This window comes from Prionailurus bengalensis, chromosome D1 (genome assembly GCF_016509475.1).
Source record: "Prionailurus bengalensis isolate Pbe53 chromosome D1, Fcat_Pben_1.1_paternal_pri, whole genome shotgun sequence".
Lineage (NCBI taxonomy): Eukaryota > Metazoa > Chordata > Mammalia > Carnivora > Felidae > Prionailurus > Prionailurus bengalensis.
The window spans coordinates 61,827,148-61,971,326 of record NC_057346.1 but is presented as its reverse complement, the minus strand read 5'-3'; the positions used below and the strand labels follow the sequence as shown (position 1 = coordinate 61,971,326).

Below are 144,179 nucleotides of genomic sequence, written 5' to 3'. Positions count from 1 at the left end.
TCTCCCCTCTGGTAACCATCAGTTTGTTCTCTATTATTAAGAGTCTGTTTGATGGTTGGTCTCCTTTTTTCCCCTTTGTTTGTTTCTTAAATTCCACATATGAATGAAATCATATGGTATTTGCCTTTCTCTGACTGGCTTATTTCACTTAGCGTTATACTGTCTATACTGTCTATCCATGTTTTTGTAAAGGGCAAGATACCATTATTTTTATGGCTGAATAACATACCATTCTCTGTGTGTGTGTGTGTGTGTGTGTGTATCTCATATCTTCTTTATCCATTCATTTATTGATGAACACTTAGGCCTCTTTCATAAGTTGGCTATTGCAAATAATGTTGCAATAAATATAAGGGTGCATATAGCCCTTCAATTTGGTGTTTTTGTATTCTCTGGATAAATACCCAGTAGTGGAATTCCTGGATCATAGGGCAGTTCTTTTTTAATGCTTATTTATTTATTTTGAGAGAGAGAGAGAGAGAGAGAGAGAGAGCATATGCATGCGTGCGTGAGCTGGGTAGGGACACAGAGAGAGGGAGAGGGAGAATGCCAAGCAGGCTCTATGCTCAGTGTAGAGTTGGACATGAGGTTCTATCTCACGACTGTGATATCATGGCCTGAGCCAAAATCAAGTCAGATGCTTAACTGACTGAGCCATGCAGGTGCCCCATAATTTTTGACAACCTCCATACCGTCTTCCACTGTGGCTGCACCAGTTTGCATTTCCTCCAACAGTGCACAAGGGTTCCTTTTTCTGTACATCTTAGCAATAGTAACCAGACAAGAAAAAGGCATATAAGCCATCCAGATTGGTAAAGAAGAAGTAAAACTTACACTATTTGCAGATGACACAATACTATATATAGAAAACCCTAAAGACCCCACCAAAAAACTACTAGAAGTGATAAATGAATTCAGTAAGGCCATAGGATACAAAATCAATGTACAGAAATCTACTGCATTTCTATACACAAATAATAAATCAGCATAAAGAAAAATTAAGAAAGCAATCCCACTTACAATTGCACCAAAAATAATAAAATACCTGGGAATACTTAACCATAGAGGTGAAAGACCTGTACTCTGAAAACTATAAAACACTGACTAAAGAAATTGAAAATGCCACAAAGACATGGAAAGACATTCCATGCTGATGGATTGGAAGAAGAATATTGTTAAAATATCTATACTACCAAAAGCAATCTATGTATTTAATGTGATCCCTATTGAAATACCAACAGAATTTTTCATGGAACTAGTAACAAATAATCCTAACATTTGTATGAAACCACAAAAGACCCCAAATGGCCAAAGAAACCTTGAAAAAGAAAAACAATAGTAGAGCCATCACAATTCCAAACTTCAAGTTATATTAAAAGGCTGTAGTGATCAAGACAGTATGGTACTGGCATAAAATTTTTAAAATTCATATTCAAAAGCTTTATTTGAATGTGGGAGTATTTGAGGTCTATTTTTTAATTGATTCTAAACATAGTTCCAGAAATTACAAAGAAGAGCAGAGACAGAAGTAGAAAAAAATTATTTCTAAGCACCATGAAGAAAGGGAAATGTCTTTTTTTTGTCACCACTTTATCTCTAAGGCTTAGATTTGTGTTTGATCCATTGCATGTGCTCAGTAATTGTTATTTGACTGACTACTAGGAAGGTCTGAGGAGACACAGTTCTTGCTTACTTGACGGTATGATTTATGGGCTTAATAGCTTACACTCTGGAGTTTAACCTAACTGGGTTCCACTGCTAGCTCTTGGATGCATAGGTTTGAGCAAGATGCTCACTGTAACTAAGCAGCAGTTTTTCACGTGAAAAAAATTACATTAATAATATCTCATAGGGTTGTTGTGGGAAATGATTAAAATAATAAAGTATACATTTGCATCTCAAAAGTCTTAGTTCCTTTTCCTAAAAATATAGGTGTGAAATTTCTACATTATTTCAAATGTCTGCAAAGAAATAATCAACCAGACAAAAAAATTAATGTACATGAAGGGGATGCTTGCCTTTTTAAAAGATTCTGCATCCTGGGTGCAGATCTTCAGAATTTTACATAATGAACAGGATTCACAATCTTTGTCACTCTTAACTGGGAGCTTTGGTGAGGTTGATCAAATACCAGTCAGAGCCAGTACTGGAAGCCTCCTTTAAGCTAGTTAATGTAGCCTCCTGCTGTCAAGATCAAGTACGAACAACTCAAGAGAATGCAATCCATTTCATATCCTCATTCCCTAGAACAGAGATCTCAATAGATTTCCCAGGACACCTTCCATCTCCTGATTACCTTTCCCTTGTGGGGAGAGTCATGCTTTCATTAGCAATCCTTCCTGCATTCCTGCTCCAGCTAGGCAAGGTAATGGAAAACCTCATGTAACACAACATTTAAAAAATAACATCAATCCTTTGTACTGTTCTGTCACACATAGTCCACCCCCACGGATACTCCAGTTTATTGCTAGATTATGCAGAACTTCTGTTAGATAACGTATTTTTTTTTTTTTTAAATTTTTTTTTTTGAACGTTTATTTATTTATTTTTTTGGGACAGAGAGAGACAGAGCATGAACGGGGGAGGGGCAGAGAGAGAGGGAGACACAGAATCAGAAACAGGCTCCAGGCTCTGAGCCATCAGCCCAGAGCCTGACGCGGGGCTCGAACTCACGGACCGCGAGATCGTGACCTGGCTGAAGTCGGACGCTCAACCGACTGCGCCACCCAGGCGCCCCTAGATAACGTATTTTAAGGTAACACCATTTGCATAACATGCAAGCTGGGACCACCCGGGATTATAGAAAAAAGTCCCCTCCTACTTTGTCCTTTGTCTAAACTCTGGCTCTTTTCTCTGAGAACATTCGGACAATGCCACGATGGATCTCCTTGGTCTTAATGCTGTAGACAATGGGGTTGACAACAGGTGGGAAGAAGAGATAAGCATTGGCTATCATAGCATGCAGCAAAGGGGACACGTGGTGTCCAAAGCGGTGCACCATAGATAAGCCAATCATAGGCACATAGTAAGCGAGCACAGCACAGATATGTGAGCCACATGTGTTGAGTGCCTTCCTCCGCCCCTCCCCAGTGGTGATACTCATTACAGTGTGGAGTATGAGCCCATAGGAGATGACAATAAGCAGTGAATCCAGCCCAAAAGTGGAGGTAACAATGAAAAGCCCATAGATATTGTTGATAGAAATGTCCCCGCAAGGTAGATGGATAAGGTTGGGGTGGAGGCAATAGGAATGGGAGAGGACGTTGTGGCCACAGAAGGGCAGGAGCCTTAAAAGCATGGGCAATGGGGCCATGAGCATAATGCTTTTCAGCCCCATGACAGCTCCTGTGCCAAAGATACGGGGCAGGGTTAGAATGGCTGTATAGCGCAGTGGGCTATAGATGGCCACAAATCGGTCCACAGACATGGCCAGCAACACAGCTGACTCCATAATGGAGAATGAATGGATGAAAAACATCTGAAAAAGGCATACATCAAAACTAATCTCAGTGATGCCAAAAAGGAAGATGCCTAGCACCGTAGGCAGAGTAGATGCAGAGACACCAACCTCAGCCAGTGCCAACATGGCAAGAAGGAGGTACATGGGCTGGTGTAGGGCAGTGTCTGTTCTGATGACATGAAGGATGGTGCCATTCCCAAGGAAGATGATAATGTACATCAGGCAGAAGGGGATGGATATCCAGAGGTGCTCTGCCTCCAGCCCTGGGATGCCAATCAGAATGAACGTTGTAGGTAAGAACTCCAAAGAGCTATTAGAGTTCTTCATGTTGAGATCTCATCCTGTGGGATCAGTGCTACCTTAAAAATTAGAAAAAAACTAGTGAGGTCACGTTATAATGGAGAAAGACCCCTGGACACTGAGGGAAGGGAAGAAGAAAACAAAGCTCACAGATTTAGGTTGCCAATGATCTCCTTCCTGAAAATTGACAGATGGCCACCATCAGAAAATTCCCAGTATTAAAGGGGTTACAGTCTCCATCAGAGAAAAACTCGAGGCTGATAGAAAATTATCCCTCTAAATTGTACTTCCTTTTGGGTCTGCTAAAGGAGAAACGACTCTCTTGTCTTGGTGTGGAGATGCCTGACCCTGGCTGCTAGGGAGACAAGCACGTGTGTGGAGGCAATCTCAGGGTAAGGGGTGGACTAATGTCAGGAAGTGGTGAACAAAGATATTTTTGATAAATATGGATATAAGGCAAAAAGCACAGTAAATAAAAACACCCAGAAATGCCTGTTGAATGAATATAGATACATGAGTGATCGAGGTTCAAAGCAAGGCTAAGAAGTGGCAGTGACCACAGCCTGGAGCAAATGATTCAAAAATTAACTAAAAAAGAATAGAATCTGGATCCACACTGGGTTTAGATGTTCTGTGCTTTAAAATGACTAGGAAGCAACTTAAAGGATGATGTGTAAAGGTCAGAATGAGGCAAGAACAAAGGCTGATGGATTTGTATACAGACTTTAAAGCTCATGAAAATAGTCTGTCATGATGATATACAGATGGAAATAATTCTGTCATGATGATAGAAATAATCTCTTGACTCACAGTTCTAGAAGATGACCTACCTGATCCTTTGGACCTTCTTTCTGGCTCAGACACCCATGATTCCACTGCAACAACAACCCAGGGAACCTAAAGAGACTTTCAAGGAAGGTTCCTCTGGGCAGGGAAGGAAGGCAGCAGAGGGAAGGAGAAAACCACTTCCCTAAACTGGGTACATTTTAAGGTCAACATCATCTGGGATGGCACAGGAATCACAGTAGAATCCTGGACTGACAGTGCAGGAAGGACCTCTGGAAGTATTTTAAATTAATTTACCCCCCACTCACCCCTATGCATAATGCACACACACACACACACACACACACACACACACACATTTGCTCACATACTTGCATTTGCACATATTTCCACACTTGCTGAAATCTTGTTTGCATCTTTCCTGATGAGAATTCTCTACTCAGCCATTGCTGAACTTAGAGGGACCTCACTCTTACATGCTGGTTATTCTTTAGTCCTTCTCTGCAGGCTGAGGTGATACCCAGTCAAGAAGCGACATGACTAAAAATTAAGATATAAATGAGTGACTTATTAAACTAATATCATTAGCTTACAAAGGTGGTTAGCTATTACAAACACACCAGTTATACAGTATTCTTTGGGACAAGCACACACAGACATAGCCAACTTCATATAGATCCCATTAGACAACTGGATTTAGAACAAGTTTTTAAAATAAGAAATGGCAGGGGCTCCTGGGTGGCTTAGTCTGTTAAGCATCTGACTTTGGCTGAGGTCATGAGCTCACAGTTCGTGGGTTCGAGCTCCGCATCTGGCTCTGTACTGACAGCTTAGAGGCTGGAGCCTGCTTCAGATTCTGTGTCTCCCTCTCTCTCTGCACCTCCCCCCCCCCCCCCGCATTCCTTCTCTCTCTCTTTCTCCCTCAAAAATTAACTAAAAAACATTAAAACATTTTTAAATAAGAAATGGCAAAGCAGCTCTTCTGAATCAAAAAGCAGAATAAATGGAAGAATTATGGCATTCAGCCTTTATAGGCTTGAGTCTCCACACATAATGCAACCAAGTCTTCCATTTAAAGAGCCCTTTCTGGATGCACTCTATCGTCTCTATCTTGGTTCCAGGTTTTATCTTCATTCCCAATTGTACCAATTCCATTGTTATTAACAAAGAAAAAGCCTTCCCAGTTGTTGTCAGAAACTACTATTTAGCTTACCCCTTCCACTTCTCAGCAGACTGCAGAGAGGATACGCACGTGTAAGCAACCAGCTCTCCTTCATGCTGAGCGCCACATAGGACCCCGGAGACACAGAGTCCTGGTCCTACTCTGAAAATCTCTGCACCTTTCAACCACGGGTCAAAGAACTCATCCTCCCCCACATATATGCAGGCTCAGTCATCACATACCCAAAGCCCCCTCTCTAATCTATGAAAAAAGAAAAAGAAAGTGCTACGAAAAAAGAAAAAGAAAGAAAGGTTGGGGGGGGAGGAGTTCAGGATACAGTGGGAGGGACCTAGAGGGAAAAATCTAACTTATTATAAAAATCAGGGAAAAGCTTTTCTTAGGAAGTGATGTTTCAGCTGAGACCTGAGGAATTAGAATTTTCCTGCGCTAACTGGAAGGGTTGAGGGGATGTGATGTGGGAAACCGTGACTGTGGTGGCAGGTGCACAGGACTGTACTTTAACTAGGACTAAGAGAAAACACAGAGAGAAGGAAACCGTGGATGTGCCTAGGATGTTAAAATCATTGCTTGTTTTCATAAATTGTACTTTCATGAAAATATGAAAGGGAAAAATGAAACAAGAAAAGCCCATAGCCTATCTGCACATAGGATCCCTGTACACCTGCCGTGGTCTGATGCGGGTGTCTCAGCAAGAATTAGCTTAGAAGAAACTGCAGAATTCTAAGCTGAAACTTCAGGTAGGGACATACAGAGACAAGTCATTGACCTCAAGACATGATCACACTTGGCAGAACTCCCCACGGCTAAGGGACTTGGAGGACACTTCTGTTCCCCACTAGCTGTGGGGAACAGATGTTCTCCCTTCTCCTCCCAAAGCCCAACATGTCTTTCTTACCTACTCAAAGGACCACAGTTGGTCTGCCTCAGGGTTGAGCAGCTGTTTATCATGCCTGTGGCCTCACTGTGCCCTTGGTCCCATGGCTCCCTATTTCTAGTTGATGCCACCCTGGTTACCTGATATAAGAAGGCACAAATCTCGAGGGACACCTGCAAGCAGGTTCTTTACTCTCCTGTTATCTTCAGTCTTCTCTTTCCATTCTGTCTGTGTGTCTGTCTTTATCCCTTTTGCTTCTTTGCATACTTTTTGTCCTCGACCTCCAAAGTCTCCCCAGCCAAGCAAGGCTTGGATCTCTTTCAAAATGATCTTAAAAAGGCAATGATACCTCTCAGTTTCAGATTCATGTGACAAGAATATTTCAGGTTTGAGGAGGAAAGGGTTTTTTTTTTACTCCAAATCCATTGTAATAGGACACAATAAGTCAGCAGAGAGAGGAGAATATGGTACAGTAAATACTACATCCTTGGGAGTGGACAGAAATGGAGGTGAATTCTATGCACAGGGCAACTTTACCTACTGAAGCTTCATGAAGCTCTTTTCTTTATTTTTAAAAATAGAAATGTTAATACTCACCTCAGAGTGGCTCTGAGTATTGAATGTGAGCCTTTAGCAACCAATGACTGTCGGCATGCCCATGCTTTCTGCCTCCTCTCTCAGGAATCTTCAGAAGGGATCATTGAAATTCAGATCATCCTCAAATATCTATTAATAGTTATCTTTCCTGATGGAGAGGGACTTGGTTCCCTGAGGAGCAAGTGCCCAGGTAATTTTGTCACCCTTTCTCAGTGTCCAGGGACCCTTAAGGGAAACAAGCAGTGTCATAGAGTCAGTACCTATTTTAAATTAACATAATAATAATAATAAACATCTACTGCATGAATAAAATAATTGATGTATGTAATTTGTGTACAGAAATGTCTGGCTTATAAAAAGTGCACCCTTGGGGCGCCTGGGTGGCGCAGTGGGTTAAGCGTCCGACTTCAGCCAGGTCACGATCTCGCGGTCGGTGAGTTCGAGCCCCGCGTCGGGCTCTGGGCTGATGGCTCAGAGCCTGGAGCCTGTTTCCGATTCTGTGTCTCCCTCTCTCTCTGCCCCTCCCCCGTTCATGCTCTGTCTCTCTCTGTCCCAAAAATAAATAAACGTTGAAAAAAAAATTTTTTTTTAAAGTACACCCTTATAAAAGGGTTAGCTATTTTTATAACAACTGTAATAATTATTTTTATAACACTTTATAGGACAATTGTATCCTGGAGAAATAATATATCAATCTACTATGATCATCAGCTATCACTTTTATAAACATGCAGATAACAAGTAAGGAGCAGGGCACAGAGTTGATGGTAGCCATAAAACATCAGCAGTGTTTAATAAAAGGAGATGACGGAATCCAGGGGGTTAAGCTCTTGTGAGAAAAGGTTTCAGGTTGGGTTGGGGGCAGGGGAACAGGAGATTGATCAGAAAAGGGGGGTGAATAAGGCTTACCAGCCTGCGAGGACTGGAGAGAGCTGGCAGAGAGTGGGCATTTCCAGACCCAGTTGTAAAGAGGATTTAAAATTGCTGAAATAATGAGTTTTGGTTATTTATTTGTAGATGACTGGTTCATTGGCTAATTTTCTGACCAACAAGAAAAAAAAAAAGATTTGGCTTGAAAATCCACCATGACCCATTTTTATAGGACTTTTAAAAGTTGTTTGTAAAATATACTTTTTGTGTTGCTGGTTTAACAAGAGAGAAGAGTTTTGTGTAACTAGTGTGGAAATGCACTGATATGTGGGTAGATTAGATGCAGATATATATGAAGTCGGCAGTGAACTGAGAGACTTGGAGAAGATGGAGGGACTGAGTGAGACATGGCCTTACTAAAGTCAAATAAATCTAGTGTCGAACAAGAAACTGAGGGAGTTTGAGAGATCAGAAAACAGGCTAGTAGAGATTCAGGAGACGGCCGTGGGGTGACCAGACAAAGCAGAACTGAATTAAACACATTGGAACTGAAGAAGAGAAGTTGAGATAGAAGTTCACTGCATGACACCTGTGGACACTGAGTTGAACTTCGGATGTTGGTGTATTTTCCCCCAGATGTTAATGCCCGTTTCAAACATTTAGCAAAAATGTATGTATAAAGGAGATTGTCATTTTCCATTATACATTGAGATTAGAGTGGCTTCTGGGTGGCTCAGTCGGTTAAGCGTCTGACTCGGTTTCAGCTCAGGTCATGATCTCAGTTCGTGAACTCAGCCCCTGAGTAGGGCTCTGTGCTGACAGTGTGGAGCCTGCTTGGGATTCTCTCTCTCTCTCTCTCTCTCTCTCTCTCTCTCTGCCCTTGCCTGGCTCTCTTTCTCAAAATGAATAAGTAAACAAAAAAAATTGATATTGAGTTCTAGGAGAACTTTGGTCAAACTTCCCTTTAGAAATCCAGCACCCTTAACACTCATTATACCTTTAAGGATCCCCTCTCTCTCAGCAATATATGAAAATTAGAGTTTGTATTTATTTACTATTTTTCTCAAGTAAATTGTACTAAGGACACCTCACACCTTTCTCAGAAAGACACATTTCATATTCTTGCCACTAATGGAATGGGAAATATTTGCAACGTTTCCATGAGAAACATTTGTCCACAAATTTTTTTTTCAGTTTTTGCAGCAATTTCTATATAAAACTCTTGCTGAGGTGAGTATATTTTGGGTGAGGCATTGTGATGGAATTGTTTTTTTTTAATTAAAAATATTTTTAATGTTTATTTATTTTTGAGAGAGAGAAAGAGAGACAGAGTGCTGGGAAGGGAGGGAGGGCAGAGAGAGAGGGAGACACAGAATTTGAAGCAACTTCAGGATCTGAGCTGTCAGCACAAAGCCAGACACGGGGCTCGAACCCACGAACCTTGAGATCATGACCTGAGCTGAAGTTGGACTGAGCCACCCAGGCATCCCGAAATGGAATTATGTTTTAAAAAATGGAGACTGTAATTTTCTGCTATCAAAAAAACAGGAATTATATAACTTATATTTCAAATAAGGCTAAGCATATTGGAGTATCAGACATCGTATACTTTTGGAACTCCACATTTCCTATAAAGTTTTCCCGTAATAAATTGAAACTAGCAAAATCCTAATACTCCACATAGGTAAACACACACTACATACATTTAATTTACTCTATTACAAATGAATTTGTGCTGTGTGTGTAGAATTCAATTTTATACATGTTTTATGCATTTTAAGATGATCATTCATGTATTCTCTTTCTGGGTTAGCCAAAATTATCTATCTACCTACCTATCTATCTATCTATCTATCTGTCATCTATCTATAATCCATCTATCTACGTATCTATCATCTATTATCAAATATAAGCTGCTTTTAGGGAAAATGCTTTTCATTTTTCTTGTTTTTGTTTTAATCTTTCTATAGTTTTATTTCTGACGAAAATGAAAATGCCATCAATGGAACAACAGCGAGAGACCTCATTTATCTTAAAAAGGGAAATCAGGCCTTCCATAAGGTTGGACCAATAGGCTTGATGTGTGATAGATCAAAGCAAGCAGGCAACAAACCTAAACAGAAACAAATAAAAAAAAAAAAAAACAGCCCGCAATGTTAATGTCTAGCTGTGTGATATTTGTTTCAGGTTTAGTAGACTCTTTCTGCACATGAAGAACTGAAGTTTTCTTACTATATACTAGAACTCTGTATTAGTATACATTTCCCTCAGGTTCTTAAAACACCTGAAACTTATTTTGACAAGTTGCTGACATTTTCCATGAGTGTTTCTTCTGACCTAAAATATGCCTTAAATGCCCACAAATTTAAGTTTGTTCTCAGAAGCAGAGGAACTTGCCTTTCCAACCTAGGTCAATAAAACAATAAAGTTATCATATAGATGTGAGCACCGTCCACCACCTCTGCATCAGCAGAATTATACAAGGGATGAGAACAGCTCATTCCCATCTTCTTTAAAGCAGGTGTTTGGGGCACCTGCGTGGTTCAGTTGGCTAAGCATCTAAGTCTTGGTTTTGGCTCAGGTCATGATCTCACTCTGCCTGGGGTCAGGTCTGTGTCAGGCAGAGCCTGCTTGGGGATTCTCTCTCTCCTTCTCTCTCTGCCCGCCCCCCCCACCCAATGGTGCACATTCTCACGTGCTCTCTATCTCTCTCTCAAAATAAATAAATTTTAAAAATAAATTTAAAAAAAAGCAGATGTTCAGATGTGGGCCAAACTCTCCTGTTTGTTGCTAAAATGTGATGGGTGTAGGTCTGCTTGTACCTACTAGGGAAAAACACAACGTTTATAAGTAGAGGGTTAGAGATAAAACAATTTCACAATTCTGTTTACTGGAAAATTAAGCAGACAATAAAGAAACAGGACAAAAGCAACCATTTAAATGTTTTCTAGGGCTCCTGGTAAACACAAATTTCCATTTACTAAAAATTTAAATTATACATTAAGCATAGCTTAAGTGGCAGTCCCCCTCAATTCTCAGCAGACACATAATGCATCCTGATAATTACCTCTTTGTAACAGAGTAAATGCACCTGGTTTCAGTCTGAATAGTTTTATGGATATGTCTTGGAGTGAGAAAAAGAATATGCAATGCTTTTTTGGAACGCTGGCTTCTTGGATGATGAACAGAAAAGCTCAATTCCACATCTTCACCCATGACCACTTCTAAAACCAGTCCTGATTCAAAGACAAAAACAAATCCTAGACTCTTTCTAGTAGTTAAATTTGAGCAAGCAAGTTTTAATAGTGAGTCTGATCAGTGTTACAAGAAGGCATTTCTCTTGTTTTGTGTACCCTTACAAAACACAAAATGTTCTTTCTTTAATAACCTAAATATCTTTGCACGACAGTTTATCTTTTACTTTCCAGGAAGAGAAAATGTGAATAGCATGTAGAAAAAGCTTCCGTCACAGTTAGCAACTAATTTTCCCCAATCCTTAATATCTAATATGAGTGCTAATTTTTAAGTTTATTTTGAGGGAGAGAGAGCATGAGCAGAGGAGGGGCAGAGAGAGGGGGAGAGAGAGAATCCCAAGCAGGCTCCACACCATCAGTGCAGAGCACACTTGGTGCTCAAATCCTCGAACCGTGAGATCATGACCTGAGCTGAAACCAAAAGTCAGACACCAAATTGACTGAGCCACTCAGGTGCCCCGAGTATTAATTTTTAAATAAAAGTTGAATACAAATATGTAAAAGGTCTGAAGCAATTTCAGGAATATGGAAAGCTTAAAGTAATATAGTAGGTTGGGAAAATATCTTGATCTCAGTGAGTGGCAAAATGTTCAGGATCATGAACTTGAATTTAAACAGGGCACGTTCAGTGCAAATGAGGTGAAGAGGTTTACAGTGTACAACAAACAGAAGAGTCTCTAGATCTGGAGTGCTCTCTTCCAGTACCTCGACAAATGGCTCAGGTGAGATCTCTGCACATTCACTGGGGTAAGAATATTTTGCAAGGCAGGTATGACTGGATACTTGAGACGAATAAGAGGCATACAATTATCACTGAGTTATGAGCCACTAATCAGAACATCTTCAGTGTAGAAGGTGATACAGGAAGATTGTAGGTTGTGGAAAGGAAAGGGATACACAATTTTTACTCCTAGTCTTCTGTGAATCTCCCTATTCTGGGCAGGGAGGAACACATTAACACCATGAAATCCAAACCTGGATTCCAGGGTGTCAGACCGAGAAAAAAGCCACAGTGTGAGCGGTCATCAGATTCCGTCCCCCAGGGGGCGACACTATTGCAGGGAGAGATGGAAGAAAGAGAATGATGACTAGGCAGAATGGATATATTTACAAAGGGGAAAAAAAGTACAATTATGAGCAGCATAGAGATATTCTCATGAGAAAAAGAACCTATATGCATGGAAGCTTGTAAAAATAGTTTTTATAAAACCTATAAGAAAAAAGGAACCCATATTCAAACCTGAATTAGTCTTCATTACATTTTGAGGCAGATTACTAAGGTGTTCAAGGATGAGGAATTTTAGGGGCGCCTGGGTGGCTCAGTCCATTAAACATCCAACTTCAGCTCAGGTCATGATCTCACGGCTCATGGGTTTGAACCCCGTGTCAGGCTCTGTGCTGACAGCTTGGAGCCTGGAACCTGCTTCAGGTTCTGTGTCTCCCTCTCTCTCTCTGACCCTCCCCTGCTCACGTTCTGTCTCTCACTCTCTATCAAAAATAAATAAACATAAAAAAATGTAAGGATGAGGAATTTTAAACCATAGATACATATATACTTGAATTCAAATCTCTTTTCATGACCCATCATCCCTTGTATGTTGTGAACAACCTACTTTAGAGAGTTGTGTCGATTTGTGAAATATATTGCAAGATATAACTTTGATAACACCCTCACACATCCCCTTTCTATTTTCAAATTTCCTTTCAGATGTACTCTTATCTCATATATCATATCTGAAATGTCACCATAGATTTTCTTTTTATTTATTTATTTTTTAAAAATTTTAGTTAGTTAACATATAGTATATCAATGGTTTCAGGAGTAGAATTCAGTGATTCATCACTTACATATAACACCCAGTGTTCATCCAAACAAGTGCCCTCCTTAATGCCCGTCACCCATTTAGCCCATCCCCACCTACCCACATCCCTCCATCAACCCTCAGTTTAGTCTCTACTGTAAAGAGACTTTTATGGTTTGTTTTCCTCTCTCTTTTGTTTCCCTTTCCTATATGTTCATCTATTTTGTTTCTTCAATTCCATATATGAGTGAAATCTCATGGTATTTGTCTTTCTCTGACTGGCTTAGCATAATACACTGTAGCTCCATCCACGTCATTGCAAATGGCAAGATTTCATATTTTTCGATCACTGAGTAATATTCCATAGATTCTCTATACATGATAAAGATTAAAACATGTGCATTTTCCCCAAAGTCTCCCAGATGTTACTAGGAATGTTTAACTTAAGTACACATACTGGGACTAAGAGTAAATTTTGCATTAAGACCAGAAAAGTTTTACTGAGAAGTTAAAGGGCTTAATATTTGCAGGAGCATATTCTTCTGACTTCAGAAAGAGATTCTGAAAAAGTAAGAGAGGGAGAAAAATTGTAGTCGATACAGAAACAGAGGAGAGAGAAAGACTAATGCGTATACAGTGTCATCAAATGAGGTTTTTGCACATAGAAAAAAAGGGGTGATATTAATATAAAGGTCAAGGAAATGTATGTAGACCTGTATTCATTCATTCATTCATTCATTCAATAATTAATTTGTTCATTTAACAAACATTTATTGAGGAGCTAGTATGTTCCAGGCACGAGAGGGACCACAGTGTGTAGTGTATGGTGTGAATGAAAAGACACTGTCCTGCCTTACCGAACTTAAAATGTACCAGACATCCAAAAAATTACAATAGTACAAAGATAACTACTTGGTTACAGTTGTGATGTGTTGTATGAGACAAACAACAAGAAGGAAATGTGCAGTTAGAATTCATGATGGGATTCTCATATGGGGGACAAGTCGTCTTGTGAGGGGGAGAGAGACATGCCCACGTACAATAGATTCTTCCAGTGAGGTTTTATCAGAGGGAATTAGTGTTACTCCCCAAAGTCAATTAAGTCAGTATTCCTCAAGAACTGTACAGACTCCTGATTTACGAAACTGTTGCTTCTGGGATTATTCTCAATTGTAGGATTTTGTTCTTAGTACCTAGTTTGTGTCTAATTGCCCCAAGGTTTGAACAGGTTACACTTAAATATATATATATATATATATATATATATATACACACACACACACACACTTAAATATACACTTAAATATATGTATATATACATAGTTATGTACATTTTTATAATGAAGTGTTGAACGTATTATTCTTTTTTTTAATGTGTGTTTACTTTTGAGAGAGAGAGAGACAGAGAGAGAGCAGGGGAAGAGCAGAGAGAGAGGGAGTCACAGAATCTGAAATGGGGCCCAGGCTTTCAGCTGTCAGCACAGAGCCTGAAGAGTGGCTCAAAACCATGAACCGTGAAATCATGACCTGAGTCTAAGTCAGACACTTAACCAATTGAGCCACCCAGGTGTCCCATGAATGTATTATTCTTAATTTTTAAAAACAATATAGATAAAGGAAGAATTCTTTTTGTTCTTCTCTTCACCATCACAGACCCCTCCAAAATAAGCTATTACTGTTATCAATTTAGCATATATTTAAACACTAAGTGATATTTTTATATGATTAAATTGTTTTATAAAAAGCATTATCAAATGTGTGTGTGTGTGTGTGTGTGTGTTAGTATCTCTTGCTTAAGCCTTGTGAGTACCTATCAACCTGGATCTTGTTTTAAATTTTATTTTTACGTTTTATTTTATTTTTTTTGAGAGACAGAGAGAGACAGAGCATAAGCAGAGGAGAGGGAGACACAAACTCTGACCTGTCAGCACAGAGCCTGATGTATGGCTCGAACCCATGAATATGAGATCATGACCTGAGCCAAAGTCAGATGCTGAACCAAATGAGCCACCCAGGTGTCCCCTGGGTCATTTTTCTAAACCATAGAATACTCCACTCCTAACTCATTTAACTATTTCCCCATTGACAGCCAGTTCATTTTTCTTTTATTATTTTATCTCAAACATTGCTGAAATGAAAATTCTCATTCACATCCTGTGTTCATAAAAAAGCATCAGAGTATAAAACTAGGGCCGTGCTAAGAATTTGAATTTCTGGGTTAAGAGTAGGTACATTTAAAAAAAATGTTTTTTAATGTTTATTTTTGAGAGAGATAGAGCATGAGTGGGGGTAGGGGCAGGGAGATAGAGGGAGACACAGAAACTGAAACAGGCGCCAGGCTCTGAGCTGTCAGCACAGAGCCCAAGGCAGGGCTCAAACCTGTGAACCGTGAGATTATGACCTGAGCCAAAGTCGGTTGCTTAACTGACTGAGCCACCCAGGCACCCCAAGAGTAGGTACATTTTATGTTGACACAACCAAAAGAGCCGACAAAATACTATACAATACTGATTTACATTATGATATCTTGTATATGAAATGTGGGTTCTCAAATTCATCAACATGCAGCCTTATCAAGCTTTCTAACTTTGATAAGGTGAGGAGCACTCTGTGCTTCACTGGACCACCTTTGGTGATGAAAATGACTGGCTGGCAGGTAACCATCTCATCGGCCCCACCTCCTGTATTATTTCCTTTGAAGAATGAGTTGGATTAGTGCCTGGTGAATCTGCTTTGTCTTAACACTGTAGATGATGGGGTTGAGCACAGGAGGAACCAGAAGATAGACGTTGGCCAAAGTAGATGGACAGCAGGTGCAGCGTGCTTCCTGAAGTGGTGCACCAGAGTCACACTGATCATGGGCACGTAGTACACAAGCACCGCACACGTATGTGAAACACATGTGTTGAGGGCCTTCCGCCTCCCCAGAGGTAATGCCCAGCACGGTGTAGAGGATCAACACATAAGAGAGGATGATGAGCAGTTAGTCCAGCCCAAAAGTGGAAATAATGCAGAGGCCCAGGATGCTGTTGGGACGTGTATCCCCACAGGGCAGCTGGATTAGATCTAAGTGAAGGCAGTAGGAGAGGGAGAGGACGTTGTGGCCACAGAAGGGCACACGCTTCAGGAGGAAGGGCAGTGGGGACATGAGCATCACACTCTTCAATCCAAGTGCAGCACCAGTGCCAGCAGTAAGGGGCCCTGTCAGAATGGCGGTGTACCTCAGTGGGTTGTAGATGGCCAGAAAGCGGTCCACTGACATGGCCAGCAGAACTCCTGACTCCATGATGGAAAATGAATGTATGGAGAACATCTGCAACAGGCAGGCTTCAAAGCAGATCTCATTGGCACCAAAAAGGAAGATGCCCAACAGAGTAGGCAGTGTAGAAGCAGAGACACCAAGCTCTGCAAAGGCCAGCATAGCTAGGAAAAGGTACATCGGCTGGTGCAGAATGGTGTTTTTCCTGATCACTGCCAGGATTGGGCTATTGCCCATAAGGGCCACCAGGTATATGGAACAGAATGGGAAGAAAAACCAAGGGTGCAAGGCCTCCAGACCAGGGAGGCCAGTCAGCAGGAAATATTTGGGGATGAATTGACTGCTGTTGAACATTTTCCTATGTCTGGAGTCCAGGGACTTTGACCAAGGCAGGTGCCAGAGATACAACCTGGGGAGAGACACATAAGGTTATTGGAGGTTGGGAACCTGAGATTTCCTCTGCCTTGTAGGATCCGCCAACTCATGTCTCTCATGACCAGTACCTTTTGGTCTTCAATGATAAACAAAAATGTGGAGTCATGCTTGCAAATAGGTATAGTTCCAGAATAAGGGAACCTGTAGAGTATTTTAACATCATATTTAAAACTGATCCATAGTGGGTTCACTGAGTATATTTGATGGGAACTGAATGTTTTCCATGTCTCCATCAAGAGAGGGTATTGTGTAGTTTTAAAAAGACATTATTGGGGCACCTGGGTGGCACAGTCGATTAAGCGTCGGACTTCAGCCAGGTCACAATCTCGCGGTCCGTGAGTTCGAGCCCCGCGTCAGGCTCTGGGCTGATGGCTCAGAGCCTGGAGCCTGTTTCCTATTCTGTGTCTCTCTCTCTGCCCCTCCCCCGTTCATGCTCTGTCTCTCTCTGTCCCAAAAATAAATAAATGTTGAAAAAAAAAAGACATTATCATAAGGACACTAACACAATGAAAGCTGTAATCTACAAGACATTGTATAAATTCCCTATTAGAAGATGTTGGGTTTTAAGGAGCCAATGGGGATGGGGGTTAATAAAATTACTTCAATGTTGGCATAAAATTGATCAAGAGATACAGCTACTAAATGCCCATCTCTGCTACTCCAAGTAACATTGAAGACTGCTCTTCCCTGGAGACACAGACTTATCTAGTTTTACCAGATAAAACATCTCTAAATTGGGCTCAGTTCTCTATGTTCCTTCTTCAACCTCCCGGATGATCCCTTTGGCTTTTATAAACAGTAGGAGAAAGCACAGAAAAAGTCAGTGTTTTTAAGGTTAATGAAAAGAACCCACTGGAATTTCTATTAATGGAAAGAAGCATTCTGCCCATTGGAGAATTCCCCTCCCATTGTCAATCCACACATGACAGCATGGTTAATCAATACTTACTATGTCCATGGAAACGACGGGCAGTAGTCCTGGAGCATGGTCCCTTCAGATCATATTTCTGAAACTGCACATATAAAAACAAAAATATTTATACATGATGGCCTTCCTCAATAGTGCTGATACCTTCTGAAACCCTGTCTGGGAAGGCAACATGCATCTCTTTACACTATCCAAAAGATGTATCTGTTGAGAGAGGCAGAGACCTCTACATACCAAGAAGAGGTATCTATGAGAAGACTTCTGACCTCAGGATGAAATATCAGTTTAAAATCTATGTGTTAGAAAGAAAAATGAGAGAGGAAGAAAATAATATCTCTCTCATCAAGTATAGAAACCCAGAAATATTCCCCACTGGAAGCAAATGCAAAAACATGACATGGGGAGAAATATATAGGCAATGAGGAAGTTAGAGATACTGAGTGATGGAATATGGTTGAGTCTGTAAGCCATGTTTTTAAATTCCTGATTTCTACCTTCAAGTGAGCTCTATGTTTAAATATGTAAAATGGAAATAGTCATACACTAGATAAAAACATTAAGGGGACTAAACATAATAATGTATATAAAAGAGTCTTATAAAGTACCCAGTAATCATCAGCTATAAGAAAGTAATATTGGCCATTGTGGAGGACATTGGCTCTTCATTGAAGACCCATGGCTTCTCTCTGAGGGCTAGACTTAAGTGATGACATAAGGTGTTCCTTGATCAGGAACCTTTTATGCTGCTGCTACTCTGAGCCTGACCGCTTTTCTAATTAGTATATTGTCCCTTTCATCTTGACCTTCCATTCCTCAATTCCACATATTAACAGTCTAAGTCATTTACTTCCTTTTATAGTGCATAAGATTCTAATATGTTTTTAGCAGTCCCTTGGATTACTTAGAGTTCAGTATTCACTTAAAATTGTGCGCCTTATTTATTGCTCCCAGTTTGTTCCTGTTATGTATTTTGGAATTTCGGAGCAGTGTGCATAAAAGATAGGGTTGCAGACTATGGAACCAGATTGCCTTGGTGGGAATCCTGACTCAGTCATGATCCGAGGGGCTCTCCATTCCCTATCTGTAAAGCAGAGAATCACTATAATATGTAGCCACAGGCTTGTTTGAAGCTTAAACAAATGAACCTGTATGGAGCAGTTAGCATACAATACACTTACAGTAATTGTTACTTTGCAGGTGAAATGATAATAATCGTGTCAATGAAAGTCAGGCTTTTAATTTTTATATAATCATTTTTCACTCAGACCTTTCTCTCTCCATCTTTATGGATAATATTCTTTTTCTTTTCTTTTTATTTGCAATTAAGCAATTTCTTAATTGCCTAAGATTTTCTAGATTGAAGAAATCAACTTTGTATCTTTATGCCAGCCTTTTTACATTGAGTCATTATAGGTGTCTGGAATGCCTCGGAGACATCATTTACTCCTTCTTCCTTATCCATCAGGGACACTGCATGTCACCCATATTTTAAAAGCCTGCTGCTTTCCACAAGTACCTGTGAGAATTAAAAACAAACAAACAGGGGCGCTTGGGTGGCTCAGTGAGTTAAGCACCTGGCTTTGGCTCAGGTCATGATCTCGAGGCTCATGAGTTCAAGCTCCATGTAGGCCTCTGTGCTGACAGCTCAGACCCTGGAGCCTGCTTTGGATTCTGTGTCTCCCCCCCTCCCCCGGCTCTGCCCCTCCCCTGCTCATGCTCTGTGTCTCTCTATCTCTCAGAAATAAATAAATGTTAAAAAAATTCAAACAAACAAACAAACAAACAAACAATGTTTGCCTGAGAAGTGAGCCCCTGTGTAGAACTGCCAGTACAGAGTATCACCCACCACCTCAAAGGAAGCCCATGAAGCCTGAGAGAGAATATGCATGTGTGTGGTACTGGCTGTGGGAAGGGAGAGTGGTCTGAGGTCCAGCCTACACTTTGGGTTTGTCGTCTTCATTGTCTGTTGGCCAGTGTATTAATTTTGGGGACACCAAGAAAAAAAAGGGAAAGAACCTGATTCTAAAATGCATGGGATCCCCCTGGCACTTCAAAATGGTCTGGTGGAGAGGGAGCCAGTGGCATCTGAACATCATCCATCGGTGTGAATTAGTAAGAGGAACAGTGATTTTTGCTGCCCAGCTACTGTTGAAGATGAAAGGAAAAGTCTTCGTATCCCGTGTGTTCATCCTCTTTGAATGGCATGCTTCTTAGTGCTGATAAAACTCCAGTGAGACCTAGCTTCTTGACTTGACTGGTCTGTAAATCCTGACACACCCTAACATGTCTTTTCCCTCCTGGTCATTCCTGTGCTTTTGTTGTTGTTGTTGTTCTGTTTTGTTTTTGTTACTGTTTACTTTCCATGCTTGTTTTTCCTTTCTTAAGCACTTCAGCATTTAGTACAACTAAAAATCACATTTTAGAACAAATACAACCTGCACCACTGTTGTATAACATCTGGCTCAGATGTCAGTCCTGGGATGTCTTCCTCATGTCAGGCATGTGGTTAATCACTTTCTGCACAGCACCTCTCCCTACTCTAGCACTCAGTCCCATATATTGCTGTTTAGTTGTTTGTTAGTCTTCCAAGGAACACTTAGGGCCTGTATTGTGAGCATGTTCCCAGGGCTTTATAAAAGGGAAGGGATAAAGGGAGGGAGGGAACAGGAAAGAAGGTGCATGTTGATGTATCGTTATATATTCCAGGCTCGGAGCTTAGGGCAGGAAGTGGTGGAAGAACTTTGTCTTCTTCTGTCGAATGAGAGTCTCTCTGAAGACAAAAATAATGTAATATCCTTTTACTTCATTGTAGATGAAGAGCTGTTATTATAGGAGGTCTGAGGTCCATGCTGATGAGTGAGGTGTGTGGGTTGAGTGGGAAATATGAGGACAGGCTAAAGCAGGTCTTATCCTGAGAATACTCAAAGTGACCCACTCTTACACATTTTACAGCTTGAGAGAGTGAGAAGTTGGCATTTCAAGTGACTTGCCAAGTCTTGCTGGCAAAACTGCAGTTAAAGAGGAGAGCGAGGAAGCCTGGACAAAAGCCACACAAGGAAGCCGGTGATGAATGGGTTGGGCATGGGGATGAGTCAGCCAGAAGAGGGTGAAGGACTGTGAAAACCACAGGTCATCAAGGAGCTAGGGTTGAGAGGGACCAGGCCCCACAGGTTATGTGGCTGCCTGCATGGGATGGAGGGGACAAGGACCATTGGTGTGGAAAGTGAAAGAGAAGAGGGTAAATGGCCCTAAGCAACACAGATTTAAAAAGAGAATTAAATATCTAGTTTAAAAAGATTGGATTTGGAGACAAAATGGCGGTTTCCCTGTCCCAGATTTCCTGAATTAACAGAGAGGAGTTGAGTAAAACAGACTCAAGTGTTTCTCTGCCATAGTGAGGGTTTCTGGATAAAAGTCTGCATCCTGCTTGGAGGGCAGGGGTCTATCATGGCAGGAGGAAAGGGGAACAGAAAGTCTGTACTGGAAAGGAGATGCATCTCAGAAAGAAAACCCCGGGTTCAGATCACCTGAACAGATTTCCCGTTCTCCTGATCCCACAGGCTGGACTTCAGGCCAACCCCGCTCCTCTCCTATAAAAACTCACCTGCCCTTCAAGGTGGCAGGTCTCAGGCCAGATCTCTACCTCACTACCTGGAAACAGGGGCTGACTGGCCTTCTTCTTTATCATGAGTTCAGAATTAGCCTTCTCCTTCCCCAGTTTTGCCAGTCAGTCCCCTGGGGGACACAGGTAAACCAGCTTCAGAATGTGCTGCCTCCGGGCCTACAGAAGTAATTAAGCCAAGAGCAGAGGATCCCAGGGGATGCTGTCTGGGGAACCTTAAGTCAAACTCTGAGAAAATATAGAACAAGATGGTGCATGCATGTGTGGATGTGTAAACATACACGTCCATGTGAGCATTCTTTTATGTGCATTTGCGAGTGTGTAAATTTATGTAAGTGTGCATATGAACACATGCCTGTGTGTGCATGTGAACACATGCCTGTGTGTGCATATGTGTGTAGATGTATGCGTAACCATGCTGCTTGTTTGAGAATTTTGTTTGCAAGTTTACATGAATCTATGAGCATGTGTCCACAAATATAATTGAATGTATATTCACGTAGGTGGTGATATGACATAGGTATGTCTTTAAGTCATTAACCCAAGGAAAGAACCTCCAGATCTGAGAAAAAAGGTGCAATTAATTGAGTGTAGATTCATGTCTGTATATGTGCATGAGTGTATTGCATTTCTCTCTAATCTTATGTATTTGTATGACAGTATATGTTTGCTTAAAGAGTCATCTAAAATACTCTTATAATTGTCTTATATCCTAATCCTTATTAGTCAGTGACATTCCTGTGTCCTGTAGGGACAGGAGAAATTGCCTTATGCTGAAACTGGCAAAGTATGACCTAAGCAGCCCTTGGAATTTGCACCTTGTACTAAGATCTGGCAGTTCTTTTGTTAGGTTAGTGGTTCAAGGACATACTTCTGTCAGTTCGTTGTACTACCTACAGGTCTGACACACTCTCGACCCCAATTTTTCTCATGCTGGTTATAAATTAGGCTTTCATGCCTCTCCTCAACTTAGTTCTGTCCCAGACTATGATATGGACCAAAAAAGCAACATTGGAAAGTTCCTCTTAGATCTAAAAATAAAGTTATCCCCAGTGAATGTGTATAGCAGAAATATTATATTTTGATGAATTGTGGCCAACTCTGAGGTTAATCCAAAAAATGTGAAGTGATGATTCAACTTCCCGAATCATCAGAGTAACTTATCACCAATGACATTATTGTACAATTAAAGTTCTACCAAATAAGTAGAGGAGAAAACATGAAAATCACTCTAAACATGCAAACATTTGAGTAAAAAATATAATCATTGTTTTTAATGTAAGAAAGTAGTGGATATATATTTGTATGTGTATACATAAGTAGTAATAAGCATCAACTTTATTTGATTTTAACATTAGAGTTAATTCATGATGTACAATCAAACTAAGATAGGTAAACAGAACTTGTTTTGTGGTATGAAGGCTCTAAAAAGAAGGTTTCACTCATTCCTCATTTGGAGTTGCTCTAGTCCATTCCCAACATCTCACTGTGTCTTCCCCAGTGAAACCACCTTGAGGATGGCCCTGCGGATCTGCTGGGTCTTGATGCTATAGAACAGGGTTCATCAGGGGTGGGAAGAGAACAGAGACAGTGCCCATGAAGATGTGCACCAAGGGTGAGGTGTGGTGCCCAAACCTGTGCACAACAGACAGGCCTAGCACAGGCACATAGAAGCAGAGCACGGCCAGGATGTGTGAGACACAGGTGTTGAGGGCCTTGAGCCTCTCCCCGGCAGAGGCGATGGCCAGCACAGTGTGGACGATGATAGTGTAGGAGAGCAGGATGAAGAGGACATCAGAGCCCATGGCCAGCATGATGATGCACAGCCCATAGAGTCTGTTGAAACATGTGTCAGAGCAGGCCAGGAGGATCATGTCCTGGTGAAGGCAGTAGGCATGGGACAGTGCCCTGGGGCGACAGTAGTCAAACTTCAGTAGGTGCAGTGAGGGTGCCACAGTGATGGCAGCACTCCGCACGCCCAGCACAGCCCCGGCCAGTGGCACACGAGAACCTGTGAGCACTGACGCATAGCGCGGTGGGAATCGGATGACCACTGGGCAGTCCAGAGCCATGGCGAAGAGCACCACTGACTCCATGAAGGACAAGGAGTGTAGAAAGTGTTGCTGTAGAACACAGGGCACCAGTCCCACCATCTGGGCATCAAACCACAGCACACCCAGCACTGAGGGCAGCGTGGACATGCACAGGCCCAAGGCTGTCACAGCCAGGATGGCCAAGAAGTAGTACATGGGCTGGTGGAGAGAAGGCTCAGTTCGTACCAGATGCAAGATGGTAGCATTACCTACGAGGGCCACCAGGTATCCTACAAAAATGGGTAGTGAGATCCAGTGGTGAGCCCATTCCAGGCCTGGGAAGCCAGTCAGCGGGAACATAGAGAAGCTCACGTTGGCATTTGGTAGGGTGGATATCCTCATTCTCAATAAGTCTACTCGCTCTAGGAAAAGGCGGTAGTACTTTGAAGGTTACTAGATCGTTACCATGAGCACCTCTGCTATCACTGGACACCAGTCCCCTGCTGGTGTGGGCTCAGTGACCTCTGGCTTCTGCATGCCATGGACTCAATGACCTCTCAATTCACCAATGCCCACACAAACAGCTTGTCCTTTTCCTGCTTCCTCCCTTCTTTCTCTTTTTCCCATTCATCCCTCTACTTACCTCAGTGACGGTAAGCCTCGACAAGGGTTTTCTCTGCTTTTGTTCTTCACCACTAGTGAAAGATAAGGGTTTTTGTTTTTTTTAACTTAGAAAAATTTAGAGCTCCACCTTAATAGAATGCTGAGATACTCCGAAATTCTGTTACTCCTAAGTTGTCTTCTGTGTCTGACCTTACCCCTTTGAGATTTTCCTGTAGAAGAAATTATATCTAATTTTTCTAAGCAGATTGAGAATGCCTTAGAGAGTTTCCTCTTCCAGTCTGCTCTCCATTTTATCTCCTTATTGCCATTATGAGATCCTCTGCACATATCCCTTTGATCGAGAGAAAAGTTATCCTACTTCCCTCCACACCCAACCTCTCTCAAAGAACCCAGGACTAGCTCTCTAGTACCTTATGCTTCAAGCATCTAATGTCCCTGGGAAGTCATGCTCATTCATCCTATATGGTCTACCTCTTTAAAGCTGCTTCCTTTACTATAATTCCTGGAATTTCTTTATTTTCAAATCTAAATTCAGAGTCCACTGACATTCCTCTTTCTTTCTTCCTTCCTTCCTTCCTTCCTTCCTTCCTTCCTTCCTTCCTCCCTTCCTTTGTTTTAATGTTTATTTTTCAGAGAGACAGTGTGCAGGTGTGTGTGAGTGGGTGAGGAGTAGAGAGAGAGGGGGACAGAAGATTCAAAGCAGGCTCAACGCTGACAGTAGAGAGACCGATGCAGGGCTTGATCCCACAAACCATTAGATCATGACCTCAGCTGAAGTCGGATGCTTAACCGACTGAGCCACCCAGGCACCCCTCTTTCTTTCTTTCACCTTTTCTTTCTTTCACCCTTTCTTTCTTTCTTTCTTTCACTCTTACTTTCTTTCACTCTTTCTTTCTTTCTTTCTTTCTTTCTTTCTTTCTTTCTTTCTTTCTTTCTCCTTCTCTGTGTTTTTAAAGGTACCTCTCCTCAGAAATCAAGCTGGAGAACTGACACAACTTTAATAAATCAGGGCAACTTATTAGAGTGTATTTCCCAAGTAGGTATTGCAAAAAATGCATGTCAGTAAGTGTACCTTGAAACAGAAGCAATAATGACAAAGCTTGTTCTTTGCTTAAATTAGTTTATTAAAAACCAAAAATAGGGATACCTGGAGAGGTGCTCACAAGACAAGCCCTGCTATCCCGGATCTCCGTGCCTGATACAATATTTGCTTCTGCATCCTTATCAGTAAAGTAATGATAATGATATTTCCTAATTAAAGAATGGATGTGTTTTTATTTGCACATGATTTATATAAAATTTAGCACCAAGTCTGGAATATAATAAACAATAAATGTATTTGTTGTTGTCAAAGCACTGATTTTCTTTTATTCTTCCCCTACAGTTTTTACTCTTTATCTCCTCCTGTTATGAAAAAATTAACTCCATCTCCTCTTTAATATGACAGTGCTTTAGACCTTGGCATAAGTGCCATGTGCCTTTGGAAGATTGGGGAACTACTGACAGTCAAACAGAATGAGGGAGTAATTGGGGCAAAGTGATAAAAGGGGATACTGAGGAATAGATCACAACACATACTGAGGGACAGATAGGATGAAGCTGAGGAACGGGGGAAAGTATAATGAGGGTCAACTAGAGGAAGGAAGAGAGACAGTGAAATTGTGGCCTTAATAAGAATATGCTGAGGGAGACCCATGGTTCAGGAAGCAGAGGAGGCTGGAAGAGGAGGAAATGGATGAAGAAGGACAGGGTGTGGTGAACACTGGTGAGGAAGATGTTGAAGGACAGGAAAGAGTCAGCTGGGTGTCAGGGAGAAAGGAGCTTGTGTGACTTCGAGGAAGAACCTGAGAAACACAAGATGAGGGCATGTGAGGCAGACCTGGGAGGACAGATGAGCTGGAGTATGGTGAAGCTGAAGTCAGAGAGAGGTTTCTGGAAGGCTGAAAGGAGGGAGACTGCCAGACAGACACAGACCGAGAACTGGGGAGAGGTCAGGGCCTGAGGGACAGTGAAGGGGAAAACCAAGGGCTAAACTGATAGGAAGCTTAGAGACTGAGGGAGGATTGGAGGGGGGAGGAAGAGAGGGAGAACAGAGAGGGGTAGGGGCAGAGTTGAACAGAAGAGGGGAATTGAGGAGAAGGAAAAAAATCTCCTGTGAGACAACTTGAGAGAGAGGCTAGGCAACAGAGAGGCTGGAGATGGGGGATGTGGTCAGACACTGAGGCACTGACATGGAAAAATGTGAGGAATGGAGGGATGGGAAGGCACCCGGGAATCTCCCACAGCTCTCTGTTCAGTCTTACCCTCTCAAGCCCACTGGGCAGTGAAGAATCTATGGACACCTGTGGCCCTCCAGACATAGTTCATTAGGCAGTACAGTGTGGTGATGAAGGAAGTAGCTCTGGAGTCAGATCTACATCCCAATCATAACTCGCCCATTTATTAACTCTGTAGTTGTGCCAATTATTTGCTAAATCTCTGTTTCCTCACCTGAAAGAGTAGGCCAGTTACTCTCCCTGCTTTGTAGATTATAGAGCCATTTACAAGAAACTAAATGTGGTGCAGTTAGAACCATACACTCAACGGCTGTAGATTATTATCTGCCATTTCCAGCACTGCCTTCTTATTGGAAGATCTCCACAAGTATCTACCGTATGAGAGCTATAGCTCTTCCCTTCATTTCTGCAGCAAGCTCTAAGGGAAGGTCAATCAGCGATCCAATAGTAGCAAGGAGTGAGAAGCTCAGGGTTGGGACTTTGAGCTCTTTAAGCAGTTTTTGAACAGCCAGCCACATGACTTGGGTGAAGTGACTGAATCCTTCTCCATGTTTGTCTTTTTCTGTGATGGAAAATTTTCACATGTTCCCTGCCTTCTTTCCAGGGAAACTATGTTGTGAGCCACATACATTGGGATAGAGTAGAGATTATGATCCATCCCTGCCATAATCCTGTATCACTCTAGTCCAAAGCCCAGCCCAGTGCTGGGGGAGGTCACCAAGAGGCCATGACTATAGGTTGACCTACAAGATGGACCCAGGTAATCCAAGGTTTCTGACCCTTCACCTCAAGCCTTGGAATGTGCATTCCACCTGCCTTCCCCACTCTCAGAAGCTGCTCCAAGGACACAGCCTTAAAAGAGTAAGGTGTTTTGAGCCCATCTGGATGGTGTACATGACCGAACCCAGTTAAGATTCTGGTGATGGGTGCAGAGAGCTACTTTTCTTGTGGTTCCCAACATATGCCTTGTATATAAATTCCCTTGCTTATTAAACCTGCCATCTACCAATCTGGAGAGGCCTGCCTCCTTCATTCTCTCCCTGCCCTCCATGTGCCAGGGCCAGTTCCACATTTTACCCAAGAAGCTGCTGTGTTTGCACACCAACCCCCAGTAACAAATTCTTGTCTGTCTTTCTAACCCAAAAGATCAAGGGGGAAATATCATGTAACAGTAGCTCTAACCACAGACTGGCCATAATCCTGGAAGCTGCCCTATCCCATAACTCTCCTTGTAGACTTGCTAGATAAGAGATACTAGAAAGGTCACTGGGTTGGCTGCCTCTATCCACCTTCAACACCTTACTGGTCCCTTGTTGTCTGTGGCTTCTTTCCCCAACCCTGTAGTTCTTCTCATTTCCTGTCCCAGCCTCTTCTGATTAAATCAGGATGCTCTGCTGCAATGGCACTTATATGCCTCTCTGTCCTCCTTTGGGTCTTAGGCCCTCAGAGGAAACTATTTAGATGGCTGTAGACCTGCAGACACTGAAGAGGGATCAGTATCTTCCCAGAACTTAGTCGTTGGGCACACCATTTTTCTTTCATGGAAACTTAGCAACTCGCAAGTACCACCGTGAGATATTTCGGCAGATCAGATGATTCTTCATTCTCTTCTCCCACTAGCTGCTATTGTTACAAGAAAATTTACTGGTTGACCCTTCTGTGGTTTTTTTCCCAGTCTAGCTTCCCTTTGAGACTCTCTTTCCTGCTAGGTAGTTATTCCTGCTCATTCATTCAGCAAATATATAGACACTGAAATCTTTGGGACATATACTTAGATGCAACAATCAATAATACATAATCTCTGTCTGCTTTTGAGAAAATGATTGTGTTTTGTAGGAGGCGGACTTGAAAAGGACTAACTCTTCATGACAGAGTAACAAACCAAAAAGATTCACAGGAAATATAAGTATTTAACAGATATTCTTTACTCTTTCACTGGATCCAGCATTCCAGATAGGGAAGGAAACATACAAAGGCTCAGAATTGTCACAAAACAAGATATTATAAAATTATGTGAATTTCAATGACCTGAAAAATGTGTATTTTACAAATAGAATGCTAGCTCTAAAGTCTTAAGAAGGCATTAGGATAGTAAATGACATGATTGTAAAGAAATTTTTTGCACATGGGAGCGTAGAATTGGTGCTGGTAAATGGGTTGTGCAATTTATTGTCATTAGCATGAATATAACTTTGATGAGTCTTGTTTTGTTGGTTGGTTCTCATTTTTTATCTAAGAGGAAGGCATGGTAGCTGAAAACATAGACACTACACAGGTATAGAAATTCTATGTATAAACTTAGTACTAAAGAAGTTCATATCTATAGCATAGAAGTTAAGGAAGAACTAAGTAATTTTTTTTTTACTTGAACTTCCTTCAGCAAAACAGGCCCTTGTCCCAAATAGACTGACCCAATCTGGAGAGAAGGTCTGGCATAACCATCTAGGAAAATTATACAGAGTTGTAATTGGGTCTTGGTCTAGGATGCAGGAGATATTTAACTAAGGAATGTTCCTTTCCTCTGGGAACCTCAAGCTCCTCATTTTAAAATGTCAAACACAAGAACATCTACTTCATAGCTTTGGTGTGAGAATTAAATAAAACACTGAGCATAAAAATTGTTAGCTTCCGGGGCACCTGGGTTTCTCAGTCGGTTAAGCATCTGACTTTGGCTCAGGTCATGATCTCACAGTTCATGGGTTCGAGCCCTGTGTCAGGCTCTGTGCTGAGGGAATCCTGAGGGATTCTGTGTCTCCCTCTCTGTCTGCCCCTCCCCTGCTCACACTCTGTCTCTTTGTCAAAAATAAATAAAATACATTGTTAGCTTTTATCATCATTGCCATCATCAACATAATCACACATACATGCTCTTGTACTCTTTGTAAGACATTCTTTTCAGTTATAAAACTCAAATGTGGTGTTTTTTTTTTGGAAACTTTGGGTAATAAAAAGATGGAGAAATGCATAGAAAAAAGACATATATCATAGCTTTTTTCCTATGGATATAAATAGTTGTTGCACAGCAATTGCTTTTTACAGAAATATTTTAAATTTCGTAAATTTAATATTATGTTGAAAATAGTCCTCTCGGTATTTATGTACACTTTTTAATAGCCAACTAATATTTTATCAAATGAATATACTATAATTTATATAACATCCTCTTCCTAGATACTTGGGATGCTGTGAGGTTTTTTTTTTATCAAAATGAACAATGACACAATTAACATGTAATATTCATTTATTTATTAATACAACAGATATTTATTGAGCACCAGTGTAGGTGCTAAAGATAGCTCTGTGACCACACAGAAAAAATAGGTCCTTGTCCTCAGGGAATGCAAATTTTCATTTACAATTATTTCAGTAGGATAGATTTCTAGAAGGGGTGCTTCTGAGACACAGAGTATGAATGCGTTTAAGTCTTTCAAGGCATCTTGCTTTCTGTAAAAGACAAATCAATTTATGCTCTCACACCAGTGTATGAAAATCCCTTCTTTCCCATGTGCTTGTCAGCACAGAACTTGATTATGAACTCTTAATATTTGCTTATTAACAATATTAAAATATGTTAATTTGAGTTTTAAGTTCCTATAAGATAGAAGTTTTCAACAATGTCATTATCTATATTTATTTCCTAATTGCAAAAAAAAAGATACTTAGTGGCCTGTTTGTTCATAAGTGGCAAAAATGGGACTCAAAGTCTACTCCAAATCCAAATCCTATGTTCTTTATACCTCATTCTGCTAACAGGATCCACAGAAAACAAGTTTCCATTCCATATGGGGAAGCCCATTCTGAGTGTCAGAGCCAACATTCAGTAGTGTGGCCTCCCATGGAGACTTCAGTTAAAACTCAGAATGGAACCTATGTTTAAGGAGCACTTGACTTTAGGACTGGAAAGACTCTAGTGCTCCATAGAGTCTCCCACGCCCAAACCACTGGGATTCCAATGGCCCTCTACTCACACACACACACATGCACACGTACAACACTACACAAACACAAGAGCTTTTACATCCAGTTTTAGAGTTTGGTTCTTTTTAAAATTTCATTTTGTACTTTTGTTTGTATTTAAATAGGACATATTTTAATTATAAAATATAAAGAATGATATAATAGCGCCTGGGTGGCTCAGTTGGTTAAGCATCTGACTCTTGATTTTTGGCTCAGGTCATATCTCAGGGTTGTGGGTTCTCACCTCACATCAGGCTCTGTGCTGAGTGTGGAGACTGCTTGGAATTTCTCTCTCTCCCTCTCTCTCTGTGCCTTCCCCGCTTGTGCTGTCTCTCGCTCTCTCTCCCTCAAAATAAATAAGTAAATAATTTTTTTAAAAAAGAATGATATAATAACCACCTGAGTAAATATACATCTATATGCATACCTGTTTTTTTTTAATGTTTATTTATTTTTGAGAGAGAGAGACACAGTGTGAGTGGGGGAGGAGCAGAGAGAGAAGGATACACAGAATCTGAAGCAGGCTCCAGGTTCTGAGCTGTCAGCTCAGAGCCCATCGTGGGGCTGGAACTCATGGACCATGATACCATGACCTGAGCCGAAGTTGGAAGTTTAACCCATTGAGCCACCGAGGCTCCCCTATGTGTACCTGGTTTTAACAAATCTTAACATTTTGCTTCTTTGCCTCACGTTCTTTTTCTAGATCGAATTAAAACCTTCCATGTAACACAGCTTACTTGATTTACTTCTTTATTTTCCTGGAGCTGTTTTCTAGCATTTCCTATTTATCAATCTCAGCATAGTTTTTAATGCTTTTCCTGTGTACAGATATATACAGGATATACATTTGGTATTATCAAGTTTTTTTTCCCAATTTTGCTAACTTTATTGATAAAATATGGTGGTTTTTGTTATTTATTTTATTTTTCAAATTTCTTATGAAGATGAACATGTTTTCAGATGTTTATTGGCATATTTGTTTTTTTTAATGTTTATTTATTTTTGAGAGAGAGAAAGCACAAGTGAGGAAGGGGCAGAGAGAGAGGGATTCAGGACCGGAAGCAGGCTCAAGGCTCTGCAATGACAGCAGAAAGCCTGATGTGGGGCTTGAACTCCAGAAGCATGAGATCATGATCTGAGCTGACATCAGACGCTAAATAGACTGAACTACCCAGGCGCCCCTGTCATATTCATTTTTTGTGTATATGCATTGCCGATTCATATCTTTGCTTAATTTCTTGTTGGATTCTCTGTCTTTTAAAATTTTTGCTAATTTATAGAGATTCTTTATATATTCTGAACCTTAAGCATCAGTTGCTCATATAGATATACATTGCGGATGAATCTCCTAGTTTGGTTTGTGTTGTCTCTTTGTTTCTGGTATATTCTGTTTTACTGTATTTTCATTGTTTGTCTATCTATATATGTGTATCTACTTATCTATTCTCTTGTATTTTCTTTTAAAAAGCTTCAAATTGGGGCGTCTGGGTGGCGCAGTCGGTTAAGCGTCCGACTTCAGCCAGGTCACGATCTCGCGGTCCGGGAGTTCGAGCCCCGCCTCGGGCTCTGGGCTGATGGCTCAGAGCCTGGAGCCTGTTTCCGATTCTGTGTCTCCCTCTCTCTCTGCCCCTCCCCCGTTCATGCTCTGTCTCTCTCTGTCCCAAAAATAAATAAACGTTGAAAAAAAAATTAAAAAAAAAGCTTCAAATTTTCCTTTTAATATTTATATTTTTAATTGGATACATTTTTTATGTGTACTATAAGGTAAAGATCAAATTGTATTTTCCACATGGATAACAAATTTGGCTAGCACTGCTTATTAAATAACCCAAATTTACCTATTTTTATTTTTTAACATTTTTTCAAGTGCTTGTTTATTTATTTTGGGAGGAGGGGCAGAGAGAGAGGGAGCGAATTTCAAGTAGGTTCTGTACTGTTAGCTCAGAGCCTGACATGGGGCTCGATCTCACTAACCGTGAGATCATGACCTGAGCCAAAATCAAGAGTCAGACGGTTAACTGACTAAGTTACCCAGGTTCCCCCCCAACTGTTTTTAATGTTAACTTTTTCAAGTGCCATCATATCTGAGGTCTTTGTCTGGTCTGCTGCTATCACCATATCTCCCATTTTGGCCAAGCAAACAGAAAAAAAAAAAAATTAATCAGAAACCAGTCTGACAGATATCAACCATGTGTGTACCATCCAAAGGAATGGTATAAACTAAAGAAAAAAAAAGTGAAGAGGTGGGGGACACTAATATAAGGGCAGGAAAAATTACCTTGTGCAGAGGCAAGAATATGGGAAACTCTAGACTCTTAAGTCCATGGAAAGAAAGAGAAAATTGAGTTTATAATTTTTTTAATATTTATTTTATTTTTTTAATGTTTTTATTTATTTTTGAGAAAGAGAGAGAGACAGAGTGTGAGCTGGGGAGGGGCAGAGAGAGATGGGAGAGAGGGAGACGCAGAATCCATAACAAGTTCAGCACAGAATCCACCCGTAGGGCTTGATCTCGTGAACCACAAGATCATGACCTGGCCTGAAGTTGGAAGCTCAACCGACTGAGCCACCCAGGCAACCCTTTAATGTTTCTTTTTGAGAGGGAGAGAGAGAGAGAGAGAGAGAGAGAGAAAGCGAAAGCGCTCCCGCAAATGGGGGAGGGGCAGAGAGAGGGAGACACAGAAACTGAAGCAGGCTCCAGGCTCTGAGCTGTCAGCGCAGAGCCCAACACAGGCTCGAACCCACGACCATGAGATCATGACCTGAACCAAAGTCGGACACTTAACCAACTGAGCCACCCAGGCACCCCGAGAGAATTTAGTTTATTAAACAGACTCAGCAAGGTTTCTTTCTGTTCAGGCCGTTCAGGAAGGAGGGGTGGTGGACTATATACAAGGTTTTCCATGCCTCAGGACTGTGAAGAGTAACTCTCAGTAAGCACTTCCAGGTCATGGTAACCTGTGGCATAGGAGGCTGGAGGCCCAGAGGGCCTGAATTTGAGTGAAGCAGAGCTAGGATACTGATGAGGAACACCCTTTGATAAATGCCATCATAAGGGAATCCTCTTGGTCTTCCCGGGTGTGAAGAGAAACAGTTTCCCTAGAAAAGAAGTTCTCTTTCTCAGTTTCGAAACTCTGCTTATGCATTTATGTATCCAAAAATTAATGGCATTTATTCATTGAGCATCTGTTCTCTGCCATTCATTGTATTTATGGAGATGTACTGGTTAACAAGATGCATAATTCCTCCAGGGAGCTTAATTTAGAAATCCATTCTGGAAAAAGACAAAAAAAAAAAAAAAAAAGAAAAAGAGAGAGATGGGGGAGGGGGAGGAGAAGGAGGAGGAACTAAGCTGGAGCATGAAGGAGCACATTATTATGTGACAGATGTTATGCTGGGAAATGCAGGGTTCTGAGGGAGCAGACACACGGAGCATCTACTTTGATGTTGGAGAGAGGCCCTCAGGGAAATATCCATGAGGAAGCAACCCCAATGCTGAGACTCCAACATGAATCTCATTTAGTCAACGGTATGGGCAATCTTCTCTGCCAGTTTTAGGTTCACAATCTCCTGAGCGATGGGATCATGACTTACAAATGTTTGCGGTATTTTCCTTCATTGAAATTTTGCCGCATGTCATGTCATTGTGCAAGATCTCACAACCAAAGTGCCTAGGAACAAACACTGACTTCTGATTCCTGACAGTAAGTCCACAGGAAAGGTAAAATCAGAGATGTGAGGAGTCAGGAGTGGGGTCAAGGGCTTTTACTAGATGAACAGGATGAGGAGGGAGCACATCCACAGAAAGATTTGGAGGTGTTTTACCTAAATCAACCATTAGGGAAGAGTGACAGGTTCTGATTCTTCCAATGTGACTAAAGAGTCCAAAGGACATGGCTTAACCAGTATAGAAAGTGAAGAGAAGGACTTTGACCAGGTAGAGAAGAGGGAAGCAGTCCCAAGGAACCATTAATGAAAGGTACTTTTCTTGAGGTTAATTTATCTCTTCTTTTCCAGGTTCTGTTCTGGATGCTTCTTAATGTACTTTTCCTTTTTAATTTTTGTTCTGTTTAATTTTTGTTTTAATATTTGTACATTGCTGATGACCCTCAACAGAATCTTCTTCTGGGCCATTTTTGGTGCTACCAAAACAGCAAGGTCTCATACGTAGGAGGAATTATAATTTAAGCAAGAGAACATCAGCACTCGTAACCCATAACTCAGGAAAGAAATCTATACGTATTTTAATTAGGGCAGTGGAAAAAAACTTGGGGAACATGTGGGGTGATGGTAGGTTCTCAATGCTGTAAATCTTTGGCCTGATTTGGGAACTTCTCCTGGGTACCCTCTGGAATCTTTAGCTCCAAGACTTAGTACTGACGTTCTTAAGACCGAGGAGTTTGCTGATGATGTGGCGGATCTCCTTGGTCTTAATACTGTATATGATTGGATTAAGCATAGGAGGCACAAAGAGATAGACATTGGCCATGAGAAGATGGACAGCAAGTGGGACGTGCTTCCCAAAGCGGTGCACGAGGGACAGCCCCACCATAGGCACAAAGAATATCAGTACAGCACAGAGGTGGGAGGTACATGTTTGGAAGGCTCGGAGCTGCTCCTCTTGGGAGGCCAGTCTTGCCACGGTGTGCAGGATGACCCCATAAGACAGTGCAATGAGTACCAGGTCCAGCATCATAGTGAACACCACCACTGCCAGCCCATACAGGTTGTTGAAGGTGGTATCTGTGCAGGCCAAGTGTATCACTTCCTGGTGTAGGCAGAAAGAATGGGAAAGGACTCGAGGCCCACAGTAGGGAAAAGTCTTCAGGAGGAGGACAAGGGGAACTAGGGCCACAGGTCCCCGGAAGATGACAGCCAGACCTGCCCTGATCACTCGCTGGCTAGTGATAATGACTGAGTACCTAAGGGGGTGGCAGATAGCCAAAAAGCGGTCAAAGGACATAATAAGGAGCACTGAGGACTCCATGAAGGAAAATGAGTGGATACAGAACATCTGGATCTGACAAGCCACAAAGTAGATACCATGAGATTTGAACCAAAAGATTCCCATAGTGGTGGGCAAGGTAGACACTGACAGTCCCAGGTCAGTGAAGGCCAGAAAAGAGAGTAGATAGTACATGGGTCTTTGCAGACGAGGGTTGGTCTTAATAACTATCAGAATGAAACAATTGCCCGAGATGGCCACAAGGTACATAAGGAAAAAGGGGATGAAAATCCAGTGTTCGATGGTGTCCAATCCAGGAAAGCCAGTGAGGTAGAACATGGGACTAAACTGAGTAATGTTGGATAAGAGCATGAATTGAGGACTGAAGAGAGCTGTCATTCCTCAGGGATGGAGCTGAAAATAAATGGATATTTCTGGTTATTAGTTCTTCCGGTCTCACTAACAATCACACAGAAGGAGAATCATGACCATCATCTTCTTTGCTATCATCTAGTTCACTATTATCAATTCTACCATTCTACTACCTTTAGTCTTTGATAGCACCACCTTCACCAGATTTTCTTCAGTATTTCTGCAATTTTTATTCCTTCTCAGTCTCCTTTGCTGGCTTCTCTTCATTGCTCATGCTTGAAATATAACCATTCCTATTCTGAGCAATTTTCTGGCCATACTCTATTGTTTCTCCTGGAAATATCATCACTCACATGATTTTATTTACTATCCATACATTGATAAATATCAAATATATAACCTGATATTTTTTATTTTTTATTTCTAGGCTCCTATCTAGCACCATGTTGAGTGAGCATCTACATCTAGTTGTTTCAAAAGCATGTCAAAAATTCAACTTCCCCCAGTAGGGTTTTCATTTGTTATGTTTTCATTAACTCAGTATAGGAAATGTAGACTCCAGAAATAAGTTGAGGAAGAGACATATATTTGAGAGAGATATTAGTAAATAGGCTGGACAAAACCTAAGAAGTGAGTGTAGAGAGAAGTTTCTAGTATTGAGCCCTGGGAAAATCTGGCATTTAGAAGTAGAGAAGAGAGGCTTCACTAAAATATTCTGAGGGAAAATAAAATCCCAGTTGCATCAGGCAAAAAACAGGAGATGATGGTTTTGGGTGTAAGTTTCATGAGGGATTAATCAATTAAATATAATATCACTAAGGGGTCAAGGTAATAAGGACTGAGAAGTGACCAGAGGATTTAGGGACGAGGAAGTCATGGTTGATTGTGAGAGAGCATTTCCATGGAGTGGTTGGGAATCAAATCTGATTCTAGTGTTCAGATGAAGGAGGCAGTGTAGGATTCCAGGCAGAGATGAGACTCACTGGTTGTTCATAAATTCAAAGTGGAACTGGTCAGCATTTTTGTGTGTTTTTGACCACTGTGTTTATCTGCTCAAATGCAGAAGAGAAGTATGTGGAGAGTTGAAGTTAGGGTAGGCTTGTATGATGACAGTTCAGGGTCTATCAAAGGAGTAATTATGATGATGTGCTGTGGACACTGCACTGCGTAAAATGAAAAGTGAAGACATGAAGGAGTGAGAGATGGTGAAAAAGGACCAGCGATCTAGAGTGTGGGATGGGGTTGAGCTGCCAATTTAAGGTAAAGGACGCAATCGTTGTTAAGAGGAGGTCAGGGCGCTGAAAGTGTGGCTGCTGATTGGATTAGGGGAGGGAATATTGGAACCATAAGAATTTAGTCTGGATCAGTAGTGGAAAGAGCAAAGTGAGTCAGTGCTAAAATTTTAGCCAATAAAATGGGACTGGAAAGGGCTGTGGATGCAACCAGGAGGGGTTAGTGATGATGGTGCATGCTGCCAACCAGTGGAAAGAGTGCAGAGGAGGTGGTGAGAAGGAAACATGTTCTAGAAGACCAATGCCAGCCTTTCATCACTTTGACAAGGGGTGAAAGGATTATCTACATGTATCCTCTCCATTGCTTCACCCCTAAGTTCACTACTCAACCAACCGTCCAATGGCTTTTTTTTTTTTAATTTAGCTAAAGCAAAGCTTTTAAAACTCACCAACAACCTCTAGGGGTGGAATTCAATGGCAACTTAGTCACACCTGACCTCTAGAGCTATTTCTTCTTTTAAAGGCTCTCTCTTGGAATTCTTGATGACAGGATCTGCTGGTTCTCTTCTAATTTTTATGACAGCTCCTGTTCAGTCCCTCCCATCCATTGCACAAATGTTCATTTGTTCATGTTACTCAGGCTCCTGACGTTAAATACTTTCTCATTCGTTATGTAAGCTATTATTATTTTACTTATAGACTGATACCCCTAACTATTTATCTCTAGTCCGGACAGCTCTGCTAGGCATCAGGCTCAAACTTCTGCCTTCCTGCTAGTCTCAAAATGGATGCCAGTTAAATCCAATACATCTAATCTTGAGCCCATCCTCTACCCTCTCCACACGTGATTCTCCTCCCATTTATACATTTTTGACAATATTGTATACTTTCCTTGGCCCTTTGCTTCTTCCCATATCTATTTTTCTAACTAAGTAATTTTTACCTCCTAAATATCCCAGCAGTCTGTTGCTTTGTCTCCACGCCTGTGCTCACTGACATAGTTCTTAGTTCTCACCTCACCTGCTCACCTGACCTCTCTGTCGCTTAACTTGCACGCCTAACACAGACTCCCCTTGATCCATTCCCCGCTGCGGTCCTGGGGCTTGTTCAGAGAATGCTAACTCTCTGAGCTTCTGCATTGTTCCCAGTTCTTCCCAGCCCCCTTTCACCAGAATGCGGTTCACACTTGTGAAGAGCTATGGCGAGGGCTGTGGTTTGCTGAGTCTGTGCCCCAGCCAGACTCTGGGGGAGACTTAGCATCATCACATACTTTTCTCATAACCATGAAATGTTCTGTCCCCACTACACAGAGCAAGGAACTAGAGCAAAGGTAAATGACTTCTCCAAGGCTTCCAGGTGAGCTAATGTCTGAGTGAGCATCTGAGCCCCTGTCTGCCGAATTCCAAGATGTGTGGTCTGAATATGTTAGAATATTCTGTAGCCGGGTCCTTCTGGCTTCGGCATCTTTGTAAACCGACCTTTTTTCTCTTGCAGTTGACAAATCCATGCAACTCTTTCTACAATTCTCTACAATTCCCTATATGTATTTTTCTAGTTGCAAATTTAAAAAAAATTTTTAATGTTTATTTATTTTTGAGAGAGAGAGACAGAGCGTGTGGAGGGGAGGAGCAGAGAGAGAGAGAGAGAGGGAGACAGAGAATCCAAAGCAGGCACCAGACTCCGAGCTGTCAGCACAGAGCCTGACACGGGGCTTAAACCTACCAACGGTGAGATCAGGACCTAAGCCAGAGTCAAAGCTCAACTGACTGAGCCACCCAGGCACCCCTCTTGTTGATATTATTCACATTGCCGTATATCTTGCTTTCCTGAAAAAAAAATCTTGTTTTTATGACCAGTGAACATTGGCTGATTCTTCAAAACAGCACAAATATCATTTTCTCTGACAAATCTCTCTTGACTTTCTTGTGTAGAGTTAGGCAAATCTTTCTCGGTACTGACATAATACCTTTGCTACAGCACTGAAAGTGTAAATCACAGGGGCACCTGGGTGCCCTATTTTTTTTAGGTTTATTTATTTATTTTGAGGGGGGAGGTAGGGGCAGAGAGAGGGGGAGAGAAAATCCCAAGCAGGCTCCTCACATCAGTGCACAGCCTGATGCAGAGCATGATCTCATGAACTGCTCTTGAACCAGGAGGTCATGACCTGAGCCGAAATCCAGAGTTGGATGCTCAACTAACTGAGACATCCAGGTGCCCCGAGTGACAGAGTCTTACTAATTTCATCTCAGGTCATGATCTCATGATCATGGTTCGTGAGATTGAGCCCCTGCCTGGACTCTGTGCTGGCAGAGTGGAGGCTGCTTGGAATTCTCTTTGCCTCTCTCTGTGCTCTTCTCTCTCTCTCTTAAAAATATATAAATAAACATTTAAAAAAGTGTAAATCACACACATACTTCCTTTATATATATATACATACATATATATACACACACTTATTTATACTTATCCTTATATATCCTTTATATATACATATATATTAAAGATAAGTATATACATGCTTATAAATACACTTATTTATACTATATGTAATGTCTACTTATATGTTATATATAAGTATATACAATTACAAATATGTATACTATAAATAAAAGGGGCACCTGAGTGGCTCAGTCAGTTAAGCATTCAACTTCAGCTCATGGTTTCATGGGTTTGAGCCCCACATCGGGCTCTGTGCTGACAGCTCCGAGCCTGGAGCCTGCTTTGGATTCTGTCTCCTCTCTTAGTCCCTTCCCCATCCCCGCTCATGCTCTCTCAAAAATAACTAAATGTTAAAGAAATTTTTTAAGTGTAAATTCCACACATACATCCTATATATATATATATATATATATATATATATACATACATACACACACACATGTGTTTATATACAAAAACAGAAACAAGTGTATAGATATACTTATTTATACTTATATATAGTATCTACTTATATGTTACACAAAACTAACAATTACAATTACAAATATGTATACTATAACAAAAATAAGTATATTTACCTATACATACTTCATATAATATGATATATTTTCTTCATAGATATATTCTTTATATATAAGTATACTTACAGATATTTATACTTACATCTACATACACGTATTTCTTATATACCCTATATATGAAATATGTTATTTGTATCTTATATATACTCCTTATATGTGTGTTGTTTGTGTGTGTGTTTAGAATTTATGACTCACTTTTTATACTGATGAGAGTGGAACTCTAAGAAAGACCCCAGGAGTGCAGAACAGTGCCTAACACATAGTAGGCACTGCTATATGCTTTTGCGTGAAAAAACTAAATGAATAAGCGAATGAATCGAGTGCTCACCGCTTGTCCTGATTAGCTGTGCCTGGAGTTTGGTGTTGAGTGCTATTTTCACTGACTTTAGAATGATAAGGACAGGAAGGAGGCTCTGGGAGAAAGGAGGTCTATAGACAATGATAGGGCTGGGGTTATTTCTCCTGGAAAGGAAGTTCTGAGGAGTTTCTCTGAAAATGAAAGATAATTGTCCATGTTAAGAAAGAAACAGGTGTTTCTCCTTTAAAAAAAATCTCCCCAAATTGCCACCTTCCTAAAGTGGCCTCCATTTCCATCTTGGCCTGAAAAGACCCAGGCCAGAGAGCCAACCCCATCCCCATCCCCAGCCTACTCAAAAGAACTGGCAGGACTTCTGTCCTGAGGAAACAGATAAGCCCCTCTTGGCTTCTGTCCCAGCTCCCTGAACCAGAAAGAGAGGTGGCCACTTGCTTCCCCTGAGACTCACCCCACCCTCTTCCAGAGTGAGGAGAAACCGGAGCCCAAACTTTGATCCTCCCTTGGAGTGGGCCAAATCTTCCCATCTGAGGTGAGCACTCAGAGGCCCGAGGCTGCCTCCCCACCCTGGCTTTGGCCTCCAGCCTGCATCCCTTCGCTGGGGAAGAAAAATCCTGCTTTGTCCTGCGTGAAAGGGGTAAACATCAGAGCCACTCTGGAGATTGAGGCCACCCCCACCCCAAAAGAGAACCATGTGTCTGATAAAGGTTTTGGAGTAACTAAGGTTTTGAAAGACAAAAACAGAAACAACAACAAACAAAAGAACCCATGAAGTCCATCTGTCAGCATACAGCCGTGGCTACTGACAATGTAACTATAGTATTCACAGCAGAGGCCGAAAGAAGAAATTCCTGAAAAGAGATTTTTCACTATGAACAGGTAGATCTCCACCTTACCTTTGTGTTTGAAATATTCTTTTGTTTCAACCTAATATTTGCTATTTAAAAAAACTGAGTTAGTGGTAGAGGCTACTGTTTCTTATGAGTAGGAGAATACCCAGATGGACTTGGACCTTATTTTTGAAGATACCTCACTTTTGAGCATTCCCACAAGGGTCAAATTCAATGTGTCAATGTGCCTTTTGTGACCAGGGTGGATGAGGACTTTGGAGGGGAGTGGGCATATTCTGGATACTGGGGAAGCCATAAGGGTAACTGTGTTAATAGAAAAGACTAGGGGCAAGATCCTTCTTGCCATGTTCACTGGTCCGGCACACAAAATGTACTTCAATTGGTACACATGTACAAAATGTACAAAATCTGAACTGAAGAAGCTAATGGCTGCTTGGTTGATGAGAAGACAGGGAGGAGTCTGTGGAGACCAGAGGGTTTATGATATCCATGATTTCCAGAAATAATCCAAGAAGGGCCTGGCTTGTGCACATCTGGGGAGCCAGGCAGTCCTTTCTCGTGGCCTCAGTAACATAATATTTATTGTAGATGGGCTTTCCTTTTCTCTAGAGAGGGCAGTCTCTGTTCCTTTCTCTGGCCCTGGTACTTTGCAAAGGCTTTTGCTAGTGTCAGGAGTGGAAGAGTTTCTGGGAGATCATGGAGTCCAAGACTTCATTTTACAAATGCAAAACACTAAGGCCCAGCGTGCTGAACATACTTGTCTAAGGTCATTCAAGGATTAGGTGCCGGAGCTGGAATTAGAACTTAGGCCACATTTTCCCAGGGTCTCTGCTTTCCTGGACAACTCTACATCCCCCACTCCTTGCATTCTTTCTTTCTTCTCATATGACCCTCACCCCCACTGAAACCCTGGCTCAGGGCAGCAGTGGAGACTAACCTGCAGATGCTCGTTTTAAAAAAGTGAAGCTCAGGTGATCTGTACCAGGAGAGGAAGCGGGTAGGCAGAATGGCACAGCATCAGTGTGACGCATCAGGCTGTCCTGCCAGGGAAGGATTTATCCTCCTTCTTTCTCTGTGCATGTGAAGCACCATGGCACCAGCTGGGAGAAGCTGAGGACAAACAAAGAGTCCCCAGGGCTGGGAGCCCTGTGGGCAAGAGCCAACGTGACTCCTCTCCCCTCTACATCCCTCTCTCCTTCCATGAGTTCACCTGAGGCTGAAGAGCCCTCACTTTATCGGACTTAATCTCCAGGCTTTTGGATCTCCGCTGGCAGAAAAATGGTACAGCTTCATCCCCTTTTCCTGCTTTATGAAGAAACTGATCCCAGCCACCTGCTACCTCATTTGATCCCTCCCTGTGCTCATCAGAATGGTCCCACAGTTTGCCAGAAAGGCCGGATATGGTGTATGAAGACCACCCACGCAGCTGCCACATTGGCTCACATTGCTCACCTTCCTGGAAGTACCAGAGCCCCCAGCACTCCCATGTCCTCCCATTCTCGAAGTCATTTTCAGGCGCACTTGCCTATTTCCTTTGATGAGATCATTCCTTCACTCTTTGTCTCTGCCAGATACTGCACCTTTGAGCCTAGATGCTGGCCAGAGGAAAACCTTCCATACACACTCCCATCCCAAATGGATGCTCCAGACGGTTTCTCAGGCTTTCCTGAGGCTCTCCACTCAAATCTGAATATGCAGACCCTACTTCAACAAGCCCTGATGCAAGGAGTCTTTTCCCCAACGTTCCCTCTCTTCTTGCCTTCTTCCCTCTTCTGGTAACAAATACCATCGTCTCAGGAAAGTCAGTTTGTGTTTCTTCCTCAGTCCAAGCTACAAAACCTGAATTGATTTATGTGGTCAGGTTGTATGCACACTTCTCTTCCCGTGGAACACACACAAACACACACACACACACACACACACACACACACACACACACTTGGAGATTGGCATGAACAAAGTATTATAATAATGTAATCATAAGCAGGAGATGGTTGATCAGGTTTGCATGAGTGTGAACCCCCCAAATGGGACATATAGACCCAAAGTGAGGACAGAGACCCCTGAAGTTTATGACATGCCAGTGTGATCAGAATACACCTAGATAGAAGATGGCCTCACCTCAGACGAGGTAAATAGCCAGTAATTATGGACAGACTGTAGGCAGGCAGAGTTAGGGTGACAGGACAGGATGCAGAGAGCAGGTCATCTTTTGAAATTGTAGTTGATGAAGAGAGTTCTGGCTCAGGCAACAGAGGGAGAGAGTTGAAAATCCTCAATTAGGTTTGTAGGAAAGAAAATTCTTACCAGAAAAATTTGAGAGTATTCTGCCTTTATTGAGAACATAATTTTGGTCATGGCCTAGAGGGAGCCAAGTTAGGGAACAATTGCTTCTGTTATTACCATCAGCAGCAACTATTGCTATTATTTGGGGGCCTCTATGACATATGAAATAATACAACAATCATATGGACAACCAAAGACATGGACATAGCAATTATGGGAGTTTGGGTGCATAGCAACTAGCCCAACTGGGAGGCACAGGGAAGGCACTCCAACTGAGTTATGAAGACTAAGTAAGAATTAATCATGAGACAGTACTTTATAGCAAGGGAATGGCAGGAAGGAGGGGTATACACTAAGGCATAGAGGTGAGGAAATTTTTCTGAGAACCATAAAATTCTCCAAAACTCAAATATAAAATTTGAGAGAAGTAATACCTTGGAATGAGACAGTAGATGTAGGCAGAGATAAGAGTCTGGAAGAATGTATGCATATTGATGATTGAGTTTAACAAAGCAAGGAATGACCTTGTATTTTTTTTATGGAAGATATTGTTAGCAATATGTATAAAGTATTTAAAATCTGCACTGGCAAGAGACATTATTTGGTGCACGGTGCTAGGTGAGAATAACTCCTAGCTTTTCACGTGGCTAAATGATACTATGGAATGGATGGATAACCTTCCACTTATCTGGGGGCTTGCAATACTATTTGCCTTATATTTCTTGCTAGCATCTATATAATAGCTTTCTACTCTGCTTCTCTGAATTATACAATAAATGAAGGACTAGCGCCCAAGGAATTGTCATTTTAAGAAATACAAAATGTTCTTAGGTCTTTTTGCTTTATTTTGTTATATCACAGAAAAATCCTTTAGAATGAAGATTGAAATGACATTAACCATTCTTATCAATTTTCATTTGCTATGCATCTATTAAATGTCTTCTCTGAAAAACCCTGAGCAAGGCCTTGCAGATACATAAGTTGACATGACATAGTTTTCTCTTTATGAAGATCATATTTGGTAAAGAAAACAGATTGTGTTAAACACAGTTTACTGAACAGTTTGACTATCCCAGGCTGGGAAGGCAGAATTTGTTTCTGAAGACTGGTGGCACCGAACAACAAAGGAATAGTTCTTGGGCACATCTCTGTCCCTTTGGGTAATGATGGTGTAGAGAGGCAAAATTTGCTGCCCCAAAATGTGTCTCTTTGGTGTGTGGATTATTTTAGGCTGATTATTTTTAAGAAACAAAATTCTAAGGTTTCTTTTTGCTTCCCATGACTGCCTAAAAGAATTTAGAAAGGACACCTGTTCCAGGAAGAGAACTATTACCATAGACAACTACAGTATAATATGAACTAGGTGTGGTAGACAGGGAGGAACCTAGCAAAATCTGCTTGTTAAAATTATTCTGTCTCATTGTTTCTCTGAGGCCCAGGAAACATTTGCTTTCCAAATTTTTACTCTTTTCATCTTCTTGTGAATTATCTCTCTCTCCTTTAAAGTCCCAGATCCCTGTCCCCTTCTCCTTAGTTCTTGATGGTATAAGCCTCAATTGCTTGACTGACTCTCTATGGGCCTTTTATGCTTATGGAGCCCCCATATATATGTAGTTAAATTTGAATTTCTTCTGTTTCATGATTTATTAATGATTAATCTGTCTCATGTCAGTTTAATTCTTAGACTAGCTAGAAGAATCTTGAAGGGTAGAGTAAAATTTTTCGCCTCCCAACAATGAAATCTTATGAATATAAAATGAAGTGAATGTAGGTAGGTGATTCTTAGAGATGTGGTATATCAATATGTTGGTGTGAGTCTAATCTTGAATGTATTAGAATCCATTACTAAAGTATTGGGGCACCTGGGTGGGTCCGTAGGTTAAGAGGCTGACTCTTGGTTTTGGCTCAGGTCATGTTCTCACAGTTTGTGAGTTTGAGCCCCATGTTTGGCTCCACACTGACAACAGAGAGTCTGCTTGAGATTCCTTCTCTCTTACTCTCTCTCTGCACCTCCCCTGATCACTCTGTCTGTCTCTCTCTCAAAATAAATAAATAAACTTAAAAAAAAAGAATCCCTTACTAGAGTATCTAAATCCATTACTAAAAGTATCAATGTAAGGGTGTATCTATTTTTATGTGTGCTAGTGTGGCTTTCAGTGCATATAATATTATTTTCACATGTGCCTGTGTGTGTGTGTATGTGTGTGCATGTGTGAAAGATACAGACAGAGACAGCTGTGTGTATGTGAGAATATGACGGTCTTAGCTCATTCCCTATCCACAAGGAGAACAAGTGAGCCTACTCCGTACCAGAGATTGAGAAAGCCTGTGGGAGAGACAAGGATATATTTGATCCTAGCATGCTTTTCAGGATCCCCATACAAGTTATATTTAGGGGAGGTTCTACCCAGTATCAATACCTAGCTGAGTCAGGCTTGGCAGGGTATGAGATTACTGTAGAACAAACAGCCAGGTCAATATGCATCTTGTGGTTTTCCAATACAACCACCAGGGGGAGCCTTCAACCCCAAACGGGCTTAAATTCAAACCTCCTTTCCCAACAGGTTAAGAAAATACATCTTCCAACTTCATTTTCCCACATCCTGTTGATCTCCCACAGAGTTCTGAGAAATGCCAGCTGGTGCATTCCTCCTCTGTCTCGTGCATACAGACAACAGGCATACCCAAACCCTATAACCCACATAAAATCGTGAAATTAATGGAGAGATATTTTTCTCTACTTTCTCAGATATTAAAGATAACCTCATAGGATGCAGATGTGTCTGAGTGCCTTTAGTCCCAGTTAAATTAACCAAGCTTTGAATCCCCAGTCAGACCAGACACAGAACTAAAGGAAATCCTTTCTCAAGGTTTTTGGTTTCTCCAGACTCAGACTCACTTGGGTTGGGGGAGGGGTCTCTGTTGCAGAAAATGGCTGTAGCCTGAAGGGGAGCAGAATTTGTGGCTCCAAAATATTCCTGTTTGGCATAAGGCTTATTTTAGGCTGATCATTTTTAAGAAACAGCAAGGCTCAAAGGGACCTCTGAAAACCAACCAAGTAGAAGTTACCCTCTTGTAAGAGACATTTACATTTGTAAGGAAATCTCCATTTGTAAGGATGTCTCCCTCTATTACCAGGATGAGGAAAAGGACTAAACCTCTGGAAACTGGTCGGTGGGGAAGGCAAAGACCTAAATCTGCTTAACAAACTTACCCTTGATCACTGTGCTTTTCCACTAGCCTCCCATAACTGGCTTCCCAACTCCCAACATCTTTTGTCTTTAGCTGGACCTGGGATTTTAAATGGTGGCTTGGGGCATTTTGGGGAGTTACTCAGTTTTCCTGGGTACTTGCCATGTATACAGGAGGCATGCATGTTATTAAACTTGTTTGTTTTTCTGTAGTTAATCTGCCTTTTATCATGGGGGAAGGAGGTGGTCCCAGCCATGAACCTAGAAGGGTAGAAAGAAAATTATTTTTCTGACCCCACAAAGCACACCTTTTTCTGATCCAAGGTCCAGGCCTGGTGAGCAAGGCCCTCCTTAGATAAACATTTTTGGTACGTGATTGTTAAGGGCTTTCCAGGCTGGAAAGACCTATGCATGCTGGGATTGTCAAAGGGATCCTGCAGTCTGGTCTGAGCCCATGAGAAAGCTTCTTGTTGGAATCTATATTTCCCATTGCCTTGCCTCCCTGGATGTCTGCATCTATGCAAGCATAGAAAGTCTAGAATGTTTTCATAGAGGAAGGCTCCACATCTTCCTGTAGCAATCTTTTTAGTAAGTTCTTCTTTCCTCATATCCTGTCTCTCACCAGTCATTCCAAAGAAGAACCAATTTTCGTCTTCGCTGTGACAGATTTTTGGTGAGACCCCTTTTGAAAAGTCAAAAAATCAATCCTTCTACCCTCACCCCTAGCTTGGGTTAAGGTCTACCTGGTATTTTTGTTTGTTTGTTGTTTGTTTGTTTTGTCTGTCTCTGCTCATAGCCCATCTAGCTCAGGTAACTCAAACACTTGTCTCACCAAAACAAGCCTGACATTTCCCAAACTTTTCTCTAGGCCACTCTAATGAGAAAGCATAAGGCAAGCTCAGGGGTTAAGTACAAGCTAACACTCCCTTCTCCCTGCCAGGTGGACTGTGTGTTATACTCCTGGGACACTCCTGGCTATCCAAGAACAACGGTAAGGGGTTTAAGGGCTTGCCATGGTGATGTGGGAAACAAAGGCAAATGAAAATTCCCTTACTGCCTACAGCCCATTGACAAGTCCTTGAAATAGGCAGAGTGACCTCCCTCTAGTAGCTCAGCTGCCTCCATGATGACACTTTGCTAAGGGCAAAAAGGAATCTTGGCCCTGGTTTACTGACTTAGGGCCTTAACCTTGGCGATGCCACTTTGGGCCTCTGGTTTTCTTTTTAGCGTGCTAAAGGCAGTGAAGCTGGAAAAGATTAAATCACTTGCTTTTTGTCACATGGCTGGCATTAAATGAAGTGATGTGACTGAATTTCAAAGTCCTAAGAACTTTCATTTCTTCATGCCAACTTCCAAGAGGATGAGTTCATCCTCATTGGAAAACAGTCCAGTGGCTAGGACTGTTTGGAAAAAACAATATCAATTTCAGTCTCTCCCAGAAATGTAGTCTTGACAGGTCAGTCAGGAATTTTCTAATGGGCACCAAGAAGTCTGTCACATAGCACTCCCAACTCCCCAAAGGAAGCTGAGGTCAGCTGCGTGAGGAGACTACTCTACTCTTCTTCCTAAAGGAAAATGGCCTTGCCTGGAATAATTCTTTCTTTTCTTTTGCTTATGACTTTCTTGCCCCACTCTCCTTTCTATAAAAACCTTCCATTTTATTCACATCCTAGGAGCTCCCCTCTACTTGCTGGAAGGGGTGCTGCTGGATTCATGAATTATTTAATAAAGCTAATTAAATCTTCAAAATCACTCAGGTTTATAATTTTGTTTTTTAGCAAGTAAAATGTTTATAGTATACATCATTTTGGCAGCTGTTGTGACAATAATGTGTAACAACAAAGTAATAATTTCTTTTTCTTTTTAAATGTTTATTTTTTGAGGGAGAGAGAGAGAGCAGGGGAAGGGCAGAGAGAGAGGGGACAGAGGATCTGAAGCAGGCTCTGCACTGACAGCAGAGAGCCCAATATGGGGCTCAGACTCATGAACCATGAGATCATGATCTGAGCCTAAGTCAGATGCTTAACTAACTGAGCCACCCAGGGGCCCATGATAATTTCTGAAAAAAATAAAGTAGCTCTTCGTATCCTGAATTAACGCGAACTGCTCTACATAAACTTTCTTATGGAGACTGAGAAAGAGTCAAACTCTTGCTGTCTGTGTACTTCCTCATTCACAGCAATGAGGAAGGCTAAGGGCTAAATTTTCTTATCTATGTCATGCAGGTTTTATGCTATGTAGTCAGTGGGATGGTTACTAGTAGGCAAATGAGGAAGGAGGTGGACTATCTACTGGTGACAAAGGACTGGGCTGTTGCTCTGCTTCTTTGTAAGCACACATTATCACAGTATTGTCTAATAGGCTTTGCATTACCCCTCCTCCCACTTTTGAGGCTCAACTTCTTGGCTGATTTCAAAGTAACAGCATACTGCTTATTGGGGCCCTGCATTTATCCAGGACCCCTCTGCTCCGATTTCTTCAGCTGGCCTCTGCAAGCAGCTTCATAAGGACTCTGATCCCAAGAAACTTTACTCATCGCTTAGTAACAACCATCACCACTGACCTGCGACCTTGAGTACTCACTTCAGGGAAGGTGCCTGATATGCTCCAAGAAGAATACTAGTTGTCAAAGTTGGAGAATAAAAGTATCTCTTTAGTCAACCTAGGGAAGTTGAACAGAGCACATTCATACACCCAGAAACATGCAGGCTTCCATAGAGACATTCACAGAGACCCACAATTATGCATTTATCCTCCAAATATTTATTAAGAACCTACTATGTGCCAGGCACAAGGCTTTAGGACAGAGCAGTGGATAAATGGTAGGGTCTCTACTCTCATGAGCCTCAAAGTCTACAGAAGTATTTTTGTTACATCATCCCTGTTTAGACACATTGAGTATAAAGCAAAGCTGTGGAAACAAGAGAGTGGCCTTCTTTGAACTACTCCTCAGACTCACAGTTCTTATGAGAGCTTCCTAGCAGTAGATGGTCAGACCAAGCCTTCTCTGGTTTCTGGTCTATCCACATCTCTCTACTTATAATTCCAGTACATAAAGAATATCCTCTCCTTCCAACAACCATAATAGGAGAGGAGACACAAGACCTTTCAAAGCCTATTTATTCTGTAGATACCAAAGGACAACAGAGAAAAGAGATGCCACAAGTGGCCTCCAATAGAATCTTGGAATGGTCACCATCTGTTCTTTTCAGTTTTGACGGGCTATATCCAGTTGTGCTCTCTGCCTCTAGCTTCAACCCAGAAGAGAGTCATTTTGAATGGTATTTGAAGAATATTCTTGGGTTTTCTCCTAGCCTAGAAGTGTTCTCTCAAAAAGTTTGACTGAAATTTACCCTTCATCTTCCATTAAGCTAACGCTGTTTGTCTTTTTCCCAATGTACCTCCACTTTGGATAAGACAAGATGAGGAATTTAGATGTGGATGAGATTAGAAATTTCAGGAAATATTTGGAAAGTATGAAAAAATAAATGAGAATCCAACTAGAGAAAAATAAAATACTAAAATCAAAATATTATTGGATGGGATCCAGAGTAGATTGGACAGCATAGGAGAAAGGGTAACTGAACTCAAAGATGCATCAATGTTAATCATCCAAACAGAAGCACTGAATGAAACAAAAATATTTTTTTTTAATTAAAAAACTCTCAGAGATGGTAGATCAAGATGTCGACCACATGTGCAATTGGTGTATTAGAAGGGAAGAAGAGAGGAAAAAAGGATCAAAAATTTTTGAAGAATTATTGCCTGAAGTTTTTAAATATTATAACATAAAGGATACCCATGAATTCAGATGCTCAGCAAATATGGAGCAAGGCCAATTAAAGAAAACATACAGGTGAATGAATATTAAAAAACACACATTGCATACAAATAAACTATGAAAAGAATGTTGTACGACTTTTCTTTAGAAACAACAGGGGTCAAAGGAAAAAATGTGCGATTTCATTTGTGATGTGGTGGAAATAAAATCTCTTCATGTAGATTTTTAGTGAAAATTTACCTCAAAACCTAAGGTAAAATAAACATTTTTAGGCTAAATAACAATTGAGATTAAGACTGTTTTCTCTCTATTGAATTCCTTAAAACACAATTGATATTAAACCAAAATAATAACAAAATATTCTGTAATTATCATATAAGTAGAGGTAAAGCATATCTGAACAGTGGTACAAAGATTAAATTAGGCTATACATGAAATTACATTATCATAGATAAAAAAGAAACATACCAACACTGGGTCAACACATTTCTGATTCTAAAACAGTGCAAAGATTTTGCTGAGGAAAGAAAATTACTACCTTATATTTTCCATCCATGAACAGTTTTTGTTTGTTTGTTTGTTTTTGTTTGTTTGTTTTTAAGGTCTTAACAAAATAATAGTAAGTGAATCCAGTAACAATAAAAAAAAGAAGAAGACCTTAGCACATTCATTTGGAAGGTAGGGGGAAAAAAATTCTTAGCATTTTTTTTGTAGAATTCCATAGATTTTTCACATTTTTTTATAGAAATGCAAAAGATCTGGATTAGCTAAACACCTTACAAATAAAGAACAGTTTTGTACAGCTCATATACTACCTAATTTCAATACTTACTGTAAATCTTCAGTAAAATAGTGCCAAATAAGCATAATGAGAGACAAACACATCCACAAAACAGATGAGAGAGTTCACAAAGAGATCTTCACATAACTCAATTATTGATATTTGACAAAGTCACCAACTATTTTTGTAAGAAAAAATATTTTCAATAAATGGTGCTGGTCCATCTGTATATTTATACAAAAATAAAATTAGCTTTGACCTTATCTCATACCTTACACAAAAGTTCATTTAACACAGCAAAGACCTAGGTGTACATAATAAAAATATATCCAAACTGTAAAACATTGAGGAGAAAATATAGGAAAAAAATCTTTATGATCTATTTTAAGAAAAAAAATGAATTAATAAATTAAACTTCATTGAAGTTAACAAAGTCTGCCCTTCACAAGACTCTGTTAAGGAAATAAAGTCAATCCAGAGATTGAAAAAAAAAATTATGTACATTTGAAAAAGGCTTGGATCCAGATTGAATACAGAATTCTTATACCTCAATAATGAGAAGACAGTCCAATGAAAGCAGGCAAACTTTTTTTTTTTAATTTTTTTTTTCAACGTTTATTTATTTTGGGACAGAGAGAGACAGAGCATGAACGGGGGAGGGGCAGAGAGAGAGGGAGACACAGAATTGGAAACAGGCTCCAGGCTCTGAGCCATCAGCCCAGAGCCTGACGCGGGGCTCGAACTCCCGGACCGCGAGATCCTGACCTGGCTGAAGTCGGACGCTTAACCGACTGCGCCACCCAGGCGCCCCATGGCAAACTTTTAATGTAAGTATTTTCACAGAAGATATGCTAATGTCTAAGAAGCATATGAAAAGATGATCAAACTATTAGTCATTAAGGAAATGCCAATTTAAACCACCATAAAATGACTTCTAGACACCAGGATGACTACAGTTAAGACAACAGATAGTACCATATGTTGTTATGGATGTGGAACACTTGGAACTCCCAGATGTTGCTTGTGGAAGAGTAAAATTCTTCAACAGTTTGGGAAACACTTGAGAGTTGGGGTGTGGAAGGACAGTGTGTTTCACTAAATAGCTCAAGATCTCTAGCTGGTGGATGAGAGTCCGAATTTGAATAAAGAGGTTTAGTGTCAGAGCTCACCTCTTTTCTAAAATGCAAGTGAATGGCATACTAGTCAAAATGTGTAATTTCAGTCTTTCGTAGTATCTGTTGGGAGAGAGCTTATTTTGAAATAATACTATGGATTTGAAATATCATTAGAAATATATATCTCAGTCTACGGCCATACCACCCTGAACGCGCCCGATCTCGTCTGATCTCGGAAGCTAAGCAGGGTCGGGCCTGGTTAGTACTTGGATGGGAGAAATATATATCTCAGCTTTCTTTGCTCCCTTTGCTTAAAAGTACTGATAACACATTTCCTTTGGCTTCCTTCTTACGCCTTAGTGTTTTGTCTACTCTTTCTGGGAAAAGTGTGTCATTTTGGTTTATGCTACCAAGATACAACAATGTTCCTGGCATTAAAGAGTTAAGTAAGATAGGTTTTCCAACATTTCTGAGAACAAACATGAGGATCCTCGAACAACGTTTAAGTTGCTAACAAGAACACATTCCTAATAATCTAATTTTCTTATCAAGATCTTGGTGCCATGCCTGCAGATTAGGAAAAAAGACAGATTGAAGAAAATAGTTAAAATAACTGCGTCCTTGAAAGTAGGGAGACTAATAATAATGCTAATGATAATAATATTAGTAATAATAATAGTAATAATATAACAATGACTATTATAGCAGTCTGCTATTAGTACAATTAGTATTTATAGTTAACAATTATTTAGGCCTTGATAAGTACCAAGAAGTGTCTTCAGCACTTTCCCAAACAGGATTATTATCCTTGACATACTGAAAGTAAAATAAGGCAAAGAAAGTTTAAGTCACCAGACCAGAGTCACACAATTCGTGAGTATTAAAATTAGGGTTTGAATCCAAATTAGCCTAACTTACAACCACTTAGGTAGGAAAATGCAATATTTGTGCTTCTTTTAAAAAAAGGAAGGATTACTGAGCATAATGGGGAAAAGGATATAAAAATTTTGAAAATATTTTGTAAAGAAAAATACTAGTATTGTTCTGGTAGAGAATAAATTAAATTACCTCATCCTTAATTCCATCTTTTATCATTGCACTTTCCTGGCTCTAAGTTTATTTATCTTTATGATCAATGGTAAACAACAACAACAACAAAAAACAAAGCAAAACAAATAAAAACAAAAAAAAACCCCACCACAGTGTGCAATGGAGAAGAGTGCTGGAAAGTTCCTGCTCCAGTGTTTCATTTGGTAAATACTTCACAAAAAGAATATCCTCCCAATAATTTCTGTCAAAAGAATCTCAGAAATTCTCCGTCAGGTATCTCTAGAGAAACTACACAGAGCTTTTTGTTTATTTGATTGGTTCGGTTTGGTCTTGAGTTTGCTCAGGTTGTTCTTGGAAAATCATCTTGGAATGTGTATGCACCTCGTGTCCCTTAACTAAGTGTGGTCCACAGCATACTATGTCACACAAATCTTTCTTTCTTCTGTACCTTGGACTCTTGTGAGCCCCAAGGGCTACTTCTTTCCCTGAGGACCTATAGAAGTCTATACAAAGCTGAGCTTCTGCTCAGCAGGGAAAGCAGTTCTATGGAAAAACCAAGGCATCTGGCTAACAGACACAGGTGATGTACATGGCCATGAATTACCAGAAAGATAGGATAGAAAGTGAGGCTGAGCAGGAAGACTTATGGATATAAAGATACATGTCACTACCAAGCTGGAGGAAGGAAGGGTGAGGCTCCCGGAGCTTGAGGGACATGAGCTAAAACTAGATTATGGTATTGTGCCAGGGCACAGATTGCTGATGGGAACTTTCTATGGGTAATGTTACTTCTGGAGAAAGGGCACCAAAAAAAGAGTCTCTTAATGATGGCTTTCCGAGTGATAGTGGGGTCCAGAGCCAACAGCCAAGAAAGAATTCTTGAGATGTCTTTGGTGCACAGAGGGTGATTTTATTAAAGCGTGGGATAGGACCTGTGGGCAGAAAAAAGCTGTACTGGGGTTGTGAAGGGTGCCTGGTTATATACTATGGAGCTGGGGGAGATAAATTCAAGGGGAAGTTTCCAAAGCGATTTTCCTTTGCTAAAGAAGACTCACAGATTACTGGAGGCCTAGCTTTTGTTAAGCTAAGGTTGTTGTTTTTTTTTTCCTCTGGCAAATCATTATCATTAAGACAGTAGGGAGTTCCTGGAGATTAGGCTATTGATAAGATTGCCTTTTTCTTGTAATTTACTAAGATGTTTGTAAACTGATGGAGACTCTATCAGTTGAACCATTTGTTTTCTTTCCTTTCCTTTGTTCTTGGGCAGCCAGGAGTGCCTGAGGAATGTCACACACATCCCACCTGGGTGTGTGTGGGACCTGTTGTTAGCTTCTACTTTGCCTTCAGCTTGCCTTATGCTTCCTCATCATGAATGTTGAAAAAGCTGCCAGAGCTCTGAAGCCATTATGGAGGCAGGGTAGCGATAGGTCAATAGAAAGAGATTCTGGTTTCCATAGCCCAGGATTTCCTCCATTCCTATTCTCTTCTGCTTCCTCAATCTGTCAGTCTTCCCAGTGGATAAGATAACACCTATGATCACCCTCAGTCACAAGAGGATTCCCAAGTAATGGTTTCCATTTTTTGGTGGTGGACAAAAAGAGCAAGATATTTTGAGTTTATCAAGAGCAAAGTTAGAGAAAGCACAAGGAAGGTTCACCATACAGCAATGTTAAAAACAAACAAAACAAAACAACAACAAAAAGATGAAATAGCTTATCCAAACCACTGTAAGAGAAGAAAAATAATTTTCCTTTACCTTTCTAGGTTTTTGGCTGAAGACTCCTTATAATAAAAGATTAATTGGAGACAAATGATTAAAATTTTAATAACATATATACCTCCAGTCTACCTGGGACATACCCAATAAAAGTGAGTAACTCCTTGAAATGGTCCAAACCATCACCTTGAATGCCTTCTTAGAATAAAGATGAAGAAAAACGTTGGGGGCTGGATGGGTAGGAGGGAGGGCTTCTAGTGGGAAGTTCCCAGGAAAAGCACAGTAAACAAGGGAATGGTTGTCATGCATAACAGTATGTCTTTGCAGCAGGAAGGTGTAACGGTGTGTTATAGCCATTGGAAAGAATAGTTGTGGAGAAGAGATTGGTAAGAATTTCCAAAGATTTACTCCTTCTCCTCTTCCAGATCTCCCCTATAAATGCAAATGTCCCTTACTGGTCAGCGTAAGGATCAGAAAGGTAACATCTACTCAGCTTTTGTTCTAGGTCTGCTGTTTCTTAGAAATAATCAACTCAAGATAATCATTAAGCCAAACAGGCATATTTTGGGGTGGCAGATTCTGCTCCCTTTCACATCCATCAATATGAACTTAAACAGCTTCCCAGAAATCTACTGGCTGATCCAATGGATCCAACTGCTTTATGCACCAAGAGGGTATTTTGCCTTATTCCAATGCTATTAGGCTGTTCCTGTGGAGATGTTCCTACTATTATTGTTGTATTCTTTCCAAGAAAGTGCTTCCTAGGCCTAGTCTTCTAATATAGGTTCTTTTGACAGATATCTGAGCACCCAAGTTTGACCCATTTCGCTCATGGAAGGTCCTTTCCAACAGAGTCCTTGCACCATATGGCCTCTAAAAGTTCTGTCTCAGGAATCCTAGGCTCTGAAGACAGGCATTATCTTTCCCCACTCTGTTACCTCAGTTCAAGTCTCTCTTTATTGTTCACTTGGTTCAAAAGAGTCAATAAGCATATTGGAATCGTTTTTTTTACATTTACTGGTCTCGGCTCTCTCTTTTTTTCTCCTAGCCCCATGCCATCCAAAGGTGTCCTACAGTAATCTCTTCTCCACAGTTATTCTTTCCAATGGCCATAATGTACCCTTATACCTTCTGCTGCAAAGGCATAACTGCCTTCTGGATGTATAAAGAAGTCTTTGGGTTAAAACTAATGAGAACTTCATGCTGTCAACTCAGTGGTTGACGAGAGATGGCAAGGTAAGAGCTAAAACAAGCAAAACTGATAAAACATTTGTAAACTCATTGCCCAGATAGCTCTCTTTCCCCAGGTCTTACTTGATGATCTATCACAGAGTGACTTCGGATAGTCATAGACTATTTATTTCAATCCTTATGTTGTCCACTTTTCACAGATTTGGGAAAGAGCTCTGGTCTTGAGGCTGCCTCTTCCAGTCATGTTTCGGGTTACTAACTCCACTCAAGTCCCCTTCTTCTTCATCCTCATGGGCATCCCTGGCTTTGAGGTTTCCCATGGCTGGATTTCCATCCCCTTCTGTTGTCTCTACACGGTCTCCATTGTGGGCAATATCACCATCCTGGCTGTCATCAGGATAGAACCCTCCCTACAAGAGCCCATGTACTTGTTCCTCTCTATTTTGGCTCTAACAGACCTGGGGCTTACCCTCACCACTTTGCCTACAGTCATGGGACTCCTCTGGTTTAATGCCTCAGAGATCAGCTTTGAGGCTTGTTTTGCCCAGTTCTTCTTCCTCCATGGATTCTCTTTTATGGAATCTTCCGTGTTGTTGGCCATGTCCTTTGACCGCTATGTGGCCATCTGCCGCCCCCTCCATTATGTCTCCATCCTTACCAACCGGGTCATCAGAAGAATAGGGATAGCCATCATTTTCCGCTGTGTTCTGACTGTTCTTCCTGCATTATTCCTACTGAAACGGCTTCCATTTTGTGGCTCCCACCATCTCTCCCACTCCTACTGCCTTCATCAAGACATGATTCGCCTGGTGTGTGCTGATACCACTATCAATAATTGGTATGGATTTGTTATAGCTCTGGTCTTTACTACATTGGACCCCCTGCTCATTGTGGTCTCCTATGCACTCATTCTGAGAAGTGTCTTGAGAATCAGCTCCCAGGGTGAAAGTTTCCAGGCTCTCAATAACTGTCTGTCCCACATTCTGGCTGTTCTGGTCCTCTATGTGCCCTTGGTGGGACTTTCCATGACTCACCGCTTTGCCAAGCATGCCCCTCCAATTGTACATGTCATCCTGGCCAACATCTATCTACTAGCACCTCCTGTGATGAACCCTATTATCTATAGTATTAAAACAAAGCAGATCCGTCAAAGAATTTTTCACCTCATTTCTCATAGACAATTGCACTAGAGCGTTGAGAAGTAGGTTTTGGGTATTATTGCTTATAAAAAAGAACTTGGGTGAGGCACCTGGGTAGCTCAGTCAGTTGAGCGTCTGACTCTTGATTTTGGCTCCGATCATGATGCCAAGGTCATGGGATCGAGCGCTGATATGGGGCTCTGCACTGAGCATGGAGCCTGCTTGAGATTCTCTCTCTCCCCTCTGCCCTTCTCCCCTGCTCTCTTGCTCTCTCTAAAATAATTATTTTTAAAAATTAAAAAGAAAAAGAACTTGGGAAACTTGGAAAGTTTTTGGTTTGGGTGTCCAGTCATGTATGAATCACGAAGCAGGAATTGAGGTACATATATTATTATGCTCCCTGAATTTGTAACTTAAACTAAGCTGAAACATCTACCCATTATGTAGCTGCCCCATTTACATGAGATTTTTGCCTGCCAAATTCCTCAAAGCTGTAATTCTTACCTTCTTCTCTTTGCTTGAGTTTACTCATGAAATATTTAAATTCTTAATTCTATTTAACCAATAGTATTTTTATCTATCAGTTAACATGAGTTCATGTTTTCCCTGATTGTAACCATAGAGTCCTCTGTCAGACATGTTTTTCACTGCTTCTGGCTTTATCATCTTCTGCTCTCTCTGGATAAAAAGATTCTTTACAACTAAATCTCATCTCCCTGGATCACATTGTTTGGGAAGTGATAATATGATCAATGCTCCTGAAAGACTCTCTTAGGCTTTGGTGGAATGAGTCATTTACAATTTCTTCTAGCCTGATTGTTTTCATAAAAGGTTTATATCATTGGTTTTGGTCCCTGATGAAAATAATGTAGCTAAGAACAAATTCTTGCCGTGGAACATGTTGAAAAAAGTGAGCAGGATATAACTGGAAAGCCAAGAGCTTTCCCAACATCTGTAGTTTTTATTGTGTTTATTACACACCTGAAATTTACAATAATTGTAATGCTTAGTCCACTATTCTGGACATGCAGATTATGCACCAATGCGATTCCAGACCTCCCTCTGGAGAGCCATGGGAGCTGTGAGTGAGCTGGGGGCTCCCTTGGGAGCAAAGGGCCCAAGTGAAGCTTGGGTTACTTGTGAGGTGTAATTGAAAGAGGGGCAGTTTCTCCTTGGTGAAGTAAAACTTTGGGAAATGTGTGACTTCTTTCTAACTGCTGAGTAAGGACTGGGAAATGCCTTGTCTTTGTCAAGATGGCAGAATGCTTACATATGTTTAAATGCATATAGTGTGTCAGTGTCTCTATTCTGATGTACCAGGATGTCAGAAGAATTTTTTTTTTCATTGTAACTTCAAAAACCTCTGTCGAGGGGCCTCTGGGTGGCTCAATCAGTTAAGTGTCTGACTTCCACTCAGGTCATGATCTCATGGTTCCTAAGTTTGAGCCCCGTGTCAGGCTCCGTGCTGACAGGTCAGAGCCTGGACCCCACTTCTGATTTTGTGTCTCCCTCTCGCTCTGCCCCTTCCTCACTCATGCTCTGTCTCTCTGTCTCTCAAAAATGAATAAATGTTTAAAAAAAAATCAGGGCACCTGTATGGTTCAGTTGGTTAAGTGTCCAACTTCAGCTTGGGTCATGATCTTAGGGTTCATGAGTTCAAGCCCCGCATTGGGCTCCATGCTGACAGCTCAGAGCCTGGAGCCTGCTTTGGATTCTGTGTCTCCCTCTCTCCTTGCCCCTCCCTGCTTTCACTCTGTCTCTTTCTCTCTCTCTCTCTCTCTCTCAAAAATAAATAAACATTAAAAAAATTAAAAAAAATAAAACACTGTGTGTTGAAAATGGTTTTATTCTACCTAACAGTGAAATAACTAAGACTCAGGGTTACGTGACTTTGCAAGGTGCATGTGACAGAGCTTCTCTTCCATCTGAACTGTAAGGAGCCTTGAGGGATAGCCCTTTGCCCCATTCCTAGAGGCTGTATGATGGGTCTTTCACTATAGGGGCAGGAGGCAGTATTTGCAAAGCTTGGGAGGGGAATGGTTGGAGAGCAGAAGGCTTGTGCCTGAGAGATAAGACTCCAAGTCCAGGGAGGGGCTGAGCAATTGATTCCTGTTGTCTCATGGCTCAGATAGTACCCCCGCCTCAGACCTCTCAACCCTGCATGCATGGGGACTCCTGCCTGGGGACAGGGAAGGATGAGTCACTGATGAAGAATGATTTCCCTGAACTAGGGTCCCAGGGGAACACCCTGGTTTCCTTTGAAACCTCCCCTTGGGTTCCCTTTCTGACCCTTACCCCTGTCTCCCTGGCCTTCTCTCCTTTGTCTTCTACCTGTCTTTCACTCATTTTCTTTCCTATCTGTTCCACCGGCCTTCTCTTCCTACTGGAGGCTTGTCTCTCCTCATCTTGTCCACTTGGGCTCACCTCTAAGTTACTCGATCCTAAGCATAGAGCTGGACGAGCAACGTGTGTCACTCAGGGGCCCTTGCGTCACCAGCTAGCCCTCACAAATAACTGATTGCCTGGCTCCTCCGTGGCTGGTTGACTGACCCTAAGTCCCTCTCTAACTGGCACTTACTGGTGCTTCACTGTGTGTGATTCCCAGTGCTATTGATGAGCCTGGGCCCCCCTCTCCAGCTTACAGTCGTGCCTCTCTGGCCACAGTCAGGCTTTCATATCCCCTGAAAGGCAGACAGAGACCCTCTAAGAATGGCTAGGGACATAATCTTCATCCTGCCTTCAAGCCAGTAGGTATGACATTATATGACGTTAGATGAATGACATCTATGACACTGTTGAGAATGTTGTTTGAAGTGGAGGTGATATCTGCACCAAACCCTGATACTCAAAGGTTCTATCTAAAGATTTTTAAAAACATTACTGCATAATGTATCAGGTTGTGTTAAATTCACATGAGTGCATTTTATTGCAATGTTCAGCCCCACCAGTGCCTTAATGTACCCAGAATAGTGTGAAGACAGTAGTCCGTCACACCTAGAGCCCTGTCAGGTGACAGGGTGACGTGTGTATCTCAGTATGTTTTAATGTGTGAATATTCTTTATGGGAGAACTTCTTTGGGGTAGTAAAACCATATCCATGGCTGTGTATAAAGGAGAAGAAATTTGCTGACTGGTACTGCAGAATACTGGGTTATTCTATCTCTATCTAAATGCATCTCTTCACGGTATTTTCTACCACATGCGTGATCTTATTCTTCCTTATTCCCCAAGGCGGGGGGTGGGTGGGTGGGTAAGATAATGCTGACAACTTATTGCTGGGATGGAACCAGCCTGGCATAGTTTTGTCTTTGGCATTACCCTACGCTCTTATTTCATGGTTTCCATAGCTGGTAAACACCAATGATACTCTAATAACACTGCTCTCAAGGTGCAGAACCTGTTACTCAGTGACCACCAGTCCTTCAGTTAGCTAGATACTTCCATGGACTTCTGATACATAGTAAAAACTTTATTCTCAATTGTGGCTCAGTTCCTGGCACTAATGATCTAAATGTCTATATAACTCCTTCCCAGATAAAAGAAATGTTCTGGGGCACCTGCGTGGCCCAGTTGGTTAAGTGTCTGACTCTTGATTTTGGCTCAGGTCATGATCTCATGGTTTGTGAGTTCAAGCCCCACATTGGGCTCTGCGCTGATAATGTAGACCTGCTTGGGATTTTCCTTGTCTCCCTCTCTCCCTCTCTTGCTTTCCCTCCTCTGCTCACTCTTTCTCTCCTTCAAAGAATAAAAAGAAAAAAAATATTCCTTGTCAGATGCAATCAACTATGGCTGGAATTCAAGGTTATTAAAAATACATTATTTTTGTAATTGGTTTTGAGTAGGCTGCTATGACAAGGAGGTGAAGAACCAGCCATAGCTTGAGAAACCCCCTTATAGAATCCTCTTCTGTATTTTTTTTCTCTTTTTTCTCTCCTTGGGTATCCTGCAGCTCTTAGGAAAACATGGACACCCCAATGATTGAAAATTGTTCACTAAACATCAGCATTTCATGTATCTACATTCAAAAGAAAATTCATCAATGGAAAGTTAGGGAAGTTGAGAAAGGTGTCTTATGAGGTTGGCCTCAGTGTACTCAGACTATGTGCCCAGGAAGGAACGGGCAGACCTTGTACACAGGAGACTTTGATTATTCACTTTCGGGAGTCTCCTGTCACATAGTGGTGTGCAAACAGCTTAGTGGGATGCCCCAAATACAGAGACTTCTATCTCTACCTCTACATGTAAACTGTCTATATATAATGATGCAGGATTAAAAAAAAAATAGAGAGACACAGGAACATCATCCACTCCTCGTTTATTATTCAGTTTAATAAAGAACATTTTATTAAGCTCCTACTCTACTCAAAGCATTGTGCTTAAAGCTAGGTTACAGTGGTTTTCATAGTCCAATAAGGGAGGAGGAAGAAGGAGGAAATTTCATGTGTGGCAGGTGCTCCTAAATATGAAGGTATGCTCATCCATGTGCCTGATACACACACATGGCACATTACATAGCTTGTAAATTGCACCAGAGCATTTGCCAGAGTCCCATATTTGCACATTTGGCTTGCCTCCATATTACCCAAAAATCTAGAGATTCTGGGAAGTTCTTCTTTGGCGATCAAGGGCAAGGGAATGTGCAGAAGACAGAAGTTCATTTATATTTGGCCCTGATTTCATCAGTCTTTAGGGAAATAATCTTACTCTATATAGGTTGCCTGTATAAGGCTTGTTGAACTCTGGCAAATGTATTCCTTCCTCTTCTTATATTGAATCTATAACCACCCTTCCTGCCACCATTAAGAATGAGACCTTATCTGAATCCCTCCTTACCTGATATGTGCGTGAAACATCCCTACAGCGTGCCATGAAACCCTTTTCAATAGCCCAGGCCTTCTCCTGCTCCTAACACATGTGTTTCCTCTTTGTCTTTCTTCCTACATAATTGCACACATATAACCTACCCTTTGTTACCTTGGTTTTGCACACGTGAGGAATACATAGCAAGTACCAATCAAGTCCAGTTCTACTCTGAATTAATTTCCTCTTGAGGCTCTGATTATATATAATTTCTGACTAGCACCTTTTCCCTTCGTCGGGATCATCATAATAAAACTTCTTCCCCTAGATCAGGAATTGATTTACTTGCTGATGTGAATTCACTTCACTACGTAAAAATAGAGCATTCCTATTTTACTTGTGCAGTTGCCTTCTTGGCGTACTGTGTTCAATAGCAACCATTTGGAAATTAGCTCAGAAAGACTCTGCTTCACTGATGACAAGTTCTAGAAAAGGCAGGTGGTGCACACATGGGACACAACAGATAAAAGTTAATGGTTGCAAGGTTGCAAGGATGTCCAGCCCATATGAAAAAACAACCAAGAACGGAATCTGTGTTCAATTTGTTGGACCATGCCACTCAGAGTCCATGAACCCAGAGTCACATCAGAGCTGCTGCAAGTTGAATGAGAGGTAAGTACAAAATGAATATCAATTGAGCTATGCTAAGCACCTTGCTCTTTGTTTAGTGTTTTACATGACTTATTTCCTTTTATCCTCATGGGAAAAAAAAGGGGGAGTGGCAGAAAAAAAAACAGGTGTATCTGAAATACTTTTTTCTGGCATTTGTACATTTATTTTAATGTCTTCCTTAGAAATTTATGACTGTCAAATTATTATGTTTTTAATCTCTCAGTCCTTTTCCAGACAGGAGAAAGTAAATACCATGTTCTTGATGGGAACTGGAGAATACTACTGTGAATCTGCTTAGTTTTAATACTACAGATGACAGGGTTCATAAAAGAAGGGAAAGGAAGTAGATGTAGCTATTTGTGATGTGTACTAGATGGGGAACATTTCTTCCCAAATCGGTAGAATGAATGTCAAACCAAAACAGTGACATAGAAGACCAAGATACAGCAGATGTGGGAGGCACATTTGTTGAGTGCCTTGGACCCCTCCTCTCCAGATGCAATACTCATGACAGTTTTGAGAATCAAAATATAGAAGCAAAAGATTATCAGGCAGTCCATTAGGACCATAGAAAATACCATCACAATAGGATATAGGCAATTGAAGGTGATGTCAGCACAGGCTAATTTGATGACATCCTGGTGGAGGCAGAATGCATGAGAGAGGAAATGAGATCTGCAATAGGAAAACCAATCGAGAGGGAATATTGGAGGCAAGATGACTGTAAATCCCTTCATGAAAACCCCCACTCCAATCTTTATCATTTGGGTGTTGATAAGAATGGAAGTATATATCAGTGGGTTGTGGATGGCAACAAACTGATCATAGGGCTTGGCAAGCAAAATCCCAGACTGTATGACAGAGAAAGTGTGGATGAAGCAGGCGTGGCAAAAGCAGGAGCCATGGCTGATTTCCCTATGATTTGTCCACATCGCACACAGCTCTGTAGGCATTGTAACCAGGGTCATCCCGAGGTCTGTGGTTGCCAGCATGGCTAAGAAATAGTACATGGGCTCGTGGAGGTTATGGTCAACCCTGATGAGAAATAGGAGAATGCCATTGCCATGAAGTATGGCAATCTAGATGACAGATAACGGGATAGAGATCCAGTGGTGAGCCTTTTCCAGGCCCACGAAGCCGGTCAGCAGAAAGGGTGGGGCACTGGTGTTGAGTTCCATAATGGGCATTACAGTAGGATGAATCTTCTGTTTAGGAAAGACCACGTTAGGCATTCAGACATTCTTCTTTAGCCACTTCTACTTTTTTACTTCCTGTATCTCTTCCCTAAACTGTAGTGACTCCAGAGAAATAAAACATTCTTTCTTAGGAAAGCCTTAGAGATAGGGGGGGAAAAAAGTAATCCGATCAACAACTGCAAATCAGTGTTTAACATATGTTCCAGGCAATGTACTAGGCAGCATGGATATAGTAGTTTATGAGATAGAACTGGTTCTTGTCCTTATAGCTTGAAGTAGATTCAAAGGTCATATGTTTTCACTCATATGTGGATCTTGAGAAACTTAACAGAAGACCATGGGGGAGGGGAAGGGGGAAAATAGCTACAAACAGAGAGGGAGGCAGGCAAACCATTAGAGACTCTTAAATACAAAGAACAAACTGAGGGTAGATAGAGGGGTGGGGGAGAGGGGAAAATGGATGATGGGCATTGAGGAGGGCACTTGTGGGGATGAGCACTGGGTGTGGTATATAAGCAAATTTGACAACAAATTGTATTAAAAATAGATTCAGAGAATGAAAGAGGAATAACAGCAATATGAAAATTATAATAGAAGATTTACAGAACTCTGTGGGAGCATGGCTTACTTTATTAAATCTGGCAAGGTTTGGGCATGGTCAAAGAAAGCTTCCCAGAGCATGTAACATCTGACAGGTACATGGGAATCAGGTAAAAAGGAAGGGTATTTTCACCCTGAGGGAAAAGCAGAGGAGAAATTCCTGAGGCAAGAATGGGCTTGAAGAAATAATTTGTGCTCAATGCAGTTAGAGAACTCAAGATGGGAGTAACAAATGATTAGACTGTAGAGGTTTTATTGGTTTCAAAAAGTCATACCAAAGGGCTACCCTGGTGGCCTTCTTGCCACAAAGTAAAGCTCAAAAACATTTAAGCATCTATGCTTTGTAAATACTTCTATCAGCGTTGGGATAAGCTAGGACATGGGTAAATACCAGTATATCACCACGAGCATTAAGAAGAATATTCTAGAGTGAGTTCATCTCATATCTGTATGAAGCCTCTGAGACCTCCAGACTCACTTTCAGGTAATTCCTTAGCTGACATTCCAGCTCCTCCAATCTTTAGCCATGTAATTTGGGTAGACCCCTTCTACTCCCTCAGCCTGTGATCCTCCTCTGAAAAATAAATGAGAATTAAGTGTCCCTTGACCTGTGAGGACTAAATGCAGTATCATCCGGGAGTGGACTTTGTAAGTGGGGCGACACTGTGCCTCTGTGATGGGTTTGGGCTACGCTTAATCAGAAGGCCGTTCTGAATTTGTTTGGCAGAGGAAGGCCAGCGTCACTCACACTCAGATATGCTGAGTCATTCCAATTTGCTCAAAACATTTGGAGAAGAGGTATAAGATAATAGGGATTTAAGAAGCCTTAAGATGACAGTGACTGAGAATAGTTAGAGGCTAGTGAAGATTCCTGGTGTCTGGGACAGGATGCGGAGTGGGTGGGATAAGGGGAGGGGCACTTTGGTAAGCACCAACCAGGCTGAGGGAAGCCTGCAACCTTGGGCTTCACATGGGAGTGGGGGTGAAGCGAACTTCGTCCTGGTAGAGTTGGGAGAAGCAGAATGTGAAAACCAAAACACAAAAAAAGAAACTTGGTTTTGGCAGGGATGGGTCTGAGTTGCCTATTGTCACAAGTCTAGCCAGGTCTCTTTCCTCTGACATGCTGAGACCCAGATGGGTGGGGGAGCCAGACAGCTGGGGAAGACCCAGCTGGAGAGCATAACTGCTTCCTACCTATTATACAGCAGACGTGGGCTGGATGTGTGGCCAGTGTGCCCTATTTTTTAATAGAATGTCCACAAACATCTTACTTTCCCCATTTTTCAATTAATTGGTAATTAGGATATGTACTCAATGACATAGTTTCATGCTTTTGAAATAATTTTCCGGGCACAAGATGGAGCTCTCCTGCCCAGTGGTGCCACATCAGTAACACCAAACTTAGACAACTTTCAGTCCCTGTAAACACTGCACTTGACCATACATGCAGTGTATCCAGTCAGGCAGGCCCCAAACTCCAAGCCAACTCTAAGCTTTCTCACCCCACACAAGGCTGCCTAGGTGACTGCAGACAAGATATTTTCTCAAGATATTTGTCTCTTCCTTATTCTTTGTTCTTTATTCTTCATCCTATGAAACACTTCTGCTTTCCCACCTCCCCTCCCATATTGCAGTTCTCCAGGTGGAGACTCCACTTCGTGACGTGTTAAATAAAGTTTGTTTGTGTCCCCTACATGGTCTTCTTTAATCATTTTTAACACTGCAAAGAACAGTAACTCTACAACTCTTGCCTCATGACCTTGAAAAGTTTATACATCAACTCACGGGGGTGTCCACTCCTGGGGAGCCCTTAAGATCTTGGATTGATGAAAAACTGTTTCCCCAAACTAATCATTTTAATCCAAAAATGTGGCGGCTTCAAGAAGACACTCTGAGTCTCTCATCTCTCATGTGACTTCTCACGGAGGAACACCACCCAGACGTTCACATAACAGACTTCACATTTGCCTTGCCTTTGGATCCTTCTCCCTTTTGTTTCATTTCCCCAATCTCTGTCTGCTTTGTAACCTTTCTTCTTATCATCCGATTTTCTGACATCCTCTCTACTGTCTGGCAACGTTATTTAGACCGAGCGATACCATCTGTTCTCATACATGGTGTGCAGTAGTAGATGCAAATTAATCACCAAATTCTCATTATATGGCTCAGTGCATAATAGTTCTATTTTCCCAAGCCATGAACTGAAATTCTTGACTTTCATACCAGTGAATACTGGCTCTGAATGGCTTTCTACCCAAATCCTCCAGCTTTTTCCCTTTTTACCAGCATCCCTTGCTGATAAAAATGGTGACCACCTTCCCCTACCCACACCACCCCAGCACCAGATCCACTATAGCTCTCTATCTGTGTGGGGTTTGAGATCCTGCAAATCTACAGTGCCTATAGCTCATAAAGAAGGGAATGAACAAAGAAGCTCTACTCTGCCTTTAGTTACAGAATTTGCACACTTAGTTCCTGATGGATAATAGGCCCACTTCTGGGAATACGCAGCAATTTAAAGTAAAGTGTCTAATGTCAGATTCTGTAAAGTCTGCCTCTGCTTTAATCTGAGGCTGGTCTATTTGGCAAGTTTTTTTTTTTTTTTTTTTTTTTTTTTTTTTTTTTTGTTCTGTTAGTCTACACCCATGGTCATTATAGTGCCTCCCCTCCTCAACCTGATTTAGGCTCTGGGTGGCGGGGTGGGGGGGGTGGTGGTAAATACCTGGTGGCACTGACAGGGGTCAAGAGGAAGTTCATATGAATAGCTGAAGAGAGCAACAAGGGAAATAGATAATCTATCCCAGAGTCCTGAATTATTCTAGAGCTATCTGCCTCTATTCCCACAGGTCTTTTGCTTTTTTCTTCCAAATTACATCTGCCTAGTAAGGAAGACAGATTTTGGCTTTTCTCTATTCCAAAAATCTGTAAGAAAAGATTATTTGGGAGCCCAGTTTTGAGGGGAGTCTTTGGGATATATTCTTATGCCTCATCACCTCTTGACTGACATATTGCTGCCTTTCTCTGTAAGTTTCATTAAACCAACTCTCTATACCCTACCCATGACCTGTTCCCTATGCTGAGCCTTCCAGGACAAGAAACACTGGAGCTTCTTATTGACCTGTTCATGAGTTTTTTGTTCATCGGTGCCATAGATGTGACCCTAGACCCCTAAGCCTGGCCAAAATCTTGGCTTCAACACCTCCTCTTTAGATCATACCCAGAAGCCAAGCTTCAAGGAGCATTTGTTTCAGAAGGTCCTCCCCAAGGCCCATTTCTGCCTCCTCCCTTCTTTGTTCTCCCAGCTTTGGAGCTTTGGAACAGTGGTGCCCCAAGGTCTCAAGCTGTATCCTTGTTTGGGTTTAGCCTTGTCACCAGAAAGGTGATTAATTTTAAGCATCACATACTAGTAGGGAAGAAAAGTTAGAGAGGATGGCCTTTTTGCTTTTTTTTTTTTTGGAGAACTCCCAAGACTTTGCCTTTACAGTGAAACATATGTGGATAAAAGGACCACAGCAGGGCATTAAATTGCTCTATTAGGAAAATTTCCCCACCCTAACTCCCTTGGCCCAGGTGTTCAACTGGGACCATTGTGATCCCAGAACTCTGCTCTGTTTCATAGAACTCACCTCCATCAAAAAGAAACTGACTTCCTAGTCCTATATTTCTTATGAGCTCTTTCTCAGATCTCTCCATACCATCTCTGCAATGTAAGGAAGGACAGAAAGGGAAGAGAGAAACTTTTGGAGGTGTCAATCAAATGCAGCCATTTGAAGACTTTCTAAAAGATATTGTTATCCTAATGCCCTTTATATTAGTCTGCTATGGAAGGCCCAAGGATCATTGGTCCTAGAGAGAAAGTCAAGAAAGATTTCATTTGATGGAGTTTATATCCCTCTGAGTTGATTCCCGAGAGTACAGAGAAAGGATGCATCGTGGCATAAAGAGTTGTGAGCTTATTTATATTTTTGAGGGTGTTCCATGAGAATACAACTTAGATGCCCAAATATTGGAAGACATTACAGGGCATAATAACAGAGACATTCAGAGGACATGCAGATTCAGAAAAATAATCAGAAAAGCCGGGGTGCCTGGGTGGCTCAATCGACTGAGCATCCAACTCTTGATTTCAACTCAGGTCATGATCTCACAGTTCAGGTTCGTAGGTTTGAGCCCTGTTTAGAGCCCTGTGCTGACAGCATGGAGCCTGCTTAGGATTCTCGATCTCCCTCTGTCTCTGCCCCTCACTCCTCCCATGCACACATACTATCTCTCTCAAAATAAATAAATAAACATTAAAAAAATAGAAGAAGAACCAGCAAACCAACGGACACATAGAAACGTGGGTCACTTTAAGTTTTATTCATTTGATCAAAAACTTGTATTTTATTAAGGATTTTCCATGTGACAGTTTCTATAATAGAGTAGGAAATAAGACCTATAATATCATTGTCGTCCTGGAGCACACTGTCTATAAACTATGAAAGGAGAGAGACAAATGTCATACAGACCAGATACACAGCTGAATTGAATAAAAATGAATGAATGGATGAACAAAGAAACAGTCCATTGAGCTGATCTGGTAGAGATTATTTATGAACCTGGAAGCTGCTCTAAAGGTCTGGTTTCATGTTTGTTTTTTCCATGCTACTCAGAAATCCCAGGAGTTCTGGAAAATTCTTACCTTCGTATGAGCAAGAGTAGGGGCAGGAGTCCGAGACCACTTTGAATGCCAGCATGACAAAGCCCAGTGATAGGCTCCCTCTATGTGAAGGGAAGTGACTAGTCACTGGGTGGCACCTTGTATGATCCTAGCATTTCGTATTCAGTCTTCTGTTCATAAGAACATCTTCTCTGATTCACTTTAAAACCTGTCACCTGAGTCATGTGTACTACTCTTCAGCTGGCCATAGGACCATGAACTCTTCCCCATGTCTAGACTGTGACCAAAATAAACTTTCATAGCTATTTGGAACCAGGAAAGACCATTTTTCTTCTTGTCACAGGCATTGCCTTCCTCCTCCCCATTCACACGTGTGACCAACTATTTGTCAATTCTGGTATTTTTAACATTCCTTCAGTCTAGTCTTATCTGTGGTATATTGCCAAGCTGGAACTTTAATACCATTTTACTATTTGAAAATATATATCTCTACTCCCCTGTATCTAGAACTAGCTCATCAAGATAATGGTCATCTGGGTTAGGAATTATCTCTGTGTTATTATATTTTTACATATGTTTACATATATGTTATTAATAATAATAACATCTAATAAATATTTATCAAACATTTAACTGGACAGGCTTACATATAGGTTCCCTAGAGTTGCCATATTGAACTGAGGATTGGGTAAGGCTCATCATTTCACTTAGTGCAGTTTTCTAGAAATAGCAACTATTTCCATATTAGCAAAAAAAAATAGATGAATGTTTGAGATTAGGATTGTCATTGCTAAGTATATCAGAGCCAAGACATGCAGAACATTTGGAAAAACAATGGGCTTTGACTCAGTTAGAGACCAATGGTCTAGATCCAAGAATTGTGTGATCAGGTGTCTTATGCCCACTAAACAGGGTGAGTTACTTCTGAAAAGAATAAATCAGTTGGACACCTGAGAGATGTGCTTAATCATGTACACATATTATGCCATTTGCTATCTAGCAATAAATGGGCTATGTGAAATGATATTCTGAATATCAGAGAGAGGTAGGTTTCCACTGACATGTCTTTCCCTAGTTGCTCCTAATAACAAAGCTGTCAGTTTGTCCAGGTTCCCCGAGTTATTCTTGGAGAGCAGTGAGTCAAATTTATGCTCTAGAGTTAGGCAGAGAGAATAAACGAATTATACCACTCTGGATCTGCTTTGTTTTAATGCTATATATAACAGGGTTCATAAAAGGGGGGAAAAGGAAGTAGATGTAGCTCATTGTGATGTGGACCACACGAGGAGCATGCTTTCCAAACCTATGAATAAATGTTAGACCAACTACAGTGACATAGAAGACCAGGATGCAGCAGATGTGAGAAATGCACGTATTGAGGGCCTTGGCCCTTTCTTCTCCAGAAGCAATGCCCATGACAGTATTAAGGATCAAAAAGTAGGAGAAAAAGATGATAAGAAAGTCCAACAAGACCACTGCAAATACAACCACAACTGGATAGAGACGATTGAAGGTGATGTCAGCACAAGCTAACTTGATGACATCTTGGTGTAGACAGAAAGCATGAGAGAGTACATGGGATCGACAATAGGGAAACCAGTGAAGGCGGATAATTATTGGCATGATTGACAGACCAGCCCTTGTCAATACCCCCATCCCAATCTTCATTACCTTGGTGTTGGTAAGGATGGAAGTATATCTCAAGGGGTTGCGGATGGCAATGAAGCGGTCATAGGCCATGGCAAGCAAAACACCAGACTCTACGATAGAAAGAGTGTGGATAAAGTAAGCCTGAGAGAAGCAGGCCTGATGACCAATCTCTCTGTGATTCAACCATAGAACGCCCAGAACTGTGGGCATCGTGGTCAAAGTCACTCCAAGGTCTGTGGCTGCCAGCATAGCTAAGAAATAGTACATGGGCTCGTGAAGGTTATGATCATCCCTGATAAGAAAGAGAAGAGTGCCATTACCAAGAAGTATGGAGACGTAAACCCCTAATAATGGGATGGAGATCCAGTGGTGTGCCTTCTCCATGCCTGGGAAACCAGTAAGCAGAAACAGCGAAGTGGTGGTGTTGAGCCACATTGCAAGCCTTGCAAAGAAGAAAATGCTCCCTTCAGGTAATGCAGTAGAAGTTCTTCTGTAGAAGTTGCCCTTGAGTGTGCTATCTGTTCGTAAGATGTTTATCAGTCTTGACTTCCAGTGATAGCAAGGATGATAATGTAGTCATTATTTGGAGATTTCTAGGTATGGGAGAATAGAGCGTATAAGGAACTCTATGTATTATTCATTGCTACTGTACAACATACAGGAAATACAGCAATGCTGACAGAATAGACCTAGTTGATGTCCTTATAAATTATATAACCGAGAAAATAAAGGCAAAATGCAAGAAGACATCAGTATATTTGAATAGTGCTATGATAGTGTTGGAACTTACAGTGTATTTTTCAATGTGCTCTTTATCTTCACTTGTGATATTTCTCAGAAAGTATGAAACCTGAAAGATCAGTAGAGAATTAATTCCAAGACGAGCAAGTATGAACATCAATAGCAAAACAAACAAATAAATAATCAATCAATCAATCAGTCAATCAAATAGACTTAGTTGATTTGAGGGAAAGATCAATACTCATTATGTCTGGAGGAAAAAACCTGAAGCTCTAGAGACTTTTGAAAAATGATATGATATCATATATCACATTTATCACAAAAATGATATGAGCAAATTATATGTGTTTATCTCCACAACACATAGACATCAAAATCCATGTTGCTTAGCATCATAATTCTTTGGTTATTGATGTGATGTGCCTCAAAGAATTCAAAATTTTATAGTGTAGATACAAAAATGAGCAATAAAAAGGGGATTTAATGACAAACATTTGAGAGCACTATTTGTTAACAGCACAGATTACTGTTAACATATCACCTGTCTGGAGGTACAAAGATAGAAATCCGTTATCTAGGCAAGTTCAAGAAGAAAATTTTTTACAAACTGTGGAGTGTGATGAGATTTAACAAAAGTGAGAAGGTTCTGTGACATTCAAATTTCAGGCATCACCTGGTATACGTAGCCAAACTCTAGGAGTAAAAAAAAAAAAAACATGCATTGCATCATTCAGACAAAAGGAGAGCCACCTTGTACTCTGGTTGGTAGGGACTGTGTATCTCACATGCTTTGAAAAGAACATCTTGGTGTGAATTTGATATATGAATCCTAGGACATCTTTTTGCCCATGAAAAAAGGTGTATAAGATTATTGAGTTTTTACCTCCAGGAGCATTTGTTATTCCAGCTCTGCTACTTTGTAACAATAATAATATTGGGAAAGTTATTTAATCTTGGGCTGTGGTTTCATGATCTTTAAATGGTACTGGCGGGGCGCCTGGGTGGCTCAGTCCGTTAAGCATCCGACTTCAGCTCAGGTCATGATCTCACGGTCCATGAGTTCAAGCCCCGCATTGGGCTCTGTGCTGACCGCTCAGAGCCTGGAGCCTGTTTTGGATTCTGTGTCTCCCTCTCTTTCTCTGACCCTCCCCCGTTCATGCTCTGTCTCTCTCTGTCTCAAAAATAAATAAATGTTAAAAAAAAATTAAATGGTACTGACAATTTCTGTCTTGCCCAGTGATGCTCTTGACACAGGTTGTGAAAATGGAATGGATTGCCAGTGAGAAAGTGCTTTGCAAGGGGTAAATTGTTCTTCACTTTTGAAGTTCTGGTGTTATTATGGAGAAGAGCCTCTTCACTCTCTTCCTGGTGGCTACGCACCATGATTATCCACTCACTCTGATTATCCACTTACTCTGAGACGTGTCAAGTTTTCTTAACAAGCCTGGGGAACCAATATAAGATGATGGGGGTTTTGAGGAGGCTGGGTATGGCTGTATCTGAAAATATTAAACTAGAGCTCACTTGAACAGTAGATAAAAGATGGTGTTTGGGGTGGAGAGAGAGAGGAGAGAAGGAGGGTGGTGAGTGAGGGTGGGGACTTCTGCAAGCTGCGAAAGCCAGGAGCCCAGGGACTGGAGTAGGTTGAGGGAAAAGCAACTCTGTCTTCATAGGGGTAGGAGGAGGAATAGCTGACTGCTGCCTGTGAGTGAAAGGCTTGTACAATACTCAGTTTATGTGACGTTAAAGAAGCAGGAGTGGGGGCACCAGACAGGGGAGATAGCCTCAAAAAGGGAATGTAAGGAATACATCATTGCTGAGTTTCCGTTATGTATCAAGACACTAGGACACTACATGTGCCTCATTTTGGGGGGAGTGAGGGAGTAGAGTCTTTATAGCAGTCTCTTTCCCCAGTCTACAGTCATATTGGTTATGTGTCCAAGGTGATACAGTCAGTCAGTGGCACAGTCCTGTTTATGCACTGTGGATTAATTAGAAAGACTCTAGGAATGGTGAAATCTATGTAGTAATTTCGAGTACAACCAAGCTTACTGCCTCTCTATTATGTATTCATACTGAAAATCTGAACATTTTTACTTAATTTGCTCAGAGTTATTTTTGTTAGACACGAGGTTATCTGTAAATGTTGGGGGGTTAAAAATCTTAGACTTTTGCCTCATCCCTGCAGCCACCTATCATCTCCCAGAATCTTAGAGTGGACCTGGGTTTTCCTTGATGAGAAGCTAATTCCCAAAGTCTCAAACCCTGATACATGAACTGTGGGCTCTGTACAGACACCCCAGAGATCCTGCTCAGATTTTTATCTTTCACATGCTCCCTCAATTTCCCTTAGACTCTTTTCCTCCCCTTTTCCTGACACTTCCTCTATCATAAATACTTAATCTCTCCTCCTTTTTTAAAAATCTCCTAACCTTTCTCTGTTATCATTCTTTTCTGAATAGTTCACATTTATAATTCATTCTTCTATTTATTCTATCTGCAGGGCTCCGTTCTCAATACATACTTCTTAGCAGAATGCCTTGCACATGATTTGTTTTCTTTTCTAGTCACTGAATGATTGGTTTGCTGGCACAAACAAATTGATTTTCTGACCATCTTACATGCCTGATTTTGAGCAGGGTATCAAATCAGCAAAGCATGTGGATTGCTTGGTACGCCCTCCTAAGTGGTTGATTGATTTTGAATACATCGTTGTGTATCCCCAGCGAGATGATCTGAGGGTTGTTTGTTATAAGGGATATGGAGAGAAAAAACTGTACCCTATCCTCAATTGAATGCCTATTGCACTGGACTTTTCCAGGTGCTGAAGATACACAGCTATGCAAACAGCCGTCTCTAATCTAATGGCACACACTGCCCACACTCCATCCAAGATTAACTTTGACTTGGCTTAACAGTCTTGCATGGTAGGGACTATTCTCCAGGAAGTGTCTGAAGCTCTTATAATTACAAAGCTACCCTTTCTCACACTTTTCAAGAGATTCTAACCCCATCAGTTTTCTGGATTTGTAGGGGAAAAGTCCATGCAGAAAATCACGGGGCTAGAACAGAGGCCAGAGAGGCTACAGGTGCAGGCATGGGGAGAACAAGAATTAGAAATGCGTAATTTATCCCCAAGCTTACACCTACCATTTGGTTTGTTCCCATAAGTCTTCTTTGCCTTGTGTGTTCCAGAATCTGTCTGGATTCTTGGCCTTCTTAGATACATCTGAGGAGGTAATCCTTAAAGAAATCAGATTTTATAGATGTTGGAGAGTCTTAAAGACCCGTGTCTCTTCTCCAAATTCCCTTGACAGAGAATACTATCAGGTTCTCTTTGCCAAGAAGTCAGCTCCCTATTTCCTGTCCTCTCTACTTTGATACCTGCAGTGAGATATCAGAGAGAAAATTCATTACATACCCTCACTGACCTGAATTTTTTTCTTTCATTCTTCATTCCATAGGCATGAATCTGCAACCCTGAGCCTTATTAAGGATTTAGTCATAATGCCATTCTTTTCATGGTCTGCACAAAATTCTGGCAGGTAGGAACATTGACTTCAGAAGCTTGTCTTCAGGGTCCATTCCTGATTTAGGTCACTCATTGTTCCTCCCTCTCTGCACCCCTCCTTCCCTTTGTGCCTCCCTTTTTTCATCTTTTTTATCTCTATTTGAATCCTTGATGTGGGGGATCTGGGGGTTTGAACAGCAGTCCCTAAGGTCTCTATGTCCTGGCCTTTACTTAAGCTCTGTTGCTAGGAGAGTGATTGGTTGTTTATACGTGTAGGCATATGGAAGGACAAGCAGACCAGCTAGGATTGCGGACTGAAACAGAGTTCTCGAGAAAGCATTTTCCTCACTTGTATGTGGGAACTCCCAACCCTTCTCCTTGAACTGAGGATTGAGTTCAAACTAGAGGAGAGCAGGCCATCACTTTGGTGAAGTGAGAGTTCTTCCCATCTCGTCGCCTTTCTTCTAATCTTGATGTCTGGCCCAGAGCCCCATCTCAGAGAAGGGAGCTGCCCTCTCCAGTCCCCGATTTCCTCTTTTCCCTTCATCTACATCCTCCATCCCCATGTTCCCCATAAGAAGACAAAACAAGGATGGGAGTCACTTGTAATCACATTATGAGTTCAGATATGGAGGACAGGAACCATAATGCCAATTATCTGGAAGCCAAAAGTCTTAATGTCTTTTCTCATGCAAAAAGTGGCAATACAGTATACATGCGATTAAAAGCATGAATGCCGGGGCACCTGGGTGGCTCAGTTGGTTTAGTGCCTGATTCTTGGTCTGGGCTCAGGTCATGATCTTGCAGTCATGGGATCAAGCCCCATGTTGAGTTCTGTGCTGACAGCATGGATTCTCTCCCTCTGCCTCTCTGCTGCTCTCTCTCTCTCAAAATAAATAAATATATATTTTAAAACATCTTGAATGCTGGAACTTGAGCACTTGGTTTACACTGTGACTCTGACTCTTGCTGTGCTGCTTTGACACTTTGAGAAATTAACCGCAGTGCACCTTATGTTCCATATCTCTAAAATCATGTAATGATAATCACCATTGCATAAAGTTATTTGAGGTCTAAATATAAATCACTTAGAATAGTACTTGACATATAATAAGCACTCAGTCAATGTCAGCTATTACTACCTCTGTCATAATTACACTTATTTTAATTATTTATATTTTGGATTAGATTCCCCCACTGAACAGTGAATTATTTGAGAAGTAAATTTCATCTTTGCAATTTAATGGTACATCGATATCCAAGTGATTATACTATAGAATCAATGTCATATTCCCCAGTTTCTGCTACTGGAGGTAGATGATGTCACAGGCAATTTAATGATGTGTCCCTGATGAAGAGTAATTCTCATTTCCAAATTAAAACCACAAACTCAACACACACCATTCTACTTAGAAAAAAGTTTTAAAAAATTCACTGTTAGATTTTAGTCATAGATGTATAGATAGAGGATATACAGATAAACACACAGATGTATTCTTTTTTTTATTAAGCAAATTATGAGATTCAATTTAATTTAATTACAGACTAACTTACATTTATTTGATCATGTAATTATTGCTACAATGAAAACAGTATTGGGGAAAATGTATAAACCTAAATAGACAATCAGAAAATAATTCAATGAGCATTTGTTTTAGTAAAAAACTTATTGAAGTAAATTTACATCAAGAAATATAGCTGAAGTATAAAGGTCTAACTCAATGAATTCGTTGCAAAGTAAATTCACCATGGTAATTACCACCCATAACGAGAAGCACACCTTTACCAGCACAACAAAGCCCCTTTTGTGCCCTTATGCGGTCCAGCTACTTGATTATTTTACCCAGTTGTAACCTTTATGTAAGTGGAATCATACTCTGTGTGCTCCTTGTGTTTGGCATCTATGCTCCTCATTAGGTTTGTGAGAAATATCCATGTGTTTGCATGGAGCAGTAGAATGTTCATTTTTATTTCTGTATAGCACCCCATTGTATGTATATAGCCCATATTTACTTTTCTACTCTTAATAGTAAAATAGAATAGTGATAGCTTGGCTATTGCAGATACACTACTCTGATCATTCTGGTACATGTTCAATTGATCGTTGTGCACACGTACATATGAATTTCTGTTAGACTAATTAGGGATACAAGTCTTTGGAAAGACTATGTTCACCAATGGTAATAGATTCTGCCAGGTATTTTCTGAAGTGATTACATAATTTTATATTCCACTAGCAGTTCATGAGTCTCAACTGGTTCACATCTTTAATCACACTGGGTATTTTCAGGGTTTTTTAAGTCAGTCTACTGAGTGTATTGTGGTATATCACTGTGGTTTTAATTCACACTTCCCTGAGGACCAATAATGTCCATGCATTTTTATATATTTACTGGTCAGTTGCCTCTTGTGAAGGACCTGTTTTAGTCTTTTGCCCGTTCTAAGAAGAGGGCTATCATTTTCTTATTGATTTTCAGGTGTTATTTATAAATTATTGATATGAGTCTTGTATCAAATATAAGTATGGCAAATATCTCTGCTACTCTACAGCTCGTTTTTAAAATTCTCTTTATTATAATTTTTTCACAAAATAAGTTATTTTTATTTTTTTTAAATTTTTTTTCAACGTTTTTTATTTATTTTTGGGACAGAGAGAGACAGAGCATGAACGGGGGAGGGGCAGAGAGAGAGGGAGACACAGAATCGGAAACAGGCTCCAGGCTCTGGGCCATCAGCCCAGAGCCTGACGGGGCTGGAACTCACGGACTGCGAGATCGTGACCTGGCTGAAGTCGGATGCTTAACCGACTGCGCCACCCAGGCGCCCCTAAAATAAGTTATTTTTAATGCAGATTTATTTATGGTTCTTATTTGTGTGTAATATGTAAGAAAATTTAAATCCCAAATTGGTGAATAAAAAACCCTCTGTTGTTTTACAATAGCTTTGTTTTAAGTTTACCACAAACTGAATTTTTTCTATGGTATAAAGTTGGGATCAAGAAGCATTTTGGTGTCCATATTAATTTTGTGCCTTTGTTTAGGCCACATTCTGTTCTGATCCCAGAAAGACCTGTAGTTTGAGGTACTCTCTTGCACCCTTTCACATAGTCACAGCATGGTTTTGTCAGCAGAAAGTCATGATTATCACCTCCAGTAGCTCTCTATCCAGAACACTTACATTCTTGTGGGGCAGTGAAATTTATACTTTCACAGATTGTCAAGACACCTGAAGGCTGAGTATGTTCCTGTCACGGGGTGGGTTCTCCAGAAGCAGATACAAAGCTGAGTTGGGGGTAAATGTTGGTTATTAGAGGTTAGGCTTTGGAAAGAAAGGAAGAGACAGAATTTGTCAAAGGAAGAAATGGAACTGAGGTATGGGCTGACAAAGTGTCAGCCAACATAGCAAGAAACTGTGGAGCAAGTATTTATTACCCAACAGTATTACCTCGTGTGGGGGTTGAAATGGCCAGGCTTTTAAGACCTCTCTTCACTTTGTCACCTAAGAAATAAGGTCATGACCTTTGGCAAAATGGCACCCTGCAGCTGAGAGACCCTGTAGAAGCTGAGAGTTGGAGACTGTCTGGTGACCCCTCTCCCAGGGCTGGACAGCAAGTCTTTCCTTGAAGGGGAATCTAGCCTGCAGAGCAACAGGTCTACAACAGCTTCCTTATTGATACCCTATATTTGGAGGTCATTTCCCAAGAATTTTCAGATTTATATCTCCTAGTCTAATCACTGTTTCCACCACTCCCAGACCAATGGACAGTTGGAGCATATTATCCAGGTATTGAAGGAATATCTCCAAGGGTCCACCAGCTCCCAGCAGCACGTGTGGGTTCTTAAGTTTCACAGGAGTATATACATAGAGTGTTTCATTGCAAGTTCAACATTAAAACAAACAAAACACACCTTATATTTAAGGGTGAGTATTTGTTTTCTTATCTTTTTATTTTTAAATACTTATTAACTCATAAGTTGCAAAAATATATATCGGGAGATCCTGTGGAAGTTTTACCCAGTTTTCTCCAATAAAAACATCTAGCATAAATATAGTATAATGTCAAAAACCACAAATCGACAGTGGTATGATCCACAGAGATTATTTAAATATGCACTTATTTTTATATACACTCAACTTTTATGTATGTGCATACAGTTTTATGCAACTGTGTCACATTGCAGATTCTTATAAATACCGCCACAGCCAACATACAAAACTGACTCATCTGTATGAGGCTACCTAATGCTACTCCTTTATAGACATACTCACTTCTCTTCCTTCCCCCCTCCCCTTGTTCTTAACCTTGGCCAGCTACTAATCTGTGTTCTGTATCTAAAATTTTGTTGTTTCAAGAAAATTACATAAATAGACTCAATTGGCTTTCTTGCTTCCCTCCCTCTCTCCGTCCTCCCTCCCTTTTTCTCTCTGCTCCTTCCTTCCTTCCTTCCCTTTCTCTCTCTCCCTCTCCCTCTCCCTCTATCTCTTTCTTTCTTTCTTTCTTTCTTTCTTTCTTTCTTCTTTCTTTCTTTCTTCTCTCCTCCCTTTCTTTTTCTTTCTTTCTTTCTTTCTTTCTTTCTTTCTTTCTTTCTTTCTTTCTTTCTTTCTTTCTTTCTCTCTTTCTTTCTCCTTCTTTCTCTCTTTCTTTCTCTCTCTCTCTTTCTTTTTTTCTTTCTTTCCTTTTCCTCAGCAAAATTCTCTTAAAAGTATCCACTGGTTGCATGTATTAATAGTTTGTTTCCTTTCTTTGCTGAGCAGCAATTCATTGTATGGATTTGTCAGTTTGTTTAAGTATTCTGTGACTGGAGAGCATTTAGATTATTTGCAGTTTTTAGCAATTATTTTTAAAAAGCTGCTATAAACATTTGTGCACAAGTTTTTGGGTTGGTGTATGTTTTTATTTTTTCTGAGATGAATACACAAAAGTACAACTGCTAGACCATAAGGTAAGTCATGGTTAGTTTTACAAGAGACTGCTAAGTGTTTGCCAGAGTGGCCGTACCACTTTCTGCTCCCACCAGCGGTGTCTGAATGCTCCAAATCCTCTGTATCTTTGACAGCATTTGGTGCCATTTTTCATGTAAGCCATTCTGAAATGCTGTAGTAATATCTGATTGCGGTTCTACTTTGCATTTTACTAATAATTAATGATGTTGGCATCTTTTCATGAATTTATATGCCATTTATGCATTCCCTTCAGTGAGATGCTTGTTCATGTCTTCTGCTTATTTTCTGATTTTACTGTTAGATTTTTCTATATTGTGAAGTTTTGAGAGTTCTTAAAACATTCCATATACTAGGTCTTTGTCAGATATGTTGTTTGTAAATATTTTCTTGAAGTTTGTAGCTCATCTTTCCATTCTCTTAATAGAGTCTTTCCATGTCAAACATAACTCTTCACTTTGCCCTAGGCCCCAAAGATTTGCCCTTGTATTTTTCTAAAAGTTTTAGAGTATCATATTTTACACTTAAATTTATGGTCCATATTAATTTTGAGTTAATTCTGTATAAAGTGGGAGTATTTCTCCCTCCACCCCCCTCCCCAGAGATGGCTAATTACTCCAACACTATTTTTAGATGAAGCTATCATTATTACATTGAATTACTTTTGCAAGTTTGTCAGAAATCAATTCAAAAATGTCATTGGAGGGGTGCTTGGGTGGCTCAGTCGGTTGAGCATTTGAATCTTGATTTCAACTCAGGTCATGATCCTACGGTCTTGGGATCAAGCCCTGCATCAGGCTCTTCATTGAGCGTGGAACCTGCTTGAGATTCTCTCTCTCCCTCTCTCTCTCTCTCTTTCTCTCTCCCCCTCTCCCTCCCTCCTTCTGCCTCTCTCCCCTGCTGTGTTCTCTCTCTCTCTCTAAAAAGGAAAAAACAAATGCCTTTGGAATTTTGATGCCTTTGGGCAGTATGGACATTTTAAAAATATTAATTCTTCCTACCCATGAACATGAAATATCCTTCCATTTATTTGTATCTTATTCAATTTATTTCATCAATGCCTTATAAATTTCAGTGTACAAATCTTTTACTTCCATGGTTAACTTTATTCCTAAGTATTTCATGGTTTTTGATGCTATTGTAAATGGTATTTTTTTTCTCTCGGATTTTTTTCAGATAGTTCATTGTTAGTATGGAGAAATGAAACTCAGTTTATTATGTTTATTTTGTACCCTGAAACCTGATTGAATTTGCTTATTATTTCTAATAGTTTTTGTAATGGAGTATTTAGGATTTTCTCTATATAAGATCATATCATCTGCAAACAGAGATAATTTTATTTTTATCTTTCTAATTTGGATGCCTTTTAAACACTTTTCTTGCCTAACTGCTCATGTGGCACCACTAAAATTCCCAGATAACCAAAGAAATCTTGAGAAAGAAGAATAAAACCTAAAGCATCACACTTTATGATTTCAAACTTTATTACAAAGCTAGGGCAATCAAAAAAGTTTTACTGGCATGAAAATAGACATATAGACCAATAGAACAGAATCAACAGCCCAGAAATATACTCACACATATATGGCCAACTAGCATTTGACAAGAAAAGCAAGAATATTCAATGGAGAGAGTAGGAAGTCTCTTCAAGAAGTGGTGATGGGACTACTTGATAATCACATGCAAAATAGTGAAGTTAAATCCCCATCTTACACACTCACACAAAGTAACTCAAAATGAATTAGACTTAAATGTAAGACCTAAAAGCATAAAACTGCTAAAAGAGAACATGGGAGAAAAGCTCCTTGACATTGTTCTCAGTGACAATATTTTGGATATGACACCAAAAGATCAAGTAACAAAAGCAAAATTAAACAAGTGAGATGAGACTACATCAATCTAAAAAGCTTCTGTACAGCAAAACAAAACAAAAATAACCAACAGAATGAAAAGGCAACCTATGGAATGGGAGAAAATATCTGCAAACCATACATCTGATAAGATCTTAATATCTAAAATATTTTAGGAACTCATACAACTCAGTAGCAAACAAAGCAAAAAAAAAAAAAAAAGCAAACAGTTTTTTGCAAAGCAAAACAACACAAAAAACCAAACAGTTCAATTAATAAATGGGCAGAAGACCTACATAGACATTTTCCCAAAGAAGACATATAAATGGCCAACTGGTACATGAAAATATGCCCAGCATCCCTCATCATCTGGGAAATTCAAATGAAAACCACAATGAGATATCTCCCTACACCTGTTAGAATGGCTTTTATCAAGAAGACAAGAGATAACAAATGTTGGTAAGGATGTGGAGAAAAGGGAACCCTTGAGTGCTGTTGATGGAAATGTCAATTGGTACAGCCACTATGGAAAACACAATGGACGTTACTTTAAAAAAATTAAAAATAGACCTAACGTATTATCCAGCATTTAACTTCTGGGTATATAGCTGAAGGAAATGAAATCACTATCTCAAGAGATATCTATACCTCCAAGTTCATTGTAACATTATTTGCAGTAACCAAGACATGGAAACAACCAAAGTGACTATCAACAGATGAATGGATAAAGAAAAAAATATATATCAGGTTTTATTTTTTTTAAGTTAATTAATTAATTAATTAATTTTGAAAGAGATAGCATGTTCAGGGGAGGGACAAGAGAGAGAGGGAGAGAGAGAGAATGCAAAGCAGGCTCCATACTTTTGGTGTAGAGCCTGACATGGGGTTCCAACCCACGAACCATGAGATCATTATCTGAGCTGAAATCAAGAGTCAGTTGCTTAACAGCTACTGTATACACATACATTTATGTGTATACATACACATATAATGGAATATTATTTAGTCATTAAAAGATATCCTGGCAGCATGGATAAACTTTGAAGGCATTCTGCTAAGTGAAATTATGATAAGGTCAAATAGAGAAAGAAAAATATTGGATGATCTCACTTATATGTGGAATCTAAAAAAATCAAACTCAGAAAAAGAGTAAAATGGTGGTTGATAGGGGCTGGGAGTTGAGGGTCAGGAATGGGCTGATGTTGACCACAGGACCTAACTTGCAGTTTTAAGATGAGTAAATTTGGGGGATCAATGCACAGCACAGTGACTATAGTTAACAATAGTGTATTACGTACTTGAAAGTTGCTGATAGAGTAATCTTAAATGTTCCCATCTCACACACACACACACACACACACACACACACAGACACACACACACAAGTGGTAATTATGTGAGGTGATGGAGGTGTTTATTACCATTATTGTGTTAATCATTGTACAATATATATGCATATAATTTATCACATTGTATATCTTAAAACTCACACAATGTTGTTATGTCAGTTATATTCCCATAAAGCTGGGGAAATTTTTTAAAAATAAAAACTAAAAGAAAATTAAAAAATCATTTGAGTATATCTAGGTCAGTCGATTTCTGGGTTTCCTATTCTGTTCCATATTTCTATATAGCTGTCCTCCATCAATACCATTACCACCTTGATTACAAGAACTATATACTAGGCCTTAACATTGAACAGAATTATTCTTCCCATTTATTATTTTTCAAAATTGTTTTAGCTATTTAGGTCTCTTGTCTCCCATATATATTTTAGAATAAGCCTGTCTATGTCTGTAAAAAACAAAAAAACTTTGCTGTGACTGCCAGGAATTGTACTAAACCTATATATCAATTGGAAAGCAGGGAAATTGGTAAGCCCGGAAAATTGACCTGCTTACTATATTGAGTTTTCTGATCCATGAAGTACATATCTCCATTCACACTGGTCTTCTTTGATATTGTTGATTGGAATTTTGTAACTTTTAGCATCCAGTCTTGTATAATTTTTATTAAGTTTATACCTAAATATACATTCAGTATTAAACAGGTTGGTTGTGTAATTTGTCCATGTTTACATTACTGGTGTCCTGGTTTTCTGGAGCTGCAATAACCGAGTACCACAGACTGCATGGCTTAGACAAAAAAAATTTATTGTCTCAGAGTTCTGGAAGCTCGATGTCCTGGATCAAGGCATTGGCGGGGTTGGTTTCATCTGAGGTCTCTCTTGCCTTGTAGATGGCCATCTTCTCCCCGTGTCTTCACAAGGCTTTTCCTCTGTGCACTCTGTTGTCTGTCTCCATGCCCAAATTTCCTCTTCCTCTGAGGACACAAGTCAGATTGCATTAGGGCCCAGTCAGTCTCATTTTAACTTAATAACCTCCCTAAAGGCATAGCTCCAAATGCAGTCACATTCTGAGGTACTGAGAGTTAGGACTTCAACGTACGAATATTTTCAAGTTGACACAATTCAGCCTATCACAGTTAGTAGCCAGCTGATGATTCTAAGAGTAGTCATTTGCATCTCAGATTTGCATTAAACATTGCTTTAATCCTAACAAATCATGCTAGAAACAGATCTTTAGGGACAGGAAATTTGTTCATGAGTACTATATGTTTCTTTTCCTCTAAAACCAGTAACAGGGAAGATGGTTCCTGCCATGCATGGTCAAAGGAGAAACCACAGATATTATCATCCTTGGGGCTAAAGTGATGAGGCATGCACTGTGTTATAGGTATGTTCATGTCATTTCCAGCAAACAAAAATTCTGGCGATGTGAAGCCAATCAGGGAAAAATGAGGACTGAAGATTCATGTTAGTTACTAGAGGAGGCTGACTGACTTTTATATACTGACTCCAGTCTACCTAATTTTCCACTTTCAAGCTAGCTTTGAGATAAACCAAGCAGAAAATATAATTAATTCAAAAGCCTTAGGCTAATAAGATGCATTAAGTTTTCTCCTGAGATCAACTGGGAGAGATTTGACCTTTGAAGTAGATGTGGAGGATAAATGGTCTCCCATAGGTGATACCAAGGTCTGCTGGGGCCACAAAGACAAGCACTCTGATTTCTCACACATAAAGCTGCCACCTGAGGCTCTGTTAACCCGTTACCTGATTGGGAGAAGATGCTTTAAGACCTTGGAGAGATTAGTTAAATGTTCCATCTCCTTCGCAGGAGGGGTTAAGATAGAGAAAATGCTTTTTAAGAGCTACAGTGGCTGGAAAAGGGAAAACTCTGGGGAGGTGCTTTCTTCATTAATAGCCTCAACTGACTGCATCTCTTAACTGACTTTGAAAAGGAGCCATGTGATCTGAGTCCCCAGGCAGGACCCAAGAACCCTGTTCTTTATCCCTAACATCCAAGCGAGGCAGCATGTGAGTATGGGCAAACACCCAGCATATATAGGAAAGGGTACTAGGGCACTCCTCTATAAGCTTATCTAGAGAGAAAACAGAGGGAAGAAGGAAAGGATTTTTATAGCTCATGGCTCTCTATGAGTGCACAGATCTCAGTGAATTTGGTAGCACTTGGAAAGGTATCTGGGCATATGAGACACATGCCGTGCTCCATGGTATGAATATGGTTGGCCCTCTCACATGTCTCCTGTCCTTTCTAGGGGATGATCACAGAGGCACCTCTAATCCCACACTATATTGAAATGAGGTAGAGAATGGTTATAGCTGTAAATGGTAGAAGATTGCCTGAATTTAGTCAACTATATATTCTTCTTCTTAGTGTTATTCCAAATTTTCATAACCTCTTTCCTCCCCTATGGTCTTTACTCAGCTTTTGAATCATTCCTCAATGTACTTCTCAGAAACTAAGAGAAGCTCCTAGCTGAACACATGTGAATTTCTCATAGCACCAAGTACAAGTTAGATCTGAATGGAATTCTTGGAAATAGAGAAGAGGAAACTGAATTGAAGGTTATTGGAAAAATAGAATGGTTCTCCTCCATTTTGAGTAGCTTTATTGTGATTTATATTACTGTGTTACATATTCTTTTACAATGAGAATTCTTCACAAAATTGCCTTAAGACATTGGGTTAAGATCGTTGCTTAAGAGTCAGAGAAGTAAGGGGAATGAGGTTGTATTTAGAATACCTAAGAAGAGGAACACCTATGTGGGATTATCTTTGTATTCAGTGACTGAAAAATAAACAATACTCATTATATTTTCAATAAACTCTAAATTTATGTATCTTAATCCTGAAGACAGAGTGTGGAGAATGAGAAATGATTCTGCCAATTTTATGTTGCTTAGTGTCAGCCCCAAAGGGCTAAATCAACATCTCATGCCCAGTTGTCTGGCACCACTTCATTGCTAGAAGCTTGCAGTTCAATCTCATCTGTACAGGTACAAGGTAAGAGGATGGTTTTCTTTGAGAACACTTTAAGGGTGGTGGTTTCCACTGGCAAAATAACTTCAAAGAAGCATACTTGAATGAGAATATCTTTTTTTAAGTTAGGAAAAAAGCTTGAATAAACTGTTATGGTATGTAAAAAGAAAAAAAAAAGGACATCCATTTGCTCCAATTCAACCATATTTACTGATGACTCTTGATTTCCTTGTGAGTAAATATATGTCTTTCAGACTTACTCCATTGAGGAAATGACCTCACCATCCTTCCATTTGCTCAAGCCATAAATCACACACACAAAGAAATGAGCCAGTCTTATTTTGTTTCTCCCTCATTCCCATTTCCAATATATCAGCAAATCTTGGTACCACCTAAAAAATGTATCTATATCTGTTTAAATTTTCTTTATTTCCACTGCTTTCCTAGTCATAATCACCATACCCAGCTTGGATTATTTTGATAGTGTTCTAACTACTATCCTTTCTTGGATCTTGCTTGATTATCCATTCCTCACAAAGCATTCCAACTGATAATTTAAGAATGCAGATTTCAGTATGTCACTATGCCCTCCTCCACTGTGATTTTTACATTGTCCAATGTGTTTTCATCACATTTGTAGTAAAATAGAGTTCCAGTGTTGTCTATAAGGCCCTATGTTATCTATAAGGCCCTTGACACCACCTAGGTCTCTGAAAGTACCTATTGTCTCTGTCTTGTTTGCTCACCAAGCTACAGACATGCTAATTTTCCCTTTTAAATGGAAGAGTCTTCCTCCAGATCTTCATATGGCCAACCTTCATTGTTATTCAGGTTTTAGCTCAAATGTCACCTCCTCAGAGACAGATCATCCAAATTAATAAACTGTATGCAATATCATCCCAATCAATCTCTATTAAATAGTGCTGTTTTATTTTAAAATTGCACTTATATTTATCTAAATATTTCTTATTTATTTTCTAACCTAATTTATGGCTTATAAAATCCATGACTTTGTCTTATTAGCATTTAATCCCAGTACTTAATATGCCATCCCTATCACATAGTGGATGCTGAAAACATATTGGGTGAATTAGTGTATATATGCATAATTGTATAAATGTATGTGTATGTATGTATATGTGTATGTATGTATACATGTATTTACATATAATTGATGTATGTATGTAATATGTGTGTATGTATACACAACATGTTTGGTACTTCACTAGGTGTTCAGTAAGGCAAATAAAACATAGTTTCTATATTCAAGTAGTCCATAATCTAGTAGCAGAAGAGACAATGAAACCGGGACATAACTCTTCCTTCCACTAACAGGCAACTCTGTTTAAGCAGCAGAAGGGCTCTCATTTATTACGGGTAGGACAGGTTCAGAAGCCCACAGCTGGATATAGAAGGAAGGAGATCAAGAAGGTGGATGTTTCACACAAATGGAGAGCTTGAAAGGGGAGAAATCAGGTTTTAGGGAGTTACTAGGGTGGGTCCACAGAAAAATAATGGGGAGGGAGAAGGAAATTACATGGAAATAAGATAATTTTTTTTTTCAAACTGAAGGATAAAGTCAATGAGCCATGTCCTTGGCTTGCCTAAGTATTTATTCCAGCTCCAGGGTCTATAATTATCTAACTTAAAATTAGGCTATTGTAGTGATATTTAAAAGTTATGTAGTATCCAGGGGGAGGCTAATTAAAATGTAATGTTTGTTTTTCCAACACAGATCCATGAATTGGGAAGGCACAGCACCTCTTCCTCATATCTGTCTGCTCCTTAGCAACAGTGGTAGTGGTACAGCTTTTCTTTCCATGCCTTTTTTTTCTCTTAGACCCCTGGAAGTTTTGTTGAGAATTCAAAGTCACACATATACAGGATAATGTGAGTTAGGAATCACCATGAAGACAAGTATAATGAGGTCAAGGTTGGGTTCCTTGAAATCCACAAAATAGGGCTTTTTCTGTGAAGTCTGAATAGTTGATATAGATGGTTTCTAAATGTAGTATGGATTAAACATTTCCTGGGGAGACTGTTAAAATGCAGATGACCATATGAAACACCAAGGATTTAATTAAGTAGTTAAGGGATGGTCCCAGGAATATGCAGTTAAGAACACAGAAGATACAACTTGTTTTGAGAATATGTTTTGAGAAACAATAGCTTATATTGATGTCATTATTACCTTTAAGAAAGAATTCTGAGACGATATAGTTGGAGGGATACCTTGAAAGTGGAGCTGTATTTCTGTGGTAATAACAGAAAAAAAAGACATGTCTTTGGATAAACCCGACGAGAGGCCGAACGGCAATTCCAGTTCCTTCCTGTTGACTGGTTTCCCAGGCTTGGAGGCAGCTCACCACTGGATTTCCACACCCTTCTTTTTCATCTACATCTCTGTCCTTTTAGGCAACAGCACCCTCCTCCTTCTCATTAAGGAAGATCACAATCTTCATGAACCTATGTACTATTTCCTGGCCATGCTAGCAGCCACAGACTTAGGGCTGACCTTGACCACGATGCCTACGGTGCTCAGAGTCCTCTGGTTGGATCACAGGGAGATTGGGAAAGTAGCCTGTTTTTCTCAAGCCTACTTTATACACTCACTTGCCTTTGTAGAGTCTGGTGTTTTGCTTGCTATGGCTTATGATCGTTTTATTGCCATTCGCAACCCCCTTAGATATACCTCCATACTCACTTATACTCAAGTGCTGAAAATTGGACTGGGAGTTCTGCTGAGGGGGTTTGTATCTGTTATCCCTCCAATTGTACCCCTTTATTTTTTCCCTATTGCCATTCCCATGTCCTCTCTCATGCATTCTGCCTTCACCAGGATGTCATCAAACTGGCCTGTGCTGACACCACCTTCAATCGGCTGTATCCAGTTGTGCTTGTAGTCTTTATATTTGTGCTGGATTCTCTGATCATCCTCATCTCCTATGTATTGATACTCAAGAGTGTCCTGAGAATTGCCTCCAAAGAAGAGAGGGCCAAGGCCTTCAACACCTGTGTCTCCCATATCTGCTGTGTCCTGGTTTTCTATGTCACAGTCATTGGATTGTCTCTGATTCATCGGTTTGGGAAGCAGGTTCCACATATTGTCCACCTCACTATGAGCTATGTATATTTTCTTTTCCCTCCACTAATGAATCCTATAATCTATAGTGTCAAGACCAAGCAGATCCGGAGTGGCTTTCTTCGCCTTTTTACTAACCATCATAGTCCCTCGCACAGAATGTAAGAAATCTGGGTTTTGGCAGTGGAGCAAAGAAATCTCATATCAAACACCCATGATCAAATCTCTTGGTAAAATAATTGTCAAAGTAGAGCTAAAAATTTCCCTATATTATCTCTGTAAGCTCAGGTCTTTGGTCTAATCTAGTTTGTGCAATTCTTCTTAAAGAAAATTATTGTATATTTAATATCTGTTTGCCACTCAATTTTTGTGATAACAACACCATGGGTGTTTATAGTTGTGTCTATAATGTATTTATAATACGTATCTTTAGGGTTTTAGAAAGGTGGCAGATAGGAACAGAGTTATAAGGATATAAAATAATGAGTTGGTTTGCATGAAATAAAGTTTGGTCTGTTTATATACAATGTCATTCCCATGAATTGCTCCACAGAATTCACACAAATTGTGGGAACTTGTATGTCTGACCACTGATGTTCTGTAACTTTCCAGTAAAGAAGTATGAATTCTTCCTCACTCAGTGTTGTAATCACTTATCATCCCAACCATATCATTGATTCCTCCCCTCTCCATCAAATGACCATGAATTTGTCTCAAGAATTATAAGCTTGGGGGGGTGCCTGGGTGGTGCAGTCGGTTAAGCGTCCGACTTCAGCCAGGTCACGATCTCGCGGTCTGTGAGTTGGAGCCCCGCGTCAGGCTCTGGGCTGATGGCTCAGAGCCTGGAACCTGTTTCCGATTCTGTGTCTCCCTCTCTCTCTGCCCCTCCCCCGTTCATGCTCTGTCTCTCTCTGTCCCAAAAATAAATAAACGTTGAAAAAAAATTAAAAAAAAAAGAATTATAAGCTTGGGGAACCTGGGTGGCTCAGTCAGTTAAGTGTCTGACTTTGGCTCAGGCCATGATCTCACAGTTTGTGGGTTCGAGCCCCATGTCAGGCTGTGTGCTGACAGCCCATAGCCTGGAGCCTGCTTTGAATTCTGTGTCTCCCTCTCTCTCTGCCCCTCCCCGTTTGTGTTCTGTCTCTCAAAAATAAATATTTTAAAAAATATTAAAAAAATAAGCTTGTATTTATTTCCCAAGACACTTCTAACTTATGAAAAACTAGTTTGTGATAAGAGGAACAATGGATAAAAAAGAGGAAATAGACATAGTGTTCCCTTCCATCTTTGCCCTCATTCATATCCTACTATTCCACTGTTAGCTCTGATGTTGGTACCATATCCAGAACATCTACCAATGGCTAACTGGTCTGTCTGAATGGAAGAAATGTTTTTTTTTTCCTCCATCCTTTATTATGAACAAAACTTGAGGGATTGAAGGAACAGATTTGCACATTTTGGTTGAGATTTTCTGATGAGTTGGGAAGAGAATGTGACTCAAGTCAAAATATCCTCCCAAGGTGGATGCTGTGTCTACATTACATTACATTACATTACATTACAAATGGGGCAAAGAAGGAAGTAGATGAGTCAGGAGAAAGAATATACAGAAGATGCTATTGATGTGATTGGTGCTTTGTCCATATCACTTTACAGAACTGTGTACCTACTCTTTGCCCCTTATGAGTGTTAGCTACTCATCACTCACATTTGCTGCTTAATTCAGGTTATTATTCTCAAGTCAATTGGAACTGCTTCACCAAGATTATGGCCCCTGCTCCCCAGGAAGCAGACCACAGGCAAATACCAACTCTTTCCTTTCTAAAGCTAAACTCCAGCTGGAACTATGTCTTTGATTATCTCCTTGCCATGCCTACCCTTTTATTTTCTCTTGCTCCTTGATCAACAAATAGTAAAAAATTCCCAAGAGAAAGACTTCTCTGAATCTGTAGTGAAGGTACCTAGAATGCCTGAATGTTACCTTCATCTATATCGTGAATATTATGGGGTAAGAATAGGACTTAAAAACTGCATGACACCAGAGCTGAGATCCATTGCCAGGTAAGGCCAGAGGGAAATATTTTAACTCAGAAAGTTAGATATTTTTACTAATGAAGGTGTCTCAATATCTTCAAAACACATAGTCTCATGAAAATTGAGCTCTGTGACCCACAAGAGACAGGCACTGATGGTGTGACCTTTGTCGGGAAACACTACGTCAAAGAAAGGCTTTCACTACCTGAAATGGGAAGTCTTCCCAAATCAGAGAGATTATGCCTCTGGGATTCTGTACTTCACAGGCAGTATTGCAGGGAATATGAAAGGAATGAATAAGGTTTGGAAAACACATGCAGAGCAGAGCCATAATGGCCACTTAAGGAAATGGTGCCCCACCCACTTCCTCCCAGTGCCCTCCAACCTGGCTGTTTGGAGTGTTGGTTGATAAAGGCTAACAGCTGCTCCCATTCTCCAATGACTTGTCCTATGCCTCATGTTGGAAAGTTATCCTGACTGGGGTGTCTTGCAGCAAATGACTTCCATCTGTTCTAGAGAAAGTGGTGCTTCCAGAAATAGTTACACACATGCAATATGAAGTTCTGTGGATGAGAGGGTAAATTTTCCTACTGATGAAACAGAGAGAACATTGGAATTCTTGTTGTTTGTCTTACGTTCTCATTATGTTACCTCATTTTCAGCTCAAAATATGATTTTCCAAATCAAGTCACCCTTAAGTTTGCACTTGGCAAAGAGTTTTCAGGGAAAGGGAATTCAGACTCAAATCATTGTCAGAGACTGACTCCTACTAATTGTGACTTCTCAGATCCTACTGACTTTGAGAAAGACTTATGGGCTGAGGAGAGTTCAAGAGGAACTTAACTGAATCTGAAATGTCAGAAGCTAAATTGTGACCTGTATGGTTCACTACATTGGACCCGTTCTCATTTTAATTTCTCGCAGTTGGGCTAGACTCCAGGACAAATTTAGGAGACGAGGCTTAGACAAGACAAGAGAGCTCATCAGATCCTTATCCATGCCAGAATGTGACTACAGCCCTTTCTACTCAAGTACAAATTATCAGAGGAAGTTAAGGATGGAAAGAACACCTTCTCCATCTCTACTACTTCTGTTCATTATTATTTATTATTATTACTATTCATTATTACTTAAAGTAAAATTTATTCTAAGTAAAATTCCTTATTACTTAAAGTAAAAGAAGATTTTTTTTTATTTGACTTATATTCCGAAGGCAAGAACTATTATCTCTGGATAAGACTTACTAAGAGAAAGATAAAAAGCCTACTGTTTCAAAGAATTCATCAGTAACTGCACTCATTTGTGAAATGATATCACTTTAAGAATGCACGTGTGAAGGGCGCCTAAGTGGCTCAACTGGTTAAGCATCCAACTTTGGCTCAGGTCATGATCTCGCAGTTGGTCAGTTCGAGCCCCACATCCCACTCTGTGCTGACAGCCCAGAGCCTAGAGCCTGCTTCGGATTCTGTGTCTGCCTTTCTCTCTCTGTCTCTTCCCCACTTATGCTCACTCTCTCCCTCTCTCTCTAAAAGAAAAAAAATAATAAACATAAAAAAAGAATACATGTGTGAAATACTGTATAATAAGTCATCTCATTTGAAACCAAGGGGAGGTAATTGTCAGGGAATTATCAAACTTCACTTAAATTTCATGAAATTCCTTGTTCCTGGATTCAGGAATGACAAAGGCAAATGCAGTTTTGTTGGTATCTTCTCTGTTCAGGTAGAGATCAGAAAGGACAAAGGTGATTTGACAGCATGACTTCCATCTGAAGAAGAAGCTATAATAGAAGAAGCTATAATCCTGCTTTCTGTCTGTAGCAAAAATGTGGGGTTACAGGACACAGCTCTGTGGGTCCTCCTACTTCCCCAGAGGAGGCCAGGAGAAGATATCTCAGAAGCCTAATTATTTAGCAGCCAAAGGGACCCTGGGGAAGCGTTTTCCTATACAAATAACTTTACCAATTAGTCCTAATAGCACTCTTCAAAGATAACATTTGCATCGGGTTCTATATCAAGACCACAGTTGCCTCTGCCCTTAATTCCTGGTGCCCCAGGTAAGGCTGGGGTGACCATGAGAGAATGAGAGGGAGAGAATAGGGAAGAAAATAAAGATTGCTCTTCTTGGAATACTCTTCCTTCATGTAGATGTTACAAGATGGTGAATAGAGAACTGAGGAAAGCTATGTGTATCCATGGATTGTATCCAGCGTAACAGATTCTAACAGAAATGTTCCCTAAAAAGAAAAACTCCCTAGAAAATACTGACTCTCTGAGATATGCAGTGCTTTTTTTGTTTCGTCTTGTTTTATTTTTAAATCGTGGGTACATATACGCATAATTGAGAGATCCAGGTTGCTACCTAGACCTTTTTGGTAGCCCAGGGCTATCAATATTATTTTTCCTACAACAGGAATATTCTTTGGAAGAGGTGGGAAGAGGAAGAGGCTGCTGTTGGGAGTACAGGTGCAGGGCAGGGCCATCATGACATACACAGGTTCTGACATCACATCTTTTCCTCCTCTTCATGCTATTCTCTACGTTCAGTTTTCTGTCTCTCATATCTCCCTATGTTGCCTTCCTCTTCTTTGTGCTTTTTGCCTTCAGTAATTTGATGAAGTTTTAGTTATAGGACAAAACTCTGTGTGTGTGTTCTTACCTCTATGCCTAACCTTAAGAGTTGCCATTCCTTTAAGATTTGGGGTGGTCACAGTGTAAGAGCTTCACTGGGGGTAAGACCCAGTCAGGACTGGTCAGGAATATCCACCTTTGAGAAAATATTAGAGTTTGGAGGGCCTGAGGGTGACCACATATGCAGGGTGTTGGTGAGTTATTGGTCACTCTTAATTGGACATTTGTTTGGTAAAGGCTGTGCTTCGATCAATCAGCTTACACATTAGCCAATTAGTATATCAGTAAGTAGTATTTGGAAGTCAATGTCAATACATAACTCAGCTTAATGTCAGCTTACCAGCCAGTTGTTGCATCACTGTGTTACAAATAAGACTACTGAAATTTCATTAATGACAGGATAATCTATGTCAAAATGTGTCTTTGCTTCCAGGAAGGCTGAATGCATTCCCATAGCAGTCAATAAAGAAAGCAATGTTAGCACTGGATTGAAAATACATCCATGTTTCAATTGGGTGAGTTAATTAGAGCCCCTACGTCTGAGACGCTAGTAATATGATGTAAAAGACAAAACATTTTGCATTAAGTTTTGTGCAGGAGCCTGGGTGATGCAGAAGAGACATATGGGACTTAGCTACAGGGAGAGAGCAAAGTGAGGAATAAGATTTAAACACACACACGCACAAACTGTAATGGACATAAGGAGGAGGGAATAGGAAGATGACAGGATGGAGATTACATCCAGCTGAATGTTAGGTGCAAGTGCAAGAGAGGCAGAAATCACCAGATGTGCCCAACCACAGCCAAATGAAATGAACTGAACCACGTATATGAGTGGAAAAGTAACTGTGTAATGTTAGCCACTGAGGCTTTATAGGACTTTGCCATGGGGCAATTTGTTTTAGATTGTCTAATTGACACATTAACTTTCATAGATTTTATATATTAGTTTAATATTTAATGCTACAGTTTTCATTTTCGATCGCTGTGCAGCAAATTCCCACAAACAGCTGCTTAACACAAGACTTGTTTATAATACCACAGTCCTGTAGGTCACAGTCTGGTAGGCTTGCCTGGGTCTCTGTTAGGGTGTCATGAAGCTATAGTCAAGGCAGTGGCCGGGCTGGGGTCTTGTATGAAGGTTCTAGGGAAGAATCCACTTCCAAACTAATTCATGTTGTTGGCAGAATATATTTCCTTATGGCGATAAGTCTGATGTCCCTAATTTTTTACAGGCTGTCAGCTGGGATCTCTCTCTGCTCCTAGAAGCTGCCTGAATTCCTCCCTATGTGGTCCCTTACATCTTCCAACTAGCAACTATCTGTCACATTCTTCTCAAACTTTGAAATACTTGGGTTTTCATTCCACCACTAGTCTGTGAAAAATCTTTGCTTCTAAGGGTATGATTAGATTAGGTCCACCCTGCATCTTCTTTTAATAATAGCTTATTTCATTTTAATGAGCTAAATATGATTACCTCAGGTAGAATTTAGGAATTGAAAAGAAATAGTCACTTCTAAGTTTCCATCTGTTGTCTTTAGCACCAAAAGCAATGCTTCCTTGAAGCAAAAAGTTTAGTAATATAACAGTCCCATGGGGTTAGGAGGTACCTGGACAAGCTTCAGGCACCCCACTCAGGGGTGTCCTGAGTGAGTTGGTCCTGTGTGGTTGCATAATATACTTACCCACACAAATTATTATAGTGTGAGCTATAATTCAACTATATATGGTGTCATCGAAAGAGAGCTTATTTTTGTGACAAGACCATGAGGTTTGTGTCCTTAATGCCAAGTCAAGTCCCTCATATAGGTAGGTATCACCAATTCCTATTTGGAGAATCAGTGGACACATATTGTGAATGGTGGATCCAAAATGAAAAGACTGACTTCTTTCCTACAGTATATAATATGTTCACCATAGAGAGGAGAATAAACTAGATGACAGAAACAGAGATGGGCAAAGATACAGATATAGATGGACTGTATTTTAGAGATGGTGGATTAAATACAATGTAGTATTAAAATTACTTTTGACTTTTTCCTTTTTATTCTTTTTAAATTTTTTTGTTTATTTATTTTTGAGACAGAGAGAGACCGAGCATGAACAGGGGAGGGGCAGAGAGAGAGGGAGACACAGAATCTGAAACAGGCTCCAGGCTCTGAGCTGTCAGCACAGAGCCCAACGCGGGGCTCAAACTCATGGACCGCGAAATCATGACCTGAGCTGAAGTCAGACGCTTAACTGACTGAGCCACCCAGGCACCCCTTTTTTTATTCTTTTTAATGTGGCTACTAGAATATGTAAAATCACACATATGGCTCAAATTATATTCCTACTGCACAGGGTTGGTCTAGAGAGAGCTTTTTTGTTTCTTCTCAGGGATCCACCATGTGGTCCAACATCAGTGCTGCCCCTTTTCTACTGACTGGCTTTCCAGGTCTGGGGATATTTCATCCTTGGATTTCCATCTCTTTCTGTGTCATTTATGTCTCCATACTCCTTGGCAATGGCACCATCCTCTACCTTATCAGAGAAGACCACACTCTCCACCAGCCGATGTACTACTTTGTGGCTCTGTTGGCAGCCACAGACCTTGGAGTGACTTTGACAACAATGCCCACTGTGCTTGGTGTTCTGTGGCTTGGTCACAGGGCAATCAGCCAAGGAGCCTGCTACTTTCAGGCCTATCTAATCCATTCACTCTCTATTGTGGAGTCTGGAGTCTTGCTTGTTATGGCCTATGATCGTTTCATTGCCATCCACAGTCCCCTGAGATACACCTCCATCCTCACCAATGCTAGGGTGGTGAAGATTGGTCTGGGGGTTCTAATGAGGGGATTTATACTTATTGTGCCCGTAATCATCACCCTCTCTGGATTTCCCTACTGCGGATCCCATGTTCTCTCTCATGCTTTCTGCCTACACCAGGATGTGATCAAACTGGCCTGTGCTGACATCACCTTCAATAGACTCTATCCTATAGTGCTGGTCTCATTAACTGGCTTCTTGGACTCTGTGCTTATCCTGATATCTTATATTCTAATCCTTAATACTGTCATGGGGATTGCCTCAGGTAAGGAGCAGGCTAAGTCTCTAAACACTTGTGTCTCCCATATTAGCTGTGTTCTGGTTTTTTATGTCACTGTTACTGGGTTGACCCTTATTCATAGATTTGGGAAATATGTGCCACATGTAGTTCATATTATCATGAGCTATATTTACTTCCTCTTCCCCCCATTTATGAATCCAATCATCTATAGTATTAAGACCAAGCAGATAAGGAATGGCATCAATCGCCTTCTCTCTTTGCATAGAATTTGATTCTGATCTATTTACCTTGGAGTCTGTCCCCACTGTGGGATGTGTTTCTTGGGAGCATGGACTATACAAAGCCAATGTGGCTCACAGTCAAAGGGACCAGCATTCCTGTCATTTAAATGACACAGACTCATCATGCTGATTCTTCACCCCTTGCCCCCATCATACTCCCAGGGACATTGACCTTAGTCCTGGTGCTTTGTTTGGTAGGTTGGTTTGCTGTATACTGTCATTTTTTAGTCTGTCAGAATTATTTGTCTTCATGGTTAACTGAGGTCAATGATATTTGAAATGGCTGCAGAGTCTATACGATGATAGGGGAATAAAATAGCTTGAAAGAGTTTCCCAACACTTTGTGGAAAATAGTTAAAAATTTCTTGTGTGCTTGAGAGTACATCAGAGATGACAGAGGGTCTTAGAAAACCCTAACGGTACTGCATGTCACTAAAGTGGATCGGAAGGAAATGAGAATAAGATATTCAGACCAAGAGAGGTCTTGCCACCAAAACAACCCATGGCCAAACAAGTGCTTGGATTCCAGCAGTGTCAGCATAGCTAGATGCCCACCATGGATTAATGAGAAGGCTCTGAGTTGATAATATGTGGTGTCTTCAAACTTATGGGCTGAGGAATTCAAACCACTGAAATAAAATAAAGTTCCATTTCTTGGACACCTGAAGTTTTGTTCTGTGATATGCACTTCAGAACCTCAACATATGCCTAATGGAAAAGGGATACTAGTCAAGGAAGCATTCCAATATGTATGCAGGGGCAACATTTTGTCTTTTTTTTTTTTTTCTGGATTGAGGGGATGGTAGTGAAATGAACTATTTTCAGGAAATATTGTAATTTTCCAGACTTAAAACACTTAAGATATTTAAGGAAAGCTCTCCCAGGGCTTTCCAGGCATTTTATTCCATACAGGGGTAAACATGATGAGAATCTGTCCATGAGCAATACAGGAAGAGAAGCTATATTTATTAGTTCATCATGAAGTAAAGAGGGCTAGGGAGAATGGTGTACATTCAGCAAAATTATAGAAAATTGTGTTGGCAAATAAAATGCTAATGTATTCAATCAATAATTAGTCCATGACATACATTTATTTGTTTATTTATTTATTTATTTATTTATTGGAAAAGGAATTGTCAGGATCCCCAGAGTAATTTCCTGTAACCAACAGATTCTCTTGTAAAATAATTTATTTCTCCTTTGAAGATGGCTATTTATAAAATAACCTTTGAAAAATCATTGACTTAGGGGCACTTGGGTGGTTCAGTCACTTAAGTGTCCAACTTTTTTTTTAATCCTTTTTTTTAATGTTTACTTATTTTTGAGACAGAGACAGAGCATGAACAGGGGAGGGGCAGAAAGAGAGGGAGACACAGAATCTGAAACAGGCTCCAGGCTCTGAGCGGTCAGCACAGAGCCTGACGCGGGGGTCGAACTCACAGACCATGAGATCATGACCTGAGCCGAAGTCGGACGCTTAACTGACCGAGCCACCCAGGTGCCTCTAGTGTCCAACTCTTGATTTCAGCTCAGGTCATCATCTCACAGTCATGGGATCAAGCCTTGCCTTGGGCTTTGTGTTGACCGTGGCAAAGCCTGCTTGGGATTCTCTCTCTCTGTCTCTCTCTGCCCCTTCTCTGTGTGTGCTCTCTCTTTAAATAAATAAATAAATAAATAAATAAATAAATAAATAAACAACAAAAAGAAAATCATTGATTTAGATCTTCTATCCTTGTTTGCTCTCCTTTTTAAAATTTCTTTAATGTTTATTTATTCTTTTTTTTTTTTTATGAAATTTATTGACAAATTGGTTTCCATACAACACCCAGTGCTCATCCCAAAAGGTGCCCTCCTCAATACCCATCACCCACCCCCTCCTCCCTCCCACCCCCCATCAACCCTCAGTTTGTTCTCAGTTTTTAACAGTCTCTTATGCTTTGGCTCTCTCCCATTCTAATGTCTTTTTTTTTTTTTCCTTCCCCTCCCCCATGGGTTCCTGTTAAGTTTCTCAGGATCCACATAAGAGTGAAACCATATGGTATCTGTCTTTCTCTGTATGGCTTATTTCACTTAGCATCACACTCTCCAGTTCCATCCATGTTGCTACAAAAGGCCATATTTCATTTTTTCTCATTGCCACGTAATATTCCATTGTGTATATAAACCACAATTTCTTTATCCATTCATCAGTTGATGGACATTTAGGCTCTTTCCATAATTTGGCTATTGTTGAGAGTGCTGCTATGAACATTGGGGTACAAGTGGCCCTATGCATCAGTGCTCCTGTATCCCTTGGATAAATTCCTAGCAGTGCTATTGCTGGGTCATAGGGTAGGTCAATTTTTAATTTTTTGAGGAAACTCCACACTGCTTTCCAGAGCGGCTGCACCAGTTTGCATTCCGACCAACAGTGCAAGAGGGTTCCCGTTTCTCCACATCCTCTCCAGCATCTATAGTCTCCTGATTTGTTCATTTTGGCCACTCTGACTGGCGTGAGGTGATACCTGAGTGTGGTTTTGATTTGTATTTCCCTGATAAGGAGCGACGCTGAACATCTTTTCATGTGCCTGTTGGCCATCTGGATGTCTTCTTTAGAGAAGTGTCTATTCATGTTTTCTGCCCATTTCTTCACTGGGTTATTTGTTTTTCGGGTGTGGAGTTTGGTGAGCTCTTTATAGATTTTGGATACTAGCCCTTTGTCCGATATGTCATTTGCGAATATCTTTTCCCATTCCGTTGGTTGCCTTTTAGTTTTGTTGGTTGTTTCCTTTGCTGTGCAGAAGCTTTTTATCTTCATAAGGTCCCAGTAATTCACTTTTGCTTTTAATTCCCTTGCCTTTGGGGATGTGTCGAGTAAGAGATTGCTACGGCTGAGGTCAGAGAGGTCTTTTCCTGCTTTCTCCTCTAAGGTTTTGATGGTTTCCTGTCTCACATTTAGGTCCTTTATCCATTTTGAGTTTATTTTTGTGAATGGTGTGAGAAAGTGGTCTAGTTTCAACCTTCTGCATGTTGCTGTCCAGTTCTCCCAGCACCATTTGTTAAAGAGGCTGTCTTTTTTCCATTGGATGTTCTTTCCTGCTTTGTCAAAGATGAGTTGGCCATACGTTTGTGGGTCTAGTTCTGGGGTTTCTATTCTATTCCATTGGTCTATGTGTCTGTTTTGGTGCCAATACCATGCTGTCTTGATGATGACAGCTTTGTAGTAGAGGCTGAAGTCTGGGATTGTGATGCCTCCTGCTTTGGTCTTCTTCTTCAAAATTCCTTTGGCTATTCGGGGCCTTTTGTGGTTCCATATGAATTTTAGGATTGCTTGTTCTAGTTTCGAGAAGAATGCTGGTGCAATTTTGATTGGGATTGCATTGAATGTGTAGATAGCTTTGGGTAGTATTGACATTTTGACAATATTTATTTTTCCAATCCATGAGCAGGGAATGTCTTTCCATTTCTTTAAATCTTCTTCAATTTCCTTCAGAAGCTTTCTATAGTTTTCAGCATACAGATCCTTTACATCTTTGGTTAGATTTATTCCTAGGTATTTTATGCTTCTTGGTGCAATTGTGAATGGGATCAGTTTCTTTATTTGTCTTTCTGTTGCTTCATTGTTAGTGTATAAGAATGCAACTGATTTCTGTACATTGATTTTGTATCCTGCAACTTTGCTGAATTCCTGTATCAGTTCTAGCAGACTTTTGGTGGAGTCTATCGGATTTTCCATGTATAATATCATGTCATCTGCAAAAAGCGAAAGCTTGACTTCATCTTTGCCAATTTTGATGCCTTTGATTTCCTTTTGTTGTCTGATTGCTGATGCTAGAACTTCCAGCACTATGTTAAACAGCAGCGGTGAGAGTGGGCATCCTTGTCGTGTTCCTGATCTCAGGGAAAATGCTCTCAGTTTTTCCCCGTTGAGGATGATGTTAGCTGTGGGCTTTTCATAAATGGCTTTTATGATCTTTAAGTATGTTCCTTCTATCCCGACTTTCTCAAGGGTTTTTATTAAGAAAGGGTGCTGGATTTTGTCGAAGGCCTTTTCTGCATCGATTGACAGGATCATATGGTTCTTCTCTTTTTTTTTGTTAATGTGATGTATCACGTTGATTGATTTGCGAATGTTGAACCAGCCCTGCATCCCAGGAATGAATCCCACTTGATCATGGTGAATAATTCTTTTTATATGCTGTTGAATTCGATTTGCTAGTATCTTATTGAGAATTTTTGCATCCATATTCATCAGGGATATTGGCCTGTAGTTCTCTTTTTTTACTGGGTCTCTGTCTGGTTTAGGAATCAAAGTAATACTGGCTTCATAGAATGAGTCTGGCAGTTTTCCTTCCCTTTCTATTTCTTGGAATAGCTTGAGAAGGATAGGTATTATCTCTGCTTTAAACGTCTGGTAGAACTCCCCTGGGAAGCCATCTGGTCCTGGACTCTTATTTGTTGGGAGATTTTTGATAACCGATTCAATTTCTTCGCTGGTTATGGGTCTGTTCAAGCTTTCTATTTCCTCCTGATTGAGTTTTGGAAGAGTGTGGGTGTTCAGGAATTTGTCCATTTCTTCCAGGTTGTCCAATTTGTTGGCATATAATTTTTCATAGTATTCCCTGATAATTGTTTGTATCTCTGAGGGATTGGTTGTAATAATTCCATTTTCATTCATGATTTTATCTATTTGGGTCATCTCCCTTTTCTTTTTGAGAAGCCTGGCTAGAGGTTTGTCAATTTTGTTTATTTTTTCAAAAAACCAACTCTTGGTTTCGTTGATCTGCTCTACAGTTTTTTTAGTTTCTATATTGTTTATTTCTGCTCTGATCTTTATTATTTCTCTTCTTCTGCTGGGCTTAGGCTGCCTTTGCTGTTCTGCTTCTAGTTCCTTTAGGTGTGCTGTTAGATTTTGTATTTGGGATTTTTCTTGTTTCTTGAGATAGGCCTGGATTGCAATGTATTTTCCTCTCAGGACTGCCTTTGCTGCGTCCCAAAGCGTTTGGATTGTTGTATTTTCATTTTCGTTTGTTTCCATATATTTTTTAATTTCTTCTCTAATTGCCTGGTTGACCCACTCATTCGTTAGTAGGGTGTTCTTTAACCTCCATGCTTTTGGAGGTTTTCCAGACTTTTTTCTGTGGTTGATTTCAAGCTTCATAGCATTGTGGTCTGAAAGTAAGCATGGTATAATTTCAATTCTTGTAAACTTATGAAGGGCTGTTTTGTGACCCAGTATATGATCTATCTTGGAGAATGTTCCATGTGCACTCGAGAAGAAAGTATATTCTGTTGCTTTGGGATGCAGAGTTCTAAATATATCTGTCAAGTCCATCTGATCCAATGTCTCATTCAGGGCCCTTGTTTCTTTATTGACCGTGTGTCTAGATGATCTATCCATTTCTGTAAGTGGTGTATTAAAGTCCCCTGCAATTACCACATTCTTATCAATAAGGTTGCTTGTGTTTATGAGTAATTGTTTTATATATTTGGGGGCTCCGGTATTCGGTGCATAGACATTTATAATTGTTAGCTCTTCCTGATGGATAGACCCTGTAACTATTATATAATGTCCTTCTTCATCTCTTGTTACAGCCTTTAATTTAAAGTCTAGTTTGTCTGATATAAGTATGGCTACTCCAGCTTTCTTTTGGCTTCCAGTCGCATGATAAATAGTTTTCCATCCCCTCACTCTCAATCTAAAGGTGTCCTCAGGTCTAAAATGAGTCTCTTGTAGACAGCAAATAGATGGGTCTTGTTTTTTTATCCATTCTGATACCCTATGTCTTTTGGTTGGCGCATTTAATCCATTTACATTCAGTGTTATTATAGAAAGATACGGGTTTAGAGTCATTGTGATGTCTGTATGTTTTATGCTTGTAGTGATGTCTCTGGGACTTTGTCTCACAGGGTCCCCCTTAGGATCTCTTGTAGGGCTGGTTTAGTGGTGACAAATTCCTTCAGTTTTTGTTTGTTTGGGAAGACCTTTATCTCTCCTTCTATTCTAAATGACAGACTTGCTGGATAAAGGATTCTCGGCTGCATATTTTTTCTGTCTAGCACCCTGAAAATCTCGTGCCAATTCTTTCTGGCCTGCCAAGTTTCAAAAGAGAGATCAGTCACGAGTCTTATAGGTCTCCCTTTATATGTGAGGGCACGTTTACCCCTCGCTGCTTTCAGAATTTTCTCTTTATCCTTGTATTTTGCCAGTTTCACTATGATATGTCGTGCAGAAGATCGATTCAAGTTACGTCTGAAGGGAGTTCTCTGTGCCTCTTGGATTTCAATGCCTTTTTCCTTCCCCAGTTCAGGGAAGTTCTCAGCTATGATTTCTTCAAGTACCCCTTCAGCACCTTTCCCTCTCTCTTCCTCCTCTGGGATACCAATTATGCGTATATTATTTCTTTTTAGTGTATCACTTAGTTCTCTAATTTTCCCCTCATACTCCTGGATTTTTTTATCTCTCTTTTTCTCAGCTTCCTCTTTTTCCATAACTTTATCTTCTAGTTCACCTATTCTCTCCTCTGCCTCTTCAAGCCGAGCCGTGGTGGTTTCCATTTTATTATGCATTTCGTTTAAAGCGTTTTTCAGCTCCTCGTGACTGTTCCTTAGTCCCTTGATCTCTGTAGCAAGAGATTCTCTGCTGTCCTGTATACTGTTTTCAAGCCCAGCGATTAATTTTATGACTATTATTCTAAATTCACTTTCTGTTATGTTATTTAAGTCCTTTTTGATCAGCTCATTAGCTGTTGTTATTTCCTGGAGATTCTTCTGAGGGGAATTCTTCCGCTTGGTCATTTTGGATAGTCCCTGGCGTGGTGAGGACCTGCAGGGCACTTCCCCTGTGCTGTGGTGTATAACTGGAGTTGGTGGGCGGGGCCGCAGTCCGACCTGATGTCTGCCCCCAGCCCACCGCTGGGGCCACAGTCAGACTGGTGTGTGCCTTCTCTTCCCCTCTCCTAGGGATGGGATTCACTGTGGGGTGGTGTGGCTCGTCTGGGCTACTTGCACCCTGCCAGGCTTGTGATGCTGGGGATCTGGCGTATTAGCTGGGGTGGGTAGGCAAGGTGCTCGGGGGCAGGAGGGGCAGGCTTAGATCGCTTCTCCTTAGGTGATCCACTTCAGGAGGGGCCCTGTGGCAGCGGGAGGGAGTCAGATCCGCTGCCGGAGGTTTGGCTCCGCAGAAGCGCAGAGTTGGGTGTTTGCGCTGAGCGAGCAAGTTCCCTGGCAGGAACCGGTTCCCTTTGGGATTTCGGCTGGGGGATGGGCGGGGGAGATGGTGCTGGCGAGCACCTTTGTTCCCCACCAAACTGAGCTCTGTTGTCAGGGGGCTCAGCAGCTCTCCCTCTGGTTGTCCTCCAGCCTTCCCGCTTTCCGAGCAGAGCTGTTAACTTATGACCTCCCAGACGCTAAGTCGCGCTTGTTGTGGGAACACAGTCTGTCAGGCCCCTCCGCTTTTGCAAGCCAGACTCGGGGGCTCTGCTTGGCCGGCGAGCCGCCCCTCCGCCCCGGCTCCCTCCCGCCAGTCCGTGGAGCGCGCACCGCCTCGCCGCCCTTCCTACCCTCTTCCGTGGGCCTCTCGTCTGCGCTTGGCTCCGGCGACTCCGTTCTGCTAATCCTCTGGCGGTTTTCTGGGTTTTTTAGGCAGGTGTAGATGGAATCTAAGTGATCAGTAGGACGTGCGGTGAGCCCAGCGTCCTCCTAAGCCGCCATCTTGCCGCCGACCTCCAATGTTTATTTATTCTTGAGGGACACAGAGATAGAGTGTGAGTGGGGGAGGAGTAGAGAGAGAGGGAGACCCAGAATCTGAAGGAGGCTCCAGGCTCTGAGCTGTCAGCACAGAGCCCGACATGGGGCTTGAACTCACAACCTGTGAGATCATGACCTGAGCTGAAGTCGGATGCTTAGCTGACTGAGCCACCCAGGCATCCCAGTTTGCTCTCATTCTTAATTCACCTAGCTTTTTTCTTCATTTTAACTAGGTTTTTCCCATTAATTCTATGAAAGAGAAAAGAATAATAAGTCTGTGTAGTCCAAGCAGTTCAAAAATTAAAAATATAAATATAAAACAAGAATTTAAAAGCAAGGGAAAAGATACATTAAAAAAAATCAAGACAATGGTGACATAAGTAAGTCTAACATAATAAGTATCTCTAATAGACTGATGCCTAGAAATGAATTCAAATAAAAACAATGAAATAGACAAAGTAATTCCATATTTATACACTATGTAAACAAGATGTAATAAGCATGATCTTTATTTTTATCATCTATCTAAGCAAAAACATCTTAAAAATTTAACATTTCATAGAAATACAGTTACCAATTTTACTTCACCTTATTATTATGTATAAAATTATATTCTAACTTTTACAATATATACTTGTTCTCAAACTTGCTCAGATAACATGGATGGAGTATATCTAGAGGTATGGAACACACTATTACATTTAAAAATGCTAAAACTGTAATCATGTAATACCTTTGAATTTAGTAAGTTTATTTATTTGCATCAGTTTATTCTTAGGAAGTATGGAAAATTTGTTGAAATTAAAAAAGCACAGTATGGCAGAAAGAATGTGGTCTTTGAAGAAAAAAGCACCTCTCCTCTTGCCTCCTTCACTTACAACCTTCGTGATCTTAAACAAGTCATTTAATCTCTGAGCCTCATTATCTGTCAGTTAAGAATAACAAAATGCAGGCTATTGGCACTCATATGTCCTATTAATTTTATTAGTATTATCTTAGTATTAGTATCAATAATTAATTATGTTAGTATTAATTATATTAGTTTGCCAAAGCCAAACATCTGAAAATTTTGACCTGTCAACACTCAAATAGGAGGGAAGAACCCTTCAGTGAGTAGGAAATCATTAAATATATAATGATTCTTTCATATGATGAAATACATAGCTAATAAGAATAATAATTATATGTTTTAAATAGCTTTTGGAAATGATGCTCTTTCAAGCTTCTCCCTGAGTCACTCCCAATGTCATTTTCTCCTGGGACGACACAGGGTATCCAGTCCACTGACACTTTTATTTCTGATTCCTTCTTGTCTTCATTTGCCTTGACAACCTAGATGGTTTTATTTTCAGTTCTTTGGAGGCTCTGATATCACTATCCTATATGTTTTGTTTGTTTGTTTGCTTGGGTTTATTTAATTTAATTTAATTAATCTATGTTTTTAATGTTTATCTATTTTTGAGAGACAGAGAGAGACAGAGCATGAGCAGGGGAGGGGCAGAGAGAGAAACACAGAATCCAAAGCAGACTCCAGGCTCTGAGCTGTCAGCACAGAGTCTGACTTGGGGATTGAACTCATGAACTGTGAGATCGTGACCTGAACTAAAGTCAGAAGCTTAACTTACTGAGCCACATAGGTGTCCCTGTTTGGATTTATTTTAAATTGATCCTAGACATTTCATTCTTTTATACTCTTTTGAGAAAACTTAACAAAACAAAGCAGAATTACCCCTTACATAGATCTGAACACTTTCCAGGACTTGTGCCAATATATATATAAGTTAACTTACACAGTTTTGACCATCATTCTTTACTAACATTCACGAAAATTGTTTCCACTACGTCCACCATCCCCATTTTACAGATGAGGAAACTCCAGTGTTAAAGACACAGAACTTGTAAGAAGTAGCTTTGGGCTCATACCTACGCTCATACTTCAGGGCCCATGCTCTTAATCACTACTTCTAGTAACTTGAAACAGTTTCCAATCTGATCTGATTATTGATCATTCTAAGGTCCTTCCTCCTACTCTCATATTTGTTTTTTAAACTCAAGATGCACATGTATAACTGCTTAGGAGACATTTTTACCTGACTGCTTATAGACACAGAAAGCCCTCAACTGAATGATTCTCTTCATTCTTTCTCCAAATCCAGTATGTAAAACAGTGCTTAGTGCAAAAGAGTCAAATAACAAATAACTGTTGATTACTAAATAAAGTCGGTCTCTTCTGTGATCCCTATTTTAATATCTCCACCCAGATAAAATCAGAAATGCAGATACCATCTTTAACAATTCTCTCTCCTTAATCTACTGCCTTCAGTCACCAACCTCTCCTCTTTCTTTAAAAAAAAATTCTTTTAATGTTTATTTATTTTTGAGAGAGAGAGAGAGACAGAGTATGAGCAGGGGAGCAGCAGAGAGAGAGAGGGAGACAGAATCTGAAGCAGGCTCCAGGCTTTGAGCTGTTAGCACAAAACCCAATGCAGAACTCAAACTCACAAACCATGAGATCATGACCTGAGCCAAAGTCAGGTGCTTACTCTACTGAGCCACCATGGCACCCCACCAACATTTCCTCTTTCTAAGCCATACAATCCTTCTCCCTTCCACTTCTGTGCAGCCATACTGACAATACCTCATCACATCTACACCAACACTGTTTCTCTCCTGGATTATTGTAGTTGTATCCTACACTCTCCTCACTCACTCTTTCTCCTTTTCAATGTGTCCTTCATACTTTAACCAAAGTACAATTACAAGAGAGATTATCTGATCTTGACCCCTGCCCCTTTATTTCACATTCATTGCTCTCAGGGTGAAGTCACAACTCCTTACATGATTTGTAAGACCCTACATGATTAGAACCTGATGCACTGTAAGTGCAGAGCCCCATGTGGGGCTCAATCCCATGAACCGCATGATCATGACCTGAGCCAAAATCAGGAGTCAGATGCTGAAGTGACTGAGCCACCCAGGTGCCCATGAATTCATCATATTTCTTTACTACCTTAGGCTTGTGCACTTTTTTTCTCTCTCTTTGGCACTAAACTCTATCCTTGCAACTACTATGTTTTATCCCTGCAACTACTATGTTCCTTACCATCCTCATTGTTCGGTTCTCAGCTGAAATCACATTTCCTCTGGGAAGTTTTCCCTGATCCAAGAGATATTCTCTATGTGCTCCCTTTAGCATGCTATCATCTATGCATTAGTGATGAAAATTTGCAGTAAATATTTTCTTTCTGGCACCCACTATAATGTTATACTCTGTTCGTTGTTAAGCTGACATAAAAAGGCTAATGGTCTAAAAATAAGGTAATTTTTTAAGACAGAAAGTTGGCTGGCCCCATAAACATGGATATTAAGAAATTCACTCATGTTCTTCTGAATCAGAACTTATTTCCCCAAAGACATAGAAAAGACAAAAATGCAACTGGAATTCATAAGCTCTATGATCAACAATGGTACCTATGACCCCTGAGAGAAACTGGGGTACTTATGGCAGTTGAGGTGGACAGTAAGAAGGACATGCATGGATTTCTTAAACCCTGAAGCTGAGGATCTGGGGGGGGAGGGGGCTATGTAGCCAAGTCCTGATATTCCACCTTTGCTCGTATCTGAGTTTCCCGTCTTCCTTCCACATCCTTTGGGAGCATGAATGACCTGGGGACGTTGATTAAGTGGCACAGGTTAAGCAAATAAGATCAAAGTAGCTGTGCCACTCTCAGAGAGGAGAGAGGGAAGAGAGATCAAGGGGTCTCCTAGTGGCTGTAAAGCTAACTCTGGGGAAGTGATTTCTATATTTATAAGCATTCTGATGGGGCCTCCTGAGGAAGCGATGTGAGGAATCATCTAAACCTGGTCTTCAAATAGGGCAGGAGCAGGTCCCCGTTACAGCAATAAGACGAGTGGGTGAGTGCCAGGAACAGAAATATGGAATGACTCCTCTCCTTTCTGATGTTATATGCAGTCTAGAAAAACACTTAAGAATGTTTTCCAGAGGATTTCATAGAGGGAAAATCCTAGCTTAGGTAGGAAACATCTACTTCATAGATTCCTTCCTTTTTTTTTTTTTTTTTCAATAAGTGTATTAAAAGAACTATGGTAGATTTGGCTTTTCTAGTCTGGAACCCTCGGGTTCACATCACCATAGCCATGAATGCCCTAAATTAAATGTGACATTGTATTGTGCTCTTACCCATTTTTCTGGGTACAATTTTATAGTTTTTGATTAGATCCTAATAGTACATGCGTGTGTGTGTGTGTGTGTGTGTGTTCACACTGTGGGAACTGCTGTCTTAGAAATGGCAGGTTAGACTCACTAGGGAGAATAAAAAACCTGAGAACCTGGCCTTGTGCCTATTGGGGCCTATTCCTCATCCCATTCAGGAGGAAGGTCGTAGATGGGAAGAGTGGACCAAGGGGAGGAGGAATAACACTGTCCTCTCTGTTTACCTGTGCCTTTGGACTTTGTGATGGATTCTCCCTTCATTATTTCCTTTTGAGGTCCATATATCTTTCCTCTCCATTGTTTTCTCCTGCACCTGAGCCCTCTCTGCTTCTTTCCCTCCCCTATATCCACTTAGAATCAAGTTATACTCTCAGACTGAGCACTTTGGGCTGTTTCTATGGATGTGTGTGTGTGTGTGTGTGTGTGTGTGTGTGTGTTGTTACAAGTCTAGGAATCCTATTTACCTAGAAAAACATCATAACCTGAAAATCAGGTTGGTAGATTATCTATATCTTTTCATCATTATGGACCCTGTTGAAACATTAATTGGCAATACTTTGCATAACACCGCACAGAGATCAAGTCCAGTTATACAATCTGCTGGTGTGTATTGTTATATTCTTCAGGACAGAGACTGCACTTATTTAATGATTTTCTCAGCATTCAACATAGGTACAGTCAATGATCATGTGGTGTGTGATTACTAATTCTGTGCACATTCAAAATACTCATCTTTCCTCTCGTCCCAGATGATGCTAAGGAATGGTGCTTCTACTGGCTGTCTATACCTTCATATGTATGGTGCCCTTTGAGTGACAATTCATCAGATATTGATAAGACAGGTCCTCCAGAACCTTAGGAAGTCACTAAAGAAAATAAATGTTCTGAGTTGGGAACTGCTGCTCAATTTCAAGACCATAGCTTTCCTATCTCTATCCAGTTCTTCTGCATCTGATGTAATTTTCTCAACATTTGTCAATAAATAAACCCATATGCAGCCACGCCATGATTTTGGAAATTTTGCTACATAATGTAGGCTTGAGAAGGTGCATGCAGTATGGTGCCAGCCCTGAGGAAACTGTCTATAGTGGCTTCAGTTTGATGACTATATCTTGTGCTCCTAGAACCCTCCCCCCAACCTGCTCCTGGATAAGTATCAGAGTCCTCTTTTCATCCTGGGCAGATTTTGTCTTTATTCCAAAGGCTCAGGAACATGTCCTGCTTTTTAAGTTCTTAGAGCTATCACAGATTTCTATATATCTTGTTATTTTTCTGACCCAAGCCTAGCTATTGAGAGAAATACAGTCTCCTTGTTTCTCAAACATTTTTCTGATCATAAAAATAGTAAGAACTTATGTCCTTGTTGGTCTTGGACATTTGATTATCCATCTTTGAGAAGACCTAATTAATTTTCAAGGAGAAGCTTGCAGTCTGGAAATACAGTTTAATCATTCTGAATTCCTTTCCTTAAATAAATTCAGGACTTTATGGGTTTTTGTTTTTGTTTTTTGTTTTTGTTGTTTTTTTTCCCTGTAGAACAGGTATCTCAAATTTACTACCTCTCACAACTACCTTTCTCTGCCTCTTATATATTGGTTTCTCATCCTTGTTTTTAAGCCTCAGCAAACTTTCAGGAGTAGAACATTGGTACAATAATAGTAATATAAACCTCTGTATGACTTTATGTGCTTTAATTTTAGGGAACACCTAGGGTTGGTGATTTCTATCTCAATGAGTACCATGCGCACACAAATGTAACTTCAGAGCATTTTTTTTATGCAAGAGTTATGTTCTTTGTGAATTGTCCTGATTCTGATTTATTTTTGATACTAAGGACATTTTATGAGGAAGTATTCCACTTCTGAATTTTTGGTAATGGAAGACTGCAGGATAAAATGTAATAGGTGCTTTATCTGGGGCTGTGTCCACCAAGAAAGTGGATGTAGTAGAAATGACTGACACCTTTAGGCTGTAGGAACATTGTAATGTGACCAGTCCCATGAGCAACAGTTCATCAGATATTAAGCGTCAACGAAACAGGAGCTAAGAGGTAAGAGGAGACATAGAGAAAGAATATGAACATTCAATTATGTCAAAATATTTTGGAAAAACAAGAGAACCAGTGAATTAAGGAGCTGTGAAAAAAATGTATGAGGATTTTTGGAAGGAACAAAGAAACCAGCCAGGTAGAAGAATCCAAAAGCACATGTCTCCAAAGATGGAATAAATATGAAATGTTGAGAGCAGTGATTCTCAGATATTACAGTGAACCTGAATCACTTAGGGATGGTGATCAAATGCAAATTTTGGTTCAGTGGGTTGGAGGTACAGTCAGTCTAAGGCCACATGTCTAACAAGTCCCTGTGCTTGTTAGTTGTGGCTGGTCTGTGGACCAAGCTTCTGGTAGACAACCTCCAAAAAGGGATATCTGTTCAAGCAAGAAAGCAATCAGAAGTGATGGTGGTGACTGTGTGTGAATGAAATGTGTGAACATTCAATTTCAAAGACAAACAAAGTCAAGCTTTTCTGGAAAAAAAAGTATGTATTTATCATGACTTTGAAAGATAAATGCAAAATCAAAGTTAAATGTGTCTAGAAACTTAGCAAACATAGCAAGAAAGCAACTAAGTAAGATTTTTCGCCACTTGTACTTACTTATCTTTTTGGTGTTGTTATACACTGTTACTGGAGGAAAATATTGAGCATACACACAATAGTAGGACCTGATATTATAAGAAAAATGAATGAAAATGTTTCTTTTAATTTGAGAAAATTTTAACTATTAACCTATTTTTTTTTCTAATTAGAGACAGACTAACATTCCTTATCTAACTATAACCTGCAAACCTCCACTATTCATGTGGAGGAAAAGGAAAATACCTGTGGAGTTACATTTATCACACCGATTAATTACTTCCAAGTATGAAGATTGTGACTGAGGCTTCTGTAATAAAATACCACTAAAATGTCCAGGTTCCTGGTTTAAAGGTTTCTAGAAAGTTGCTCTACATATGTGGACATACTATGTGGCCCAATATTAGTGCTGGCCCCTTTTGCTGACTGGCTCTCCAGGTCTGGAAGCTGCTCATCACTGGATCTCCATCCCCTTCTTTGCTGTCTACATCTCTGTGCTTCTTGGCAATGACACCCTCCTCTGCCTCATCAAGGATGACCACAGCCTCTATGAACCCATGTATTATTTCCTTGCCATGCTGGCAGGCACAGATCCGATGATGACATTGATCACGATGCCAACTGTGATGGGTGTCTCGTGGATGAACCACCAGAAGATGAGCCACAGAGCCTGCTTCCTGCAGGCCTACTTCATTCACTCCCTTTCCATCATGGAATCAGTATCTTACTTGCCATGGCCTATGACCATTTTATTGCCCTCCACAATCCCTTGAAATACACTTCCATTCTCACCAGTACTCATGTTGTAACTTTAGGGATGGGAGCTTTTATGAGGGGTTTCATATCCATCATCCCTGTAATCCTGCAGCTTTTTCTCATTTCCATGTTGCCACTCTCATGTTCTCTCCCATGCTTTCTGTCTTCATCAAGAAGTCATGAAACTGGCCTGTGCTGACATAACTTCCAATAGACTTTATTCTGTAATTTTGATTCTTTTAACAATCTTCCTAGATTCTCTGATCACCCTTTTTTCCTATATCCTAATTCTTAAGACTGTCATGGGCATAGCCTCTGGTTAAGAGAGAACCAAGGCCCTCAATACTTGTATCTCCCACATTGGTTGTGTTCTCATCTTCTATGTCACTGTGGTTGGTCCGTCATTCATCCACAGGTTTGGGAAGAATGTGCCACCAGTGGTCCACATAATAATGAGCTATTTCTACTTCCTCTTCCCTCCTTTAACGAATCCTGTCATCTATAGCATCAAGACCAAGCAAATTTAATATGGTTTTTTCTGTCTTCTATCCAAACATAGATTTAGAAGTTAAACTCTGAGGTGGGTGATTGCCCAGAGCAGATGGTAGGGATCTGACGTTTCTCTGAACAGAGGGCTGTAGAATTCCACTAAGTCTTAAAAGCCTCTATTTCTTTAAAGATACAATGACATTTAGGAAGCTTATCAGCCCTTGAATTTATAGATTTGCCACTTGTTAAGTTTAGGAGTTGATTTGTTACCTTGTCATTCTGTGTTCTTCTCTTTAAGTTCTAAGTAGAGGATAGAAAAAGTTTTAATCTGTCTGGAAAATTAAGTACAGTTCTGATACTGTGGTTTTTGTACATGCAATTAATTTTCATGTTAAAAAGCATCAACAATTTGTGGTAGCCATTTGCATGGCTTACTTTGGACTTCTCTGATCATTTCTTTTGTCATTTTCCTATTAGGGAGTTCATAATTTTGTAATTTATTTGTGGGAACTAATTATAAATGAACCTAGTGAGCCATTTATATTAAATATATATCCCAGTTTCTATTTGTCTTTTATGTATAGAATTTAAAATTTTATATACACAAATAACTTCATTTTTATACACTTTATTGAGATTTCGGGGCCATATGATAAAGACCTCCTTGATTCCAGGTTTTTAAATATGTTTTCTCATTTTTTGCATAGGTTTTTTTTGTATATTCTGTTTTATAATAGGTTAATATTTGGAGAAAATTAAGAAGTTTAAATCAGTCCTCATTGATTCTGTTTTCAGGGTGGTAACAGTAATATTCAGTCATTTGTTTGGCTGATATTTTAAGGCATGAGACAGGAATGATGCTAAACAAAAATGGTTTAACTGCAAGGAAATCAATACAAAACATTGCCTGATCTAGATCTAACCCACTGGGGGGGGGGGTCAAAAGTCAAAGAAACCTAAATTTAAGATTATCTCTGTGACTAGTGAGAACATGTAAAGGAAGAATTATTTTGAGAGTGTGTGTCCCAAAAAGGATCACATCCAGACTGAGGTAAAGGAAAGGTTCCCTGAGGAGTGTGTCTTCAACTGAGACTTGAGGGTGGGTTAGAAATTACCTTGTGAAAATAGACAGGAAATAGTATGTGAGGAGGCTGTCATTGGAATGGATCATGGAAACTTCTGGGAATGTGGCTGACTCAAAGAGAGCAATAGCTCTAGCGAGAGGGCAGACAGGGAAAAGGTCAAATCAGTAGCATCCTGTTGGCAATGGCTAGGATTTGGGTGTCTACTCAGAGAGTTACAAGAAGCTACTGAATATATCTAAGTGAGAGTGTGACATGATTTCAGTGATGTTTGCAACTTATATACTCAGGTATGATGTAGATTTCAGTAAGGCAAGAGGTGCACAAGAAAATAAAAAAGATACTGTGACAATTTCAGAGAGGGAGAGATACCAGCAGTTAAAATTATTAAAGTGAAGATAAATTTAGTGGATAAATATAAGATATATTTAGGATCTAAAATTAGTAGAATTTTAGAAAAACATATGAAAGAAAAGTTTGGGAAGAAACAAATATAAAATCTGTGTCATGAACTCCCAAAATGATTGCTGATTCTGCATAAAATCCATCTTTGAAAAATATTGTGGGAATTTGAGGATGAGTAGGAATCCAAATAATGAAGTTTGACCTATTAAAACAACCAAAGGAAATATTCTATGTTGTAGCACTGAGCTTTTAAGAGAGGACAGTAGGAGACACACACAGAGAGAGAGGGAGACACAGAACCTGAAACAGGCTCCAGGCTCTGAGCTGTCAGCACAGAGCCCCACAAGGGGTTCAAACCCATAAACTGTGAGATCATGACCTGAGCCAAAGTCGGACACTCAACCGACTGAGCCACCCAGGTGCCCAAAAACAATTTTTAATATGTGTATCTTTTTGCCTAATTGCAAATTATCACACTAAAAGGTAGGCCTGTATGAGCATTTGCTGAAAGGTAAGAAGATATAGGACAATAAAAACAAACCGAAGCAGTTGACACATAGAAGAAGCTCATAGAACACATGGGTCTTTGCATTCTCACCCAGGGAGAAAAAAAAAGATAGATCAGCATTTCTACCCAGTGATGTTCACTGGAGTGTGCCCAAGAAGAAAAATGCAAGCCATTTCCAAATCAGTAGCCCAGACAAAATAATCAAGATGAGGTAATACATAAGTTATGATAGGAAACAGTGGGTTAGAGATGGACAATCAGATGCAGATACAAACATGAAAATCAAGAGTTGATACCTCTGGGAGCAAACAGCAAGGATACATTAGAAAATGAAAAGTTTGTTTGTTTGGTTTTGTTTTTACAAGGGTTTAAATAAGTTACCATAGGACTGGGGCATAGTTTCTCATATTTCTGGCCACAGATTTCTTTAGGGGACCACTGGAACTGAAAATGTTGACACTTACATGCACCTGGAGATTAGCTCCTCGAGTTAGATTTTAAGAACAAGTGCAAAAAATCATTTTTTTCTAACTTTATTTTTTAATTTTTTATCATTTCTTTATTTTTTTCCTTTTTTTAAGTTTATTTTGAGAGAGGCAGAGCACGAGCAAGGGAGGAGCAGAGAGAAAGAGAGAGAGAGAGAGGTTGAATCCCAAGCAGTCAGCATAGGGCTTGATGTGGGGCTCGATCCCACAAACCATGAGACCGTGAGGCCTGAGCCGAAATCAAGTGTTGGAAGCTCAACTGAATGGGCCACACAGGTGCCCTATTATTTTTTTCATCATGATAAGTGTACTCTTTAATCCCCATCCCCTATTACCCTCATCTTCCCACCCACCTCCCCTCTGGTAACCATCACTTTGTTCCTTATAGTTAAGAGCCCGTTTCTTCATTTTTCTCTTTTTTTCCCTTTGCTCATTTGTTTAGTTTCTTAAATTCCATATAAGAATGAGATGGTAGGGTATTTGTCTTTATCCTACTGGCTTATTGCACTTAGCTTTATACTTTCTAGATCCATCCGTGTTGTTGCAAATGGAAAGATTTTATTCTTTTTTAATGGCTGAATAATATTCCACTGTGTATATATAAACCAGTTTGAGCATCTGATTTTGGCTCAAGTCATAGTCTCATGGTTCCTGAGTTCAAGCCTTGCATCAGGCTGTCTGCTGTCAGTGCAGAACCTGCTTCAGATTCTCTGTCTCTTCAGATGCCCCTGTCTCTGCCCCTCTCCCTGTTCACTTTCTCTCTCTCTCTCTCTCTTTCAAAAATAAATAAATGTTAAAAAAAACTTTTTAAAAAAGGCTAAAAGTTTAACCATTATCATTCTTTTTGATACCGATACTTATGCCATTTTATCTTTAAGAATAAAGAAAACGGGGCATCTGGGTGGCTCAGTCAGTTAAGCATTCAACTTCAGCTCGGGTCATGATCTCACAGTTCAAGAGTTTGAGCCCCATGTCAGGCTCTGTGCTGACAGCTCGGAGCCTGGAGCCTGCTTCGGATTCTGTCTCTCTTCCCCTCTCCTGCTCAACCTCTATCTCTCTGTCTCTGTCTCTCTCTCAAAAATAAACAAACAAAAAGAATAGAGAAAACTTATTTAAAAAATGGTATGCTATGGTAGATAGCGTGGCCTTTGATAAAACAGCAGCTTTACTCCTGTCTCCTTCTTTGACAATGTTTGTGACCTTGAGCTGATCACTGAATCTCTGAGCCATGGTTACGTCATTTAGCCATTAGGAATAACAAAATGCACCTCCTAAGAGTTTTTCTCCAAGGATTTCAGAGAGTATATCATGCTACTGGCATGCATATGTATATGTATTTTAATTTTATCATATATAATAAATATAAGACAGTTTTATTACTATTAACATTATTGACATTAACAAAAATGAATAACAATATTTGGACAATTATTACTCAAAATTTAGGAAGAAGAATAATCAGAAAGTGGGAGATTATCAAATATGATTCTGTTATGTGATACAGTATGTAGCTAATAAGGAGATTATTACAAAGAATGTGAAATACCTTTGAAAATGATGACACTCCTTCCAGCTTTCTCCTTGGATTATTACCAATATAGCATTCCCCTGAAAAAGTTGAGACCTCCAGAACATTATCTTTTCTTTTCCCATACCTTCTATTTTCATTGACTTCGTACCATAGCTTGAGTCTATGATCTGGCTCTTCAGAGACTCTCTTGTCAATATTGTATATTCTTTTGCCTCATTTTCAATCCAGGCAAGGCTCTTCACCCTTCTGGAAAGGGAAAAAAAATAAAACTACCTTTTATCAGGGTCTTAATATATGCCATGATTTGTGCTAAACATCAATGTAAGGTAACTCATTTAATATCATTCTTAGGTGTATTTATTAAATTTTCACAACAATTCTTTTCACAGACCTATCATCCTCATTCTACAGTGAGGAAGCTAAGGTCCTGAGTAGAGACATGTATAACTGCCTAGGAGACATCTCTGCCTCACTGCTTACAGACACAGAATACCCTAAACTGGATGGGTTCCTTTTATCCCTTTTCCAAATCTAGTGTGTAAAACATTGTTTAGCACAAAAGAATCAATCAAAAAACAACTGTTGATTAATGAACAGAATCATTCTATTTCTGTGATCCCTGTTAGTAAATGAAATCACCCTTTATCAGCTAAAATCAGAAATGCAGAGGTCATTATTCACTATTCTTTCTCTTTAATCTACCACATACAGTATACCACATACAACCGATCACTAAGTTCTAGTCTTTTTTTTTTAATGTTTATTTATTTTTGAGAGAGAGAGAGAGAGAGAGAGAGAGAGAGAGAGAGCATGAGCAGGGGAGGGGCAGAGGGAGAGGGAGAGGGAGGCACAGATTGTGAAGCAGGCTCCAGGCTCTGAACTGTCAGCACCAAGCCTGATGTGGGGCTCAAACCCATGAACCGCAAGATCATGACCAGAGCCGAAGTTGGACCATCAACTGACTGAGTCATCCAGGTGCCCCTCTATTCCTTCTAAGTCACAGAATCTCTCTTTCATCCACTTTTATCCAACTCTACTGATAACACCCCATAACATCCACACCAACACATTTATCACATGGATTACTGTAGCTTGATTCTCCTTACTTGTTCTACCTCTTTTCTAATGTGCTCCTCATACCTTTAACCAGATTACCTGATTATAAGTGTGGCCCTATCACTTATTTCATACTCATGTCATTTGGGTAAAGTCGAAACGCCTTACATGAATTGTAAGACCTTATGTGATCAGAACCTGCTACCACAGATTCATTCTGTGTTAAGCTTTCTTTCATGAATTGTTCCAGAGGTGCTATAATTCTTAGTATAAATTTAATATAATTTTTTTGCTTAAATTCATCATATTTTTTCTTAGCCCATGACTAGTGCTCATGTTTTTCTTTGGTTGGTTTGGTTTTTGTTTTTTTCTCTGCATGGAATTAGTGTCCTATCTTATAAAAAGTACTATATTCCTTACTCTTTTATTATTCAATTCTCAGCTTAAATACCACTTCTAAGAACTTTCCCCAGATCCTTAAGATAGCCTTCTGTGTGCTCTCCCTAGCACAGTTACATTGATACGGTAATGATAGTGTTTTGTAAATTTGTGGCACATATTTTCTTTCTTGTCCCCGCTAGATTTTTAGGTTCTGTTAATGAAAAGAACGTGTTTGTCACCTTGGCCCCATCACAAAATGAGCAATGGTAAGTGAAGTAATTTTAAAATACACTATAAAACATCTTTCATTCACCTTGCTGTTCCCAAATCTGTTGAGGTTCCTGTGAATTAGAACTGATTTCTCCAAAGAAACAAAAAAAAAAAAGAGAAAAATGCAATTGGAATTCACAAATTCTAGGAGTAACAAAGGCACTTATGACTCCTTTGACCTTTGAGATAGACAATAGGAGGACATGCATAAATGCTGGTGTTGGGGATGTTGGGGTCATATAACCAAGCCCTGGCATCCCCACAAGGGCGGTATTTAAGTTTCCAGTTTTCCTAACACATCCTTAGGGAAATTCATGAAAAGCCTGGCTGGGGACAAGTAGAATGGCCCAGCTACTATCAAAAAAAAAAAGAAGAAAGGAACAAGGGAAAATCAAAGAATCTCCCAAGGGGCTGAAAAGGTGAAACTCTGGGGAGGTGATTTCTACAAACAGAAAGTCTTTAACCTGGACTCTTCAAAGGTTTTTTGAGAAGGTAGGTCTGGAATAAGTCCTCAAATAAGACAGAAAGAAGTAACCATTCCAGCAATTAGAGTGTGTAGTGCGTGAGTGCCAGGAACAGAAATATGGAATGAATTCTTGCCCTTCTGATGTTAAATGCGGTCCAGAGAAGACAGAAAGAATTTGCAGGGGCCTGCATCAAGGACATATCCCACCTGGGGTGAGCAACAGAATAGCAGAGACTCCCTTTGGACAAATGTATCACAGCAGGTTTGAAGTTTTTAATGGGGGACCCATGGATGGGCTGCAGGAAACTGAATGTATTTAGAGAAAGTGTGACATTGTCTGCTCTTGGCCATTTTTTTCCAACAAGGGCTTCTGACTTTTGTAAGAATTCCATAGAATGCTGAATTTCAATTTCAAAACAGAACAAAGTTTTCTAATAACAAAAAAAGACTCTATCATAATTGCAAATATAAAATTAAATCAAGTTTAAATATATCAAGTATATCAATGTATTTACAATCAAACCAAGAGGCAGTGTAACTAAGCAATGTGATTATCCGTGTGTATACATTTGCCTTCTGCTTCTTCTTCCTTTTTTTTAACCTTTATTGCTTCAAACATTTTCTAGCATATACATATGGTGTGGCCTAATGTTGTAAACATTTTTTAATTGAGAAAATGTTAAGCGTTAACCTACTATTATATATAAGTTAAGAAAAAAGTAGATTCTTCTCCTTTAGTATAGCCTAGAAATCTCTAGTGCTCTGCTAAGAGAAAATCATTGTAAAAACATATATATACAAATTAATTATCCTAAGTGTAAAGATTGTGATTGAGGCTGCTGTAATATATTCCCATAAGGAGGTAGTGAAAACTAAAAAATCTTGAATTCTGTGTTCATAGCTTCCATAAATTTTCTCTCTAACTGTGGACATACTATGTGGCCCAATATTAGTGCTGCCCACTTTTTGCTGACTGGCTTCCCAGGTCTGGAAGCTGCTCATCACTGGATCTCCATCCCCTTCTTTGCTGTCTACATCTCTGTGCTTCTTGGCAATGGTACTCTCCTCTACCTCATCAAGGATGACCACAGTCTCCATGAACCCATGTATTATTTCCTTGCCATGCTGGCAGGCACAGATCTGATGGTGACATTGACCACGATGCCAACTGTGATGGGTGTCTTGTGGATGAATCACCGGCAGATAAGCCATGGAGCCTGCTTCTTGCAGGCCTACTTCATTCACTCCCTTTCCATTGTGGAATCTGGTGTCTTGCTTGCCATGGCCTATGACCGATTCATCGCCATCCGCACCCCTCTGAGGTATAACTCCATTCTTACCAATTCCCGGGTGATGAAGGTAGGCCTGGGGGTACTAATGAGGGGCTTTTTATCCCTTGTGCCCCCAATCGTGCCACTCTATTGGTTCCCATATTGCCGTTCCCATGTTCTTTCCCATGCCTTTTGCCTCCACCAAGATGTCATGAAACTTGCTTGTGCTGATATTACATTTAATCGTGTATATCCAGTTATTCTGGTTGCTTTGACTTTCTTCCTAGATGCTCTGATTATTCTCTTCTCTTATATTTTAATCTTGAAGACAGTTATGGGCATCGCCTCTGGAGAAGAGCGAGCTAAGGCCCTTAACACCTGTGTCTCCCATATTAGCTGTGTTCTGGTCTTTTATATTACTGTGATTGGCCTGACCTTCATCCACAGGTTTGGGAAACATGCACCACGTGTGATCCACATTACCATGAGCTATGTCTACTTTCTCTTTCCTCCATTCATGAACCCCATTATATATAGCATCAAGACCAAGCAAATTCAGAGAAACATCATTTGCCTATTTTCTATGCATAGGAGAGCTTGAGGTTTTATTTCAGAATCTTGGGAACTCCAGGACTCCTGGACCTTTTCATAATTGGAAGGGACCTGAATTTTATACCTAATCTTCTTTTATCAGTGTTAGATGAAATTTTAATTATTACATAAAGCAACAAACTTAGTTGAGCAGGAATGCAATGAATATATATATAAAGAGAGTAATAAAAGTATATACGTATATGTATATACGTATACCTATATATATCTATATATCTATATATTTATATATCTGTATATCTACATCTGTATCTATATATCTAATCTATATACCTATATCTGTACAGGTATAGATATGGAGAAAGAATATAAGGTAGTATAATTTGTAAGTGAAAATTTAGACAAATACTCTAATAAGCAGAGAATATAGGGTAACTCCAATTCTATACCAATAACAAGTACAAGTTGTATTTCAGGCAAGGTCAAATTAAATGTCCAGCCTGGATCAACCATAGCCTATACAAGGAAGGTCTTCATTTGGAGCTCCATTTTGTGGCCTGACACAAAATTGAACTAGACATATGGATTGAGGACCATAGAACTCTACTATACCTCATAATTACTATATTGCAGAGCATGATTTGCTTTTCCAGTGATAATGTGTCATTTATGAAGCTTTGCCCTAGACTCTCCCTGAGTTCATGAATTTACCATTAAATAATTTCATGAAATGATCTGTTTTCTTTTTATCTAGTGTTTTCTTTAAATGCTGGATAAGTGAAAACACTTTTGATCAGTCTGATAATCTTAATATAGTCTGGTATTATAGATTTTGTTTTCAATTAGTTTTTTTATTGTTATAAAACACAAAAATTTTTGGTTTGCTGCAGCCATTTGCGAGTCTCATTTTAGACTTGTCAGATCCAAATTTTTTTTTTGGCTAATTTTCACTTTTTCTCATTGATTTGTAGGAGTTCATTGTGTATTATCCCCCAATGTTTTATTTATATTATAAATATTTTTCCAGTTTTGTTTGTCTTTCAGGTACATAATTTAAAAGCTTATGTGTAAATAATTCTATAACTTACTTTATCTCTTGAAATATAAGGGCCATACTTCCAGAAGTCTTCCTGTTTCCAGGTTTACTTATATCTGTTCTTATACTTTTACATAATTTATTTTCACAGATCTTATATGAAAGATCTGTGTTTGGAGGAGGGTACAGAATTTAAATCAGTCCTCATTTGTCTGTTTTCACGGGAGTAACGGTAATATTGAATTACTTATTTGGCTGGTTTTTTAAAGGCATGACTATGGGACAGGAACTTTGCTAAGCAAAACTGATGTAATAGCAACAAAATAGACATCTAAAACACTTTCACTTCTAGAATTTTTAAACAATTGGAGAGTCAAAATTCAAATAAACCCAAATTGGAAATAAATTTTGTGACTAATAAGAAAGCGCTTTGAAACTGTGGGTCTCAAAAGAGACCACATTCAGGCTTGAGGTCAAAGTAAGTTTCCCTGGGAAAGTAGCCATCAGTTGAGATCTCAAAAAAAAAAAAAAGTTAGAAAATGACTAGTGAAAACAGGAGTGAGAATATTCTAAGAAGATGATAGTATGTGTGGAGACTTCTGGTGGGATAGATTATGGAATAAACCAGATTGATAGCATGGCTATTTGAAGAGGGTGATTACTTTGAAGGAAAGTTGAAGATAGAAGAGGAGGCCAGATCTCAAAGCACCTGTTGCCCATAGTGAGGGTTTGAGTAGCTACTCAAAGAGATGTGGAAATCTACTTAAGGAAGTAGCATGATTTCATTGAGGTTTTAAAGTCATCATTGCAGCATTATGTATGAAATGGATTTGAAGTAGCAGGAGACAAACAGAAGAACCAACAGGAGGATATTGGAGGAGTTTGAGGAAGAGATAATAGTTCATTTTAAGAAAGTGGAGATGTAAGGTAATGGAATGATATGAGACATATTTGTAATCTACATTTAATAAGATTAATAGGTTTTTTAGAAAAGCAGAAAGAAGGAAGGCTTGGGAGCAAGCAAAGATAACCTTAAGTTCTGTCTTATGCTATCTGAAGAATGGCAGTACCAATGGGAAAGCAAGTTTTGGTTCTGTTACAGTTTATAAATAAGAATAGTAATATGTTTTTTAAAAATCTGGGATTTGGGGAATGAACCCAAATGATGAGGTTGTGATTCAATAAAATGACCAAAGGAAATACGCCAGGCTGTAGGACTGGACTTTTTAAAACAAAACATTAATTAAATAGTCATTCACTGATGTCACATTTAGTACACTGTTCATTTTGCCCAATCATTAAGAGTCATGGTGAAAGCCAGGCATGTGTGAGAATATGCGAGAAACAGACTGAAGCTAATGATGCCAAATGAAGACCTGGTTCCTATCCAGGGAGAAAACAGGACAGACCAGAACTTTCATGGGGATTTTTACTGGAGTGGAGCCAATTCTAACAAAGCAGTGAAAACATACTTCCAGATATGAGATGTACATAAATTATGAGGTGATACAATGGGTTAGAGACAGAATGTCTGATACGACTTTAAATGTGAAGATGGCGTGGAGAACTGAAACCTGGATTACTCTCTGAGCAAATAATTATATATTAGAAAATGAAGTTCTTCCATAATGGGTTATGTAAATTACTGCACAGTTACACCATAGCTTCACAGATTCCCAGCCACCAGTCTCTGAGAAGAAACATGTACAGTTTTAAAAAGGCTACACTTAATTCTTTCTCTCAAATGAACTTGTTGACTGAATCACCCTTTTCAATGTATAAAAGCAAAGTTAACTGTGAAAGGTCCTCACCAGGTGGAACCAAGCACTTCTGAACTGGGCCAAACCAAAGTATTCCAAGGACTCAGCCTGAATACCTGTAACTTGCTACGGTACGAGATAGCCTTGACAACCAATTATGTTCAGCCAAGATTAGTTTTCTGCCACCATCAACAATCAGATTTCTTTCTAAACAACATTTACAAGCATTCCCTTTTGTCTTTAAAAATCCTTGACTTTTGTTCCCCTGGAGGGACACTGGGTTGCTGCCCAGATCTTTGTTCCCTGAACTGCAATTCTGAGACCCCAAACAAATGCTTGTTTTATGTTAGCTCCGCCTCTTTTTGGTGAACTCAAGTCATCTCTAGGATGGGAGACTTTCTACAGCTGTGAACTTGCGTACTTGTGTGTGTGCACATGCGTATAAAACAATGATAAATCTTTTAGTGTTTTATATTATTATTTCTGACCTCAAAACTTGCCTGTTGTAATTGTCTCAATAAATTTAATGAAGTAAAATAAGTGTACTGAATTATTTTTTTGTGGTTTATATATGGCTTACATGTATTATGATACATCTATCTTATGAAAATTCGCCATTTTACCATTTTTAAGTATACAGTTCTGTGAAATTAATTACATTCACAATGTTGCGCAGCCAACACCACTATTTCCAAAATTTTTCATTATCCCAACAGAAACTCCTCATCCATTCATTGATAACTCCCCATTCTACCATCCTTCTAGCCCCGATAATGTCTAATCTACTTTATGTCTCTATGAATATACCTATCACATAGAGTTCAATGCTATATAATATTTGCCCTTCTGTGTCTGGCTTCTTTCTCTTAGCACAATGTTTTCAAGGTTTGCCCATGTCATGGCAGGTACCAGAAATTCATTTATTTTATGGCCGAATGATATTCTGTTCTACATATATTAATATAGTACATTATGTTTATTCACCTGCTGAGGGACGCTGGATTATTCCTGTATTAAAAAAAAAAATTCTGGCAGACCTACAGCGTTGTGTATTCCACCCCAACAGCCTCCTTCCTAAACACCCCACCAGGGCAGTCCAGGGGCAGCCCAGTCCCCCGTTGGACACACTGAGCAGCTCACTACCTGGGAAGCCCATAGACCCCTCCACCACCCCCTGGCTCAGAAACCCCTGTGGGCTCCACCATCTCCCTGATGGTGGGCCACAGGGAAGGCCAAGGGGAGAAGTGATCGAGGTTGGAGGAGGATGGGAAGGGTAAGGGGCATGGGTACTCGACCCCGCGAGCAGTGTGAGTCCAACCAGGTAGTGGACAAGATGGAGGCAAGGAGGGAGGAGAGGGCAGGGGCGCCTGCAGGGAGCGGGCAGAGAGGACCGGGTGCAGAGACGGGAGGATGTGCCCCAGGACCCCGGGCAGTTAAGATCAGCTCTATAGCCGAGAACACCTGGGGCAGGAAAGGGGTGGATCCTTTCTATCTTTCGGCTACTACAAATACAGCTGCAATGGATATTGGACTGTAAGAATCAGTTTGAATATTTGCTTGTACTGATTTTGGATTTATAGCTAGGAATGGAATTGCTAAGGCCATATTATCACTTTAGATTTAATTTTTTGAGGAACTGTCAAACTGTTGTCCTCAGCACTGGCACCATTTTACATTCCCAGCAGCGATGCACAAGGGCTCCGATTTCTCACATCCTCACCAATACTTGTTGTTTTCTGTTATTTTGATTATAGCTGTCTTAGAGGTATGATATGGTATCTCATTGTAGTTTTGATTTGCTTTTTTCCTAATGACTAATCATATTTAACATCTTTTCATAAGTGTATTGACCACCTATGTATCTTTTTTGGAGAACTGTCTACTGAAGTATTTTTAAATCAGAGTTTCCAAATGTTCTTTCAAATACTTCTCTAGTCTGAGTCTAGAGACTCCTTGAACCCCTACTTTGCATTTCATGTTTTCCTGAAGAAGACATAAATCCCTCACAGATTATTTCATAAAATCATTAGTAAATTACTCATGCTTTCCCTTACTTATGCCCTAAACTTACCTAAATGTACATCTCCACCTCCTCTCACTTTGAATATTATACTGTCCAAACTCATCCCTCGACTGAGAAAACTAGACAAGCTTCCTGGAAGAAAGATGTTTGCATTTCAGATTATTTAAATTTTTTTTTCAACGTTTATTTTATTTTTGGGACAGAGAGAGACAGAGCATGAACGGGGGAGGGGCAGAGAGAGAAGGAGACACAGAATCGGAAACAGGCTCCAGGCTCTGAGCCATCAACCCAGAGCCTGACGCGGGGCTCGAACTCACGGACCGCGAGATCGTGACCTGGCTGAAGTCGGACGCTTAACCGACTGCGCCACCCAGGCGCCCCGAGATTATTTAAATAAACTTTTCACTTGACTCAGAATGGTGTGGCAAGGCAACATAGAAAAAAGAAAATACAACTATTCCAGAACTAGAAATATAATACCTCCACATTTTATAGGCTCATCGTCAGGAAGAAAGGTTACAACTGGTGATTTCTATGCAACCAATATTGGCTCTGGCCTACTCTGGGTAAAACTCTATCTTGAGAAGATAGGAAAATGTGGAGAGGAGTAGAATCCAATCCTTGAAACATGTAAGAAATAGTTTGGGGAAGAAGTTTTCTGTATGGCTATGTAAGAAAACTGTTTTCTTATTTAATTATGAAACTGAATTATTCCTCCGCAGTTTCCATGAGTCGTGTGCCCCTGAGTGCCCTGCTCGAGCCATTTATGTATGTCGAATATAAACCAAACTCCTAAATCTCGTTTAGCGTTTATAAGTGTCTTACTAGAAAACCCCACTCCAGATTGTTCCCATCTTGACTTGATGACCTTGGTGCAGAGGTTTTTATGGCTGAGCAAAGGCTGGCTTTGCAAGTCATGTTTGAAGCACAGAAACTGTGGGAAATCTATGCCTCCTGTGAGCCAGTTACTGTGATATTGTACCCCACTCTGATAGTTAAATTTTAGGAATGGGCTACCTCTTTTAGAATGTTACATTTGATCAAAGGAACCCCAGTAAAACTGGCCAAGGCCCTTCAAGTTAAAACACTATTAGTTCCCTCATGCTATGTGAGAAAGATCTCAACCACCTGGCATGGACTTTCAACTTAAAATTTATTCAATCACCTATAACTTACGTCCGAGAAAAATGGAAGACTCAAGCTATAGTGGACCAGCATCATTAGTATGCTTGTTGGGCACACAGTGGCTTGTGTTTATCTGACAGTATTTGCTGCTGAAGAGGTTAAAGAAGGCTTCTCACTGTTGGACAAAACAGGGGAAAGATGGAGGAAGAGGATTGTAGGAAGGTGTATTTCTTTGGTGAAGCTGTCCCCAAACTTTGTGTTTCAGGTACTTAGTTTCAGGTGCTACGATTAGTGCTGAAGAAGAACTTTTTCAAAATGATTCTTTGAGATTACAATTCCTTAGCATTGTGTTTAGTTGACACAAATTCTTATTCAGCTTGGGTACAAATAAGATGATGGAGATAGGTTTCCCGGACATCATCCCAACAGCAGGAGCAGTGTTTATTTGTTCTACCTTCCATAATCTAGTCAGATCAGACGTACTGTAACCCCATCTTTCACCATTGTCTCCAGAGGAAAATCACCTTTACAAATCCTCCACACACTAGATCCTCAGCTCACTGATATGTCTCTTTTCAGCCCTGGCCCTGAACCATTAGGCTCAGTTACCTAGCCCATATGTGAGGCTCTACTCGTGATTTCAATTATGGCTTTATGACTATACCTATATGGTGACAGTGACAGAGATTATAGAAAGAGAAAGAAAGTAAGTTTAATGTGTGGCATAATATCAGCTGGGTAGAGTGCTTTATTGAAACTAAAACTCTCTTTCATGGGTATTGGTCCGGTCACTTAATTGTGTAGATTATATGAATAGGTAGGCTTACAGACTTAGAGTATTTACACATAACATTTTTCAAAGCAGACTTTCAGTCAGGATGGAAATACAAGTTCTAGAACAGGTGGTTGAAAATTCTTACCTTAAGCCTCACTGATCAAAGAACTCAGAAGGAAAAAGACACAGACTTCTTGATCCTGTCATGTTATGCATTTTTTTCTGCAGTTTGGTTGATATAAAAATTGAAGATACATAAATGATAACCAATAAAGGAAAGGAGATATCATGATTTGACATGCTGGAGTAAGGGACTGAATCTAAAACTCTTTATCTTATTTCAAATAAGAGTAAAAACTCTATAATTTGGCCATAAAACTTAATGCTTGATAACATGATTTTGCATTCATTCACTAGACTAATACTTAACTGAGCACCAACCGTGCTCATCTCTCTGGTATGCACTGAAAATGCAAATCCTTTAAAAATCTTTCAGAGATTTTATGGGGCACCTGGATGGTTTAGTCCATTAAATGTCTGACACTTGGTTTACACTCAGATCGTGATCTCATGGTTTGTGAGTTTGAGCCCCACATTAGGCTCTGCACTGGCAATGCAGAACCTGCTTGGGATTCTGTCTTTCTCCCTGTATCTCTGCCCCTTCCGCATTCTTTCTCTCTCTCAAAAATAAATAAATAAATAAATAACTTAAAAATATCTTTCAGAGATTTTAGTTTATTATGGGTGCAATATGGATTGATTTGATAATAAAGTTATTAAAAAGTCACAACCCTTTAACTATAATTCTGAAACCAAAAGGTTCTAGAAAATTAATTATGAAATGTATTTATTGGCAAAATCTGATATGACCTAAAATCACAATGTGGTCAAATCTGACCTGAACACATGAGAGGTTATTTAGTCTTTCTTTACTCTCTTAATATAAGCAGGTGGTAGTTTATAGAGTGTTACAAAGTACAACCTGGTGGGAAGGACATATATATTATATAGAATGTACATTTTATTACTTTTTTAAAACTGGAAGGCTGAATTCTGTTATGTGTTATGAGGTTTATGTGTCAACACCTGGATTATGATGTCTAATTAGGAGCAGGATGATTGGAAATAAATCAGGACTAGGAGCCATTATGTGGTAAATGGTTAACATACTAGTGGGTGTTTAGCCATCAAGAAAAAAGTCTCAGAAATACTAATGTAGATGTGGAAGGGAAGGAAAAAGTCTTCCTTTACCCTTTTTCTTCCAGCTAGACTAAGAATTAAATTGAGATCCCACAGGCTAATAGCAAAAAAACAGAGCTTTATTAAATTCACACAGAGACCCAATAATGAAATTTAAACCTAAAGAAATGACTGAGGAAAGGCAGTTTTTATACGTTTTATACAAAGACAATAAATTGTTAGAAACTGATAGAATAAAGGAAACAGATGCTTTAATTAAACTATGGAATCGTAAGCAGAATTTGGGCTGAAATAGTAGATTAGAAAAAAGTAACTGTGTTTCTACAGTTTTCTCCACCTTAGAGTTCTATCTCTATCTCTAGTGATAAGGATGTGTGTTTTCTTCTTAGTATAGGGACAGTATTTTTTCCCGGGGGAGTTTCATTTTCTGCTCTCAGGGACACAGAGGAGGGTCTGAGTGTCCTTGTACTGGCTGTTTCTTAAATAACTTTATTTAAAATAATCGCAATGCCAAAATGGTGCATTTGGGGGCAGTCTGCCCTGGGCCCCTACGGTGTATTTACAGCATTTAGAGAGAATATATGAATATGTTTGTTTAGATCTGATCAGTCAGATTGTGGAGATCAGGACTAGAAATAAGGGGTAGATATTTCAGAAAAGTAGATTTACATTTCATATATAAATATATATCATATAAAATACATAAGTAAATAATAATAAATAAATGTATATATTTATTTTTATATAATTATTTCCATTACAATCATGGAAACAACAAATAAATGTCTAATGAAATTATTAGATGTTGGCTCAAGGATTTGGTAAAAAGGTGGATTGGATGGCCTTTTCAGATTGTTATTTCTAAAAACATTATGCTGTGTGACAATATAATTCATGAACAGTTTAAAAAGAGAGGAATGGAATGTTGTTCCCCAAATGCCAACATTTAAGAAGAACCAGGGGCCGATCCTTCTATTCAGGGACCCATAGAACACTTGAGAGTGACTTAGATAGGCCGTGCTTCATCTGGCATTGGAGACAGTGATTCTCTTAAGAGAGTTTCCATCCAGGGAGGAAATGGAGTGCACTGGGAACAACATCCGTGGCCCAGAACTTTCTCAGATTAGTAAAGAAAAGAGGATTATTTGGTATTCCCAAATGGACAGGGAAATGAGCTAGAATGTCTCCCATGGGAGTTGATTCTTTAACAAATGTATCTCTCCTTGGGACTCTGAATACACACTGAGGAAGCAGCCACAAACCCCTCCTCAATGGTGCTCAGGACCCATAAAGTCAAAGCTGTGGCTCAGGTGAGGAAGCACAGGGATTCAAACACAGCAGGGATGCTTTAAAACTATCTCTTCTACCTGGCTTATGCAGTTCTGTAAAGAACAAGAAAGCATTTAATTTTCATTGTTTTCATTGTTGTTAATGAAATGAAAAATTAACGAGAGGGGATACCTTATGGAAAGACAGTCTTGGACAGGAGAACTACCGTTTATAGTCAACGGATGTCAGTTGAGGACTTGAGGTTGGAGGTCAGATAAATCTGAGTTTGAATTCCTATATGTCACATATTAATTGTATAACCTTAGACAAAGTATTTAACCTCGTGAAGGCCTGGTACTCTCATCCAAAGAATGTAAAAAATATATTTTTTTACTTTCTGGTTATTTACTTTCCATTTCACAGTCATTAGGCATCGATTCCTACCATTGTACTGAAATTGTTAGGAGCATCAAGGGCCTATTTGTCAAAAACAATGGGTATTTTCCATTTTTATCTTACCTGGAAATTCTATGACATTTTGCACTATTAAACTACAGCACTACTTACTTCTATAAAATTTCTTTGTTACTGGCTTTTATAATTACAGATCACCTTTATTGTCCTCTTATATATCTGCTTACTTCTTTGTCCATATCCTTTGAGATCTTCTTTTTTATTTTATCCTAAAATGGAGGCTTTTCTAGGTTCACAATTTTTCTCTCCATATCTATTTTCATATAGTAATTCATACCTCAGGTAAGATTTAAACAATCACTTAAAATCTAAAACCTTTCTGAGTGCTGTCTCCAGCCCATGGCTTCCCATTATAAGTATAGTAATATACTATATACACTGTGTATAATATACTATATATATATGTGTGTGTATATGTGACACATATACATATATATAAGCACATAGCATATGTGCACAAATTCTCAGGCAATAGTTAAGTGTGAAGAAATGGAATTAGGAGATACTGATTGTATGGGGTGCTTGCAGGTTATCCAGAAGAAAAGAGAAGATTTTCCTGTTTTGTCAATATGATCCTAATGTGCTCTCTTCTTCCCCTTCTCAAAAGTTCTTTATAGTTGTTTTCTGGAACAGTTCCCAGCCCCTTGTCAGTATGGCAAGTTGAAGACACTGAGTGATATATCTGTGTGACCCTTGGAAACTGCTGAGGATTCAGGATTAGCTGCTTTCAGAGCAACAATCCAAAGAAGACCTTCAGAGTGGGGTGAGGAGACAGTGAACCCCAGCCATCTCTGCATTCCTGATTGAGCTTGTAGGCTCACCTGATGGTGATGAGAATTTCCACTGAAGTTACCACTGGCACTAATGTCATATAGCGCATATCAAGAGAATCCTTTAACTGGACAGCTCTTTTCCTGGAATATTTGGGAGATGTGGATGGTTCCTGGCACTGCGAAATTTGCCATAATTAAATGCCATTGTGGCTACCACTAGGGAGTACAGATAATGAATAAGGTACACTTTTAAATTGGGTTAATAAAAAATATTAGTAAATTGTAATAGTCATTTATAAAAGGATTACCACATAATTTTGGAATCTAAAGCCTGCTGAGCCCAAATTCCCAAAACCCACTCAAAATCCAAACTCAGACTTTTACAACACCATATATTTTAAACAACTTTGAATTTTCTCCTGCTTCCTCCCTCTGGTCCACTCTCTAGGTGACAGCTGGTCCAAAGAGGTCGTTTGTCCCTATACCATACAATAAATTGTACCATTTATCCAGTCTCCATCTCCCCATTATTAGAAAGGCAGTGCTGGAAGGTTAAGGGTATATGGCTGGTAGGAATTATGATTTATAATGATATACACACTCATCCTGTGTGGAGGTAGATAAGTGCAAAGTGAGCCCCACATTGGTTATAGTTCAGTGGATCAAGTTATTAAGCAATCTTATCAGTATTCACATTAACAGAGTACCTGCCACTTTGGTGCCCAGATTAATCTTTCTGTCACTGACAGTATCCCCCAGATGGGATGGTCACTTCCACAGCACATTCATCTTTTCTTTATTTATCTCCCTCCACCATCCACTGCTCATTATCACAGATATTATTTTTTATTTTTTTAATGTTTATTTATTTTAGACAGAGAGAGAGAGAGAGGCAGAGTGTAAGTGAGGGAGGGGCAGAGAGAGAAAGAGACACACAGAATGTGAAGCAGGCTCCAGGCTCTGAGCTGTCAGCACAGAGCCCAAAGCAGGACTCGAACTCATGAACCGCGAAGTCAGATGCTCAACAACCGACTGAGCGACCCAGGTGCCCCAGTCACAGATATCACCGTGTGCCAAATTCTAAAAAAAAAAAAAAAAAAAAATCTGTTCTCGTTTTTATAGGTTTTTGTGAAATGGAGGTAGTCCAAAGATCACTATCACCTCATTCTTCCTCAGTTCCTCTTTAGAGCTATCAGTGATGATGTTTATAAGAGAAAACAATATTTAAAAAGATCCTGGACACATATTGATTCAATTGATTTGGGAGAAACTTATGTTTCTCTTGTGGTTCTCTTTAATCATTTTTTTAAATGTTTGTTTGTTTCTTGATTGATTGATTGATTGAGAGAGAGAGAGTGAGCGTGAGCAGGGCAGAGAGAGAAGGGGACAGAGGATCTGAACCAGGCTCTGTGCTGTTAGCCGGGCCTGAACTTATGAACTGTGAGATCATGACCTGGGACTAAGTCAGATGCTTAACTGACTGAGCCACCCAGGTGCCCCTTCTTTAATCATTATAGTAATCAACTGGTCACAGAATTTCTTGGTTTTATGCAAACAAATCTAACTTGATTTGATAAGAGTATAATTATAAATAAATTATAAAAATATTTCAAAGTTCCCTATAGAAGCCCATTCTTAATTTTTCCAGACATGGCTTTCTAGATTCACAAATATCAGTTCTATCTGATTTTCTTCACCAGCATTATAGTCCTCATCCCTTTCCTCTGAGAGCCCTTATCTTCCTCCTAGAACTGGCTGTGTAAAGTTGGATTCAACCATTAACTTCTGATACTGCTTTTGCCTTTCTAATACTCATGCTTTTTTTTTTAATTTTAATCTGTGGCTCAGTAAAAGTATTAGGCTTCTGGTTTCTGAAGAGGCCTTTGTTCCAGGACCCCGTCTTCTCACTTCCTTTGGGAATTCTCAGCTCCTGTCTCTTCCTATTTTAAAGTTTGTCCCTGGTGTTGCAGGCATCAGATCCTTGGCAGCACTGAAAATTTCCCGAGTGCCATCCGCTGAGTAATTCCGCTCTTCTAGCCTGAGTTTACCACTTGTGCCTACTTGTTCAGATTCTCTAGACCCCTACACGAGTCATCTTGTTCACAGTCCATTTGAGATGGTGATATTGATGACCATGTTTCCCAAACATTTCATGGCAATAGACTCATTTCCATTAATTAACTATTTTTCTCAGTGATTAATCAGTGAGCCAAACAGATAGTTGGTTTCAAGAGAAAAATATCTGAACTGGCCCAAACTGGAAATAAATACATAAAGTGTCTACATTAAAGAAATATAAGGAGGAATGAAAAAGCAAAGAGAAGAAAAATAGAGCCCAAGGGAATGATCTGGGGGACTCAGAGTAAAAAGTGTAATGCAAGGAATACAAATTGGATTCTGAAGAGTAAATTGTTAATGTTCTTAATACGATCAGCATTATTGTTATTTCCTGTTCTAGGCAAAGGTTTTGTGGATTAATTAAGGCTGAGAAAATCCACAAAAACTTGTAAGGTTTGAGGTGAAAAATGGACTGATGTTGTGCTACAGAAAGATGAAGAGAAAGAAAGAATACTGCCTTTTTAGAGGTCATAACTCCTGAGAAGGTTCTTCACTTGAAAACCCTACCATGTGGTCCAACAACAGTGCTGCTCCCTTCTTGCTGACTGGCTTCCTGGGCTCAGAGGGAATTCAGCACTGGATCTCTATTCCCTTCTTTATCATCTACCTCTCCATCCTTTTGGTCAATGGCACACTTCTCTTTCTCATTTGGAATGACTCCAGTCTTCATGAGTCCATGTACTACTTCCTAGCTATGCTGGCAGGTACAGACCTTGGGATGACACTAACCACAGTGCCCACAGTCCTGGGTGTCCAATTTTCCAGAGGGAAATTTCCCAGGGTGACTGTTTCACTCAATCCTACTTCATTCACACCCTGTCCATTGTGGAATCAGGTGTCTTGCTTGCCATGGCCTATGACGGATTCATTGCCATCTGCACCCCTCTGAGGTATAACTCCATTCTTACCAATTCCCAGGTGATGAAAATAGGACTTGGAGTACCAACGAGGGACTTTGTGTCCATTGTGCCCCCAATTGTGTCACTCTATTGGTTCCCATATTGCCGTTCCCATGTTCTTTCCCATGCCTTTTGCCTCCACCAAGATGTCATGAAACTCGCTTGTGCTGATATTACATTTAATCGTGTATATCCAGTTATTCTGGTTGCTTTGACTTTCTTCCTAGATGCTCAGATTATTCTCTTCTCTTGTATTTTAATCTTGAAGACAGCTATGGGCATCGCCTCTGGAGAAGAGCGAGCTAAGGCCCTTAACACCTGTGTCTCCCATATTAGCTGTGTTCTGGTCTTTTATATTACTGTGATTGGCCTGACCTTCATCCACAGGTTTGGGAAACATGCAACACATGTGATCCACATTACTATGAGCTATGTCTACTTTCTCTTTCCTCCATTCATGAACCCCATTATATATAGCATCAAGACCAAGCAAATTCAGAGAAGTATCATTTGCCTATTTTCTGTGCACAGAAGGGCTTGAGCTTGTATTTCAGAATCTTGAGATCTCTGAGATTTTTTTCATCTCCCATTATTGGAAGAGAAGTTTGATTTTATACTCCATCTCTTTTTTTCAGAGTTAGATGAGATTTTACTTATCATATAAAGCTACAAGTTGACTTGAGTAGATATATATTCTAATATTTCACCTGTATTAGAATATATATTTTAGACTAGAATATGTATAGAATGTTTTATTGGAATATATATAATATATGTATTAGAATGTATATTGGAATAGGATGTATAGAATATTTTATTAGAAGATATAATATATATTGAAGAGAAAATTCTGGTGATTTGGGGGGAAAAGGGTTATAGGAAACAGGTGAGATGAGGCATTCCAGATCCTGTAAGTGAAGGAAGAATAAGTAGTACTTCAGAAAATGTCAGATGAGGGAAAAAACAGCCTGGATCAAAGACAGTTCATCCGAATGAAGACGTGCAGCTGATAGTACATTTTGTGTGTTATATAAAGGATAATTAGAGTGATATATTATTTCCTCGTCTCTGTGTTTTGAATCTAACTCTACTGGAAATCATGTTGGTCTGAAAGTAAACACATTTTGGTAAGGAAAACTAGCAAACGTACAGAACTCTAGAAAGCTTACCCTGAACCCTCAGTTTCCTTCAGTATATCAGTGGATTTTATTATTGAATGGAAACTAATACAGATTAAAAGTCTAATCACAACCAATATCCTATCAGCCAGCTGAAGCCAGATCCCCTAGCACCCCGTGTTCTCTGCCCATGGCTGCTGAACACCAACATACTATTTTTTTTTCTTTTTGGCTTTATCCTTTACTTACTAATATTTTTCTTCTATAAAAATTGAGTATAGATTTAAGAATCTCCTGTTTCCATCTCCCTTTGCTTAAAAGAACTCAGGGCTTTTTCACTTCATGAACTTTTCCTGTTGATAATCAAGTCTGAAAGCCTGGCAAAAGTAATGGTAGCACTGATGGAGAAGTTTTTTCTTTCAATTTCTCAAAATCTTGTAAGGTTTTATGCTGTTCATTTTGGTGAGCCATCATGTACTGTCTGTTGTTTATGTTATAGGTAATAATGCTTATGACCTAGGGGTGTCTGGGTGGCTTAGTGGGTTGAACGTCCGACTTGGCATCAGGTCGTGATCTCATGGCTTGTGAGTTTGAGCCCCACATCAGCTCTGTGCCAACAGCTAAGAGCCCAGAGCCTGCTTTGGATTCTATGTCTCCCTCTTTCTCTCTGCCCCTCCCTCACTTGCGCTCTGTCTCTGTCTCTCTCTCTCTTTTTCAAAAATAAACATTACAAAGACGAAAATAATAATAATAATACGTGTGACCTAAATATTTATACATTCTGAAGGCTTCTGGTTTTTCTTAAGTTGGTTCTTCTAGTTGGATCTCCTCCCAACACCCTATTTTCTTATTGAAACTTTATGTACCAGGAACCTACGAAATAATCAGTGCAGTCTAGGTTCTGTCTGCCTCACCTAAGAAACTTTCTATACTGATGTCATATCCAGGGAGAGGAGTAAGCTCTCTAAGAATATTCCAGGAACTTCATTCAACATGGAAAAACCTTGTCTGTCATTTTCACTGGAAGAAGCCTGTATCAATTGCCTCCATTCTTACACTTTCTTCGTCTTTTTCGTAAATGCAGTATATCTGGAGATGCATTTTTTAGTAGTGAAGAACCAGAGGATATCCAATGTGAAAAATACCATTATACTTACTGTACTGTTTATAATTCCTTATAAGCAACAAAAATTGCAAGTTACAGAAATTGACCCCAACTCTCTTAAGTTAATAAAGGGAATTTATTGAAAGAATATTGGGGTGACATTCAGTATTCAGCAAGGGCAGTAATTCTGTTTCCCCATCGGCTTGTGAGCTTCCTGAGGATGACTGCTTGCTCTTCTGTAAACCTCCAAAACTCTTAATGCAGCTCTTCAGAAAAAGATAAACAGTCTTATTTGCATGGTGTGGCTGGGGCTGCTGTATTACTCTACTGCAGACGTCAGTGTATCAGTCACAGAAAATACCCTGTTTCAGGTGTTATTCTAAGAGCTTTACGTGAATCAGTTTGTGGCATATTCATGAAGGGACAAAGCAATCTAAGCAACACACAGCTTTCAAACATCCTCTTTAGGGACACAGAATTCAACACTTATTTAACAATTTTGATTCACGAATAAAAGGTGAGGGTTTTAGACACTTAATTTAACATAATAATGAAGATGTAGTTTTCTTTCTTTGACTCTTTTTTCTTGCCTGAAATCTGAAAAATATTTTTTCACTCTGATATTTTCAAACATTTTACTAAACCTCTAAAATCTCCTTTTTCTGGGTCTTGTCCTTTTCCCCTTCCTTCATGGGTGGTTTGTGGGCACAGGCATGACCCTGCACACAGGTGTGGGAGGGTGGAAGGGGGAGGTCTCTAGAAACACTCTGTAGCCACGTAATTCTCTCCAGGCCTCACTTCAGTCTTATTTCCTCCATTTTTAAGACACAGGTATTATTGGACCTGTTTTTCTTTTGGTGTCTTAATTAGCAGACTGAAAAATTGAGCTGTTGAGGATGCAGAACTGTGAACACCCCAAAAGTCACTTTCTCACACTACCTTGTAGAGTTATACATCCCACCCACAATCGCTAATCTGTTTCCTATCACCACTGTTTTGTCTTTTCAAGAATGTCATATAACAGAAATCATACAGTGTGTGTGTAACATTTTAAGATTAGTTTCTTTCACTTAGAATAATGCCTTTGAGATTCATGTAAGTTGTGGTTATCAACAGTTCAATTTTCTTTAACCGTTGAGTAGTGGCTCTCATATGGATATTCCATTACTTGGACGCTCTTCTCCTGGCATTTCTTAATAATTTTCAGTTGTTATTAGCCTCCAGTTATGTTCCACTCTGACCATCCTTTCTCATGTCCATTCCTAAGACATTTTGCTCACATAAAATTCTATCACATTTAAAGATTAAATGCCAGATCTCCCTATCTTGCCATCTCTCTTACTCATGCATGTATAGAAATCACATATGCCTTGGTATCTCCATATTATGTCTGTCATTCTCCTTTCTCTATTTATTCTCTGTCCATGTTGTGAGTGTTCCATCATGAGACATCTTCCCCAACCAGTCCCTTTATCTGACTTCTTGCTGATTCCCCTTGCTTCATTCATTGGCCCTCCCTCCTCTGATAGTTCACTCAATCCTCTTAGCATCATTATCAAATGCTATCACTACTGAACAGCTGGATCCAAAAAATATTGTTGGCAGATGGGCCAGGGAACGAAACTAGCAAAATGAGTTATAGTAGGGATAATCACAGGTACTACATTTAAGATTAAGGTTCAACTCTATAACTATAAGTGGGAGATGCAGGTATTTTTTCTAAAGTGGCTTGAGAGCTTAGATGTAGAACTGGGATGCTGCAAGGAATACAAAGATAATAAAATCAATTATGTATTCAGATCTTATTATTGCTACTTGATGCCGTGAGAGCTTCACGCTCCTTATGAGAATTCTTTGAGTTACTTTTCATTATAACTCCTAACTGTCCAATGAAGAGACTGAGACATAGACATATTTTCTATGTAGGTTGAGTGTAGTATCCAAAAATCACACAATGTGGAATTTAATCAGATATATCCATACAAACAGATTTGGTGGTCCAAGTGAGGGAAAAGTTTTCCATCCTCATGTTCTCATCAGATGAAAACAAATAGAATATTCATCCCATCAGTCATGACTTACATGGGACCCGTATATCTGCTAAAGACTTGGGAAGGGGTAGAGAACTTAAGCTATCACATGAGAGATGAATGAGGGTGGGTCACCCTAAGAGAAAGGAGAAGGAGGTTGGCAAAGCTACATTCACAAGAGTATATGTAAAATCCACATCATGCTTCTGTGTGTCAGTGGGCTATATTTATGAATAATATGTGTAAGAAAGTGGGCTGTTTGCTTGTAAGTGCTTCAGTGTGCCTACAGGTGCTACAACTTTGACTTGGTCGGTATCTATACCTCCCCACCATGCCTGGATATCTCTTTACTTTCTTAAATCCCAATGACAAGTGTGTATCATAGTAAATATCTAATAAATATCTGAGGAATCATTTGATATTTGTCCATTCACCAAAAATCATCAAGTGCCTAATATGTACCAGGTCTTACAGTGAGTACGAAAGAAATGAAGGTGAATAAAATATAATCCTTAATTTATTCATTTTTTAATTTTCAAAAATGTTTTATTTATTTATTTTTAGAGAGAGAGAGTGAGCGAGAAGGGGAGGGCAGAGAGAGAGAGAGAGAGGGAGAGAGAATCCCAAGGAGGATCCATGCTCAGAGCAGAGCTTGAAATGGGGCTCAACCCCACTATCCTGAGGTCATGATCTGAGCCAAAATCAAGAGTTGGACACTTAACCCACTGAGGCACCTGGGCATCCCAAATATAATCCTTAATTTAAAGAGCTGTGTGGTCTCGTTAGGGAGAAAGACACACAAACACAGAATTTATATATGTGGAAATGAGCTCTAAGGAAATGCAGCATATTTACCAGGAGGCTTTGGGATCACAGAAAAGATGATCAGCTCACATGGCGAGGAGCAGACAAGAGAGAGCTAACTGATATGAAGTTACCTTAAAGTAGAAAATGTGCCAGGAATTCCCTTTCCATATGTCTTCATGATGTTCTCATGATGGAAGAGATGAATGCAACAAATCAATTTTAATAATTAATATTCATGCCTAATGAGTAATGGTGATGTTAAGTGTTTTAACTGAAATCTGACTTTGCATGCTGAAATGCAGCTGTTAGCCCGTTGTTAAATATGAATTGCGGTAGGAATCTATACACAGAGAAGAATGTAAAGAAGAAAACAGAATAAGGATGACAAAGACCTTATAATCACAAATAGAAATTTAAAAGGGATTAAAAAAACATGTTTAGGAAAACTGAGATAGGTAGATAACGTATGGGTATGAAAGTGCTGTTGGGAGGAAAAAGTAAATCTCTATATTCAGAGTTTCTGTATATAAAATAAAGTCTGTTGTGTTAGATTATAAGGAGGTAAACTTTTAGATCAGTATAGGAAAGACATTTTTAACAATCAGAGTTGCATAATAATGGCACAGGTTACGTCTTATATTATCCACCACTATGAAGGCCCCAGCGGAAGTTGGAAAATATTTACTACCATATTACGTATCTGGGCACCATATAGAAGATTGTACAAAGCCTCTAAATTTTTTATGAATTCTAACACTCTCAAATTATTCATCACCTAACTTACCTCTAAATATTTTTGATACAAAGGCTTACATCATACTCCGGTCAAAAAGCTCTATACATTACTGAAAATTTCCCATTTATAATTTTGTTCTTGCTGCTTCTATTAGGAAATAGCCCCTGGTTATGATCTACCTGATAAAAATCACATCCCTTTCCAAAGTGATCATTATATAGAGTACTTATCCATGAAAATGAGGACCTAGTCTTCTAAGCACTTTTAGACTAACTATATTTTAGTATTTGTGGGAAGGAGAGAGGTTTGTCTCATGTCCACAGATGGGGGAACCAGAAGAGCAGTGCGTCTGTCCATGGCTCCTGGTTCCCACAAGCTCTGAGTCAGAGCTCTCCTTGGCATGCTACTGGTCACTGAATACATGTAGGACAAATGGCTTCTCCGGAACGAAAGTGTTATTTCTGCCATGTTGCTCTCTAGAAGGGACTAATCTCTCTCCCTTTTCAGCAAAACACCCATGTTTAGCCCTTGGTGATATAATCTCATTCTTTGATTCCCACCCCCATCCACATGTGATCTTCATGTCCTTGCTTCAGATCCCATCTTCTCAACATACACACAAGAATAACTCAAAGGTAATACTACTTAACACTACGGATCACAGTAGTAACAATACAGTTATTGTGGCTGACAGGATGCCCAAGGCACTGCTCCTACATTAACTCATTCACTATTCACAATGACTCTGTGGGTCAGGATCTGTAGTAACCACATTTCTACAGACGAGGAGACTGACACACAGAGACACAAAGTGTTGTCCCAAGGTCAAGGAGTTAGTGAATAGCAGAGGGGAAAATTCAACTCAGGTTCTTAGGCTCCAGAATATGTGCTCTTAACTATTATACAAATAATAATTCCTGCAAAACATTTTTCAAAGCCTCAGTTATTTGTCCTGGAATAAGATCCACTTTGAGGTGAGAGAAGCTAGATTTAGCCAATATTATGGAGTTTGGTGATCTTTTGGCACGCCAGGTCTTATCCTCCCTGTTTACGCATAATACATACGCGCTTTCTTATGCCTTTGATTTTACCATCAATATTCCTATTGCTTTTGGACGTGTGAGTCCACTCATGACTGGAATGGTGGAAACAGTACAGATCACTGGAAGCTATGTGCTCCTCTGTCTTTTCTACCAGCCCTTGCTATTGGCCATGTGGCTGGTCCTGGAATGTGAAGATGGTAATACATTCCTGGCCAAGCCAGGGGTGTCTTCTCATCATGCTTTCCATTCTTCCATGTGGCAAAAAGGATTCTGGGATGGTGAATCCAAATGTTGGAAAGAGCTTGCATTTCTGTGCCCCTGCTTGGAGGTGAGCACCCAGTAGAACTGACAGATAATTCACATGTGACTGTGATGTGAGCCATAAATAAACCTGAATTGTATGAGAGACTGCCTAAAATGAACGAGGCAAGTCATATTTCTGTTGTACCTTTGTACTTGTGGCTTATTACCTTGCTTCTGGTTTCTGTTACATGCCATTTCAAATTCTCACTTCATGGGCTGAGATAAAATGACCATCAGTTCCAGACCTCCAAAAATGATGAATATTTTCATAGTTCACTCTCCCATATTTGCCCATTTCCTCAAGTTCTCCTAGATTGATCATCCTTCATGAATTGTAAAGAATCGCCAAATGTTTCCTAAATCCATTATTGCATCATTATGCATCTGTCATTTTAGCTATAACCCAGATTTCCAAGTGGATTTAAGAAAAAAGATGTTAGCCTCTGCTAACATGACATAGCCTCTGCCAGCATGCCTGTGGTGACTAACATCAACAATCTTCTACTTCATCCTCACAGCCTCCCTAGTCCTCCCCACCCAGGTCTCTATCCTTTCTGTTATCTCCACACTGTCCCCGTGGGCAGCATTGCCATCCTGGCCAACATCAGGACAGAACCCTTGCTTGATGAGCCCATGCTCCTCCCCATGTTGGCTCAGATGGTCTTTACCTTCTTACATCCTTCCCACTGTCATGGGGAGCCTGTGTTGCAATGCCTCAGAGTTTAACTTTTAAGCTTATGTTCAAGTATCCTTCTGCTTTAGATTGTCTTTATGAAATCGTCTCCACTGATGGTCCATCCTCTGACTGCCATGTGGCTGTCTCCTACTATGTGTGTTATGCCTCTGCCTTTATTCACAGAGTCGTCAGCAGTGTTGGCATCACCCCCACTTGCTGTTGGGTGCCGTATGTCTTTATATCATTGTCATCAAATGACTTTTCATGTCTTGCCCCCACCATTTCTCTCATCCTTCTTGCCTCCAGCCTGACATGACCTATTGCACCTGTACTTTTGTCTGGACTAATAACTGGTATGGCTTTATGCTAGTGTGGCTTATCGTAATATGGGACCCATTGTCCATTATCTGTTCCCATGCACTGATCTGGAAAAGCAACCAATCATTTCACTCTCTGTGGAAAATATCAGTAAACTTTCAAGTTCACTCTTTGAAAGCCATTTCAGCATACCCCAGTGAGCACCAGTGCACCTTCTCGGATTTAATGTCTCACGGCCTGGTGGTCCACACTTGCTGTAGACTCTGAGTGATTACTGTGAAGATTGAGAATGTCACAGGTAATCACAATGAGAAAAAAGGGATAATTTCAATGAAAATATTGTTTTTCTTGTACTAACGTATTCCCTAATGTATCTGGAAGAACTCTGTGGAAAAGAAGGCTGCACCTGTTACTTTGACCACTAGAGGGAAGGAGACACCCATGAAGTGAATATGCCAAGATGAGTGGAGCATCACTTGAGAAAGTATTGAAGGGGTCTCTTGATTGAATGTGGGAGCCCCCACCTTGCAGAGATGGGACATCTGGATACCCCTTCCACTTCCCCTTTTCCCCAGTTGTATCTCCTGAGAAAAATGTCAACACTTCATTTTCCATACCAAATAATAAAGCAAAGGATAGTAAAATCAGCTTGGATTCTCAAAATGTCACAGTCTTTCAAAATGATTTTAGATATTAGTCTGTCTGTCTTTATCCTAGCATTTCAGAAAGAGTAATAATGTAATGGAAATAGCTTTTTCATGAGATAAAGAAACAAATATTAAATCTCTTTCCCCACCCCTCCACCCCTTCTCCCTTTCCTTCACTCCCTGCCTCCCACCCACCACCTTCCTCCCCCATATCAGAAATATTTTCTGGAAGGATTCACACCAGACAGCTAAAGCTGGTTACCTTTAGGGGAAAGTAATGATATTAAGAAGAAAGGGTTGCATGAGACCTTTTAATTCTTAGTTTATATGTATTTGTATTGTTAGAGTATTCTATAATACAAATAAAATTATATTCTAGCTATATAATATTCAGATATTTCCTTATATAATATGACTTATACTTTACTCACCTGGAAAAGGGAGATAAATACTTGCTGTATAGTGTATTAATGATTAAATAAGATACTGTGTTTAAAACCCAGTGTCAGACTGACACCCAGAAGTGCTTAAAAATATTTATTAAAAAATTACATTTAAGGGATGTCTGGGTGGCTCAGTCGGTTAACCATCCAACTTTTGTTTTGTTTTTTTTTTCAATATATGAAATTTATTGTCAAATTGGTTTCCATACAACACCCAGTGCTCCTCAATACCCATCCCCCACCCTCTCCTCCCTCCCTCCCCCCATCAACCCTCAGTTTGTTCTCAGTTTTTAAGAGTCTCTTATGCTTTGACTCTCTCCCACTCTAACTTCTTTTCTTTTCCTTCCCCTCCTCCATGGTCTTCTGT

The 144,179-nt window shown here is 40.0% G+C and overlaps 10 protein-coding genes and 2 pseudogenes across 10 annotated transcripts; 6 read left to right on the top strand and 6 right to left on the bottom strand.

The window, feature by feature from the left end:
- Positions 1-2,833: 2,833 nt before the first annotated feature.
- Positions 2,834-3,787, bottom strand: LOC122482580 (olfactory receptor 51J1). Its single transcript, XM_043578886.1, is given in 3 exon segments — positions 2,834-3,223; positions 3,225-3,481; positions 3,484-3,787. Coding segments are annotated over 3 exon segments (951 nt in total).
- Positions 3,788-15,812: 12,025 nt separating this feature from the next.
- On the bottom strand, positions 15,813-16,739 carry LOC122482579 (annotated as a pseudogene).
- Positions 16,740-22,917: 6,178 nt separating this feature from the next.
- Positions 22,918-23,805, bottom strand: LOC122482578 (olfactory receptor 51L1-like). The gene has a single exon (XM_043578885.1). It carries the CDS (start codon positions 23,803-23,805, stop codon positions 22,918-22,920), a length of 888 nt encoding a protein of 295 aa, XP_043434820.1.
- A 10,812-nt stretch (positions 23,806-34,617) lies between these two features.
- Positions 34,618-35,604, bottom strand: LOC122484270 (olfactory receptor 51M1). Its single transcript, XM_043582257.1, has one exon. It carries the CDS (start codon positions 35,602-35,604, stop codon positions 34,618-34,620), a length of 987 nt encoding a protein of 328 aa, XP_043438192.1.
- Positions 35,605-56,347: 20,743 nt separating this feature from the next.
- On the top strand, positions 56,348-57,295 carry LOC122482576 (olfactory receptor 51Q1-like). The gene has a single exon (XM_043578883.1). It carries the CDS (start codon positions 56,348-56,350, stop codon positions 57,293-57,295), a length of 948 nt encoding a protein of 315 aa, XP_043434818.1.
- Positions 57,296-63,126: 5,831 nt separating this feature from the next.
- LOC122482577 (olfactory receptor 51B6-like) lies at positions 63,127-63,708 on the bottom strand. The gene has a single exon (XM_043578884.1). It carries the CDS (start codon positions 63,706-63,708, stop codon positions 63,127-63,129), a length of 582 nt encoding a protein of 193 aa, XP_043434819.1.
- Positions 63,709-70,318: 6,610 nt separating this feature from the next.
- LOC122482575 (olfactory receptor 51B6) lies at positions 70,319-71,257 on the bottom strand. Its single transcript, XM_043578882.1, has one exon. It carries the CDS (start codon positions 71,255-71,257, stop codon positions 70,319-70,321), a length of 939 nt encoding a protein of 312 aa, XP_043434817.1.
- A 17,232-nt stretch (positions 71,258-88,489) lies between these two features.
- On the top strand, positions 88,490-89,457 carry LOC122484269 (olfactory receptor 51B5-like). Its single transcript, XM_043582256.1, is given in 2 exon segments — positions 88,490-89,000; positions 89,003-89,457. Coding segments are annotated over 2 exon segments (966 nt in total).
- Positions 89,458-96,344: 6,887 nt separating this feature from the next.
- Positions 96,345-97,277, top strand: LOC122482574 (olfactory receptor 51B2-like). Its single transcript, XM_043578880.1, has one exon. It carries the CDS (start codon positions 96,345-96,347, stop codon positions 97,275-97,277), a length of 933 nt encoding a protein of 310 aa, XP_043434815.1.
- Positions 97,278-112,272: 14,995 nt separating this feature from the next.
- LOC122482573 lies at positions 112,273-113,165 on the top strand (annotated as a pseudogene).
- A 7,082-nt stretch (positions 113,166-120,247) lies between these two features.
- Positions 120,248-121,183, top strand: LOC122482572 (olfactory receptor 51B2). Its single transcript, XM_043578879.1, has one exon. The coding sequence runs from the start codon at positions 120,248-120,250 to the stop codon at positions 121,181-121,183; it is 936 nt and encodes a 311-aa protein (XP_043434814.1).
- A 13,003-nt stretch (positions 121,184-134,186) lies between these two features.
- On the top strand, positions 134,187-135,127 carry LOC122482571 (olfactory receptor 51B4-like). Its single transcript, XM_043578878.1, is given in 2 exon segments — positions 134,187-134,439; positions 134,442-135,127. Coding segments are annotated over 2 exon segments (930 nt in total). The 5' UTR covers positions 134,187-134,195.
- The last annotated feature ends 9,052 nt before the right edge of the window (positions 135,128-144,179 follow it).

Excerpts from the sequence above, each read along its gene's own strand:
- LOC122482578 (XM_043578885.1), bottom strand. The coding sequence starts at position 23,805 with ATGAGGATATCCACCCTACCAAATGCCAACGTGAGCTTCTCTATGTTC.
- LOC122484270 (XM_043582257.1), bottom strand. The coding sequence starts at position 35,604 with ATGACAGCTCTCTTCAGTCCTCAATTCATGCTCTTATCCAACATTACT.
- LOC122482576 (XM_043578883.1), top strand. The coding sequence starts at position 56,348 with ATGTTTCGGGTTACTAACTCCACTCAAGTCCCCTTCTTCTTCATCCTC.
- LOC122482577 (XM_043578884.1), bottom strand. The coding sequence starts at position 63,708 with ATGCTGGCAACCACAGACCTCGGGATGACCCTGGTTACAATGCCTACA.
- LOC122482575 (XM_043578882.1), bottom strand. The coding sequence starts at position 71,257 with ATGTGGCTCAACACCACCACTTCGCTGTTTCTGCTTACTGGTTTCCCA.
- LOC122482574 (XM_043578880.1), top strand. The coding sequence starts at position 96,345 with ATGTGGTCCAACATCAGTGCTGCCCCTTTTCTACTGACTGGCTTTCCA.
- LOC122482572 (XM_043578879.1), top strand. The coding sequence starts at position 120,248 with ATGTGGCCCAATATTAGTGCTGCCCACTTTTTGCTGACTGGCTTCCCA.